The sequence below is a fragment of the Heptranchias perlo genome, chromosome 41, assembly GCF_035084215.1.
Source record: "Heptranchias perlo isolate sHepPer1 chromosome 41, sHepPer1.hap1, whole genome shotgun sequence".
Lineage (NCBI taxonomy): Eukaryota > Metazoa > Chordata > Chondrichthyes > Hexanchiformes > Hexanchidae > Heptranchias > Heptranchias perlo.
Window position 1 is genome coordinate 13,767,101 of NC_090365.1, and position 144,179 is coordinate 13,911,279.

A 144,179-nucleotide genomic window follows, 5' to 3' on the forward strand; every position below is an offset into this window, starting at 1 on the left:
CAATGCACAAGCTCAGCAAAGTCTACAAGAACATATGACAGAACTCAGGAGTGAAAATACATGTAAATTTACATTAGTCCCAGGTGTGTACTAATATTTTGCATTTAGTACATTTTCTTCTATCCAGTACTACCACAGTTAAAATAATGTGGGATTGGTGCTTATTAGGATAAGAATCCAAGCAAGTTTCTTTGCACAAAACAAAAACTAGACAATGAGCAGAGGGAAGTTGACTTTATTTTTGATCTCCACAGACAGCAACAACAAGAAATCCAAGAAAGTTGGTCTCCATCTTCTCATTCAAATTTCAGGACATGACATTTACAGATTATTCAATAAACACTGGTACCACTTCAGATCAATTATGTACCAACATTTTTTGTTGGTGGGAAAGGAGACTTTTGGGGGAAGTCCACAGGTACATGTCCAACATTAGCCCACTAGCTCTGGCATGTTCAAATTGTATGATTTTTCAGCCAAAAATTCACTACTGCTGGAAAGGGCAAACTTTACTGAAGTTCACATTTCCCCTTTGGTTAAGCTCATTGCCAGCAAAAAAAGGACCAGACAGCTATTAAGAACCAACCAGAATAGCCCATCACTAGTCAACTACTGGAATTGTATTATACATATTGATGCTTTGGGAACTTAGTGGTTTCAGTTGTGCATTTTTCCCAGGTTAATAGTGAGGTCAGAACATACATATAACCAATTATTTGGCATCACAGCAAATGTCAGTACAAGATTCCAATACAAGAGCTGGGATCCTTTAGAAAGGTAATTTTATTCTTTGAAAAATCTAAACTGTGCTCAGAGCAGCATGGGGCTTTTCAATTCAGTGCATGTTTGGGATTTGTTAAAATTAAAACTACTAGATATTTGGTCCACTAAATACCAATTTGAACGGATCAAGTGTCTACAAATGAACACTGAACAGCTGGGAAAGAAATGAGTCATCACACCCTCTACAATAGCTTCAATCAGATTAACTTTAATGTTTAACTTTAATGTTTAAGTTCCCTATTAAAATGTCAACATTTCCTAGCCCAACTAAGGCATTTTAAAAAAATGTAAGTTTTGACCAAGATTGCTGCTGCTTTCCCAAAGTCCTGGACTTCAAGGCTCTATTTTCTTTTAAGAGGGAGTGTATATTGATGGGGTTGGGAGCAGAAGGCTGTGCGCTCTGGAAGGAGATTGGGGGAAGTGTAATACCAGGACTGCCAGCATCAGTCAACCCAGGACTGGAGTAGTTTATGCAAATATTCCATTAAAAGCACCTTGGTATCATTCCTAATACTGGAGTCCATCAAAAATGGCTGCTCAGATTAAACAGAATGGATTATAAAGTGGTAGAATAGTGCAGGATGGCAGGAAACCAAGTACAGTGTAAAAGTCTTAACTGACCCAACATATCTGCCCAATAAAAAGGCATTGCCTATTGAGTACAGTATATTTAATAGCTTTGTTAAATATTTTTAACTAGTGCATTTGGGATTAAATAGCTAACAGTGAAAGCAAGGGTCAAAACTAACAAGGGTTAGAAAGCCAAAACTCCCAAGATTCAGGAGCCACATTACTGCTAATGAGATTATCTGCACAATAAGTGGTCAGAGCATGTAAATCCAGTCCCCATTTAAGTACACTGAAAAGTGATTAGTTCTTTCACACTTTACAAAGATGAAAAAAACCTACAGATCTGGCCTTGGGCTTCTTGAAACTCAAGGGTCTGTGGCAACACAACTACAGTAAAATCACAACCTGGAACTGCAATTAAAACTTTAAAAGCAAAAGCAGATATGCTAATAAACTTATTCATAAATAGCTCAGATGATCAATGTACTCTAGAAACGTGCATAAAGTGAAGTTTCTAAAATGGTTTCACGATGGCTGCAGAACATGTGATAAATAAGCAATCTGTGGTTATTAAGCATTACTCAAGCTAGTCAGTGGCAGACTGACCCAGGGCTGTGGCCAAGCCCATCTAGAATAGTTGACCTGGATCTCAAACTAAATATACAATACAAGGTTAATCACATGCACACAAGACCCCAAATCTCTCACCCAAGATCTTGGGAGTCTCATGCACTTACAATTGTCCCATTGAAAGTATTTCAGGAGTCTCAAATTTACAAACTGTAACAAATTAGATTCTTCAAAGTGGGTGCTCAGTTCTTATACAGACCACATGCAGGAGTGATGCAACCATGAGGGCTACAGCTAGTCTACTAGCAAAAGAAAAAATCTATAATTCATAAAAGCTGGAAAATATTAAGTGAGGCTGTTAGATAAGTGAATGTGAAATACATGTATAATACAAAAAGATCCCTATGCAAAAACAAAAATCATTGAAATATTGGGTTATTCCTTAGTGCAGAGAACTTGTGCAACCACATCAATGGGCCATTAGTTGCAGCAGTTGGAAATGTGAATTTTAAGGATCAAATTCCCAGTTGCTTTAACACATCAGTAATTCTATTTAAACCAAAACAGAAATTTCAGAAGGCACATGAGAGCTGGCAAAGCGCAAAAAACTGCTTTTAACCAATCCAAAAATCACAAGTACCAGATTCATGACTGACCAACCAGACCACTGAAGCCATGTGTGCTTCCAGTGTTTAGTTTTAAGCTCCAGTTTGATGAGACACTTGGGAATTACTAAACAAAGCAGCAAATTGCTGCTCAAGGGCTTGACTCATCTACTGAAGGAGTTCAGAACTAGATCATCAAGGTGGTGTTTTGGGGGCAGGGTGTAGAACCTCAAGCAAAAGAAAGTCAGATGGCTTAATACCAGATAACCAAGTCAAGTTAGATTTGCCACTAATACATGGAATTAGTTATCTTATGGTAAAACACTAGTCTGGGTACACAAATAGCTTAATTTTTCACCATCTGGATCAAAAGTAATAGGAACAAAGCTACTTTACACAACCAGGATTGCTCATAGTAACTGCATACTAGGTGTACAGACAGCTCTTGAACTCGAGGCCACATCTGTAATGCAGATGAACTGGTAATTTTGCATGCATTAAGATTTAAAACTGTCCCTTAAACCTGCAATTTATCAGAATGTTTATTCACTGTGGCAAGCATAAAGTCATCCCCAGCATCCAAATCTTACAAACTAGTTTCTTGCACCATTTGCTTCGGCACAAAAACTTGTCCTTCCAAAGCACTCAAGTCAATTTAAGAGGTATAAATCCCTTCACAAATACAGTATGTGCCCATTGCAGCAAGAATTCAGACCATATCATCTACACAGGATGGTGGGAAAAGGATAATTTGAACCTGTGCAAACACCTCTCAATTTAATAGACTGCACTAAGTTGAAATGGAGGGCTGGGGAGAAGATGGGAAATAAACATGGCACTAGGGAAAAAAAAAAATCACTGGATCATCAGCATTACACTGGCCACAATCTGAGACTATTCCAGTGATAATCAATTGACTGGAGATATTAACCTATTTTGGGCTCATTAGATAAGCATTTCTGGCATCTTAAACAATTCTGCAATGATATTCCAGTTTGGACTTTTAATGCCTAATTAAGATGGGAGGATCACTAACAAGACTTCAATTATATTTGAGGTAAAGTTTTAAAAAGATTGGTGGAACAAGCTTGGCCAATCTGATTACTTTCAAGATCCAATGGTTGAAGCAAATTATATTTTTAAAACTTTCCAAAACAATTGGGGTATTACCCATCAATAGCCTTCCCAGCCTTGATTTGCCAAAAAGTTGGCTCAATATGGTTGTTTTCAACCAATGCTTTCCAGCATACAGACCTCCAGCAGAGCAAACACCCGCAGATATCCATTCATCCTTTAATACTGCTCATCTTCAGACTTAAATCACATGTTAAATCAGGTCACATTCACCATGGTCTTCAAGTATAACTTACTTAGTCCTGATTCAGGTACAGGCAGCCCCTGATCCATTTGCCAGTCCAGCCCACATTACTTTTGTCTTGTCTATACTGAAAGTACTTTCAAAGATTGTGGTTAACCATACAAACTTTAGCATCAAGTGACTAACTTACTAATTAGCTTAATCCATGCAACATCATGTAGCCCAGATTAGCATCTGGGACATTCAATGAATAAAGTGAATTATTTCATGTGGTGTATTAACAGATTTAGCATCTCATTTTAACCCTGAGAAGTGGTCAAATCTGCAATAGATTAGTGACTTCAGGGAATGGACAGGCTAAATGCTATACTTCAAAGTTCTAAGTGCACCAGACATCTAAATTGATGTGAGCGAGAGTTACAACAGAGAAGGATCACAAAAGTTAGGCTCAGTTTGGCCTCTTATGCACTGGCTGGCTGCTCACCATTATGAGCATGTTTAAAAGGTGATGGCTACAATGCAACCTAGAAGAACAGCCTAGTGAATGTGGGGTTTCAACATTTGATGGTATGCAGGCAAAACAAACTGAGCATTGAGTTTCAACAAGTTGAATAAGCTTAATAATTTCAATTGGGGAAAATTTGAGACTTCAACAGCTGCAATGCAAATAGCTGGAACAAAGTCAGAATTCTGCAGATTCCATTCTATATTACAATGAAGTTATAAGATTAAGGAGGAGATCATTTCCTAGAACTTAAAGATTAGACCAATCTTCAGCCAGATTTTATAAATTTCAATTTCCTTCACTTAATCCCACAACTGTCACTCCCAATAAGAGAGTGCTGATGCACCATTGCTAGTGCAAGATTCTCTTATTGTAGCTGAACCTTAAACCTGGCCATCAGATGCTCATTAGTTTTGACCCCAATGCAACAAAAACCTTTGATGAGGGGGTAGAGGGAGGAGAAGTTGACCACTACAAAATATCTTACAATCCAAGTGTTTCAAAACAGCAGTAGACAAGACCTTTCAAGATAAAGTTAACCGTATGAAGACAATGTTTCCTGGAGTTTCCAATTGGTCTCAAGTCCATTTGGACAGAAAGGGTCTGCCAAAAAAATGGGCACGAATCAATGGGCCATTATATTAAAACCATTATGGTCAGGAGACGAATGCTGTAGAAGTTTAAATGCACTGTGCAATAGGAATGGATCTGTCTCTGCTGGATGCATGCTCTTAGCAGCAGCCACCTCCACCACTGCCTTGCTTTAATGGAGTGCTCTGGATTCGGATGTTAGACTTCTCATCGTTGTGTGTAGGACCAGTGCCCATGCGGTTCTTGATCTCTGCAGCCATTGTCACAAATGCCTGTTCAACATTGGTGGCATTTTTTGCACTGGTTTCCAAAAATGGAATTTGGAGAGAGTCGGCATACTCCTACAAAAGGATAACAAGAGCATTACTTTAATTTCACATTCCAAACCCAGAATTCATCAGAAAAGATCTGGTCTGAAATCCACAACCTATCAATGTAGAGTCTAAGTCCTGGAGCTCTTGGGCATTTGCAACAGTCAGGTCCTGCACATAACCAGAACTCTACATTCATAGTCAATCACTTTTCTAACCTGAATTAACTGACTGGGATTACACAATGCAAGCAGAAATTTAATCAGTTTAATATTCAAGGCAATCATTCTAAATTTTAGTTACAAACCTTGTAATTTATGATCAACATTAGCAAAGCAGAGCACAGGATGCTATTTTCATTAGAATCTGCACCCTATTTGGACAGTTTCTACTGCATTTCAGTTTTATGCACTTTAAGAGCAGCATTTTGGACATTTCCAGAAGAATGATGCTTCATGATCACTATAGATGCTACACAAACACTGCTTCTATTAATTACATGATAATTCATTTAAGGAAAATATTTGCCCATTAAATTTAGCAGAGCTCTAGGGGCTCATTGAGTTTATTCAGGGAGTGGCAATGCTGAACTACACAGACCAGGAAGGTTGAAGATTTGACCTAGTCTGTACAGAGTTAGCTGATCTCAATGGTAGGAATGGTACAGTTAGCCTCAGCACTGGCAGGAAAGCAAAGACAAAAGCCAGGATAGAAGGCTAACAAATCCAATAGCAAGTATTCTGAATTGTGTTCCAAAAATCTAACTTGCATTTTATACAGGTACATTGCTTCTCCATCCTGCAGTGCATTTTAGTAAGAGTTAGGCAACTAATTACACCCACTGTTGCAAAATCTGGCCTGCAGTGTATTCAGCACTAATTAATTATGGCTTCTATTAACAAAGGGGTATTAGTGATTCTAAGCTACAGTTTTCATTCCTGCTTATCTTAACACTTGTTTAGGCACCAAATCACATTGAAAAATATCTACAAGATCCTGCTGCAATCTCTAATTGGTGCTGCTCTAAAGCCAATCAGGATGAACTCATCTGCAAACAAATATTCTATGTCATTGTACAACTAGAGTGCAAGACAGAATCTATCTAGAATGCACTGAGATTTAATGATTTTTGCAACAGCTTTTTCAGAAATAGTTATTTGCCACAATAGAAACCAAGGGAGAATCAATCCCTATCCTTGTGTAATTTCACCACTCCTTGGCAATCTTTGATTAGTGTATGGATTAGATTGTTAGCAAATACCACAATTCTCAATGTTACCTGGAAATAACCTAACTATTTTGACTGCCTCAATAGAGTTAGCTGTTCACTGCTGGATATCGAGTTTCTATTTAAAGTTTTGTGCCCCCATTAATCCCATAATGTAAAGCTAGTTGCTAATAGCCTGAAGTGACCAGTGCTTCCTGTGCAACAGCAAAGCATCATACATCAAGCAAAGAATGGTGATGTCACTTAGTAAAAAGCATTTGTGCCAGTATGGATTGTGCATTACTCAACCACCAGTGCTGCACTCTAGTCTTCTAGAGATCAAAATACAATTTCCAGACTTAGGTTTGAATGACAAGCTACCTGCTTATTTCACATGCACAGAAAAAGCATCTCACACCCACCACACAAAAATATCTAGTGCAGAAACCTTAATATTCAAACTCTCACTTCCCAATACCATTAACATTTTTGGTATCCACTCATCTTCAACCTTCTCTCTAGCAGAGGGTAGCCTTATGCTTTTTTTTTTTTGAGGGGGAAAGAGGGAGAAGAGTATTACTCATGCTCGACCAATAGAAAATAATTCACTGCAGTGAATGGCTGGAGTACATCAGTCTCCAGGATAATACCAGAGAGCTCAGTAGTGCTGCACAACTGGATTGCATGCAAAAGAGTCTAATATTTAAAAATTTCAAATTCAAGTGATTGAAACAACCTCTTGAAAACACAAATGTTAATATTCTATAAACCAAAACTGTACATAAAGAACCTCAAACTTGCATTAAGCAAGTGCGCTTACATAGCAAACTACTCAGTAGGCCCAGACAAACAAGGCTGCTTACATACCTTAGCTGTAGTGTAATCCACCACCTTCTTAGTAGTCAAGTCACATTTATTTCCTACTAGTAATTTGTTCACATTTTCACTAGCATAGCGAGCTATTTCCTCCAGCCACTGCTTAACATTATTGAAGGAATCCTGCAAATGTGGGAAGAGGTCAAAATTGCTGAAAATTAAGCCTGGAATGACCCATGTATAACAGCAATATTCAAGTACAGTCACCTGATGTGCATGCAGTTTATAACCTTCCCAAAGTGCTGGCAAGTGTTATCCATGTAGTTTTACAGGCAGACAATGTTGGCATCATACTCAACCTCAGCACATCACTACAATTATTACATCCTCCATATCCATAGAAAGACCATTTGAAAGTGGGGTATTAGTAGATTCATAATCAAAGCCACAATTCACAGTATCACTTGATGAATAGACAAACACTTTACAGGTGAAGGGCTACTGTGGAAAAGCTCAAGTCAACAACTTTGGGAGATGTGGTTCTACAGGCACTGGCAATCATCCAAGTGCCAAATATTTACATGGCTCTCTAATGGGACTGATTAGATAGAAGATTGTCCTAAATTTGTTGCACTTAATTCTGTACAAGTCCCCTCAATTGTAGCAGAGCAGGAGAAACCTTTTACAAAATAGGGTTGAGAGCCTGTGCAACACTACCAGAGTTAGTGATTGATGTAGAGATCATGTCAACATTCAATAGGTTGGATGTGTGACTGAAGGAAAGGAAGATAAGGGAACAGTCAGCACATGGGATTAGAATTATTGCTTGTGGAGGATAATCAATATGGACTGGTTTGGTCACACAGCCTACTTTAGTGCTGTAGTTTTTGTGTCCTGACATACTGCCCAGCAATCAGGAACACTTGGCAAGTTGTTCTCCCAGTCTAGGAACACAGGCTCATTGTAGTGTTGATTGCCACCCTGGTTGAATTCAGTAGAGCAAGGATCAAATCCAGGATCTGGCTCAGTACTGAGTCAGGCAAGGCAACCTTTGCAAACCAGTCTGTAGTTACAAGAGCACCTCTAGTTGTGCAACATCTTGTTCACAGACAAATAATGGACTATTTCTGCAGCATGCCCCATTCAAACAATTGCATGGACAAGGTGAAAGTCTGGAAAAATGCAAATCTAGTGCCTCAAGTCAAAATTTAGAAGCAGACTAAATGCTGGTAGTAACCATAGCAACAACCTTCAGGATTCTTGTTACGGGTGTTCCTTTATTCTTGGCATTATAGTACCTCTTACATCATTTCCACATGTGGAATAGCCCTCACTATACTGATGCCTCATTACGTAATCCAAATCAGATGTTAACTACTGGACTTTAGCTCAAAAGGCTGTCTTCAGATTGCAATTTGATGATTAACCACTGGTGTTGAGCACAAATGAGTGCCCTCAAGTTGCTTTCTGAAAGGCAGTAGCCCTTTGGTTTTTGGTTGAGATTTCCTAATGTAGTCTCATGTCATTGTCCCAAGTGTATCTCAGGGACTTTACAATGCTTTCCTTTCTCAAGCTTACAATCTCTTCCTACTTCAAATAAAGACCAGCTTTGCTCCCTTTCTTCTCCTCCTTACCCCATGATTTCAGGAACTAAAATGCATCCATCATAAACCAAAGGGTAGATGTGATATTTACATCATAATAGCATTACATCAATTGCCCAGCTCAAAATACAGGAGGATTAGTGAGTAGAAGCAATCATTCCATTTATATTAAAGATGCCCTTCTAGCTTCTATTTTCTCTAATCCCCAGCCACACCCCCCCCCCCCCAAAATAAAGTTCTGCAGGCTACAGCCATCCTACCTGATCTGTAACATCATACACAATAATAATCCCATGCGCTCCTCTGTAGTAACTGGAAGTGATGGTCCTAAATCGCTCCTGTCCTGCTGTATCCCACTGAGGAGAGATTACACATGTTAAATCAGCTCAAGTTAATAAGCTCCCAATCATATGGTCTATTAGTGCAGCAACACTGGACACAGCACTTCAGAACCAGAGTTAAGCATGAATTGCATAGGTGACATTAAGAAAAAGGACTTGTCTGTTACAGGATGACAAGTTATGAAAATCAGCTTCAATCCCAATATATTAGGGAGACCATGTACTGCTATAGACTCCTGCTCAACCACTCCCTCCTCCATCTCTGGTCCTCTGTAAAAGAAAGGCACACTCCCCCCGATGATTTCTCCTAATGGCCTCCAGCTTCACCCCAAGTCCAAGGGGAGCAAACAGGACTGTACTGGCACATAACTGGTTTAGCCAATCACCAGATCTATCTGGACCACATCAGGCATCAGGCCTTGCACTCCTTTGCTAAAGCCACTACTCCAGGATTCTCTAGATGCTAGATAACCCCTAGCTTCATTTCCCCACTACCAACCATCTCAACTGCTTGTTCCACCCTCGAGGAGCTCATGGACTAGTTTGTCACTAAGTTGGAGACCATCTGATCAGCTGCCTCTGCTACATGCCCTTTCCCCACCAGCCAGACATTTTCCAAGTTCCCCCTTACCCTAAACCAGAACTTGTATCTTCCTAGTTTCTCCCCTCATGCCCAGAGTTTCTTAACCCATTCCCACTAAAAACTGATCATCCAACTTCACTTCCTGGTTCCCTTACTAGCTGATAATGTAAATCATTCCTGCCCCTTCCAAAACAAATCACCCACCAATAAAACCAAAAACCCACCCTTGATCTGTCCTTGCACACTACTGCTCCATCTCCATCTTTTCCTTTTTAAAGTCCTTAACATGTCACCTTCCAAATCCATGCCCATCTTTCCCATAACTCAATTGTTCCAATCAGGTTTCTGCCCCAGTCATAAATGACACCCTGTGACTGACTGGTGCACTATTCCTCATTGTCAAACACTACAAAGGTTGAGAGAGTCAACCACACCATCTTCCTTCAATACCTCTCCATTGTCCAGCTCCGTGACTGGCCTCACTGGGTTCCACTCTTATCTAGCAACTTGCAATGACAGTATTTCCAGCAACAGCTCGTCTTTGCACCATTACCTCTGGTCTATCCTTGGCCACCCCCCTCCCCAGCCCCTCTATGCTGCCCCTTGGCAATATCATCCAAAGATTTGTGATCAGCTTCCACGTGTACACTGAGTCCTACTACCTCCCTTGACCCCTCTACTGCTTGTGTAGTCAGACTCCTTGCCCAACATCCAATCCTGGATGAAGATAAATTTCCTCCAGTTAAACATTGGGAAGACTGAATCCATTATCTTCTGGCCTCCATTCAGACTATCCTCACCACTGATTCTAATCCCCTCCCTGGCCACCATCTCAGGTTGAACCTGACTGTTTGCAATCTATTTGACCCTGAGCTCTCAGCCCCATATCCTCACAAAGATGTTTACCTCCATAACCTGGCTCAGCCCATCTGCCACAAACATTCATCCATCTTTAGACTCGACTAATCCAATGCTCTCCTGGCCAGCCTTCATCCTCCACCCACTTTGGCTTATCTGAAAAACTCTTGCTCACCAACACATGTTAGCTCCAGGTGCCCTAGCAACTCATTTAAAATTCTTATCCTAGTGTTTAAATCCCTTCCATGGACTCTCCCTTCCCCCATTTCTAACTGCTCCCTTAACTTAATAACATTACTTCTGTTGCTGTGTACCAAATGTTTGCTGCAGTAAATATCTTTTAAATAGTTGACAGTCTCTTGGAACTTGGGAGTGCATTTGCTTTGAGGGTTCCTCAGAAGTTGCATCGATAGAATGCACAATCTGCTAACTTGTATCTGATACTCGAAATACATCTCAAAATTCTGCAACTGTCCTTGGTTTTAAATCTCTGCCTCCCAATTATTCTCTGTACAATGAAAGTCCCAAATGGAGATTCCCCACAGTCAGACTGATTATTGGCCAGGAGCAAGTACAGTCCAAATCAGGAACAAAGTCATTCTTCCCCTTGAGTGCTGGTGGTGTGCACTCAAGAGCTGGCTTTGGTGCTACTTGAAGCAAAACCATCACAGCACAGCAAGTGTAAACACACCAAGTTAGCAACCAAGTCTCACCTCACCCTACTGCAGATAATTGTAAACAAATTTTACAACACCAAGTTATAGTCCAGCAATTTTATTTTAAATTGCTGGACTATAACTTGGTGTCGTAAAATTGTTTACAATTGTCAACCCCAGTCCATCACCAGCATCTCCACATCATTACTGCAGATAAATAAGGGCACAAGTATTCTTATGCTTCCAGCCAAAATAACCCCTCCCACTGCATCAACTCTCACCTGAGATTCTCAGAAAGTGGCCAGTTTGGAACTTAAAATCCTCTTAACTTGACTCCAGCATACAACCTGAAAAGGCTGGGTCAGATTTTCTTGTGATCTGTTTAAGTCTTACATTATTTTGACTAAATTTGATGAAACCATAATTGTCAGGTACACTTTACCACATCAAGTTAAATACAAATAAAATTAGTGACTTTTCCTTTAACTGGTGTGCTTACAACTCAAAAGGGCAATCAATATTTGCACAAGCCACACTCTAGTTTGGATCCAATTGTTGAAGCTATATCAAAGTAATACTTACAATCTGTAGCTTAATGGTTTTACCCTCTAGTTCTATGGTTCTGATTTTGAAGTCGACACCAATGGTACTGATGTAGCTTTCTGTATATGTGTCATCCTGGAAAAGAAGCCAAAAAGTAAGGGAATGAAGAGGGACGGTGGCAGATTGTCCCCTGCTCACCAACATATCCCCTCAGGTGGTGAATGATCAGCAGGCAGGGTCAGACTGCTTGACCACAGTATTTCAATCTTTGGTACATGACATCTACTAGTTCAGGAGAAAGCCTCTCAGCCAGCAGGTACAAGACATTCAATTATTGGAGTGTATAATTAGAACAATCTCTGCCCTTCTCTCCCTCCCCCAAAGAGTGTCCCTTAAAATTGGGTGGCACTTTTTTCCATTTAAGTGGTATTGGGCTTGAATACGACCATTTGAGAGGAGTTTTCTTTCATCGTCATTATTTGGCTTGGTGATAGCGTTTTTAAAAAGCTACTTTCAGCTCAAAGTAGTCAATTGCAGGAATGGCAGTGTTGAAATACTGGACAGATAGAGAGGGTTGTTGAAGTTTATTTGCTCTAGGTGCACAAGTTTCCTCCTCAATTCATGAAAAGGAATCATTTTTTGGCTCAGGTAAAGTGATATGAAACCAACAGCCCAAGAATTGGTGTACAATCATCTGATTTTCTCTTCACCACCACCCCTGACAATTTTTTTTTTGGGGGGAAAAAAAAAGAAGAGAGTGATGTGGTAGGAGGAATATTTGCATTACAATGCACCAAATGCTTTGATTAAATGCTGAAGCTGGACCTAAATTCTGAGGCATGGAGAAAGGGAGAGGAATCCTTAGAAGGAAACAGTTCTAGATATTACTGCAAGGCTCAAACCCTACTGGCTGTGGTCAGGGTGTTTGGCAAGGAGCTAAAACTGCTGAAGTAGAATTTTGGAACCCCACAGTTGCAGAATCAAATCTGAAATCTAAACAAAGGAAAGTCCCCTGGCTGAGAGCCATTTTATAGAAATCTGCAGAAGTTCCCATTAAGTTGGGGCAATGAGGTGATACAACACACTTCTAGTAATTAGTATGCACTTTTAAACTAATGTTTAAAATAAGAAAATTCACAATCCTTCTGACCCCTTTAAATTTGAAATGTCTGCATAAACCATTAGAAATAGTAACTCCATGCATCCTGAAGGTTTGGAAACAGGATAAACAATCAATTGTGAATAGTGAGGAGGATAGTGACAGACTTCAAGAGGATATAGACAGGCTGGTGGCATGGGTGGACACATGGCAGATGAAATTTAACGCAGAAAAATGCAAAGTCATATTTCGGTAGGAAGGACAAGGAGAGGCAATATAAACTAAAGGGTACAACTCAAAGGGGTGCAGGAACAGAGAGATCTGGGGTATAAGTACACAAACAGTTGAAAATGGCAGGGCAGGTTGAGAAAGCGGTTAAAAAGCATATGGGATCCTGGGCTTTATAAATAGAAGCATAGAGTACAAAAGCAAGGAAGTAATGAAATTTTATAAAACATTTGTTTCGACCACAACTAGAGTGTTGTGTCCAGTTCTGGGCACCACACTTTAGGAAGGATGCGAAGGCCTTAGAGAGGGTGCAGAAAAGATTTACTAGAATGATTCCAGGGACGAGGGACTTTAGTTTCATGGATAGACTGGAGAAGCTGGGGTTGTTCTCCTTGGAACTGAAAAGTTTGAGGGGAGATTTGATAGGTGTTTAAAATCATGAAGGGTCCAGACAGAGTAGATAGAGAGAAACTGTTCCCATTGGCAGAAGGGTCAAGAACCAGAGGACATAGATTAAGGTGATTGGCAAAAGAACCAAAGGTGACATGAGGAAAAACTTTTTCACAGTGAGTGGTTCGGATCTGAAATGCACTGTCTGAGGGGGTGGTCGAGGCAGATTCAATCATGGCCTTGAAAAGGTAACCAGATAAGTACTTGAAAGGATAAAAATTGCAGGGCTACGGGGAAAGGGCAGGGGGAGTGGGACTAGCTGGATTGCTCTTGCATAGAACCGGCATGGACTCGATGGACCGAATTGCCTCATTCCATGCTGTAACCTTTCTATGATTAGAAACAAGACTGGGTAGCATCAGATGCAACTCATTCATGTTAATCCAATCCCTGAACAGTACTGAATACACTAAAGACTAGATAAGTACATGAAGGTGAGATGAAGTAAGGAGAGGAAACTCATATGAAGCATAAACCAGTTGGACTGAATGAATTTACAGCACAAACAGGCCAATGTAATTTATTTTAAGAGGCCTATTACACTTAAAATGTACACTTAGGGAATGCTGAATAAATTCCTTTTCACTAAATTTTATTCTGACTTATTTTCATTGGTCAGTGAAATGGATGTTCATTTTTTTTGGGGGGGGGTGGTAAGAAGCAAGGAGTGAGTCTAGAGTGAGGTGCTGACCACAATACAGGTCCTACCGACCCACATTACCTTCCAGTTCCCCCAACTTAAAATTCTGATTTGTTTAAATCCCTTCTTTGCCTTGCCTCTTGCCATCTCCAATCTCCACCAGCCCTGGAACCCCCTCAGCTTACTGTTCCTGACTCTGGCCTCACCTTGTTTCATCATTGGCAGCCATCCCTTCAACTGTAGGTCCCATGTTCTAGAATTCCCTCTCTTCAAAATCCATTTCTGACCAAGCTTTGTCACCCCTATTTACTCAGTTACTGGCTTGACATCCATTTTTGTTTGATTATGCCTTTGAAGCCCCTTGGTGTGTTTTTCTAATGTTAGTGATAAAGTGCAAGTTGCTGTACAGACAGAAGCCATCCAGAGCACTTCTACAATCATTTAGGTAAATTCAGTTGACTTGTACTGCCAAACACAGCAACTCCAAACAGTCAGTCCAATTATGCCATCAAATATTCAAATGGGTGGAGAAAGGAATGGCACAAGGATGTTAATTTGAATCAAAAGAGATTAACCAGTCTAACCTCTGGTGAGCAAATTATTGGAATCAATTCTGAGGACAGGATAAACTCACTTAGAAAGACAAAGTAATCAAGGACAGTCAGCATGGATTTGTTAAGGAGAGGTTGTGTCTGACAAACTTGATTGAATTTTTTGAGATGGTAACAAGGAGAGTCAATGAGGGTAATGCATTTGATGTAGTCTACATTGATTTTAACAAGGCTTTGACAAGGTCCCACATGCAGACTGGTCAAAAAAGTAAAAGCCCATGGGATCCAAGGGAAGTGGCCAGTTGGATCTAAAATTAGTTCAGTAGCAGGAAGCAAAAAAAAGTAATGGTTGAGAGGTGCTTGTGAATGGAAGGCTTCCAGTAGGGTTCAGTAGTAGGTCCCTTACTTTGATATATATTAATGATTTGAACTTAAATGTAGGGGGCATGATTAAGAAGTATGCAGATGATACAAAAATTGGCCGTGTGGTTGATAGTGAGGAGGAAAGCTGTAGACTGCAGGAAGAGATCAATGGACTGGTCAGATGGGTAGAAAAGTGGCAAATGGAATTCAATCCAGAGAAGTGAGAGGGAATACACAATAAGTGGGAGGATACTGAAAAGCTGTAGAGGAAGTGAGGGACCTTGGAGTACATAGCCACAGATCCCTGAAGGTAGCAGGACCGATAGATAAGGTGGTTAAGGAGGCATATGGAATGCTTTCCTTTATTAGCCAAGGCATAGAGGAGCAAGGTGGTTATGCTAGAACTGTATAAAACACTGGTTAGGCCACAGCTCGAGTAGTGCTTACAGTTCTGGTCACATTACAGGAAGGATGTACTAGAGGGTACAGAGGAGATTTATGGAGGATGTTGCCAGGACTGGAGAATTTTAGCTACAAGACTGGATAGGCTGGGGCTGTTCTCTTTGGAAGATTGTAAACAATTTTACAACACCAAGTTATAGTCCAGCAATTTTATTTTAAATTCACAAGCTTTCGGAGACTTCCTCCTTCCTCAGGTAAATGTTTCTCAGCCTCCTCTCTTTGGAAGAGAGGAGGCTGAGAGGTGATTTAATTGAGGTGCCTAGATAGAAAGGACCTATTTCCCTTTGCAAAGAGGTCAATAACCACAGGGCATAGGTTTAAAGTGATTGGTAGAAGGATTAGAGGGGAACAGAGGAAAGATTTTCACCCAGAGGGTGTTGGGGGTCTGGAACTCACTGCCTGAAAGGGTATTAGAGGCAGAAACTCATCACATTTAAAAAGTACTTGGATGTGCACCTGAAGTGCTGTGACTTACAGGGCTACGGACCAAGTGCTGGAAAGTGGGGGGGGGGCTCATTGTCAGCTGGCACAGACACGATGGGCCGAATGGCAGCCTTCTGTGCTGTAAATTTTCTACGAAGGCTGCAGCTTTCTATTTGACTTCACAGCTTTAAGAAATAAGCACTTGCATTGTCAAACCAGAGTAGATCAAAAAAGATTATCTACAAAGGGACTTACAGCAAACCGGAGCAGCAGACAGGACTTGCCGACACCAGAGTCACCAATCAGAAGAAGTTTGAACAAGTAGTCGCTGGATTAAAAGGAGAAATGGTTATAGATCAGAGTGCAATGAGCAGATGAATTTCAGCAAAAATATTCAGTTAAGAAAATTATATCCATTTCACAGACTGGCAAGTGACAGGTAAACTTCTACAATTGCCTCCAAATCCCACCCCCTCACCAAGCTATAATTTCCCCCTCAGCCCCTGAAACCTTTTCAGTCTGGTGCTGCCAGTGAAAGATTATGTAGTGCTTTAGGGTACCCTTCCACAGAAAATATTTAGACACTCTGCAAATTAAGCAGAGCTGCTTCAATTGATGTAGGTGATCAGTATATCCTACCACCAAAAGGTTAAGCACTCAAGGTCCATAGCTTTCGTGTTAATGGTGCTCTTCCACCTTTCCCTCTTCCCACCTCAATGCACCAATTTAAACTAGGTACCACCCTACAGGTACCAGGCTCATTCTAGTAATGTGACCAATTGGTCATTCTTGTAGCATCGATTGGGGGGGGTGGGGGGGTGGGGGGGGGCAGGGAACACATGCAAGATCCCTGATTGATTTCTCCTTCAGTTCAGCACAGCTCAGGCCAATTGCTGTCCCAGTTGAGATGTGCTAGTTCTGAAGGGTTTTGGGCCTTCTGGTCTGTATGGCTTGGTAACCATTACCCCAGATAGACCAGGTGATTTTCTTTTACAGAAAAGGGGCTGATGACCCCACCCAATAGCAGCCAGTCAGCACTGTCAGTAGAAAACCTCAACATCTGCTAACCCACAAGCAGTCTTGTAAAAATTAGATCCTTTTAAACACAAATCAAGAGTTACAGGTTGTACAGACTTAAGCATTAACATCTCCAGACAGCTTCATACAACCCTTTAGTATGACCTTACCTCTATTTCCCAGAGAATGACAGTTTAAGTGTAGTCCAGTCAGTTAACCAGGCTCTAATCTATCACTGCTATGTAGAGTTAGTGAATAGATTCAACCCTCAGTACTCCATTTTGAAAGCTCATCAGCATTAAAGGATACAAATCAATGCTCAGCACTTGTCATGAGGGAACACAGATGGAAAGTCACTATAGATTGCACTCATACAACTATTGCCCTCACTAGTTTTGTCAACATGCACATCACCTGCCTGAATTCAAATTGTATGGCATGACCCAAGATAACAAACAAATGGTACACCTGAAGGCATTGGAATTAGCAACAGTTGAATTGTGTGAATTATGGAGTATTCAGTGCAGCATGTGAAAGCTGTGCACATTCACACTTGTACAGATTTGTTACTGAAGCTCCCACAAGCAGTCAATTAGGGGAAATCCAAAGAAGTGCAGACATCTTAAACACACATTAGGGTGGGTGTTTTTGGGCCAACTTCTCCCCACCCCCTCCTGAAGGTACTAATGCATCACCTGGTCACAGTCCTTTGGTACCTCACTTAAGTGAGTAATTCTTCATTTGCAAACCTTGACCATGAGTCAGCTATTCAGGAGCATTCAACTTCAGTCCCTATCCTCATCCAACACATTAGCAGGGTTTTATCCCAATATTTACCCTGCAACCAAAACCACTAAAAGATTATCTGGTCATTTATCTCATTGCTGTTTGTGGGAGCTTGTTGTGTGCAAACTGGCTGCCATATTTCCTACAACACTGACTTTAGTTGTAAAGCACTTTGGGATGTCCTGAGGTCATGAAAGGCACTATATAAATGCAAGTCTTAGTAACCAGGAATGACTGACTTATCCCCCTCCCTAACCTAGGGTGAGGGGCCAACTGGAACATCCCAACTGCTACTCTGGCTGCAGTGCTTTGACCTTCTGGCTGAGTACTACTTCAGGCAGTATGTTTGGGGGAAAACTAGTTACATTGGCATCATTTGCTCTTTTTGCCAAAAGAAAATGAAGTAAGTGGTTTATTTCCCAGTGTTACTCCACTTGCTGCTGTTCTGACTTTAGTAGACTGAGTTGAAAAACTAGCAATCAGCAATAGTTAGCTATTTGCACAGGTTAAATATTTTCTACAACATGTGTCAAAGTGAAAACTAATTCTAAACCCAAATTGCACATATCCAGCAAATGACATGGCCAAAAGCATAAATCCAGGCACATTTCAGCACTATTTATAAAGGACTAGAATAACTACACTCCAGGCTATACTGACCACTGTTAAAGCAACCAAACCATAAAGCTTGCCTTTCTAGTTAAAAAAGGAACAATCAAGCATGGGCCAAATCTTGCCATGTAATGGAAGGCATGTTCAAATGACAGAACCCTGGTACTCAAACTGCAACTTTCTAGTTAGCAGGGTAGGACAAACAGCAACCATTCACTTTTGGCAAATGGAACTCAATGTAAATGTACTAGTGGTATGGAAATGGCCAAATTCAATAAATAACTTTGTAGCAGTCATCTTAGCTAGTATTGGGGCTGAACTAGTGTCAATCTAGTGAGTGTACTTATAGTAGGATCAGATGCAGTTCAGTACAACTGCAACATGTTCTATGGTCAGATAGTATATGTCCTGTCAGGTTGCTGTTTATCTAAATGTAGCTCCTCACTCAAGGTGAAATTCAATGTCTGGATAGTTTAAGTATTCCATTTTATAAAAATGCAAAAAAATCCTTATTAGATCTTCTGTAGCACTACAGCAAGATATACTGTTTTGTTACAAGAGTGTTAGGCAATGCATTATTCTGCTCCTAAAGTGGAGCAGTGTTTAAGCTGTGGTATCCCTTTAGGAGCACAAGTCTAACTGTTGCAGTGAATAGCTGGAGGTTAAAGTTTAATTGCTGTTGGGTGAGGGAAAACATGCAGATTAAATTGTTTGCAAGTCAAAAAAAATCACAACCCAAAGTGATGATGCTCAAAATACATGCATAGATTTGCCCAGACTGAACAGCTGCTCTAAAGAACAATTTTCATTGTTCCACAATTAAACCACTACATTCATACTGCAACTGTCACTACCCCCACCCAAAAAAGTGCACAGACAACTCAAACTTATATAGCACCTTTCATGACCTCTGGACATCCCAGTGCTTTTACCAGATAATCTGTTTTAGTGATGTTAGTTGAGGGATAAATATTGTCCAGGACCCCAGGAGAACTCCTCTTTTTCAAAGTGCCCTGGGATCTCCAATTTGCTAGGTGACTCCTTAGTACTGCACTGAATTATCAATCTAGCTTATGTGCTCAAGTCAGGCTTGAACCCATGACCACTGACCAAATGCCAACATCTAAACCTAACCAACAATCTCAAGTGATGAACCCTGATGAATATAACCTTGGTCAGCTGTTCATCTGAGCTTCAACTCTTGACATTGCCAAAATTGTTCACTTCTGCAATATTGTTCACTGTTGCCCTACTTTATTCCCACTGCCATTAAAAAATCCACCCTTTTGTTATTTCAACCACAACTTCAACACCAGCCTTCCAAGCACCATCTTCCATACAAATAAATTAGAACTCAGTCTTGCTCAGAAGCATCAATTTGAAAATTGTTCTAACCTACAAGTCTGTCCATGGGCTTGCCTCACTACCTCTGCAACTTTCACCCTCCTACTCTGGCCTACTGTGTACACACCCATTAGTGTTAGTGTCTTCACACCCAAGCATTCAGCCTCACCATCTCCCCACTTCCAACAGCTTCCTCAAAAACCCAACTCTTTGGCTATGCTTTCAGTAATCTCCCTTAACCTAGCTTCCCAAACTCCTAGTAAATGTCTAGTGCTACTTGCAAAGCCCTTCACTATGTAACACCATCATTGCAAGTTAGTTAAAGCATTTGGTAAAGTACCACATAACAGACAGAAAATAGAAGCACATGGGATTAAAGGATGTGGTAATTTGGGTATGCAATTGGCCAAGGGATAGGAGGCAAAGAGTAGTGGTGAACAGATGATTTTCTGACTGGAGAGAAGTATGCAGTGGGGGTCCACCAGGGATCAGTATAGCACCATTGCTTTTCTTATGTGACCTGGACTTGGGTAAAGGGAGTACAATGTCAAAGTTTGCAGATGGTATGGCAACATAGTAAATAGTGAGGATAGTAGCAGACTTCAAGAGGACAGCTGACAAAATGGGTAGATGCAATTTAATGTGGATAAGTGTGAAGTGATGTACTTTGGGAGGAACAGTAGAGGCAGTATAATCTAATGGTACTATTTTGAGTGGGTTGCAAGAGCAGAGGGACCTGGGGGTCCATATTCACAAATCTTTGTAAGATGGTAGAGCAAGTTGATAAGGCAGTTAAGAAAGCATACAAAAACAAGGCAGTCATGCTAAACTTTTACAAATCACTGGTTAGGCCTCAGCTAGAGTCCTGTGTACAATTCTGGGAACCACACTTTAGGAAAGATATCAAGGCCTTGGAGGGGGGGGTGTAGAGAAGAAGTTTACTAGGATGATACCAGGGATGAGAGACTTCAATCTCTTCACATAACTGGAGAAGCTGGGATTGTTCTCAGAGCAGGTTAAGTGGAGACCTTAAAATCAAGGTATTCAAAGTAATGAGGGTTTTAATACATCAAATAGGGATAAACTGTTTCCTCTGGCAAGTAGGTCAATAACTAGGAGGTCATAGATTTAAAATAATTGGCAAAATTCTCAGTGCATTCCAGATCTTAACCCTCTGAAAAGGTGGTGGAAGCAGATTACAGAGGAACTTTCAAAAGGCAACTGGACATGTACTTGGACTAATTTGCAGGGTTATTGGGGGGGGGGGGGGGCAGAAGCTGTGGCATGGGACTAAATTGGACAGCTCAGAGCCAGCACAGGCATGACAAGCCAAATGGCCTCCTGTGCTGCAAGATTCTATGAATACAAAATCAAAATGTAGCAATTCAATCACAAATACTGGCTGAAAAAATTGACTTAAGGCCTCCAATACCCAATGTTGTATGTATTTGGGTATTGGAGGCCCCCCAACTCTATCAATGTTGTATGTATTAGGGTGGGGGCTGTAATAAATTAGATAGCCAGGTGGTGATTGATCAAATACTAGAGCCTGGTCTTCAGTTGCTTCCAAGCTTTTATAAGATCAATATTACCCACTCCACATCCTAGATAAGCACTCAGATATGAGTGCCCAATTGATCACCTGAATACAATTAACACCAATGTATATCATATGGATACAACTAACAGGCCCCCAACGATGTATTAGGTTTTGGGGGGGGGGGGGGGGGGGTGAAAGGGGAAACAACCCACATTAGAATCCAAATAGTTTCTCAGCTGTCATCTTGGCTCAGTAGGTAGCACATTATGTGAATCCTGGACTGTAATGAGCACCATGTAGGCTTTGTTCACAATCTAGGGTGACTAGTATAGCAATAGTGCTACACTGTCAGATATGCTGTGCTCAGATAAGACATTAAGGCTGTCTGCCCATTCTAAGAGGGGGGGTGGTGAAGGAGTTTAAAAGGTCCTCTGGCATTAAAGCAGAGAGATCCCTTGTGTCGTGGCCAGAATTCCTCTTTCAAGGAAAGATCATGGTTATTCACCTCACTGCTGTTTGTGAAATCTTGCAGTGTGCAAAATGGCTGCTGCACTTGCTTATACAATAATCACTGCAATTCAAGTAATTCAATGTGTGAAATGTACTATATAAATAAGTGCTCACTGGTTTAAACTTACTTGATAAACAGGACAGGAACAAAATGCTGTCAAGTTTATACTGTATACACATTTCACAAAAGAAAAAAGGAAGCCTTCAGCTCACATGGATTTAGAGCAAGTGGAATTCGAAGTCACTGCTGTCTAAGCAGGTTATTGACTCAAATGCTGGCTGGGAGTGGCTAAAGTCAGCATGTGAATTTCAAACCATAGTACCTAGACTCAATTTTTAATTCATGAGGGACACAAGAGTAAGCTAAGTGCCAATGAAACATCTGGGTCAGAACAGTGTTAATATTCATTGAAAGCAGATTCCTAGTTCTCCATGCATTCTTCCATAAATAGCTTACAGAATTTAATATCTTCCTTCATATTGGGGAAGGGGTGAAGCAGCAAGTCAATATTCAACCCATTACAGCTCACTGGCCACATGTGAAGAGGACACCACAAATGTAAAGTGACATTCAAAATGGCCCACTACAGTTAGTAAATAGGCTTACAGTATAGAAATGGAACTTGACAGTATGTCAAGGGTTGTGATGTGACTGTGCTGAATAAAGGCTACAAGTGCCAAACATCTCACGGCCTCTTATCCCCACCCAGTTACACTTGTTCCAGCTGCACCTGAAGGAGTCTGAAGCCTCCAACTCCCACATTCAAACCTGGACTAGTATCCAGCAGTGTACAATGGTTCTGATTTCCTTCACTTCTAGCCTTTCATAAAAAGGTTGAACATTTCCAACAAATGAGGGTACTAAAGATCAGTCAGTAGCCATTAATTCAGTTGGTCACATTTCTAATGACAGCAGGCCCACTAAGGATCAATAATATCAGCTCTACAGCATGCAGTTCTATTAAACTCTGACCCTCAAAATATGCATCACTGGACAAATGGAAGCATTGATTTTAGAAGAACTGGTTTAATGAACATCTGTTTGAAGAAATCTTCATTAAGGCCATGACTGTAGACAGGACATGATTGAAGACAAACATTCAGCTGAAACAGCACATCAGAGGCTGGATTTCAGAGGCTATTTTGTCTGGAGTAGGCTTATTTGGATGCTTTAGCTTTAAAAAAGAATTTGATTGAAGAGTTAGGACATTGCTCTATTCAATTGTTGTGGTTTCTTTTAAGTGTCCTCATTGTTAAATCCCTTCCTGCCTTGCTCCCCATCTCCAGCCCTACAACCCCCACCCCTCCCCAGCACTCTCCATTCCTCCAGCTTTGGCCTCTTGTGCATTCCCCACTCCCTTTGGCAGCTTACATTCAGCTGTCTAGGCCCCACTAGAATTCACTCCCTAAATCCTTCTGCCTTCATAATTTTAAGGCCCCCTTTAAAAGTTTTGGTCACTCCTCCTAATGTCACTTCAGCAATAAAATTGCTGGACTATAACTTGGTGTTGTAAAATTGTTTACAATTGTCAACCCCAGTCCATCACCGGCATCTCCACATCACTTCAGGCTAGGCATACATTTTTATCTGATTATGTCTGAAGCACTTTGGGATGTTTTTCAACACTAAAAGGTGTTAGACAAATGCAAGATGTTGGCTGTGCTGAGCACCAGTTCTAAACAGCTGATTGCTAGTCCAGCAGCTTGGGAAAGGAAAAAATATCATGGAGATCAATTTCTGGCCTTCAGCTTCCCCAGAGCTATATCTGTATGCTGCTTCTTGGTGACAGTCAAAAACACTTAAAATTCTCATCCTAGTTTTCAAATTCCTCCATGGCCTTGCCCCCTCCCTATCTCTAACCTCTTCCAGCCCTACAACCCTCCGAGATCTCTGCACTCCTCCAATTTTCATTGCTCCACCACTGACTGCTGTGCCTTCAACTGCCTAAACCTCTCCTCCTTAAAACCTACTTCCACCTATACCCATCTCCTTGTGGCTCAGTGTCAAATTTTGTTTGATAACACTCCTGTGAAGGTCCTTGGGACATTTTATGTTAAAAAGGTGCTATATAATGTAGTTGGTAACTCCAGACATTATAGGTATATGCAAAATCACAACCCAAATATTTTGTGTATATGTAAAACATTTGGGTTATGATCATGTATATTGAATTAAAACTTATTGCAGGACAAGTTTGCAATTTAATAAATTCAAAACTTAAATTCAGCTGGAGCTGCACAATATTGGTCAAGCAAACACTGCCTTAGCACACCAGCTCAAATTGTTTTTCAAAGCATTGGCTTTAGCAACTTTTAAAATTTAGATTACACCAATGGCTCATTCCCTTTTCTTTCTTTGCTGCATATCAAGTTTCTCCCAGTCAGACTCAGGAAAACAGCACGAGCTCCACCACCTACAGAGATATACAAAACCTACAATTCTGGTTCTGCATCTCCACTAAAGGTCAAATATCTGAAAACTAATCAAGTTAGGAATGTGTCTCTCCAGGTAAGCAGCTTTAGCTCTACTTATACACAGCACATTTATAATTACAAGCCATATAACTGGCAGTAAGTCAGGAGTGCTGATTAAAAATCAGGCCAATAAAGTTACCTCCCATTAACCAAAAATTCACTAATACTCAGATTAAAATTCCTGTTTCCTCCCCCCATGCCCCATAGAAATTTACAGCACAGGAAGCCATTCTGCCCACCGGCCAAAAGAGCTATCCAGCTTAATCCCACTTTCCAGCACTTGGTCTGTAGCCCTATAGGTACAGCACTTCAGGTGCACATCCAAGTACTTTTTAAAAAAAGTTGACAGTTTCTGCCTCTCCCACCCTTTCAGGCAGTGAGTTCCAGACCCCCACAACCTTCTGGATGAAATTTCTCCTCAGCTCCCCTCTAATCCTTCTACCAATTACTTTAAATCTACACCCTGTCACTGACCCCTTTGCTAAGGGAAATAGGTCTTCCTGTCCACTATCCAGTCCAGTCATAAATTTTCTAAAATTCAAATTAAATCTCCTCAGCCCCCTTTGTTCTAGAGAACAACCCCAACCTATCCAATCTTTCCTTAGCTAAAATTCTTCAGCCCTGGCAACATCTTCAAATCTCCTCTGTACCCTCTCTAGTGCAATCACATCCTTCCTGTAATGTGGTGACCAGAACTGTATGCAGTAATCAAGCTGTGGCCTAACCATTGTTTTATACAGTTCCAGCATAACCTCCCTGCTCTTATATGCTTTGGCTAATAAAGGGAAGTATCCCATATGCCTTTTTAAAAACCACCTTATCTACCTGTCCTGCTACCTTCAGGGATCTGTGACCATGCACTTCAAGGTCCCTTTGTTCCTCTACACCTTTCAGTATCCTCCCATTTATTGTGTACTCCCTTGGCTTGTTTGCCATCCCCAAATGCATTACCTCACTTTTCTGCCCACCTGACCAGTCCATTGATATCTTGCTGCAGTCTACAGCTTTCCTCCTCACTATCAACCACCAGATCACTTACTGACTGGCAAGCAGCCACCTATTTAGTCATTTTTTTTAAAAAATGAAATAGTAGAAACAGGCCATTTGGCCCATGCCAGTGTTTTATGTTCCACACAAACCTCCTCCCACCTTACTTCATCAGCATATCCTTCCATTCCTTTCTCCAGTGCATCTATGCGATTCACTTGTTCAGTTATTGAATGAGAATAGCAGGAGCTCCCAATAAGTACAATTTCAAATATTGTCATCTTGGTCTTGGAACAGACACTAAGCTCAGAAGAGTCAGTGTGAATCAGGAATCATGTCCCAATTTAACTCAAGAAGCAGATGAGAATATTCCTCCAAAGCAATCTTGCTCCACTTTGTTCTGGAGGTCTCAGGTTTAAGCTCAGACTCTGAAATCAGGCTGCATTTACACAACAGCAGGATCAGTGCAAAGTGAAATCACTGACACTATGGTTAAACTCTTTTGTTGGATGATATTCACATACACCAACTTCAATATATAGAAAACTCAGTGGCATAAAAGTCAGCACAACCCAGGTTTACTAGAATTCTCAGATCTCATCTTGAAGGAGAATTAAAAAGGTCAACTTCTGATTAAGGCAATGTCTCACCCCCACCCCCCTACAATCATCTTATCCCAAGTGGCAGCACTCCTGAAGTTTCCACTCTTGAAAGCTCAGCTCTTCCTGAGCTGCAAGTCAGTCATGTACTTCCTCCTCCCTGCATCCTGTGTTGAAGTCAAGACTCACCACACTATCACTTACTTCAGCACATTCCTCTTTCCTTTCTCTCTTCTTCCTCCCCCCAGGACTTCAAAACTAGATTTTAATCTGCCTCCATTTTAATGATCTTCAGACAACCACCAACAACTTGCATTTATTCAGTACTTTCAACATAGAAATACACCCCAAAGTGCTTTAGGAGGTGCAAAGAATAAAATGGACACCAAGCCAAAGGAAATATTTGATGGGTGACCAAAAGTTTGGTTTTAAGGGTTTTAGGTGTTGGAGGTAGGGGCACAATTTACAGGCCCTGCATATAGGTTTCCAAAAATCTATAGCTCCCATGTCAGCTGGCAACTGCAAGGTGCACAAGCACAACCTGCAGTCACTCCATCTGATGGTCTTTTTTGGAGCCAGGAGGAAATATTGCCTATCTTAATGAGACAGCCAACTCACTGTTCAGAGAAGTTAAAAGGCACCATCCCAGCACCATTATTGGCATCAATACATTGTGCTATTCAATCACAACATAAGTTAACAAAAGTTGAACTGAAATAAGGACCATTAATCCTTCTGCTAATCAGCTTTCAAAGTGAGGGGAATAAAAGAACTGGGCAAAACCCCAGACATTTCTTCCCCCTGGTCCCATCCTGTCTGATGAAAGCTCAATAAAAAGACATCAAGAGCTGATTTGTCAAATTACTGGAGACATATCAATAAACTGGTCAGAATTGGGGTCAGTTTGAGGGAGAGATGATTTGTATAGCATTTGAACTCAGGACACTCCACTTAAGGCAAATGCAACAATTCATTTGCACTCAGTAAGGTCTCAAAACAATGAGATAAATCACCAGTTAATCCATTGGAGGAATTAGTCAAGGGATAAAATGTTAGCAAGGACTCAGACCTCCCTGGTCTTCAAAAATAATGCCTTGGAATCATTTGCATTCCACCAAAAGCCACTTTAGTGATACAAAGTACAACCCAATGGAGGCCCAGCTAAGACATGAGCAACATTCACTGGAGTGATGGACATTCAAATTCACTAGTGCACGGATAGCAGTAATGCGAGGGAAGATAAAATTCCTTTTTAATCCAACCTAGACACTTGGCAATTAGTCCAGACTCCGTGCTGGAAAAGCCCCTCACTAAGAAAAGGCTACCCACTATCAGTGCTGGAAAAGCCCCCCTTTCTCATTAGCTTTACCTGATGCTGCAAGTTATCTAAAAAATTGTTTTTCAGCTCATGCAAGAAATTGCTTTAACAGGCCACAAAAGGTTCAGAAGCAGCAGTAAAGGTCACCACTTCAAGTAGGAATTGCCTATCCCTCCCACAGTTGGGCTTTCCAACCCAATACACAAATCAGCCTCTCATCACACTGAAAGATAACCCGAGTACACCAGGCAAATGAATGCAACAAAGGCAAAGCTGCCACAGGGAATAGCCTCAGGATAGCAACATTGCTTTGTTGATATTGTGTTGTTTTATGACCTTAACACATCATTGGATCTGCTTGGGTTGCACAGTCCCAACACTCTCCTCAAACCTCGAACATAGGAACAGGAGGCCATTAGTCCCTCGAGCCTGTTCCACCATTCATTCAATTAGATCATGGCTGATCTGTATCTTCACTGCATCTACTCGCCTAACAAAAATATCAATCCCAGTTTTGAAATTTTCAATTGACCCCCAGCCTCAGTTTTCTTTTTTGGGGAGGGGGGGTGAGTTCCAGATTTCCACTACCCTTTGTGAAGAAGTGCTTCCTGACATCACCCATGAACAGCCTAGCTCTAATTTTAAGGTTATGCCCCCTTGTTCTGGACTCCCCCACCAGAGGAAATAGTTTCTCTATCTACTATATCAACTCCTTTAATCATCTGAAACACCTCAATTAGATCACCCTTTAATCTGACCAAGCTTTTGGTCACTCCTCAATATCACCTCCTTTGGCTCAGCACCTTTTCATCCAATATAGAAACTTAAGTTAATTCAGACTGAGTGTTGGAAAAGCTTTTAGGTGTTCCTTTTCATTTCTTTAAAAGAGGTATTATACATGTGCAAGTTGTTTTTATACTGACATCCTGGAACACATACCTATTGTAGCCTTTACTATCCCAAGTCAGTGAAGTAATGGGTACTTGGGAATGATATGGGAAAATATCTTTTTCAAAAAGGTTCTGACTACTAACTCAATTGAAGTTTAAACAATTAATAAATTAGCATCTGAATCTTCAGATTAAATTACTACCTTCTAATCATTCCTTGGCAATGTTCAAGGTGCAGTGAAAAGTTTGTTGTTTAGCAGCAACTATCAACACTAACACTATTAGTGAGCTCCACATCAGGTGTGCAAGGGCACTCACTACAGGAGTAATAATTGGAATTATTGCTGCAAGTTTCAGAATTACTGGGACATCAAGTCCAGTCAGTACTGCAAAAATGGAGTTAATGCGTAGCTATTCTGCACATTGTACTTTGCCCCAAGCACAGCATACACATTTAACTGGTGAAATGAGGATTACATTGCTACAGTAAGATTCACCGGATATGTAGTTAGAGGAATTTGCTCCAGCAACAAGACTATCTTGGGCAATCAATAATGTGTTTTAAAATATGGAGGCAGGAGAAACATTTTAAAACCACTCATGCCAGTAATTTAAGCATTATTGCACAAGTTAGGCATTATTGCACAAACACCTGACAGTTTTAATCTAGTTTTGTCAGTTGACAAGTATTACATCCACTATAGTCACTAGTTGTTACAGGGTGGGGGGGGGCAGGAGAATCACAGCCTATATTTCCTCCCCCCCAATCCACCCCCTTCTAAAATGCATCAACTCTACAATAAAGTTTCACAAGCACCTCCCATTTCTGTTCTCATCCAGCATCAATACAAGATATCATATCTGTGGGCCTTGGTGGGCTGAATGGTTCAAACTCTGAACCAAGGAATTTTTTTTAAAAATGCAACTTCTCCCTCCTGCAATTTGATCTACTGAACACTACATCTGCCATCCTGGGGGGCAGGGGGGTTAGTGCCTTCAGCCACATAAACCCCACTTAAATTGGAGTTCTCCCTACCTCTATCCACTTAAAACCTTCTCTTAAACCCATCTTTTCCAGTCTCCTAGGCTGCAATTCAAAACTGAATTTTAAGAGGGGAAAAACTTAATGAAAAATAATTTTGCCAAGTAATTTTATTCACTTAACCATTCTATTATCATCCATTTTAACTTGTCAAGTTTGAAAAGCCAACAATGGAATGAAAGTTAGATTGCAGTTACAGTACTGTAAAAAGTGGTTTATGAACAGTGCATTTATGTAATTTGCTTCATTACAATATACAGTGTAGTAATTTCACTCTGGAAATCTGGATTTTAAGCCCATTCAGCATCAAAAATTTAACCTCATCAGCAAGGGAAAGAACTTCTGGTAATAAACTGTGGCAGATAATGTCACCAAAAGGGTTTGAGTGCCACTAAAACATGGTAAGTTTAATCATCACAAAGCTGGAGCATTAGCACCCAATGAGGCTGTTTTCACAGCTAAACTTCAGTGATTAAACCTTGGCACTCGATGGAGGTGAAAAACTCAAACTTTACTAAATTGGTTACTAGGCAATTTTCATACCTAGGTAAAAACACATGCAACAAGAGCTTAACATGAACAGAGCCCTTTTTGCCAAACAGTAGAACACTTAATGAATAAATGAATTACCAATGTTTGGATTTAAACATTTAATTAGGACAGCCAACATTGGAAAAACTAAAGAAATTGAATTTAAACTGATTAGTGAATTCAATTGCTGCTCAACATTTAAGTGAGGTACACATGTGCAATGAGTCTCTTCCTCACCCAATCACAGATTTGTAAACCCATGAGCTATCTGGTTATATTTTAGCCAAGCCAGCTGTTGATAAATTCTATTTGGTAGTTCTGGGAGATCATCCCTATTGGCATCAATTGAGGGTCTCTGGGTTATTTGCAGAATAGCCTCTTAATTTGAAGTCAAACACGATCTAGATTCTTCCATTCATTGCACCTTAAGATGCAAACCTTCAGTAAACAGATTTTTCTGCCCGAACTAAACAGAGCACTTAAGATATGAGCCGCAACATCTGAAATTGACGCTAATGTAAACAGGAAGGTGGTTATCACTTTTTGGCTGATAAGCGACTGCCTGTTTTAAATGTGGACAGACTTGCAAAGTCTCAACTCTCCTACCATCGTCATTCTTGATTGGACCTGCACCATGGGCTTCAGCTAGGTTCTCAATTAGAACCTTGTGGAAACTGAAGTACCCGATCGCAGGAGTCCAATTCTTATAACCTGGGGAAACGCAGCTTTTCTCAGAGTGGGAAAAAGCACAACTATTACACGAGCCCTCAGGGGCCAGGTTGCCACAGGACCAAAACTCCATCGATTAGAGGTTTTTTTTTAAAAAAATGAAATAAATCTAATTTTAATCAGGAAAAAAGGTAATCTAATCCCAATTACAAGATTAGCTTTTTGTTTTAAAGGCATACCATCCAATTAGACTAGTTATTAACACATCAATTCCAGATTGGTACATGGCTGGTCCAGTCAGTAGGATCTCAGAAAAAAAACTGAAAAGTGGGCATGTGAAGTGGTGGCACAATGTCCAAATGGACTGAAAATGCCCCAAACCTTGGTTATGCCAACCTATAACACTTGATAAAGTACCAATTGTTACAAGAAACATCACTGGTAATGAATAGTTTGTGTTATGAATGAAGATTGCAACATATGTCTTCATTTAATGTTTCCTGAAGAATCAGTTCCAGTGAGCCACATCTGGTGATGTCAGTGTAGGAAATACCTGGGTACAATAGAGTCCTAGATTTTGCAACATTTGGCATTGGTACAGCACTTGAGAAATTGGAAGTTTGGCATCAGTAATGAGCTCACCAGGAAGAGGTGGGTACTAGTGCTGTACTGATGATCAGAAAGAACCCAACTGTACTTGGATCATTAAATTCTAGGTCAGTTTCACCAAGTCATTTCTTGATGCAGCATAATTGGGACAAAACTTTCCAATATTAAAAATTGTGCACTGTTCTTAAGAACCAAGACAATCCCATTGCTGTAACTATGACACCAAATACTAAAATATTGTTAGCAAGTTTGTATTAAGCTATTGCATTCAAATTGCCATATCCAGGGGGAAAATATGTTGAACTGGTCTGGGATAAGTAATTTATCAGTAGCACTTCTAAATGAAGCTACAGGCCAAGATGTGCTTTGCCAAAGAGGATCACACCTAAAACACAATAAATCTAGAATATGCACAGCAGCCTCAAAGATTACACATGGCAGAGTCCCTATGACTTTGGGGAAAGGAAATACTACATAGCCACATTAATACAATGTTTTCTCCATAACCTATGAAAGCATTTCCAGTTGTAAACAAAATACACTTTAATTTAGAAGAACCTGACTAGATTTGTAAGCAGTTAATTCTCACAGCTCCTAAATAAAGTAGCCATGAGCTCTGTAACCTAACTGAACCCTGATGAATGGTTGATGAGATGGGTGGGGTTAATCATCAAGTCACATCCTCTAGACTTGCTGGTATGTATTTTGTGGTAATGACTTGGTAATACAATCAATAAATATATTCCCACTCTTTCCCTCAGGTGAATCCCAAGCTCCAGATGACATTTTAAAACACCAAGTGTCACCTTTAAAATCCTACAAAAGAAAAGGAGCTAATTCTGTGCACCAAAATGGACAAACCCACAATCTAAACTGAGAGTGTAGTATTAAAGATCAAAATATTCTATAGATACCAACACTTCCTAATACAAAACCCACAAATAGACATCAACCTTATTGGACACATGGATTTGTGTGTATAGCCACATAATTAAATCCCATCCCCTAAGTCTCCTTTACAGCAGAAACTAGACACCTTTCAGTCCAGGTTACAATCATATTTTTAAAAAACGAAATCTTAACCAGGAGCAGCTTTAATTATTTTTTAAAATTCCTTAATATCTCCACAGACACGGTTGTAGCTTCAACACAGTTCGCAGAGATGTTTCCCCCCCCCCCAATTTCACCACATTATTCCAATTTATATTAGAGGCAAATAAGAAACGGGGCCACTTGGAGCCAAACAAACAAAAACAAGAGAAAAGGAACCCTAGAAGCTGCCATTTCAGAGAGCGAGAGAGAGAGAGAGTGTTTTGCCTGAACTGCAGCTCCTCCACTTACACCTGTTCCCTCACAGCCCCAGTACTTACTATTCAGGATTCATGGCTGACATTTCACACAGAGAGAGTGGGGAGGGACAAAGCTGCTTCTTCTTCTTCTGCTTCCAAAGGTGCTGAAAAGTTGGGATGGGGAAAGAGAGGAGGGTCCCACTGATGCTCCTTCCCTGCCGGCTGCACCGTGACACAGAGCTGCGACCACTGCAGCGACGGTGCTGTCATTTATTAAAGATGGCGGCCGGGGAGGGAGCCGCTGGCCAGCTGATTGCCCGCCAGCCCAGCTGCCCGCTCAAGCTTCTCTGCACCCCGGGCCTGACGGGCAGCGCCGCCGGCCAATAGCCGCGCTCGTCCCCCCCACCCGACCCGCCCAGTCCGGCCCCGGCCGGCCAATCGGATCGAGCCGGAGGCGGGGCTCACGCCCGAGCACGTTTGGTTGAGGCGTCAGTTGGTGTGACGTCATGCTTGAACGTGGCAAAGGGATCACGAGGGCGGAGGAGTCACGTGGCAGAGGTCTTAAAGCAGAATGTCTCTTAAAGCGGAATGTCTCCTTAAAGCAGAATGTCTCTTAAAGCGGAATGTCTCCTTAAAGCGGAATGTCTCCTTAAAGCAGAATGTCTCTTAAAGCGGAATGTCTCCTTAAAGCAGAATGTCTCTTAAAGCGGAATGTCTCCTTAAAGTGGAATGTCTCCTTAAAGCAGAATGTCTCTTAAAGCGGAATGTCTCCTTAAAGTGGAATGTCTCCTTAAAGCAGAATGTCTCTTAAAGCGGAATGTCTCCTTAAAGTGGAATGTCTCCTTAAAGCAGAATGTCTCTTAAAGCGGAATGTCTCCTTAAAGTGGAATGTCTCCTTAAAGCAGAATGTCTCTTAAAGCAGAATGTCTCCTTAAAGTGGAATGTCTCCTTAAAGCAGAATGTTTCTTAAAGCGGAATGTCTCCTTAAAGCAGAATGTCTCCTTAAAGCGGAATGTCTCCTTAAAGTAGCTGCAATCTCCTTTTATCAATCAACCTGAAACGTTAACTTTGTTTGGCTCTCTCTCTCTCCACGGATGCTGCCTGACCTCCTGAGTGTTTCCAGCATTTTCTCAGTTTTATTTGCAATTCTCTTTTGTTGCTTGGAATTTACATTGAACTAGGGTTGACTTTAAACGTCTATTGGCCATTCAGGGTAGTTCATAAAAAGGGCTGGTAAAAGTTAACAGGAGTCCTGTGACATAATGTTTTTATAAAGTAAAGCGACCCCCAAGTTTTATTCATGGAATCGTACAAAGGTTACAGCACAGAAGGAGGACATTCGGCCCATCGAGTCCATGCCGGCTCTATGCAAGAGCAATCCAGCTAGTCCCACTCCCCCGCCCTATCCCCGTAGCCCTGCACATTTTTTCCTTTCAAGTACTTCTCCAGTTCCCTTTTGAAGGCCATGATTGAATCTGCTTCCACCACCCCCCCGGGCAGTGCATTCCAGATCCTAACCACTCGCTGTGTGAAAAAAGTTTTTCCTCATGTCACCTTTGGTTCTTTTGCCAATCACCTTAAATCTGTGTCCTCTGGTTCTTGACCCTTCCGCCAATGGGAACAGTTTCTCTCTATCTACTCTGACTAGACCCTTCATGATTTTGAATATCTCTATCAAATCTCCTCACAACCTTCTCTGTTCCAAGGAGAACAACCCCAGCTTCTCCAGTCTATCCACATAACTAAAGTCCCTCATCCCTGGAATCATTCTAGTAAATCTCTTCTGCAACGTCTCTAAGGCCTTCACATCTTTCCTAAAGTGCGGCGCCCAGGACTGGACACAATACTCCAGTTGTGGCCGAACCAGTGTTTTATAAAGGTTCATCATGACTTCCATACTTTTGTACTCTATGTCTCTATTTATAAAGCCCAGGATCCCGTAAGCTTTTTTAACCACTTTCTCAACCTGCCCTGCCACCTTCAACGATTTGTACACATATACCCCCAGATCTCTCTGTTCCTGTACCCCTTTTAGAGTAGTGCCCACTAGTTTATATTGCCTCTCCTCGTTCTTCCTACCAAAATGTATCAATTCGCATTTTTCTGGGTTAAATTTCATCTGCCACGTGTCCGCCTATGCCACCAGCCTGTCTATATCCTCTTGAACTCCATCACTATCCTCCTCACTGTTCACTACCCTTCCTCATTTTTTGTTTCAGGTTGATGTGCACTTTCAAAGTGATTAGGGTAGTGTACCTTTAATTAGAAGGGTTAAATGGACTAAACTGCAACCTCAAATAGAACGTTGGCTGTGACAATATCTGTCCCCAGACAAATCAAATTAAAATTTTCACATAAAAGTGAGGGGAGAGGTTAGGAGAAATTTCTTTACACACAGAGATGTTAGTGCATGGAAATGCTTCATCGCAGGGAGCAGATGCGGCAGAGACCATCGCAGTTTCAAGGGAAGAACAGAAAAAACTTTAAGCAGATTCTATGGGGAGAGATCAGAGCAGTGGATAGAGAGCCAGTAAAACAAGGGGCCAAATGGTCTCCTTCTGTGCTGTAAATTCCGATGGAGCATAAAACAACATAAGACGGCCTGGAAGAGAGTTGTAAACAATTTTACAACACCAAGTTATAGTCCAGCAATTCACAAGCTTTCGGAGGCTTCCTCCTTCGTCAGGTAAAATTGCTGGACTATAACTTGGTGTTGTAAAATTGTTTACAATTGTCAACCCCAGTCCATCACCGGCATCTCCACATCATGGAAGAGAGTGTGAGACTAATTATTCAAAAGCTGGCAATGTGATGTTATGGCATACTGCCCCTTTGAGTTCCTGTTTAAATACTGTGACAACCACTCTCATTCACACAGGATCCTATTAATAGAATTACTCGTGTAATTTGCATGAACTGTATCACATGTGGAACTTTATGGTTTTATTTTCATTCTAGGATAAATAACTTTCATCTACATCTTTTAAACAATAACAACTTACATTTACCTTTAAAAAGAAAGACTTTCATCTCATGACCTCTGAACGTCCCAAGACACTTTACAGCCAATGAAGTACAGTCACTGTTGTAATTTAGGAAACGCAGCAGCCAACTTGCGCACAGCAAGATCCCACAAACAGCAATGTGATAATGAGCAGATCATCTGTTTTTGGGTGCTTGTTAAGGGATAAATATTGGCCCAGGACACCAGGGAGAACTTCCCTGCTTTTCTTCAGAATAGTGCCTTGGGAACTTTAACATCCACATGAGAGGGCAGACAGGTCCTCAGTTTAACATCTCATCTGAAAGACGGCACCTCTGACAGTGCAGCACTCCCTCAGTGCATCAGTACTTGGCACTGAAGTCTCAGCCTAGATTTTGTGCGCAAGTCTCTGGAGTGGGACTTGAACCCACAGCCTTCTGACTCAGAGGCGAGAGTGCTACCCACTGGGTCATGACTGACACCATAGAATCACAGTGTTGAATTGCACATTCAGACATGTCTCACTATTTCCCCAGCTGTCACGTTAACACCAACACGTCTGCTATCAGCAGTGGGGCCTGTGCCTTAATGAGGTGTCCTTGCCCCCTCCCCGAACTTTGTCTCCCTAGACTGTAGATCCTGCGTTTCTCCGATCTTTCCCCATAGCTATTCTCTGGGGTGAGGGGGACAGGGTTTTTATCCCCCAAACTTTAGTAAAAACAAAACACTCATCGTGGGCAGGACATTTATTTTTGTTGGGTAAGAGTATTGAGGGATATGGAACCAAGTGGGTAATTGGGGTTGAGATACAGATCAGCCATGATCTAATTGAATGGCAGAACAGACTTGAGGGGCTGAATGGCCTCCTCCTGTTCCTATGTAGCGACAGGTGATGGGTCTCCGATTCACGTTACTTTAGCTGTCGTACCATGTGATCTGCACTTTACTGGTGCTGTTTTTCTTAAAATTTCGAAATCTATTTTATTTCATAAAATAACAGTTCAGTGTAAAAAAACACAATTCCAAGCGATACAGTTCAAACCATTACAATGCAGATCGTACACACTACGATCCCATTATTACAATACTAAACATAATATATGTTTTCTAATACGTACCGTACAATACAAAGCAGGGAGGCCTTACACAGTGGCCTTTCCCCATAGAGCCTTTGCGTAGGCCGCACCTCACTTCAGTGCGTCCCACAGCACGTACTCCTGGACCTCGGAGTGTGCTGGTTGACGATACCGGGTTTAATTTCACTGCATGTCACAGATAAATTACAGCGTCGTCTCATATTACTCTGTGAACACAAAGCTGTCCAGGTAAAGCTTTCTGTCTTAGCAAGTCGGTGACTGGACCAATCAAGTTATCCTCCAATTTCTGTCCTGTTCTAGGGCACGAAAGGGGAATTTGGCAAATTATGAACACATCTCACTGTCTGATATCTACTCTGATCTCCAGCGTAAGCTTTTTGTTTAAACAGAAACCTGACACCTGACTGACTAGAATCTCCTTTCTCACAGAGGGTGAGATAGAGAGCGACCCCATAGAGTCCATCTAAAACGAGCGTTCAGCATTGCTCGACAAGAACATGAAGGTGGAAGTCAATTTAAAGGGGTCGGCTCAGTGGTAGCCCTCTCGCATCTGAGCCAAAAGGTGGTGGGTTTAAGTCCCACTCTAGAGACTTGAGCGCGTAATCCAGGCGGACACTCCAGTGCCAGTACTGAGGGAGTGCTGCACTGTCGGAGGTATGGTCTTTCAGATGAGTCGTTAAACCAAGGCTCTGTCTGCCCTCTCAGGTGGACATATAAGATCCCAAGGCACTATTTCAAAGAAGAGCAGCGGAATTCTCCCCGGTGTCCTGGCCAACATTTATCCCTCAATCAACGTCACTAAAAAACTGATTATCTGTCATTACCTCACTGCTGTTTGTGGGATCTTGCTGTGCGCAAATTGGCTGCCGCATTTCCTACAGTATAACAGTGACTGTAAATCGCTTTGGGACGTCTTGAGGTCGTGAAAGGTGCTATAGAAATGCAAGTCCCTTCTTTCTTTTCTGTCTCAGCGACTTAGAGTCATAGAGTCATAGAGTTATACAGCACGGATAGAGGCCCTTCGGCCCATCGTGTCCGCGCCGGCCATCAGCCCTGTCTACTCTAATCCCATATTCCAGCATTTGGTCCGTAGCCTTGTATGCTATGGCATTTCAAGTGCTCATCCAAATGCTTCTTGAATGTTGTGAGGGTTCCTGCCTCCACAACCCTTTCAGGCAGTGAGTTCCAGACTCCAACCACCCTCTGGGTGAAAAAGTTCTTTCTCAAATCCCCTCTAAACCTCCCGCCTTTTACCTTGAATCTATGTCCCCTTGTTATAGAACCCTCAACGAAGGGAAAAAGCTCCTTAGTATCCATCCTATCTGTGCCCCTCATAATTTTGTACACCTCAATCATGTCCCCCCTCAGCCTCCTCTGCTCCAAGGAAAACAAACCCAATCTTCGCAGTCTCTCTTCATAGCTGAAGCGCTCCAGCCCTGGTAACATCCTGGTGAATCTCCTCTGCACCCTCTCCAAAGCGATCACATCCTTCCTGTAGTGTGGCGACCAGAACTGCACACAGTACTCCAGCTGTGGCCTAACCAGTGTTTTATACAGCTCCATCATAACCTCCTTGCTCTTATATTCTATGCCTCGGCTAATAAAGGCAAGTATCCCATATGCCTTCTTTACCACCTTATCTACCTGTTCCGCCGCCTTCAGGGATCTGTGAACTTGCACACCAAGATCCCTCTGAGCCTCTGTCTTGCCTAGGGTCCTCCCATTCATTGTGTATTCCCTTGCCTTGTTAGTCCCTCCAAAGTGCATCACCTCGCACTTTTCCGGGTTAAATTCCATTTGCCACTGTTCCGCCCATCTGACCAACCCATCTATATCATCCTGCAGACTGAGGCTATCCTCCTCGCTATTTACCACCCTACCAATTTTTGTATCATCAGCGAACTTACTGATCATACCTTTTACATTCATATCCAAGTCATTAATGTAGACCACAAACAGCAAGGGACCCAGCACCGATCCCTGTGGTACCCCACTGGCCACAGGCTTCCAGTCACAAAAACAACCTTCGACCATCACCCTCTGCCTTCTGCCACTAAGCCAGTTTTGTATCCAAAGTGCCAAGGCACCCTGGATTCCATGGGCTCGTACCTTCTTGACCAGTCTCCTGTGGGGGACTTTATCGAAGGCCTTACTGAAATCCATGTATACCACATCCACTGCGTTACCCTCATCCACACGCCTAGTCACCCCCTCAAAAAATTCAATCAAATTAGTCAGACATGATCTTCCCTTGACAAAGCCATGTTGACTATCCCTGATTAATCCTTGCTTCTCCAAGTGGAGACTAATTTTGTCCTTCAGAATTTTTTCCAATAATTTTCCTACCACTGATGTTAGGCTCACTGGCTTGTAGTTCCCCGGTTTTTCCCTACTCCCCTTCTTGAATAATGGTACTACATTAGCGGTTCTCCAGTCCTCTGGCACATCCCCTTTAGCCAGAGAGGTTCTGAATATATGTGTCAGAGCCCCCGCAATCTCCTCCTTTGCCTCACACAGTAGCCTGGGATACATTTCGTCCGGGCCTGGGGATTTATCCATTTTTAGGCCTGCTAAAACCGCCAATACCTCCTCCCGCTCGATGTTAATATGTTCGAGTATATCACAGTCCCCCTGCCGTATTTCTATGTCTACATCGTCCTTCTCCATAGTGAAAACAGATGCAAAAAATTCATTTAGAACCCCTCCTACATCTGCCGGCTCCACACACAGATTGCCATTTTTGTCCCTAATGGGCCCTATTTTTTCCCTAGTCATCCTCTTACCCTTAATATACTTATAAAACATCTTAGGATTTTCCTTTATTTTGCTCGCCAGTGTTATTTCATGGCCCCTCCTTGATCTCCTAATTTCTTTTTTAAGTATCCCCCTGCACTTTTTGTACTCCTCTAGGGCTTCCTCCGTCTTTAGCCTTTTGTATCTGCCAAAAGCCCTCCTTTTTTTCCTAATCCATTCTCGTATATCCCCTGACATCCAAGGTTCCCTGGAGTTCTTGGAACCACCCTTGACCTTTACGGGAACATGTTGCCATTGTATGGTCTCAATCTCCCTTCTGAAAGACTCCCATTGCTCCGATGCGGATTTTCCTACAAGCAGCTGATCCCAGTCCATTTTGGCCAGATCCTGCCTTCATAGAATCATAGAATCATAGAAGTTACAACATGGAAACAGGCCCTTCGGCCCAACATGTCCATGTCGCCCAGTTTATACCACTAAGCTAGTCCCAATTGCCTGCACTTGGCCCATATCCCTCGATACCCATCTTCCCCATGTAACTGTCCAAATGCTTTTTAAAAGACAAAATTGTACCCGCCTCTACTACTGCCTCTGGCAGCTCGTTCCAGACACTCACCACCCTTTGAGTGAAAAAATTGCCCCTCTGGATCCTTTTGTATCTCTCCCCTCTCACCTTAAATCTGTGCCCCCTCGTTATAGACTCCCCTACCTTTGGGAAAAGATTTTGACTATCGACCTTATCTATGCCCCTCATTATTTTATAGACTTCTATAAGATCACCCCTTAACCTCCTACTCTCCAGGGAATAAAGTCCCAGTCTGTCTAACCTCTCCCTGTAAGTCAAACCATCAAGTCCCGGTAGCATCCTAGTAAATCTTTTCTGCACTCTTTCTAGTTTAATAATATCCTTTTTGTACTCCTCTAGGGCTTCCTCCGTCTTTAGCCTTTTGTATCTGCCAAAAGCCCTCCTTTTTTTCCTAATCCATTCTCGTATATCCCCTGACATCCAAGGTTCCCTGGAGTTCTTGGAACCACCCTTGACCTTTACGGGAACATGTTGCCATTGTATGGTCTCAATCTCCCTTCTGAAAGACTCCCATTGCTCCGATGCGGATTTTCCTACAAGCAGCTGATCCCAGTCCATTTTGGCCAGATCCTGCCTTCATAGAATCATAGAATCATAGAAGTTACAACATGGAAACAGGCCCTTCGGCCCAACATGTCCATGTCGCCCAGTTTATACCACTAAGCTAGTCCCAATTGCCTGCACTTGGCCCATATCCCTCGATACCCATCTTCCCCATGTAACTGTCCAAATGCTTTTTAAAAGACAAAATTGTACCCGCCTCTACTACTGCCTCTGGCAGCTCGTTCCAGACACTCACCACCCTTTGAGTGAAAAAATTGCCCCTCTGGATCCTTTTGTATCTCTCCCCTCTCACCTTAAATCTGTGCCCCCTCGTTATAGACTCCCCTACCTTTGGGAAAAGATTTTGACTATCGACCTTATCTATGCCCCTCATTATTTTATAGACTTCTATAAGATCACCCCTTAACCTCCTACTCTCCAGGGAATAAAGTCCCAGTCTGTCTAACCTCTCCCTGTAAGTCAAACCATCAAGTCCCGGTAGCATCCTAGTAAATCTTTTCTGCACTCTTTCTAGTTTAATAATATCCTTTTTGTACTCCTCTAGGGCTTCCTCCGTCTTTAGCCTTTTGTATCTGCCAAAAGCCCTCCTTTTTTTCCTAATCCATTCTCGTATATCCCCTGACATCCAAGGTTCCCTGGAGTTCTTGGAACCACCCTTGACCTTTACGGGAACATGTTGCCATTGTATGGTCTCAATCTCCCTTCTGAAAGACTCCCATTGCTCCGATGTGGATTTTCCTACAAGCAGCTGATCCCAGTCCATTTTGGCCAGATCCTGCCTTATCCTATTAAAATCGGCCTTCCCCCAATTTAGAACCTTTATTTCCGGCCCCTCCCTGTCCTTTTCCATGACCACCTTAAATCTCACCAAATTATGGTCACTGTCACCAAAGTGCTCACCTACTAGCACTTCTTCCACTTGGCCGGCCACATTCCCTAGAATTAGGTCCAGTACCGCCCCCTCTCTTGTAGGACTTTCTACATGCTGGCTCAAAAAGCTCTCCTGGATGCACGTTAAGAATTTTGTACCCTCTAAGCCTTTTACACTCTGAGTATCCCAGTTAATATTGGGGAAGTTGAAATCCCCCACTATTATTACCCTATTATTTGCACAATTTTTTGAGATTTGCCTACATATCTGTTCCTCTATCTCCCCCTGACTGTTTGGGGGCCTATAGTACACTCCCATCAAAGTGCTTGCCCCCTTTTTGTTTTTAAGCTCCACCCATATGGCCTCATTAGAGGAACCTGATAATATATCATCCCTCCTTATGGCAGTAATTGATTCTTTAATTAATATTGCGACCCCCCCTCCTCTTATACCTCCCCCTCTGTCTCGCCTGAAGATTCTGTACCCCGGAATATTGAGCTGCCAGTCTTGCCCCTCCCTCAACCATGTCTCTGTGACAGCAACAATATCATACTCCCATGTGTTTATCAACACCTTCAGTTCATCCACCTTATTCGCAAGACTCCTTGCATTAAAATAGATGCCATCCAGCCTTGCCCTCACATATTTGCCCTGTCTTCCAAGCTGACTTGTTTTTTTCTCTATATTTGGCTGCACATCACCCCCTATTGTAGCTCCACTCTGTATCCCATCCCCCTGCCAAGTTAGTTTAAACCCCCCCCAACAGTGCTAGCAAACCTCCCCGCAAGGATATTTGTCCCGCTCTGGTTCAGATGCAACCCGTCCGACTTGTACAAGTCCCACCTTCCCCAGAAGCAGGCCCAGTGATCCAGGAAACTGAAACCCTCCCTCCTGCACCAACTCTTTAGCCACGCATTCATCTGTTCTATCCTCCTATTTCTATACTCACTAGCCCGTGGCACTGGGAGTAATCCAGAGATTACAACCTTTGAGGTCCTGCTCTTTAATCTGCTACCTAGCTCCCTAAATTCTTGATGCAGGACCTCATCTCCCTTCCTACCTATGTCGTTGGTCCCAATGTGGACCACGACCTCTGCCTGCTCACCCTCCCCCTTGAGAATGCCCTGAAGCCGCTCAGTGACATCCATGACCCTGGCACCAGGGAGGCAACAAACCATCCTGGAGTCACGTTTATGGCCACAGAAACGCCTGTCTGTTCCCCTTACGATAGAATCCCCTACCACTATAGCTCTTCCACTCTTTTTCCTCCCAGCCTGTGCAGCAGAGCTACCCCTGGTGCCAGGAAGTTGGCTGCTGCTGCCTTCCCCTGATAAGTCATCCCCCTCAACAATATCCAAAGCGGTATATTTGTTTGAGAGGGGGACAGCCACAGGGGACCCCTGCACTGCCTGCCTGCTCTTCTTACTCTGCCTGGTGGTCACCCAATTACTTCCTGCCTGTACAACCTTTACCTGCGGTGTGACCACCTCACTAAACGTGCTATCCACGACGTTCTCAGCATCATGAATGCTCCTTAATGAATCCATCCGCAGCTCCAGTGCCGCAATGCGGTTTGTCAGTAGCTGCAGCTGAATGCATTTCCCGCACACATGGTCGTCATGGACACCGGAAGGGTCCCTGATTTCCCACATAGAGCAGGAAGAGCATAACACGGGGCTGGGCTGTCCTGACATGACTTACCCTTTAACTAATTAATTCAAATTAAATGAATCCCACCAATTTCACTTCAATTCAAAAGGTATACTCAAGGGCCCTTGCTGAACAGCAGTCCCCCACTACACAACAGAGACCAGAGAATCCACAAACTCTAACCTTAGACAAATTCAGAGAATCCGAAAAGTGCTAGTTTCTCGAGTGCTTTTTCCTATGCTTTATCATTATGTTTATCTCTTCTGTTTTGGAGCTTACATTTATTGCCCCCTGACCCACTTCCTCATTTCTAAAGAGGCCACAGTGGGTTTCCCAATGGGAATTCCCCTGTATCTCTGCTTTTAGGAGGAATGAGGAGAGGCAACAGACACCAGGCACACAGGAGGGGTTAAGGGAGCCACCCACCAGCCCCCTCACTCCAGATATCCAGGCTGCTCCTACCTCCAGCCTCCCCACCATTTGTACTTGACAAGTGAGTCATATCACATGCTGCAACTCAACCTTTAGCCCACTAACCAGGCACTGAGCTGCCCGCGGCCATGAAGGACACAACCACCTCTGGGGACATCAGTAGCGTTACTGTGGGATTGGCAATCAACTGAAGCTATGAGAGGTTATAACTATCAGGAAAGACTGAACAGGCTGGGGCCACTTTTCTCTAGAAAAGAGAAGGCTGAAGGGTGACCTAATAGAGGTCTTTAAAATTATGAAAGGATTGGTTAGGGTAGACGTAGAGAAGGTTTTTCCACTTGTGGGGTGTCCAAAATTAGGGGCTATAAATATAAGATAGTCACTAATAAATCCAATTCAGGAGAAACTTCTCTACCCATAGAATGTGGAACTCGCTACCACATGGAGTGGTTGAGACAAGTAGCATAGATGCATTTAAGGGGAAGCTAGATAAACACATGAGGGAGAAAGGAATAGACAGATGTGTTTATAGAGTTGGATGAAGTAGGGAGGGAGGAGGCTCATGTGGAGCATAAACACCGGCATAGACCAGTTGGGCCGAATGGCCTGTTTCTGTGCTGTAAATTCTATGTAATTCTATATAATTTTATCGCAACAATGCTCGGTGGCAGTGAATAAAGCGAATCAGATGTTGGAATGGATCAAAAAGTCAATATTGAGCCAAAATAGTGAGGTAATCCTGCCACTTTATAAATCATTAGATTACTGTGTACAGTTCCGGTCGCCAGAGTACAAAAAGGATATTGCAGCTATTGAAAAGATACAGAAGGGAGCATCCCTCCCTAAATCTCTCTACCTCTGCACTTCTCTCTGCGTCTTTAAGATGCTCCTTAAAAGTTACCCCTTTGACACACCTGCCGCAAATATCTCCTGATGTGGCTCGGTATCAAATTTTGTTTGATTACGCTCCTGTGAAGTGGCTTGGGACATTTTACTGCGTTAGTGGTGCTATATCAATGCACGTTGTTGTTGTTGAGAGCAAGCAGAATGATTGAGTGGGTGGATGGAATGGCTTATGAGGAGCCATTATGTAAATTGGGCATGTTCTGACTGGAAAAGAGAAGGTTGAGAGGTGATGTGATTGCTGTTTTTAGGATTCTAAAGGGACTAGATAATGTCGACCATGACCAGCTGTTTCACCCTGTCCAGAACAGTAGAACCAGAGGACACGGCCTGTGCTTGAAGGGGGTCAATTCAAAACTGATCTGGGGAAGCCATGTTTCAGTGAGTGAGTGGTCAATCTATGGAGCAGACTCCCTCAGGAGACGGTGGAAGCAGTTAGCATTGATTCATTCAAATGCAAATTAGATAGATTTCTTTCAGAAAATAACATTTCGGGATACAGTGTATGAGGAATTTGAGGCATGACGTGGTAAGTGGAGCATGCTGGGAAGGATAAAGGTGACTTTGGACCTATGGTTCCCAAAGCTCTCCACGACTGGGGGTTTCCTCAGGTCATTTCTGGGTCTGTTGTAGACTCAATGATAGAGATTGATTAGTCAACAACTCCATTGTCGTATCATGTGACTACCAGGATGGTGGAAGGGGAACTAGGACGGCCTTTTTTTGTCTCGCAATTCCTCCGTTCCTCATTCCTTTGTTAGCCAATCAGATGCACAGATGCTTAAAGCAAATCACAGAGGCATTGTTTGCTGGAGAAAGCCAGTTCATTCACTTCTCCATTGGACAGCCTGACGGGGCCACTGCAATTTTACACTGAGTGGCAAGATTTCCACTGCATGACGGTTAAAAAGGGGTTCGCTGTTCGCCCCGCGGCTCACTGGGAGCGAGAACTTACGTGGAAGCGGATTTTTTCGTGTTGAGCATGGAAGCAAACATGGCGGCCAATTGCTGCACAGCAAGATCCCATAAGCAGCAATACGACGAATGACCAGCTAATTGGTTGAGGGAAGAATGTTGGCCAGGCCTTCTGGAGAATTCTCCCTGCTCTTCTTCAATATAGTGTAATGGGATCTTTTTTTAACCTTGACCTGAGCAGGTAAACACGGTTTCAGTTACGAACAAATGAAAATGGCAGACAGCTGGTCCATTGAGTCTGCCCCATACTGTCGTGGCTCAACTGAACGTCATGACCCTCGTCGCCACCCATGCCAACCCCCACCGCTCCCCAATCACCCCCACCCCCCCATCACCATCCCCACAAACTCCTGGACGGGCAAAAAAAAACCTAGGCCAATTTAGGGAAGAAACAATCTGGGGAAGTCCTCTCCGACCACTGAAGATGATCAAACAAGTTCCTGGAGACCACATCGACCAGGAGACACATCGCCCAACATCCCACCTACCTTTTGTAAGCTGCAATGTCAGCCATGGTCACCAGCTCCCTTTTGAACATTTGCAGTGAATTTGTGTTCACTGTACGGGGCCAGCAAAGTGTTCCAAAGGGTAAGAACTCTCTGTGAAAAGAACCTCCCGGTCCACCATCCTGACATTACGCTTAGTTCTATGTTTAAATACATGTCCCCGGTCCTCCCTAATCTACCTAACTCAACTAAATCCATCCACATAGACTGAATCTATCCCTTTTGTTCCTGTATAGCTCTCAATCGAATCTCCTCAAAGTCCAAGCTTTTCTACAGCAAAAAACCCCAGCTCTCTAAACCTATTGTGGTAAGTGAGGGTCTTTAAACTAGATATCACTCTATTGACCCTCTGAAAGACTGCACCCCAGACAATGCAGCACTCCCTCAGTACTACACTGAAGTATCAGCCTAGATTATGTGTTCAAGTGCTGGGGTGGGACTTGAACTTACAACCTTCTGACTCAGAGGTTGTAAAATGCAACCATAAAACTCCAAATGTTGCCAGGAGTGAATTCATCACTAGATTGCCAACATTGTAAGTACTTCTCCTATTCTGTTCCTTCTCTAACTCAGTGACCTCCTCCACTCAACACGATTCCCCTCCACACTCACCAACTTCCTTTAGCTTGCATTGTACACAGCCTCCATTTCTCTTGCACGGCAGTGGTTGAGTTACTGCACCTTGATCTTCTCCGTACCTCTCACTGGGGCAGTGGGAATCATGTTTCTTTCAGTTCTTCAAAGAGAATTATTTTGTGTTACTTCTAACAAGTCTAATCCCACCCTTATCTTTGAGGGCCCCCACCCTTAGTCCTTCTTCATCTGTTTATTCTTGAGATGTGGGTAACACTGGTCAGGTGATCTTTGTTGCCCATCTCTAGTTGCTTGGAGGGCATTAAGAGTCAAACACCTAGTGCAGGAGTAGAGTCCGCTATAGGCCCAGACTGGATAGAGGTGGCAGGATTCCTTCCCTGAAGGACATTAATGAACCAATTTGGACTTTTACATCAATCTGGCAGCTTTCATAGTCATTTATCTGATGTCAGCCAACAAATTACCAAATTTATTGAATTCAATTTTATAACTTGCCGTGGTGGGATTTGAACCCATGACCTCTGAGTTGCTAGTCCAGTACCATGACCACCAGGTTACCGTGACTCAAGTTGGTAGCACTCTCGCCTCTGAGTCAGAAGGTCATGGGTTCAAGTCCCACTCCACAGACTTGAGCACAAAAGCTATGCTGACACTTCAGTGCAGTACTGAGGGAGTGCTGCACTGTCGGAGGTGCAGTCTTTCGGATGAGTGGTTAAACCATCTGCTCTCTCAGGTGGATGTATAACATCCCATGGCTCTATTTTGAAGAAGAGCAGGGGGGAGTTCTCCCCGGTGTCCTGGCCAACATTTATCCCTCAACCAACATCACAAAAAACAGATTATCTGGTCATTATCACATTGCTGTTTGTGGGAGCTTGCTGTGAGCAAATTGGCTGCCGCGTATCCTACATTACAACAGTGATGACACTGATACCAGTAATGATAAACTATAATTATGAGTTACCTCGCTATGGCCTTCCCCACACCTCCACTACTCGCCTTTAAACAGCCACCCAACCTCAAACAGACTATCGTTCGCAGCAAATTACCCAGCTTTCAGGAGAACAGCGCCCACAACACCACACAACCCTGCCACGGTAACCGCTGCAAGACATGCCAGATCATCGACACGATACCACCATCACACGAGAGGACACCACCCACCAGGTACATGGTTCATACTCCTGTGACTCGGCCAACGTTGTCTACCTCATACGTTGCAGGAAAGGATGCCCCAGAGCATGGTACATTGGCGAGACCATGCAGACACTGCGACAACAGATGAACGGACACCGCGCAACAATCGCCAGACAGGAGGGTTCCCTCCCTGTCGGGGAACACTTCAGCAGTCAGGGACATTCAGCCACCGATCTTCGGGTAAGCGTTCTCCAAGGCGGCCTTCGAGACACACGACAACGCAAAATCGTCGAGCAGAAATTGATAGCCAAGTTCCGCACCCATGAGGACGGCCTCAACCGGGATCTTGGGTTCATGTCACGCTACACGTTACCCCACCAGCGAACAAAAGCTATCTGTTTTTAATATAATGGGTCATTTGCTGGCTTTCTCTGCCTTCCGGATGTTTCTGCCTCTCTCTCTGTTTTTTTTCCTGTTTGTTTTTTTGTTGAATGTGTATTTGGGGGTTCTGTAGGTGACACCTCTCTGCCTGAACACGGTGATTGCCTTGGCAACGGGCAGTTGCAGGGGCAGTCTGTAAACACCATGTATTGTTCTATATGTATAAATGCGTAGGCTTCAAGGAGCTCTTGACATTTACCTGAGGAAGGAGGAAGCCTCCGAAAGCTTGTAGATTTCAAATAAAAATCGTTGGACTATAACTTGGTGTTGTAAAATTGTTTACAATTGTCAACCCCAGTCCATCACCGGCATCTCCACATTATAATTATGAGGAGAGACTTGAGATACCGGGACTATTTCCACTGGATCAGAGAAGGTTGAGGAGATTTAAAGAGGTCTTTTAAAATTATGAAGGTTTTTGATAAAGTAAATAGGGAAATAACTTTTTCATCTGATTGGGGGAGACAGTGATGAGGGGTCATCAGTTTAAAGTTGTCACTAAGAGAGAGGTTAGGGAAAATGTCTTTACATTTAGGGTTATTGGAGCATGAAATGCCTTGCCACAGGGAATAGTTGAGGCATTGCCTCTTTTAAGGGAGAATTGGATAAATATTTGAAGCAGAGGAAGATGCAGGGCTATGGGGAGAGCACAAGGTAGAGGAGTTAGTTTTTGATTACTTTAGCGAAGGGCCGGCACAGACACAATGGGCAGAATGGCATCCTGCTGTGCTGTAAATATCTGAGTTTTTATGTTGATGTTCTTGGCACCATCTCCTCTGGTCTCAAATGGAACTCTCGCTTATCTCCATCGCTAAAGCTGCTTCCAGGAAAAATATTCTACCCCAGACATTTTTATTCTCCTAGACTATCGCTAACCCGTTATAAAGACCAAGTCAGTCCAAGGCTTGACCACTACTCCAATATCTGGGTAACCTCCTCCTATACCTCTTGGCACAAATGGACAAGATACAAGAAATAACTGGTTGTCTGATGCCTCTCTTTTCTCTCGCCTCTATTCTTTCTCTCTCTCCACCACAACCTTTCCTGTCTCTCACTTCTACAGTCAACGTTCCTTGTTCCTCAATGAACGTTCCTCTCTTATTCCTTCTGATCTCTAAACACACTGCCCTACACATTCTTCCTCTTCTTTATATTCTCACTGTGTTGAAATTAAGGCTCATCTCCCCTTCTCCTATTCCAACTCAATCTCACCCAAGACTTCAAAACTGTTATTGTCCTCTCTCAGCCTTTCCTTCTTGGTCTCCATATTACAAAAAGGATATAAAAGCACTGGAGAAACTGCAAAAAAGATTTACAAGGATGAAACCAGAACTGAGAGCATCAGGAAAGACTGAACAGGCTGGGGCTCTTTTCTCTAGAAAAGAGAAGATTGATAGAGGTCTTTAAAATTATGAAGTGATTCCAGAGGGTAGATGTAGAGAAGATGTTTCCACTTGTGGGGGAGACCAAAACTAGGGGCCATAAATATAAGATAGTCACTAATAAATCCAATAGGGAATTCAGGAGAAACTTCTTTACTCAGAGAGTGGTGAGAATGTGGAACTGCTACCATATGGAGTGATTGAGGCGAATAGCATAGATGCATTTAAGGGAAAGCTAGATAAACACATGAGGGAGAAAGGAATAGAAGGATATTGTGATAGGGTGAGATGAAGTAAGGAGGGAGGAGGCTCGTGTGGAGCATAAACACCGGCACAGACTTGTTGGGCCGAATGGCCTGTTTCTGTGCTGTACATTCTATGTAATTCTTTCTACGCTTCTCAGGCTTGTAAATTCCAAGCTTGGAGACGCTTAATCACCACTTCCTGATTTACCTCATCTTCTTCTTCACTCTTTCTAATCTTGGTGGTGAACTGCATTTGAGCTTCAATCCTTGGTTTCTCAATTTAAAAAAAGACTGTGAGAGACCGCTCTGTTCCTAGAAAGACTTACCATAGAATCATCGAATGATACAGCACAAAAGGAGGCCATTCAGCCCATCGTGCCTGTGCCGGCTCTTTGAAAGAGCTATCCAATCAGTCCCACTCCCTCTGCTCTTTCCCCATAACCTTGCAAATTTTTCCCCTTTAAGTATCTTTCCAGTTCCATTTTTGAAAGTTACTATTGAATCTGCTTCCACCGCCCTTTCAGGCAGCGCATTCCAGATCAGAACAACTCGCTGCGTAAAAAAAATTCTCCTCATCTCATCGCTGGTTCTCTTGAAAATTACTTATGATGCAATTATTGAAGATAATCATTGCTGAAATGATTTGACATACCACAAAATTACAGGGTCACTTTAATGCGATAGAAATTTCTTGTTCTATGTACCTAAAAAAATAGTGTCATCCATTTTCTGCCTGTTAAATATCATTTTGTTCGACAGAATGAATTGCTGATCTTTTTGTTGTGGACCTGCTGCAGTCACTCACAATTCCTGCAGATGGTGCTTTGGAGCTCATTAGAAGCAATTTCTCTCAACAGTGCCCGCCAGCAGGAATCACTTGATACTGCAACAGGTTGTGTTTATTTACAGAAAGAACTTGCATTTAGATAGCGGCTTTCCCGACCTCAGGACGTCCCAAATCGTTTTACAGCCAATGAAGTACTTTTGAGGTGTAGTCACTGTTGTAATGTAGGGAAACGCGGCAGCCAATTTGCGCACAGCAAGATCCCACAATGTGATAATGACCAGATAATCTGTGATGTTGGTTGAGGGATAAATAATGTTGGGAAGAACGTCCCTGCTCTTCTTCGAAATATCGTTTGCATCCACCTGAGGGGGCAGACGGGGCCTCGGTTTAACGTCTCATCCGAACGACGGCACCTCCGACAGTGCTGCACTCCCTCAGTACTGCACTGGAGCGTCAGCCTAGATTTTGTGTTCAAGCCTCTGGAGTGAAGAAGTTCGTCTCGATATTTGTTCCAAAACATACTTTCCGTTTATGTCCTCTGGTTCAACTTGGGCGAACTTTGCAGTCATAAATCACTTTTATCTTATCTATTTCATTTAATATTTAATAGGGTTCAGTAAGGTCCCCTTTAACTACCTCCGCACTAGACTTTAGAACTTATGTTTCTCTACGCTCCGTTCTTAGCTCATGTTGCACTTTGCTGTGCCCTTTCTACTCCAATCTCTCTTTATGATGTGGCACCCAACGTTGAACCCAATAATCTAGATGATGTCTAACCAGGTGCATTGTAAAACCATTAAATTTTAAAAAGAAGCCTCTCCCCATGTTTCTAAATATATTTCCTTTCGGTTGCACAGCTCCCTTGTCGACTGCCATTGTCTGTTGGACATTTCAGTCTGTTCCTGGGCTGCCCGCCATGTTTCTCAGTACCGGCAGCAACTTCCACCTCCTGCCATTAGAGGGCACACCAAGCCTCCTTCGACAGCCCAAGTGGAGATTGGGAACTCGTCCCCAGGTGCAGACTCACTCGGGACAATCCCATGGCCTTTCACTTTGCAGCACAGTAAGTCAGTATCTTAGAATCGTACAGCACAGAAGGAGGCCATTCGGCCCATTTTGCCTGTGCCGGCTCTTTGAAAGAGCTATCCAATTCGTTCCCCCTGCTCTTTCCCCACAGCCCTGCAAATTCTCCTTTTCAAGTATTTATCCAATTCCCTTTTGAAAGTTACTATCGAATCTGCTTCCACCGCCCTTTCAGGCAGCGCATTCCAGATCATTAACTCGCTGCCTAAAAAAAATTCTCCTCATCTCCCCCTCTGGTTCTTTTGCCAATTACCTTAAACCTGTGTCCTCTGGTTACCGACCCTCCTGCCAGTGGAAAGTTTCTGCCTTCTGACTATCAAAACTCATGATTTTGAACCTCTATTAAATCTCCTCTTAACCTTCTCTGCTCCGAAGGAGAACAATCCCGGCTTCTCCAGTCTCTCCACGCGACTGAAGTCCCTCATCCCTGGTACCATTGTGGTAAATCTCCTCTGCACCCTCCATTCCTGAGGCCTCGTCTGCTTTTCCACATGTCGTCTACAATTGTGTGAAATGCACAAAGTTCAGCCTTTCGTGTGGTAGTCAGACCAGTAAATGTTTTTCTAAACTCGCGCCCAGAACGGCAGGCAGGTGTTGTCTGGAATGGTCCACTGTTCTCAATCACTGTGAGATTTACAGGCAGGGCCCACTCTGTCGGCCCTGTGACTATAGAATGAGCGTGGCGGGGAGGAAGGTTGTCTCATGCTCGTCCGTTGTAACTTCGAGGAGACTGGGAATTCCCGGAAAGACAGCGTAAACGCCACTGACACTGTTTCTCCCCCGGTGTTTCCGCAGCTCTCCCTCTGAGGAGCAGGAAAACCTCCGTGGGAGTTCACCCCCAAGATGCCTGCCACGTTATTCCTTCGTATTAACGAAGCCTGTACAACGAGAGGGACGCTGTGTAACCCTGAGGAATGGAGAATGTAGATGAACTGTGTCCAGCTTTGGTCACCAAGACACGAGAAAGAAAGTCCTGCATTTATATAGTGCCTTTCACGTCCTCAGGATGTCCCAAAGAGCCTCACAATCAAAGAAACACTTTTTGAAGCGTAGTCACTGTTGTAATGTAGGAAATGCGGCAGCCAATTTGCGCACAGCAAGATCCCACTACAGCAATTCTGATAATGATATGAGAATCTATTTTCTTTTATTGATGTTGGTTGAGGGATAAATATTGGCCAGGACACTGGGGAGAACTTGGGATTGAGGAAAAAATAAATCAGCCAGGACAAAACGCAACAGAATAAAAACATTAATGCAGAATTATTTCATTTATTACAAATCCAAACAAAAAATTTCAGAAACAATCTGTACAGTTTTAAAATAAATCAATTCAATGTCACAATATTTAAGACCATCCCAATGTTGGCCGTTTCCACGGTGAAGGAGGCTTCAGGGTCGATTATATCGGCATGGTTACTGGGGTCAGAAACATGGAGGGAGTCTCCACACCACCTGGTGGGTCAGTCCCACAGCACCGTGAGCGCCATGACGGCGTATAATGAGCATACATAAAAATCATAAACGGCTTCACGGTCGCCATGTTTCCAGACAGGCCAGCAGTGGCGACTGCCAGTCTGTACAGGAGCCCCCCCCCGCACTCCCCCTCGCCTCTCGCCCCCCCACCCACCTCTGTCCTCGGTGAAGTTCCGAGCCCAAGAATTAAAAATGACGCCTCCCGACTCTCGGGTTTCCTTTACCGCCTGTGTCCTGAAACCTGCCCGCAGTGTAAATGGGGCAAGTTTTACAGCGTTAATGAACAGCGATCGGGAGTAGGAGCCAGAACTGATTTTCCCACTCCCTGACCGCCAGAAAGCTTAAGTCACTTGTAATCCTCTTGCTGCTCGAGATCCGATAACTTAGCACAGACCGGGGGTGGAACCTGAAATCGTCCAGGTCCTGTATGGGTCCATAACTCACTGGAGAAAGTGAGCCAAACATGGTGGCAGGAATAGGTGGGTGGGTGGGAGAAAAGAGGGGAGAAGGGGAAAATGGGGGTGGGAGAGTCACTTAAATCTTCTTAAAATGGCAGATTACCAGCACACATTTCACGCCTCAGTCCATTCAGTCTCTCCTGGGAATGCAGTAGACCACAGCTCGTGGAGAAGCTTCCTTTCCAACCAGATCTCCAGATGTTACTGGAGAAAACGAATGCTCATCTTGTGCTCCAAATTAACGTTCTCAAGTGACTGGAAAAAGCAAAGACAGAGGGAGAAGGAGTGAGACACACATTAGATAGTCCACTCAGTGTTTCCCCATTTCCTCCTTCCTCCCACCTTCGAAGTCTCCTCTGAAAGATGCAGACCTGTGCTCAGGTACAACCCCCAGATCCTGGTGTAAGTATTAGATGTCCCAGGTAGAACAGCCACAGTAAGCTTTACTCATTCTGCAATGGCCAGACAAGGTCAGGCCTGGAGTACAGGAGCCATTACCTCATTAACTGTCCATGAGAAGAGATAAGCAATATAGCCAGATAGTTAGAAGACTGTAGAGGGGGAGCCTGGTTTGAATAGACTTGTGTTATGGAAGTACTGGGAAGAGACAAGAGCTTGAAGGCTACAGAGAACTAATAAGCACTCGTCTGGAATGTAAGAAACAACCCAAGACATTAATGGGCATGCACAACAAATGATAGCAGCTAACCGTAACCATTAAATTATCTTACGTATCAACAGCATACACACAGGACGTGATGACATATGGTATCCACATTTGTCCTACGTAATTAAACCTAAAAAAAGATGCAAGACACTGGAACTCTTTAGGGACCTGACCTAGTCTTGCTGAGGCTAGCATAAGCTGTCCAGATGACACACTTGCGACCTCCTGAGGAGTCCTTGGTACGAGGATATTTTGGTACCTATATCTCATATGCACTGTGTGGAAGGGGTTATATTTTATTATCCCATTGCTTTGATTTAATAACGAGTATTAACCAGACCCTTCAGTGTTTCCTAGTCCTTGAACTTGTATTAGGAGGTAAAGGGTCTACGACAATATCATATATAAAACCGAGACTCAGGTACCTCACTCAAGTGCCCATTCTTCAAGCCTGAGCCTAGAAAGATCAACCAACTCAACAAGACCACACAGTATCTTCCTGGTCTGGGTGGCTTCGTACTAAACCATGCAGTGAATTGACCAACTGATCCACTGGCCAAGCTCTCTGTCTGATCAATAGGTTTTCGCCAACACTCAGTTCACATGGTCGACTGGACTCAGTCCTTTTGAGGAAGTACCTTTCTGAACTCCTCAAAAGAGATGGCACCGTCCCCATCCAGGTCAGCCTCCTGAATGGTTCGATCAGTGATGCTCTCCAGTTGGTCATCTGTAACTTGTGCCTCCAACATCATACGAAGTACCTAAAAAAAAAGACTTGCAAATTATTGTCACGGAGAGCAGTGGATGAAAGGGGCACATACAGTAGGGGAGTGGCTTTGTTACTAGACTAGCAACACAGAGGTCGTGAGTTCAAATGGGAAAAAAAATCAAAAACTGAATTCAATAAAATCTGGTCATTTGCACCAGTGAAAGTTGTTGGATTTTGTAAAAACCCGACTGGTTCATTAATGTCCTCAGGGAAGGGGACCCAACACCCCTGCCTGGTCTGGTGTCATTAGCTCCAAACCCTAACGAACTAGTCATTAAGATGGTGATCTATCACTACCTCCCCAGGGTAACTAGAACTTGGCCAAAATCCTAAAAACATTTGCTGAACATGTCTGACATTCCTTCATCTACTATTTTAAAACAGACGTTTATCGGTTTATATTAAAATGGGTTATTGTCACCACTAAAATATCAAAAGGAATATAATACAAATGCGTTAAGTGTTTGCCCAGTTTACAATCCAGGCTTTTTCTGCTACACTTTTCACAGAAAAACAAAGCAGTTAATTTAAAAAGAAAACGACCAGGAATTTCCTCTGAGCTGCTCTCGCTCCAACGCACAACTTTTGCCTCATTTACGCACGCACTTCCGAGGAAATTCCGGGTCGGGGTCTCCTTGGGACCAGAATCTGCACCTTTAAATGCGCCATTAGCGGGATAGCCATACAATTACCCCACAATCGTGTAATCATGCACAAGAAAGCACATGGATGCCTAGCACGTCCTCCAGTCTAACTAGAAAAGGTGATTATACAATCTTATAAATAAGGTTATACAGGAGGTAGAAAGCCACAAGAAACTAGTACAACAATGCTGGACTTAACAAAATACATAAATTGTTTCAAAACCAGAAAACGGACAATCTGATTCCTTGTAGATAGAGTCTCTGTAGAACTCTGTTATGTTGGAGGTTGACCTCATCCGGAGCCTCTATCAGCCCTCTCACATAGGGGAGGCAGTGCGAAGTACAGGGCAGACCATAAATCGTATTGGGCGCCCTTTGTCTGATGCCAATGCAGGGCCCTGCTGATGGCATCAGGTGGCCATTGAAATCTCACCTCGTTCAGTTCTCACATACCTGTCCATGCTTTTAAACAGCGTACAACCTGAACCTTTCTTAAAACAAAACTCCTTTAGCCATTTAGGATGTAAAGCATTTATTGATAAACTCACACCTATAATACTTACAGCAACTCAAACTATTCCCATGTCTGATTGGGTATTTATGTAGACTCTAGCTCCTTTTTTTTAATTCGTTCATGGGATGTGGGCGTTGCTGGCGAGGCCGGCATTTATTGCCCATCCCTAATTCCCCTCGAGAAGGTGGTGGTGAGCTGCCTTCTTGAACTGCTGCAGTCCGTGTGGTGACGGTTCTCCCACAGTGCTGTTAGGAAGGGAGTTCCAGGATTTTGACCCAGCGACGATGAAGGAGCGGCCGATATATTTCCAAGTCGGGATGGTGTGTGACTTGGAGGGGAACGTGCAGGTGGTGGTGTTCCCATGTGTCTGCTGCCCTTGTCCTTCTAGGTGGTAGATGTCGCGGGTTTTGGAGGTGCTGTCGAAGAAGCCTTGGCGAGTTGCTGCAGTGCATCCTGTGGATGGTACACACTGCAGCCACGGTGCGCCGGTGGTGAAGGGAGTGAATGTTTAGGGTGGTGGATGGGGTGCCAATCAAGCGGGCTGCTTTGTCCTGGATGGTGTCGAGCTTCTTGAGTGTTGTTGGAGCTGCACTCATCCAGGCAAGTGGAGAATATTCCATCACACTCCTGACTTGTGCCTTGTAGATGGTGGAAAGGCTTTGGGGAGTCAGGAGGTGAGTCACTCGCCGTAGAATACCCAGCCTCTGACCTGCTCTTGTAGCCACAGTATTTATGTGGCATTGTCCTTGAAAAAGGACCAATAATTTAATTGGAAGCAGGCTTCTGCATCCTGGCTCATCTACTGATCAAAGAATCATAGAATCATAGATGGAGGCCATTCGGCCCATCTTGCCTGTGCCGGCTCTTTGAAAGAGCTATCCAATTAGTCCCACTCCCCTGCTCTTTCCCCATAGACCCTGCAAATTGTTCCTTTTCAAGTATTTATCCAATTCCCTTTTGAAAGTTATTATTGAATCTGCTTCCACCGCCCTTTCAGGCAGCGCATTCCAGATCATAACAACTCACTGCATAAAAAAAAATTATTCTCCTCTCCCCTCCCCCCTGGTTCTTTTGCCAATTATCTTAAATCTGTGTCCTCTGGTTACCGAACCTCCTGCCAATGGGAACCGTTTCTCTGAATGTGAAAAAAAAATGAATAGGATTATGTTCACATACAACTGGGCTCAGTTCTTAATCAAAACTTGGCCAAGAGAGATCAATGTTTTAAAACTGTAACAATTATAATTATTTTCCCACATTTAATGCGGAACAATAAGTCTGCTTTATATACAACCCCCCACAGTAACTTTCAGGCGATATCACCTGGCCACATCTCTCAGAAAGGTCTCAATACACTTCACGTACAATGAAACTCAGTTCTTTTTGTTAGTCACACAAAAGACCTTCTGACCCAGAGACGAGAGACCTAGCCAAACCGAGAATTCAATACAAGATACGTCAATAAAATTGCTGTATTGAAACTGGAATCTTTACTGGGAGAGTTGGTAAGGAACACCTCTGATTAGTCAGCTAATTCTAAAGAGGAGGAGAATTATTCCGTTCCTGAATTTCACGACCGTCTCACTCCAGAGTTTACCTCCAAAAGCTCCTCTCTTGATATTTTCCCATCTCGGTCCTGGTCGTACAGTTGGAAAGCGACTGAAATGGGAAGAAGAAAGATCATCGGCAACTGAAACACGCTCAAGTGTTAAAACTGAGTTCATCCCTGATTGATTGGTCCTCGGATTGAACCTGCACAACGCTCTGGGAGTGCACGCTGTTACCTAGCAACCCTGGGGCACCTGGGCCAGTGACATTGGTAGAATGTACAGCACAGAAACAGGCCATTCAGCCCAACAGGTCCATGCTCGACATGAGCCTCCTTCTTCTCTCCCTACGACATTTTTTGTAAAATGGAGACCAGAACTGAGCACAGTACTCCAAATGTGGTCCAACTAAGGATCTATACAAGTTTAACGTAACGTCTCTGCCTTTCAATTCTATTCCTCTAGAAATAAACCCCAGTGTTTTTTTAATGGCCTTATTAACCTGCGTCACTACTTTTAGTGATTTGTGTATCTGTACTGAGACCCCTCTGCTCCTCTATCCCATTTACACTCTTACTTTCGAAGGAGTATGTGGCTCCCTTTTTCCTCCTAAAATGCACCACCTCACACTTATCTATAATGAAATTCATTTGCCAATTACGCGCCCATTCTGCACATTTATAAATGGCGCCTTGTATTCCCCCCTTTCTCGGTATCACTTCCAATGCTGTTGCAATCACCTCATGCAGCCTGACGACTGAAAAAAGTGTGGAAATTTATCTTTAAAAATCAAAAAAAAAGTCCCATTTCCTAATCCGTCGGCTGCAAGGGTTTTATGCGAAATGAGTTTGGCCAGTTTCAGTCAAGTCCCTGGCGGGCAGAAGCTGAAAAGACTAAACGGGTCCTGACTCTACCAGCTGGCACACACTCCCGGGGCCACAGGCTGGCTGGTGTAGGGAATCAGTCGAGGCCTGACCAGAGGGAGCTTCGGGGGGGAGGAGCTAAATACGATTAAAATCACTCAGGAGATGGTACTCAGTAAAATAATGGGACTCAAGGCGGATAAATCCCCTGGACCTGATGGCTTCCATCCTAGGGTCTTGAGGGAAGTGGCAGTAGGGATTGTGGATGCTTTGGTGATAGTTTTCCAAAATTCCCTGGACTCAGGAGAGGTCCCGGCAGATTGGAAAACTGCTAATGTAACACCGTTATTTAAAAAGGGTAGTAGGCAGAAGGCTGGAAATTATAGGCCAGTTAGCTTAACATCTGTGGTGGGTAAAATTTTGGAGTCTATTATTAAGGAGACAGTAACGGAACATTTAGATAAGCATAATTTAATAGGACAAAGTCAGCATGGCTTTATGAAGGGAAGTCATGTCTGACAAATTTGCTTGAGTTCTTCGAGGATATAACGTATAGGGTGGATAAAGGGGAACCAGTGGACATAGTGTATTTAGACTTCCAGAAGGCATTCGACAAGGTGCCACATAAAAGATTATTACTTAAGATAAAAAATCACGGGATTGGGGGTAATATTCTGGCATGGGTGGAGGATTGGTTATCGAACAGGAAGCAGAGAGTTGGGATAAATGGTTCATTTTCGGACTGGCAACCAGTAACCAGTGGTGTTCCACAGGGGTCGGTGCTGGGTCCCCAACTCTTTACAATCTATATTAACGATTTGGAGGAGGGGACCGAGTGCAACATATCAAAATTTGCAGATGATACAAAGATGGGAGGGAAAGTAGAGAGTGAGGAGGACATAAAAATCCTACAAGGGGATATAGACAGGCTGGGTGAGTGGGCGGAGATTTGGCAGATGCAATATAATATTGGAAAATGTGAGGTTATGCACTTTGGCAGGAAAAATCAGAGAGCAAGTTATTTTCTTAATGGCGAGAGACTGGAAAGTACTGCAGTACAAAGGGATCTGGGGGTCCTAGTGCAAGAAAATCAAAAAGTTGGTATGCAGGTGCAGCAGGTGATCAAGAAAGCCAACGGAATGTTGGCTTTTATTGCTAGGGGGATAGAATATAAAAACAAGGAGGTATTGCTGCAGTTATATAAGGTATTGGTGAGACCGCACCTGGAATACTGCATACAGTTTTGGTCTCCATACTTAAGAAAAGACATACTTGCTCTCGAGGCAGTACAAAGAAGGTTCACTCGGTTAATCCCGGGGATGAGGGGGCGGACATATGAGGAGAGGTTGAGTAGATTGGGACTCTACTCATTGGAGTTCAGAAGAATGAGAGGCGATCTTATTGAAACATATAAGATTGTGAAGGGTCTTGATCGGGTGGATGCAGTAAGGATGTTCCCAAAGATGGGTGAAACTAGAACTAGGGGGCATAATCTTAGAATAAGGGGCTGCTCTTTCAAAACTGAGATGAGGAGAAACTTCTTCACTCAGAGGGTGGTAGGTCTGTGGAATTTGCTGCCCCAGGAAGCTGTGGAAGCTACATCATTAGATAAATTTAAAACAGAAATAGACAGTTTCCTAGAAGTAAAGGGAATTAGGGGTTATGGGGAGCGGGCAGGAAATTGGACATGAAGCTGAGTTCGGATCGGTCAATGCCCTGTGGGTGGCGGAGAGGGCCCAGGGGCTGTGTGGCCAGGTCCTGCTCCGACTTCTTGTGTTCTTTAGATTTGTGGTTGGGATCAGATCAGCCATGATCTTATTGAATGGCGGAGCAGGCTCGAGGGGCCGATTGGCCTACTCCTGCTCCAATTTCTTATGTTCTTATGTTCGCGCTGAGGAGCTGTGCTGTCCCTGACCCGTGAAGTGCTCGATATCAACACTGATGGGGTGAAATTCCTCCCATTGATGTTTCTCTTTGTAATTAAATCACGCATCTGGAAGCTGGGCGTTCCCAGGATTTTGCTAGTGGCTCATTCTCTCATCTTTCCTCACAAAAGGAGTTCTGACCCTGGTGCCCAAACGAGGAACAATTTGTATCTCCCAGCACTTGGAGAACAGAGAGTTTCAACAGTATTTACAAAGGGTGAGACACAGCTGGGAGGAGAAAGACCTCTGATTAACGAGAGGGGAGGCTCATCGTCCTGTGTCAGTTTAGACTCTCTCAAATTATTTTTTTTTAAACAATTATTAATTCTCGGGATGTGGGCGTCACTGGCAAGGCCAGCATTTATTACCCATCCCTAATTGCCCTTGAGAAGGTGGTGGTGAGCCGCCTTCTTGAACCGCTGCAGTCCGTGTGGTGAAGGTTCTCCCACAGTGCTGTTAGGAAGGGAGTTCCAGGATTTTGACCCAGCGACGATGAAGGAACGGCGATATATTTCCAAGTCGGGATGGTGTGTGACTTGGAGGGGAACGTGCAGGTGGTGTTGTTCCCATGTACCTGCTGCCCTTGTCCTTCTAGGTGGTAGAGGTCGTGGGTTTGGGAGGTGCCGCCGAAGAAGCCTTGGCGAGTTCCTGCGGTGGGTAAGGGGGCGAGTGGGAAAAACGGACGGCCAGAGGTTTTTCAGAAAGAAAGTCTTGCATTTTATATACCACCTTTCTTGAGGAAAGTCCGAGGTCAGGTTACATACCTGGATCAAACTCTTCCTGATGTCCTGAGAAGGATTTCTTTGCAAATAACTTAGCTGGGAAAATTCAGTATTTTTTATCAAAAAGTGGCATTCAGGCCTGCGACCCCACACTCGCCGTGACCCCGCCCGACCCCACGCTCGCCGTGACCCCGCCCGACCCCACGCTCGCCGTGACCCCGCCCGACCCCACGCTCGCCGTGACCCCGCCCGACCCCACGCTCGCCGTGACCCCGCCCGACCCCACGCTCGCCGTGACCCCGCCCGACCCCACGCTCGCCGTGACCCCGCCCGACCCCACGCTCGCCGTGACCCCGCCCGACCCCACGCTCGCCGTGACCCCGCCCGACCCCACGCTCGCCGTGACCCCGCCCGACCCCACGCTCGCCGTGACCCCGCCCGACCCCACGCTCGCCGTGACCCCGCCCGACCCCACGCTCGCCGTGGCCCCGCCCGACCCCACGCTCACCGTGACCCCGCCCGACCCCACGCTCGCCGTGACCCCGCCCGACCCCACGCTCGCCGTGACCCCGCCCGACCCCACCCTCGCCGTGACCCCGCCCGACCCCACACTCGCCGTGACCCCGCCCGACCCCACGCTCGCCGTGACCCCGCCCGACCCCACGCTCGCCGTGACCCCACGCGGATTGGGAACGCTGCAACAGAGAATGGTCCTGGGACATGAATCTTGATCCAAGCAGCATTATTTCTTCCATCTTCTGACTGTCCTTAGAATAAACCCACAAACCGCTACCAAAGACCCGTGAAATCGCCGGAACAATCGGCTCTGTGCTGCGGCCAGGCCTGGAGATTTGGTAAAGCCTTTGCCGTACTTACACCGCAGCTTGTTACTTCGGCTATTAATCGGTTCTGGTGCGGTGGGATCTGCCGACCTGTCTTTATTCATGGGTCTGAAGCACGCCAGGACTCGGATGAATGAACGGAAATCCAAGGTCTGATTACTGTAAAGGAGGTTCGAAATAGTAAAAGGCAGAAAGTGAGCTGACCGGGTAATCAATCGAATCATACAGCACAGGAGGAGGCCATTCGACCCATCGAGCCCGTGCCGGCTCTTTCAAAGAGCCGGCACGGGCTCGATGCAATTAGTCCCACTCCCTCTGCTCTTTCCCCACAGCCCTGCAAATTTTTCCCTTCAAGTATTTATCCAATTCCCTTTTGAAAGTTACTATTGAATCTGCTTCCACCGCCCTTTCAGGCAGCGCGTTCCAGATCAGAACAACTCAGTGCGTAAAAAAATTTCTCCTCATCTCTTCTCCGGTTCTTTTGCCAATCACCTTAAATCTGTGTCCTCTGGTTAGCGGCCCTTTTGCTACTAGAAACAGTTTCTCCTTATTTACTCTATAAAAACCCTTCATAATTTTGAACACCTCTATTAAATCTCCCCTTAACCTTCTCTGCTCTAAGGAGAACAATCCCAGCTCCTCCAGTCTCTCCACATAACTGAAGTCCCTCATCCCTGGTACCATTCTAGTAAATCTCCCCTGCATCCTCTCTAAGGCATTGACATCCTTCCTAAAGTGTGGTGCCCAGAATTGAACACAATACTCTAGCTGAGGCCTGACCAGTGATTTATAAAGGTTTAGCATAACTTTCTTGCTTTTGTACTCTCTGCCTCTATTAAAGCAGCCCAGGATCACATGCACTATTTTAAAAAAAAATGGCCTTCTCAACTTGTCCTGCCACCTTCAAAAGATTTGTGTACATACACCCCCAGGTCTCTCTGTTCTTGCACCCCCTTTAAAACTGTACCATTTAGTTTATAAACCATGAGCACTCATCGAATTTACAGCACAGAAACAGGCCATTCGGCCCAACAGGTCGATGTCAGAGTTTATGCTCCACATAAGGCTCCTCCCACTCTAGCAACATATCCTTCTATTCCTTTCTCCCTCTTGTCTTTATCTAGCTTCTCCTTAAATGCATCTATGCTATTCGCCTCAACTAGCAAGTTCCACATTCTAACTAATCTGAGTAAAGAATTCTCCTAAGTTCCTTATTGGATTTATTAGTGACTATCTGATAGGAACATACAGGAGTAGGCCATTCAGCCCCTCGAGTCCGCTCCGCCATTTGATAAGATCATGTCTGATCCCCTAGTTTTGGTCTCCCCCACAAGTGGAAACATCTTCTCAACCTCAACCCTATCAAACCCTTTCATAATCTGAAAGATCTCGATCTGGTCACCTCGTGGAGGCTCATCGGGTTTTGCGGATGTTTTATAGTTAGTCTCAACCCCACCACCCCGCCCGCGAACACAGGCTAATGGAGGGGAAGTGTCAGCATGGGTTCACACACTGATCACTAACCAGTACCTCCTGCCGCAGTGTGTGTGGACGGCAAGGGAAATCGGGACAAGGCATGTTTGCACCCCGCGCGACCCCGCCCACTCCCCCCCAGAGATACCTACACTTCTCTCCCCGCCCAATATCTCATCATAAGTCACTTACCCGTCAGGAAAGAAAGCATTGATAATTCGTTCTCCCAACGGATTCACCGCCAGCTCTCCGATACGCTGGAAATCTTCCCGGCTGGAAAAAGCAAGGACGTAGGTTTGTACAGCACCTTTTCACAACTCTTGGGAAACACCTCAAGAGCATTTCACGTACAATTTATTACTTCAAAATGTTGTTTTACGTATGCAATCACAGTGGCCATTCTGCACACAGCAAGATTCCACAACAAACAGCAATGTATTGTTGGTTGAGGGAGGAATGTTGGCTAGGATGCTGGAAGAACACTCGAGTCTTCTTCAAATAGTGACATGGGATCTTTAACATCTGTCTAAACCAGCAGGCCGCCATCTTGGTTTAACAGCTCAATCGAAGGACACCCCTCAGCAACTCCCTCAGTGCTGCCCCTCCGACAGCGCAGCAACTCCCTCAGTGCTGCCCCTCCGACAGCGCAGCAACTCCCTCAGTGCTGCCCCTCCGACAGCGCAGCAACTCCCTCAGTGCTGCCCCTCCGACAGCACAGCAACTCCCTCAGTGCTGGCACTGGAATGTTGGCCGAGCTAACACGTTGAATTTCTGAAGGCAGAACCTTCTGACTGAGAGGAGAGTGTGCTGTCAGCCAAGCGAGCAAGCAAACCAGCCAAAAAAAAGGAAAGAAAGAAAAAGTCTTTAATGACTCAGGACACAAAAATGGACACTGGCTACTCCTCGCTCATCTCTGCTGTTACTGATGTTAGGAACATAGGAACAGGAGTAGGCCATTCAGCCCCTCGTGCCTGCTCCGCCATTTGATAAGATCATGGCTGATCTGTGATCTAACTCCATATACCTGCCTTTGGCCCATATCCCTTAATACCTTTGGTTGCCAAAAAGCTATCTATCTCAGATTTAAATTTAGCAATTGAGCTAGTATCAATTGCTGTTTGCGGAAGAGAGTTCCAAACTTCTACCACCCTTTGTGTGTAGAAATGTTTTCTAATCTCGCTCCTGAAAGGTCTGGCTCTAATTTTTAGACTGTGCCCCCTACTCCTAAAATCCCCAACCAGCGGAAATAGTTTCTCTCTATCCACCCTATCCGTTCCCCTTAATATCTTATAAACTTCGATCAGATCACCCCTTAACCTTCGAAACTCCAGAGAATACAACCCCAATTTGTGTAATCTCTCCTCGTAACTTAACCCTTGAAGTCCGGGTATCATTCTAGTAAACCTACGCTGCACTCCCTCCAAGGCCAATATGTCCTTCTGAAGGTGCAGTGCCCAGAACTGCTCACAGTACTCCAGGTGCGGTCTAACCAGGGTTTTGTACAGCTGCAGCATAACTTCTGCCCCCTTGTACTCTAGTCCTCTGGATATAAAGGCCAGCATTCCATTTGCCTTCTTGATTATTTTCTGCACCTGTTCATGACACTTCAATGATCGATGTACGTGAACCCCTAGATCCCTTTGGACATCCACTGTTTTTAACTTTTTACCATTTAGAAAGTACCCTGTTCTATCCTTTTTTGATCCAAAGTGGATGACCTCACATTTGTAGTGAGACACCTCACTACATGTTCATTTACAATTCTCAGTGGTGAGTTAATCGTGGAGCATTGCTTGCAAACAATGTGGGTCAGCCTCCCCTCCACATTCCCCTGTACCCTTGTGCTCACACCGGGAGAGAAGCACAGGCAATTTCCTTTCGTTATTCGGGGGATAGATTCCCACTGCATTCCCCGATCCCTCATCCTGTACACAAACTGGAGAGGGGCTCTGCTGGTGCTGATCAAGGTGTTTCTGAGGGATGTGAAAGAACAGTGACTGTCCCATCAGTTTACTGACGGGTTTGATCCAAGCTGCAAACATCAGGGAGAATCCAGATTTACGATCGTAAAAAAAGAGATGACAGGCTCATTTTTTTTTTTAATTAAAAAAGAATGAATCATCAAAATAGGTGACATTTCTAAGCCAGAGTGAGGTGTCTCACTCCAAACGAGTAACACTTGACGTGTGTCCTTTTCTCCCCGTCAAACATCAGATCGAACGTGAATTGGATGGGTCAGAGCTGCAAGCTTCATGCAGACAGTGACAGACGTAGAGACAGCCCCTCAGTACTGGGGAACTCCTTCCACCTCCTCATTCGATTCCTCCCCCTCACCCTCTTCCTCCTGTGAGCTACACCCCAGCCTGGTGTCACGTCACCACCTACTTCCTGATTTGCCTCAACCTCTTTTCAATTATAAATATAAGACAGACAGTCACTAATAAATCCAATAAGGAATTCAGGAGAAACTTCTTTACCCAGAGAGTGGTGAGAATGTGGAACTCACTATCGCAAGGAGTGATTGAGGAGAATAGCAGAGATGCATTTAAGGGGAAATCTAGATAAACATGAGGGAGAAAGGAATAGAAGGATTTGCTGATAGGGTGAGATGAAGTAGGGAGGGAGGAGGCTCATGTGGAGCATAAACACCGGCACAGACCAGTTGGGCCGAATGGCCTGTTTCTGTGCTATAATTCTATGTAATCTTGCTCTTGTTGACTTTCAACTGTGTTTCCCAGTTTAAAAATAAACCAAGGAATATAGTTTCCAAACTGGCACTGATGGCCCCCCCACCCCATCATCATCATGAGGGGATTCCCGGAGGTCCAGGGGACAGCCCTGTACACTCAGAGAACAGTCTCTCGGCTATTCTGCGTTCTATATTTCTCTGCACTGGTTACGGTTTTCTGCCAATGACAGCAATTACCTTTGGGTGGTTGATACAGTCTTTCAGACATTAGGATGGGGTCCCCAGGAGTTTGTTAAATACCCACAGGGTGTTCCCCGATGTACGATGTACGTCTAGGAAGCCACCGATGCAGTTAGTTGGGACGAAGGGGGTCAGGACGCCCTGCCCTGCCTTTGCATCGTGCAGCCAGTATTCACCCTGCACAGATTTGGATCAAAGTTTATTTTCTTTCCTGTGAGAATCCTCCTTGGGCAGGACCATTGACTTTAAAAAAGGTCCCACATAAAGATCTTGATCAATGGATCATTACAGGCACGTGACTTGAAGCCTCCGAAGCCTCGCCCTCCCTCGCCCTGCCAGCCACTGGGCATCCACTTCAACATCTGAATACACAGGAGCTCCCCGAGTGGCTCAGCTGGTCAATGTACTGCCCAGTGTGACGCTGAGCCACAAACAGACCCAATGAGTCCCGGCCAGGTTTGTGCTCAAGTTCGCTGGTCTGAGCAGTGGGGGATGCTGTAAATACCCTCTTGGGGGGGGGGGAAGAAGACGGGACATTTTGGGAGCAGGGGGTAATTCCCACTTCCGATTACTGTCCAATGATGTGTCTGCGTGCGCATGCTGGATAAATACAGCATTCGGCTCAACTGTGATGCCCCCCGTGGTTGAATACATGCCTAGAATCTCGAATGGAGAATGGGCATTTGCCAGTATGAGTCAGCACCTTCAGAAGATGAGAGGGAAGGCGGGGGGAAACAAAATGGTAAAAGGATTAATAATGCATTTCACCCAGGTGACCCTTCCCCTTTGAGAGAGGTGCCCTGCAGTAAAAGTGGATGGAGGCCGTGGGTAACTCCCGCCACGGAGCTGAGCGAGGGATCACCTGGCACTCCTTCCCTGGCAACTCCATGGAGAGGGTCAATTAGGGTCAAGGCAACTCCTGCCCAGGGCTCGAATGACACAGAAAACAAACCCACAGGCATGAGGGAAAGCTGAAACCATCCATCAACAGCTGGTTATGTATCCCAGCTGAAAGCTCTTCCCACGAGCTCGCCTAATGAGCCACAGCTGTACTTGGAGGACCCAACACGTCCCAGGTTCGATTCCCGCTCGCTACTACATGAGCTAATCTCAGCTGGTGCAATCAGTCGCAGTGTACCAGGGTGAGGGAGTGAGAGGAGGGAATCAGTGTCCTGTATCATAGGAACTGGAGGAGGCCATTCAGCCCCTCGAGCCTGTTCCGCCATTCAGCCCCTCGAGCCTGTTCCGCCATTCAGCCCCTCGAGCCTGCTCCGCCATGGCTGATGTGTATCTTAACTCCATTTACCTGACTTGGTTCCATATCCCATAATACCCTTACCCAAACAAAAATCGATCAATCTCAGTTATGAAAATTTTCAATTGGCCCCCAGCCACAGCTTTTTGGGGGAGGGAATTCCAGATTTCCACTCCCCTTTGTGTGAAGAAATGCTTCCTGACATCACCCCTGAACGGCCTAGCTCTAATTTTAAGGTTATGCCCCCTTGTTCTGGACTCCCTCACCAGAGGAAATAGTTTCTCTCAACTGCTTTAATCATCTTAAACACCTCAATTAATCTTCTGTACTCGAGGGAATACAAGTCTAGTCTTCATAATTTAACCCTTTTAGCCCCGGTATCATTCTGGTGATTCTGCACCCCCTCCAAGGCCAATATCTCCTTCCTGAGGTGCGGTGCCCAGAACTGAACACACAGTATCTCCAGATGGAGGTCTACAGAATGTCCGATGAAGGAATGGTGGCTCAGGACGGTAACCAGCCAAAATAGCTCAATGTGCAGCAATTTAGTGAAGTAGAATGGTCTGTAGGGAGCTCTGGAGAAGATGCACATTCAGTCACCATGTCAGAATGGCACAGTATCAATGCTGTAGTCAGCGACGTGCCAATCATACGTCTGAGGCATGTCTATTGAAGTATCTGTTGACGGGCGATCCTGGGTGCATGTGGGACGTTGCCTGTGAATCCAGTTCGCGGCCTACTGCTGCTCGTTCCAAATCTCAACCACACGCTGATCCCAATCATTTCTATTTACTACAAAAGACCAGTTCTTCCAGTGATTGGGAAATTCTTGTGCTCACATCAACTCCGGCAAGTAAGTCACCTCAGGTGGTGCGTTTGACATGAAGGAAAAGCCTAGTTGTGTAATCGGCCTACGTGCAGCACAGAGGTAGGGGAGATAAGCAGTGGGAATAGGAGGTGAATGGTCCTAGACTATAGGAGAGGCGGGGTCTACTGGGCAGCTTATTGAAATGATCAATGCGGAGTGCAGTAAAGGTGGCAAATTAATCCCAGGATAAGCAGAGGGATAGAACACAAGTCTCGGGATAATAGTGAACTTGTATAAAGTGCTGCCCCAATTTGGATCACTCATTTACAGTGTGGAGAACACGGCTTCTGAGAGGGTCCAAAGGAAGGCAGCTACAAGGAGAAGGGAAGCAAAGATGTTTTATATTGGAGAAAAGGAGAGCGAGGAGAGACCCCATTAAAAGTTCAAGATTCTAAAGGGGTATAAACAACTTAGTTTGACGTAACTTGCTTGACTCTGTAATAAGGGGGCACGGACACAAGCTCAGAACAGGGAAGGTGAACAGACGGTTTGGGCTGGACTACTTCACGCAGGGTGGTGAGTGTGTGGAACAGATTGCCCGGGGGTGGGGGTCAGTGGAGGCGTATGGTGAAAAACAGGGCAGGGTAGCTGTGTGGTGAACCAAGGGGACACAGGTATAAAGTCTTGTGTTACTTTGAGTTTGGGACCAACCCAGATGGATTGCAATGGCCTCTTTAGGCTCTTTCCATTCGTACGTTTCGCTCCTCCCCTCTTGGTTCAGTCTGATAAAGGGACTTCCCAAAGTCTCACCTAAAACTTTACTATCTCTCTCTCTCTCTCTCTCTCTCTCTGTGTCTCTCTCTCTCTCTCTCTGTTGATGGATCTGCCATGTGCTTCCAGCATCTTCTGTTTTCAAAATTAGTTGTCAATCATCAGTTTCTTTCACTTACCTCAACTTTCCTCTTTCACTCTTGTCCAACCCTTGAAATCGATCATACAGACGGCAAATGTGAGCCTTGGAAACTGAAAGAAAAGAATTTCCTAAGCGGCTGGCTGATCATCATCTGACCTCGTCACAGTTAAAAGAAAATTCCAGCTTCCTGGAACTTTCCAAATACACTGACTAACCCTTTAGATCGCAGTACAATGCACAGTTTTTGCTGTAGCTTTCCGATGGACCTAGTTAGTTCCCATTCTCCTGAATCCCGTGGGCCAAACTACTTCCCAATGTCCCAATCCCATCCCTTCCTATAGAATCCCAATGGATCACAACATCTCCCTTCCCATTTTATAGAATGTTAATAGGCCAAAATGTTCCTCGATATGGAGAATCCCAAAGTACCAGCCCTCTGCCTATTACCTTCCACTGAACAAAACGCCAATGGACACATCTGTTCCTGTTCTGATGGATCAAACCCCTTCCCGCTGACAGACAGATGGAACTTGCATTTATATAGCACCTTTCACGACCTGCAGGCGGCCCAAAGCGCTTTACAGCCAATGAAGTGCTTTTTGAAGTGTAGTCACTGTTGTAATGTAGGAAACGCAGCAGCCAATTTGCGCACAGCAAGATCCCACAAACTGCATTTTGATAATGACCAGATAATCTGTTTTTTAGTGATGTTGGTTGAGGGATAAATATTGGCCAGGACACCGGGGAGAGCTCCCCTGCTCTTCTTCGAACAGTGCCGTGGGAACTTTTACGTCCACCCGAGAGGGCAGGCGGGACCTCAGTTTAACGTCTCATCCAAAAGACGACACCTCCGGCAGTGCAGCACTCCCTCAGTACCGCACTGAAGCGTCAGCCTGGATTTTGTGGTCAAGTGTCTGAAGCGGGGCTCGAACCCATCACTTTCTGACTCAGATGCGAGCGAGCTACCCACTGAGCCACGGGGGACGCAAAATATAGCATTTCTTTGGGCGGGCTTCCAAAAAGTGAAGCAACACCACCATCAAACATAAACAACCACCGCTAGAGGCATAAACCACAGCTGGCTGATATTTTCAGGCCACAGGCACGCCTAGCTGTCAGACTATCTGTACAGGCCAGAGATGCAGTTTAAAGCTTGTTGGCCCCTATGAACCTTTCACCCTACCTCTGGGCATTGTTAATGTTTATGGCCAGTGAGCAGCTACATACACACAGAATGTGTGCAGGCGTGATAGCTCCATTGTTTTTGCTGGGGCGATGAATTGCTCCAGCAACATAAACAAGGCAACCTCGGGTAGCAGCAGTGTTAGTGCGTAGAATATATAAAATAGAAATTTCAATTCTATCGATAGCTGGAAAGAGAAAATACAGGTTAACAAAAGTTAACCAGCACCACCAAAACCAGATTAACTAATCATTCATCATAATCGCTACTGGTGGGATCTTGCCATGCACAGAACAGCTACCATATTTGCCTACGCTGCAGCATTCACTCGCTATCCAAGTAAGTCAGTGTTTGAAATACTAAGAAGTGTTTCTTGATTATTCTAATTGTTTCCCCCTTCTCCGCATTCTGAATTGCATGTTATCTCTCCAACCCTCCCTACACTCAGGACGTTTTATACATGGTGGCATCTCTGGTATAAACCCTTCACCAATTTACACTCGCCTGAGTCAGTAGGCTGTGGGTTCGAGTCCCACTCTGGAGGCTTGAGCACATAATCCAGGCTGACATTCCCAGTGCTGTACTGAGGGAGTGCTGCGCTGTCAGAGGTGCCGTCTTTCGGATGAGACGTTAAACCGAGGCCCCGCCTGCCCTCTCAGGTGGAGGTAAAAGATCCCCTGGCACTATTTCAAAGAAGAGCAGGGGAGTTCTCCCCGGGGTCCTGGCCAATATTTATCCCTCAACCAACATCACTAAAAACAGATTATCTGGTTATTATCACATTGCTGTTTGTGGGATCTTGCTGTGCGCAGATTAGCTGCCGAATTTCCTACATTACAACAGTGACCACACTTCAAAAGTACTTCATTGGCTGTAAAGCGCTTTGGGACAATCGGAAAGGTGATATATAAATGCAAGTCTTTCTTTCACCAGAACCCTAAAGCCTGATGCCAAATCTCTACCTGAAACTTGAACCTTTCCCAATGCTGTGTACTCATGGCTTCCACACGATTTATTTTTTTTAAACCTTAAACACAATCGCCAAACCCACTTTACTGAAATTATAAGTTTAAAACTTTAAAGAAACACCCTAAAAGCAAAGTCCTCCCAGGCCTAAGTACTGAAAGACACAAAGACCATCTGCATTCAGGGAGTTTACTAATAATCTAAACCAAAAAGAAATCACTTAAGGAGGAGAGGGGGAAGATTTAATCTGTGCATTGCAGGTACTGAAAGTGTGAATGCACTCTCTTTAAACCCATTTGTGATTTTGCTACGCGCAGCACAGAGGGGAAATCTTTTTCAGCTAAGCAGACAAAGATAAAGTAAACTCCCAACCGTCTCAGATTACTCACAGCCCGTCTCCTGCATAATTTCCTGCAGGTCCTGGATCTTAGCTGCATGTGACAAATAAGAACCCATTTTTCCAGCTTGCACTTCTACGCCTCAACTCTACAATCACACTGTAGTTTTGGACACAACTTTACAGCACATGATCCGTCCTGCCACATGATTGACAGCCCACTCACCAATGACAGGGCTGCTCAGCAGCTCATTAAAGCACCAACTAGCAGATGGGGTGTGAGGGGAGAATCCTGCAGGTAATGCAGGTAATGTTAACTGGGTCCCTGATATTCTTGGCCACTAGTTCTTTCGATCTGCGGAAGCTTTAACACATCTTCAAACAACGACTGTGTTCAGAACTCTCCATTTGTGCCCCTAATCTGTGATGTTTGGGGCTCTCATTCACACGAATACCAGCTGTGAAATCTAAGCCAGCTGGATAAACTCAGGGGCCGCCTGAAGAGAAAGAAAAGCTTCAGATTTCCTTTTTAAAACCATTTTCTTTTCTCTTTCAGTGTCAGCTGTGGTCCAGTGGGTAGCACTCTCCCCCACTCTGAGTTAGAAGGTCATGGGTTCAAAGCCCCACTCCAGAGACTTGAGCTCGTAAAGGCTGACACTCCCTGTGAGGGAGTGCTGAGGTGCCGTCTTTCGGATGAGATTTTAAACCTACTTCTGCCCTTTCAGGCAGATCTAAAATATCCTACGGCACACTGTTTGAAGAAGAGCAGGGGAGTTCTCCCCGCTGTCCTGGCCAATATTTATGCCTCAACCATTATCACTAAAAAACAGATTATCTGCTCGTTGCAGTTTGTGGGATCTTGCTGTGCGCAAATTGGCTGCTGAGTTTCCTTACATTACAACAGTGACTACACTTTAAAAAAGTACTTCATTGGCTGGAAAGCGCTTTGGGACATCCTGAGGTCATGGAAGACACTAAATAAATGCAAATATTTTTTCTTTATTTCCCCTCCTTCCTCTGAAGGTGCTGATTCATGGGGTAGCACCATCAGGAATCCTTCAGTACCCCCCACCCCCACAAAGGGCCATATGTAAGCATTGCCAGTAAGTGTTGTCTGGCTATTCGACTATATGCGGCATCACAGTCAAGCAGGATTCCAACATCCCCCTGTACACCCGTACTCTCAATTGCAGGGGGCCCCCTACAGTTGAGAGTACGGGTGTACAGGGGGATGTTGGAATCCTGCTTGACTGTGATGCCGCATATAGTCGAATAGCCAGACAACACTTACTGGCAATGCTTACACATGGCCCTTTGTGGGTGGGGTGGGGGGGTACTGAAGGATTCCTGATGGTGCTACCCTGCTTCTTTTTTTTTTCACCCCAGGTACCCAGAGGTACTGAGGCCAACTGGAGCTTCCCCGATTGCTGCCGCCGTTGGGATCAGGTAGCTGGGCATGGATCAGGGATTGAACCTGGAACTTGCTGCTACCTGGAAAGACTCAGCGTCACACTTGGCCGGGCGCTGAGCCACGGGGCCGTTGGACCGAGCTCGTCGGGAGCATGTCACATGATCGGAAGCTAAAAGTCAAGATATACGATGGGCCCAATTTCCTTCTCACCTGACTGTTATTTATAAAAACAGCCACATTCAGCTCTGAAAACTACAGGGGGAACTACAGCTTCCATCTCGGGAACTGTATAGAGCTCCTTTACATAAAAGAGAATGTTTCAGAGCACTTAACGCTACAACAACTTGCATTTATATAGCGCCTTTAACATGTAAAACGCCCCAAGGCGCTTCGCAGGAGCGATTATCATTCAAAATGTGACACTGAGCCACATAAGGCAGGTGGAGGTAGGCTTTAGGGAGCATCTTAAAGGAGGAGAGAGAGGCGGAGAGGTTTAGGGAGGGAATTCCAGAGCTTAGGGTCCAGGCAGCTGAAGGCATGGCCGCCAATGGTGGAGCGAAGGAAATCGGGGATGTGCAAGAGGCCGGAATTGGAGGAACAATGGTGGATATTGAGCTGGAGAAATGGATGAATATTTTGCTGGGTGGGAGTGGGGGCCGAATAAACATTCTCCAGAGGGAAGGGCTTTCGGCAGGCTTTTGAAAACAGGAAAGTGGGAGTGAGCCAAATAGTTTTGGGAGAGATCCAGAGGGGTAGGGTCACAACAGTTGAATAATTGACCTCTGATGATGGTAATCCAGAGTTAGTGCACCGAGGGTGTGGGCGGGGAAAAAGTCAAGGCCTGCCTTGTACTGGCAACCACGAGGACAGCGTCACTAAACCAAGCACTGGGAGTAGGTGGAACCCTCATATCACCATGCACCCTCTTGCGAGGGGTTGCTGCACCTCGACAACTGGGCTTATTGATAAGGGCACAACTTGCAAAGTTGCTCGAGGGACAAGGAGCAATGAGCAAGTCCCGCTGAATTAACAACCAAGATCCACAGGGGAGCAGGCCTCAAATTATATCGCAAAGTGACAGCTGGAAGCGTTGGGAATATATAGATCAGTCAGCGTCTGAAAACGATAAGAATTGTTTCGTGTAGAACAACATTAGAGAGAATGTGCATTTATCTAGCAACTTACCACATCTCTCTGAGGCACCCCAGAGTGCTTCCCACGTAATGAATTGCTTTGAAGTGCAGCCAGCACTTTGCGCACAGTGCGATCCCAAGAAGCAGCTAGGAGATGGATGACCAGTTAACCTGTTTTTGTTTTGTGCTTGGGGAAGAGTAATGTTGGCCAGGACACCAGGAGAACTCCGGGCCCTTCTCTGAATAGTGTTGTGGGATCTTTAAATTGGTTTGATGTCTTTGCCCAAAGGACAGCGCCTCTGACAGTGCAGCACTCCCCCAGTACTGCACTGAAGTATCGGCCTGAAGTCTGGGAGTGGGGTTTGAACCCACAACCTCTAATGCAACCACTGAGCCCAGCCGACACTCGAAGTTAGTTCTGATGAATTATCTTCACTAAAAAAACAATAATATCTTTCTCTTTCTTTCAGGTGTGCTATGTCTCTGTGTTAGAATCGATTACATAAGAACATAAGAAATAGGAGCAGGAGTAGGCCAATCGGCCCCTCGAGCCTGCTCCGCCATTCAATAAGATCATGGCTGATCTGATCCTAACCTCAAATCTAAATTCATGTCCAATTTCCTGCCTGCTCCCCGTAACCCCTAATTCCCTTTACTTCTAGGAAACTGTCTATTTCTGTTTTAAATTTATTTAATGATGTAGCTTCCACAGCTTCCTGGGGCAGCAAATTCCACAGACCTACCACCCTCTGAGTGAAGAAGTTTCTCCTCATCTCAGTTTTGAAAGAGCAGCCCCTTATTCTAAGATTATGCCCCCTAGTTCTAGTTTCACCCATCCTTGGGAACATCCTTACCGCATCCACCCCATCAAGCCCCTTCACAATCTTATATGTTTCAATAAGATCGCCTCTCATTTTTCTGAACTCCAATGAGTAGAGTCCCAATCTACTCAACCTCTCCTCATATGTCCGCCCCCTCATCCCTGGGATTAACCGAGTGAACCTTCTTTGTACTGCCTCGAGAGCAAGTATGTCTTTTCTTAAGTATGGAGACCAAAACTGTATGCAGTATTCCAGGTGCGGTCTCACCAATACCTGATATAACTGCAGCAATACCTCCCTGTTTTTATATTCTATCCCCCCAGCAATAAAAGCCAACATTCCGTTGGCCTTCTTGATCACCTGCTGCACCTGCAGACTAACTTTTTGATTTTCTTGAATCCTTCCTCATATCAGATGGCTATGAATGAATATAACTGGGGATTCTACCTGTACTGTCCCAGTAATCTACAGGTCCTAGATCCACTGAATCCTACTACTGACCCCAGCCACAGGCAATCATCACTTTATGATTTAGCATTCCGATTTTTTCAATAACCACCTCCCTCTCTATTTATGCCAAATTGCAAGTACTCAACATGTAAAGAAAGACGTGCATTTCTATAGCGCCTTGCCCGGCCCCATGACGTCCCAAAGCGCTTTACAGCCAGTGAAGTACTTTTGAAGTGTAGTCACTGTTGTAACGCAGGAAACGCAGCAGCCAATTTGTGCACAGCAAGATCCCACAGCGAGGTCCCACAAACAGCAGTGTGATAATGAAATGTTAGAACCACCACTCCGACTGAGGTCGGTTAACTCAGCATTGGCTGGTGATTGAGCCTGGAGCACTCCAGGACTGTATGGTTATAGTGTTGCACTAGGTCCTGTGGGTGTCGGCTGTGGCTCACTAAGCAGCATTCTCACCTCTCTGAATTAGAGGTTGTAGGTTCATAGCCCTGCTCCAGAGATTTGAGTGCAAAAAGGCTGGTGCTCTAGTTGCTGTACTGAGGGAGTGCTGCACTGTCAGAGGTGCTGTCTTTCAAATGAGATGTTAAACCACTCTGCCCTCTCAGGTGGACATAAAAGATCCCATGGTGCTATTCTGAAGTAGAGCAGGGGAGTTCTCCCCAGTGTCCTGGCCAATATTTATCCCTCAACCAACGTCACTGAAACAGATTATCTCATTACTGTTTGTGGGATCTTGCTGTGTGCAAAATTAGCTGCTACATTACAAATGTGACAGTACTTCATTGGCTGCAAAGTGCTTTGGGATGTCCTGAGATGGTGAAAGGCTCTATATAAATGTAAGTCTTTGTTTCTTTTTTTACCCACGGAGCCAGTGCGACGAGCTAAATTAGGTTTCTTTAATGCAGTGGCTGCCCCTTTAAATGCGGCATTCCCCCAGCCAGACTGGGACATTTTGGACAGGGCGGATGGTGGATTGGAGCAGGTGTATCACTGAGATCGAGACATTCCTTGTGGTTCAAACTTAACAGGAAAGGGATCGGTTTGGGAAGTGACAGAGTGTCTTTGTTGAGGAGACGTTTTTAAAAAAGCAGCACCTCCCCCCGCAGCAAAAGTGTCGATGTCTCCATTAAAAACAGACCGGAAAATAGGACTGAATTAACTGACAGGAATCATAGAATCATAGAAAGGTTACAAGCACGGAAGGAGGCCATTTGGCCCATCGAGTCCGTGCCGGCTCTATGCAAGAGCAATCCAGCTAGTCCCACTCCCCTGCCCTATTCCTGCAAATTTTTTCCTTTCAAGTACTTATCCAGTTCCCTTTTGAAGGCCATGATTGAATCTGCCTCCACCTCCCTCTCGGGCAGTGCATTCCAGATCCTAACCACTCACTGTGTGAAAAAGTTTTTCCTCATGTCACCTTTGGTTCTTTTGCCAATCACCTTAAATCTATGTCCTCTGGTTCTTGACCCTTCCGCCAATGGGAACAGTTTCTCTCTATCTACTCTGTCTAGACCCTTCATGATTTTGAATACCTCTATCAAATCTCCTCTCAACCTTCTCTGTTCCAAGAAGAACAATCCCAGCTTCTCCAGTCTATCCATGTAACTAAAGTCCCTCATCCCTAGTAAATCTCGAATGAGTACAAAGAGTACATAGAGTACAAAAGTAAGGATGTTATGATGAACCTTTATAAAAAACACTGGTTCGGCCACAGCTGGAGTATTGTGTCTAATTTTGGGCACTGCACTTTAGGAAGGATGTGAAGGCCTTAGAGAGGGTGCAGAAGAGATTTACTAGAATGGTTCCAGGGATGAGGGACTTCAGTTTCATGGTTTAACTGGAGAAGCTGGGGTTGTTCTCCTTAGAGCAGAGAAGGTTGCGAGGAGATTTGATAGAGGTGCTCAAAATCATAAAGGTTTCAGACAGAGTAGATAGAGAGAAACTGTTCCCATTGGCAGAAGGCTTGAGAACCAGATGACACAGATTTAAAGTAATTGGTAAAAGAAACAAAGATGACATGAGGAAAATCTTTTTTATACAGCGAGTGGTTATGATCTGGAATGCGCTGCCTGAAAGGGTGGTGGAGGCAGATTCAATCATGGCCTTCAAAAGGGAATTGGATAAATACTTCAAGGGAAAAAAAATTGCAGGGCTACGGCAGGAGAGTGGGACTAACTGGATTGTTCTTACAGAGAGCCGGCACGGGCTCGACGGGCCAAATGGCCTCCTTCAGTGCTGTATCCATTCTATGATTCTACAGCAGTCAGGAGCAGGAACCCTGGCTGGTATTTGCCCCTCCTTAATCTAGGGGTTTCTGGGGCAATCGTAAAGCTCCTCTTTCCCTCCAACCTGAGACCAATGACCTCAGTACAGCCAATTTGCGCACAGCAAGATCCCACAAACACCAATGACCAGACAATCGTTTTTAGTGATGTTGGTTGAGGGATAAATATTGGCCAGGACACCAGGGAGAACTCCCCTACTTTTCTTCGAAATCGTGTCCTGGGATCTTCACGTCCAGCTGAGAGGGCAGACAGGGCCTCGGTTTAACATCTCAGCCAAAAGACAGCACCTCCGACAGTGCGGCACTCCCTCAGTAGTGTAAGGCTGGATTATGCGCTCAAGTCTCTGGAGTGGGACTTGAACTCATGACCTTCTGACTTAGAGGCCAAAGTACTACCCGCTGTGCTGGTTACCGATAAATTACACTAACAAAGTGAAATATTTAAATCCTCTGGATTTGTTTCACTTTCTGAAGGGTTTTCCTTCGAACTGCCCATTACCCTCTCCCGTTCCATGTCCTGCTCACCCACCTCCTCCATAGTCTGCTCTGTCTCTCTGTCTCCCGGCGGCAATAAATTTAAAAGTCTCGATCCCCGTCTTCAAACCACTCTGTGACCTTGTCCCACTCCCTCTCTGCAACCTCCTCCAGCCTTCGATCCTCCCGCACCCTCAAGAAGCTCGACACCATCCAGGACAAAGCAGCTCACTTGATCATCACCCCATCCACCACCTTAAACACCTACTCCCTCTGAGGGAGTGCTGCACTGTCGGAGGTGCTGTCTTTTGGTGAGCTGTTAAATCAAGTCTGCCCTCTCAGGTGGATGTAAAAGATCCCATGGCACTATTTCAAAGAAGAGCAGGGGAGTTCTCCCCGGTGTCCTGGTCAATATTCACCCCACAACCAACATCACTAATACAAATTATCTGGTCATTATCACATTGATGTTTGTGGGATCTTGCTGTGCACAATGTGCTCGCTGCGTTTCCTACATTACAACAGTGACTACACTTCAAAAGTACTTTGTTAGCTGTAAAGCACCATGGGCCGTCCTGAGCTTGTGAAAGGCGCTATATAAATGCAAGTTTAGGGTGCAAGAAGCTGGGATTGTTCTCCTTGGAACAGAGAAGGTTGAGAGGAGATTTGATAGAATTATTCAAAATCATGAAGGGTCTAGACAGAGTAGAGAGAGAGAAACTGTTCCCATTGGCAGAAGGGTCAAGAACCAGAGGTCATAAATTTAAGGTGATTGGCAAAAGAACCAAAGGTGACATGAGGAAAAACCTTTTTACACAGCGAGTGGTTAGGATCTGGAATGCACTGCCCGAGGGGGTGGTGGAGGCAGATTCAATCATGGCCTTCAAAAGGGAACTGGATAAGTACTTGAAAGGAAAAAAATTGCAGGGCTACCAGGATAGGGCAAGGGGAGTGGGACTAGCTGGGTTGATCTTGTGGAGAGCCAGCACGGGCTCAACGGGCTGAATGGACTCCTTCCGTGTGCTGTAACCAATTCTATGATCCTAAGTTCTTGCCTTACCTTATGTGTTCATCAGTTGAAGGTTACGCCTCGAACCTTCATGATCTGTGGGCAGCCGGCGCCATCGACTGGATGTTCAAGATACTGCAGCATCGACATTTCAAAGCACTGATATTGCAAAGAGTCCGCAATGCTGTGGGCTGGGACACGGTACTGGAACCGTGTCCCCTGCCGACCTACAGCATTAGGGAAGGCTGAGCAACTGCCTCAAAAAGCAACCTGACAACTCCAAAACTGCCCTTGTTAGAAGTAATATTAACACAAAGTTTAGTGGGATGTGGGTTAACGTCCCCTCACTCGAAGGGAAATCAATGGTTCTGCAAGGATCGCGAGTGGAGTCCCGTTGGGCTTGGTGTCAGGGCTGTCGCTGCTCTCAACCTTTATTAATGATGGAAGGCGTCGGCAGAACTGTCCGCAGACTGATACAAAGATTTGTGTGAGAATTCGGACCTTGGATGAAATTAAAATTACAAGCAGACCGAGACAGGATGGGGTAATGGGCTTGTGTCTGGCGGATATTGCTTAATATAAATAAATACAGTGTTATTCTCAGGGCCGGGTGAACACCAAGGGTGTGTTGATCATGCAGGGTTGCGAACTTAAGAATGCTGAGTGGGAGAAAGATCTAAGTGTTATAGTACACGAATTTCTAAAGCTTCAGGACCAACGCCATGAGTAAAAGCATACAGGGTAGCAAGAATTATTGCTAGTGACAATCGAAAACCATAAGCACTCTATTGCCCTCGTTTAAGATCCTGGTTTGACCTCATCTAGAATACTATATCCAGTTTTGGTCTCCTCACATGGTGGGTGTTATCGAGGCCCTGGAAAAGGTTCAGAGGAGGGCTGCTAGATTGCTACCTGGCTTAAGCTTAGAGGGCTGGGCCTTTTTAATCTAGAAAAGTGTAGACTTTGAGGTGATTTGATTGAGATCTTTACAATAATGAAGGGACTAGATTGTGTCTAAGTGGTTACACTATTTGAGTTAGCTAGGTTGGGGAAAACCAGGAGATATGTGTAAGCACAACACTAGGTTAGATATCAGGAGAGTTTCCATATTAAATTGCTGTATCCACTGCAATCATTCAAAAGGAAGTTGCTGTGGGCTGATATCACTGGCAGTGTAAAGACTCGTTACTGGAGTCACTGTTCACTGGCCTCCTGCTATAAAGTGAGGTAAACAACCAACATCATTAAACAGATGATCTGGCCATTTATCACATTGCTGGTTGTGGGATCTTACTGTGCGCAAGTTGGCTGCTGCGTTTCTTACATTACAACAGCGACTACACTTCACTTTGGGATGTCATGAGGTTGTGAAAGGTGCTATAGAAATGCAAGTTCTGTCATTAATTAGCATAACTTAGCGGGGCTCCTGACGCACATCTGGTGAAGTGACGGGAAAGCTCCCGAATCAAGGGGCGGGGCATCCAGCATCGGCAGCTCTTGAAAGGCTGCTGGTTTCCCCCTTAAAACTGTCCTGCTACCGAGAGGGGAAGAAATGGATCCACAGGTGGAAGGAAAGGGAAGGGCTCCTTTTGAAAATTCAGTTCTGGAGGTCCTGCTGCAGGTGACTGCTTATAAGGAGGGGGTACTCCAGATTCTGGAGGCAATAGAGGGAGCGAGGGAGGGGGAGATTGGGAGGTCCCCACAAGCTCGTGGTAAGTATCATAATTGTGTTTTTTATTCTTTATCTCCTTACTCGTTCGTTCCCTCACACACCGCAGCCTCACAGCATAGAACACCTTGCTGTGGAAGTTCTGATCCCAGGGCTGTCCTATCTCAGTCCTATTTAAAACATGTTCTGCTGACCCTATAGGCAGAGCTCAATGTCCGTCCTGGTCCAAACACTTCACAGCACCTTGCGTCACTCACTTGTGCCCGATGCCCATCTGCGTTCCTGGTGCCAGTCACATTATTGACCCACTATCTTATCGCCCTGTTATGCCACGTAATGGACAATGTATTATTCTGCTGCTAAGGTGCAGCTGTGTGTAAACAGGTGGGTCCCTTTAGAATCACAGGGTCCCAATGCTTTACTTCCTGAGGTCAATTAGAGGCTAATTGTTCCGACGGATCCTGAGGGTCAATTAGAGTATAATTATTCCGACGGATCCTGAGGGTCAATTAGAGGCTAATTGTTCCGACAGATCCTGAGGGTCAATTAGAGGCTAATTGTTCCGACGGATCCTGAGGGTCAATTAGAGGCTAATTGTTCCGACGGATCCTGAGGGTCAATTAGAGGCTAATTGTTCCGACAGATCCTGAGGGTCAATTAGAGGCTAATTGTTCTGACGGATCCTGAGGGTCAATTAGAGGCTAATTGTTCTGACGGATCCTGAGGGTCAATTAGAGGCTAATTGTTCCGACAGATCCTGAGGGTCAATTAGAGGCTAATTGTTCCGACGGATCCTGAAGGTCAATTAGAGGCTAATTGTTCCGATGGACCCTGCGGGTCAATTAGAGGCTAATTGTTCCGACGGATCCTGGGGTCAGTTGGAGGTCAGAAGAAACTAGCAGAAATGTTTTTTTCAATAAACTTTTCAATAAGTGTGACACAGATATTTGCAAGTGTGACATCTGAAGTGTGACAGACGTGTGTCAAACATTTGCACGTAGATAAGTCGGTGAATTGACATAATTTGAGCTTAGTTCTTCATTTTGTAAAGATTTGTTGTGTTTTTGAGGGAGGGATGAGTATTTGGGGAGTGGGGGGAAGTCACATCAGTTCTTAGTCTCTCATTGAAACCTGGGTGTACAAGTTGTCCTATCCAGAGTAAGATGAATTTTCCCATCCCACATAGGAACATAGGAACAGGAGGAGGCCATTCAGCCCCTCGAGCCTGTTCCATCATTCAATTAGATCATGGCTGATCTGTATCCTAACTCCTTTTACCTGCCTTGGTTCCATAAATGGACCTTACTCTGGATAGGACAACTTGTAGCCACATAAATACTGTGGCTACAAGAGCAGGTCAGAGACTGGGTATTCTGCGGCGAGTGACTCATCTCCTGACTCCCCAAAGCCTTTCCACCATCTACAAGGCACAAGTCAGGAGTGTGATGGAATACTCTCCACTTGCCTGGATGAGTGCAGCTCCAACAACACTCAAGAAGCTCGACACCATCCAGGACAAAGCAGCCCGCTTGATTGGCACCCCATCCACCACCCTAAACATTCGCTCCCTCCACCACCGGCGCACCATGGCTGCAGTGTGTACCATCCACAGGCCAGCATTTATTGCCCATCGCTAATTGCCCTTGAGAAGGTGGTGGTGAGCCGCCTTCTTGAACCGCTGCAGTCCGTGTGGTGAAGGTTCTCCCACAGCGCTGTTAGGAAGGGAGTTCCAAGATTTTGACCCAGCGACAATGAAGGAACGGCGATATATTTCCAAGTCGGGATGGTGTGTGACTTGGAGGGGAACGTGCAGGTGGTGTTGTTACCATGTGCCTGCTGCCCTTGTCCTTCTAGGTGGTAGAGGTCGCGGGTTTGGGATGTGCTGTCGAAGAAGTCTTGGCGAGTTGCTGCAGTGCATCCTGTGGATGGTACACACTGCAGCCACAGTGTGCCGGTGGTGAAGGGAATGAATGTTTAGGGTGGTGGATGGGGTGCCAATCAAGCGGGCAGCTTTGTCCTGGATGGTGTCGAGCTTCTTGAGTGTTGTTGGAGCTGCACTCATCCAGGCAAGTGGAGAGTATTCCATCACACTCCTGACTTGTGCCTTGTAGATGTTGGAAAGGCTTTGGGGAGTCAGGAGGTGAATCACTCGCCACAGAATACCCAGCCTCTGACCTGCTCTTGTAGCCACAGTATTTATGTGGCTGGTCCAGTTAAGTTTCTGGTCAATGGTGACCCCCAGGATGTTGATGGTGGGGGATTTGGCGATGGTAATGCCGTTGAATTTCAAGGGAAGGTGGTTAGACTCTCTCTGTTTGAGATGGTCATTGCCTGGCACTTGTCTGGCGCGAATGTTACTTGCCACTTATCAGTCCAAGCCTGGATGTTGTCCAGGTCTTGCTGCATGCGGTCACGGACTGCATCATTATCTGAGGGGTTGCGAATGGAACTGAACACTGTGCAATCGTCAACGAACATCCCCATTTCTGACCTTATGATGGAGGGAAGGTCATTGATGAAGCAGCTGAAGATGGTTGGGCCTAGCATACTGCCCTGAGGAACTCCTGCAGCAATGCCCTGGGGCTGAGATGCTTGGCCTCCAACAACCACTACCATCTTCCTTTGTGCTAGGTATGACTCCAGCCATTGGAGAGCTTTCCCCCAGGTTCCCATTGACTTCAATTTTACTAGGGCTCCTTGGTGCCACACTCGGTCAAATGCTGCCTTGATGTCAAGGGCAGTCACTCTCACCTCACCTCTGGAATTCAGCTCTTTTGTCCATGTTTGGACCAAGGCTGTAATGAGGTCTGGAGCCAAGTGGTCCTGGCAGAACTCAAACTGAGCATCAGTGAGCAGGTTATTGGTGAGTAAGTGCCGCTTGATAGCACTGTCGATGACACCTTCCATCACTTTGCTGATGATTGAGAGTAGACTGATGAGGCGGTATTTGGCCGGGTTGGATTTGTCCTGCTTTTTGTGGACAGGACGTACCTGGGCAATTTTCCACATTGTCGGGTAGATGCCAGTGTTGTAGCTGTACTGGAACAGCTTGGCTAGAGGCGTGGCTAGTTCTGGAGCATAAGTCTTCAGCACTACAGCCGGGATGCTGTCGGGGCCCATAGCCTTTGCTGTATCCAGTGCACTCAGCCGTTTCTTGATATCACGTGGAGTGAATCGAATTGGCTGAAGACTGGCTTCTGTGATAGTGGGGATATCGGGAGGATGAGATGGATTATCTACTCAGCACTTCTGATTGAAGATGGTTGCAAACGCTTCAGCCTTGTCTTTTGCACTCACGTGCTGGTCTCCGCCATCATTGAGGATGGGGATGTTTACAGAGCCACCTCCTCCCGTTAGTTGTTTAATTGTCCACCACCATTCACGACTGGATGTGGCAGGACTGCAGAGCTTTGATCTGATCCGTTGGTTTTGGAATCGCTTAGCTCTGTCTATAGCATGTTGCTTCCGCTGGTAAGCATGCATGTAGTCCTGAGTTGTAACTTCACCAGGTTGGCATCTCATTTTTAGATACACCTGGTGCTGCTCCTGGCATGCTCTTCTACACTCATTGAACCAGGGTTGATCCTTAGAAACAGAAACATAGAAAATAAGAGCAGGAGTAGGCTATTCGGCCCTTCGAGCCTGCTCCGCCATTCAATATGATCATGGCTGATCCTCTATCTCAATACCATATTCCCGCTCCCTCCCCATACCCTTTAATGCCTTTTGTGACTAGAAATCTATCTATCTCCTTCTTAAATATATTCAGTGACTTGGCCTCCACAGCCTTCTGTGGTAGAAAATTCCACAGGTTCACCACCCTCTGAGTGAAGAAATTTCTCCTCATCTCAGTCCTAAATGTCCTACTCTGTATCCTGAGACTGTGACCTCTCGTTCTGGACCCCCAGCCAGGGGAAACATCCTCCCTGCATCCAGTCTGTCTAGCCCTGTCAGAATTTTATATGTTTCAATGAGACCCCCTCATTCTTCTAAACTCTAGTGAATACAGGCCGAGTCGACCCAATCTCTCCTCATACAACAGTCCTGTCATCCCAGGGATCAGTCTGGTGAACCTTCGCTGCACTCCCTCTATGGCAAGTATATCCTTTCTTAGGTAAGGATACACTTGCCATGGAGGCTTGTTGGTAATGGTCGAGGGAGGAATAGATCGCTTGCCATTTTAATTCCCCGTCCTGCTCCTACTCTGACCTCTCTGTCCTCGCCCTCTTACACTGTTCCAAGAAAGCTTGACGGAAGCTCGAGGAACAGCACCTCATCTTTCGATTAGGCACTTTACAACCTTCCAGACTCGACATTGATTTCAATAACTTCAGATCATAACCACTGCTCCCATTTTTTTCGGACAGCAGGTGCTGGTAATGGTTCTGCTGTTGCCATTTACAGCTCCTCTAGACCCACCTTTTGTTTCTTTACTTGTCCCATTCCCACCCTCCTTGCCTTGCACCATCATCCCTTTCGTCATTTAATCACTCCTGCCTTCCACCCTGTCATAGAAACATAGAAAATAGGAACAAGAGTAGGCCATTCGGCCCTTCAGGCCTGGTCCGCCATTCAATATGATCATGGCCGATCGTCAGTACCCTGTTCCCGCTTTTTCCCCAGATCCCTTTAACATTAAGAAATATATCTATCTCCTTGAATACATCTAATGACTTGGCCTCCACTGCCTTCTGTGGTAGAGAATTCCACAGGTTCACCACCCTCTGAGTGAAGATCTCTTCCCTTTTGTTCTTTTCTCCTCTCCCCTTCCTTCCCTCACCCACCTCTCTTTCCCCGGTTCTGCACCTGCTTAAAAACCTGTTTAATCTTCAACTTCTTCCAGTTCTGTCGCTAGGTCATTGACCTGAAACGTTAGCTTTGTTTCTTTCGCCACAGATTCTGCCTGTCTTGCTGAGTGTTTCCAGCATTTTCAGTTTTTATTTAAGGAGATATTAGGACAGGACACTTGGTCAAAGAGGGAGGTTTTAAGGAGCGTCTTAAAGGAGGAGAGAGAGGTGGAGAGGTTTAGGGAGGGAATTCCAGAGCTCGGGGCCTAGGCAGCTGAAGGCACGGCCGCCAATGGTGGAGCGATTAAAATCGGGGATGCGCAAGAGGCCAGAATTGGAGGAGCGCAGAGATCTCGGAGGGTTGTAGGACCGGAGGAGGTTACAGAGAGAGGGAGGGGCGAGGCCATGGAGGGATTTGAAAACAAGGATGAGAATTTTTAAATCGAGGCATTCCCAGACTGGGAGCCAATGAAAGTCAGCGAGCACAGGGGTGATGGGTGAACGGGACTCGGTGCGAGTTAGGATACAGACAGCAGCGTTTTGGATGACGTTTTGGTTTTTCAATGGAAGCTTGAGGAACAGCATCTCATCCTTCGATTAGGCACTTTACAACCTTCCAGACTCGACATTGATTTCAATAACTTCAGATCATAACCACTGCTCCCATTTTCTGCTGTTGCCATTTACAGCTCCTCTGGACCCATCTTTTGTCCCATTACCACCGGCGAGGCGGCGGAGGCGGGGGGAGCGGACCTAGAGGAGCCCCGGAGGCGGCAGAGAGAAGTAAATAAAGGTCCAGGCTTGAAGGCCTAAACTCACCTGGAGCGGCGGAGGTGGCAGTATCTTCCGGAGACAGTCGGTGAGGTCGAAAAGAAAAATCAAATAGTGACACCACAGGACAGCGGGTAGGTGATTAGCTGGTAAATATTTACAGTTTTTTTCCCTCTGAATTAGGGAAATTGGGTAAAATTAAATTAAGAGCCGGGAGCATAAAACTACTGTTACTTTATTAAATTTAATAACTTAAAACTCCTTTATTAATTAGATTAATAAAGCTATATATAACCGATTGAATAAAACCTTTTAGAAATTAATTATCGTCGGATTGTCAGAGTGGGTAAAGAGCAAGGTAAGAAAATCAGAAGTGACTTCAGCACAAGGGAAGGAGCTGACTGGTTGGTAGCTGGTGAGTGTTTCTTTTTCTGGTGAGTGCTTTTTTTTATTAAGGCTTAGTTTATTTTCAGTTAATAATCTAAGAAATCGAGGCATGGATTGGCAGCTCAGTCCTGTTGAATACACATCCTGTGCTACGTGGGAGCTCCAGGACATTTCCCGTGTCCTGGACGGCCATAAGTGGAGGGGCTCGAGCTCCAGGTTTCGGGGCTTGAGCAACAGCTGGCAATACGGCAGCGTATCCACAAGGCTGAGAGCTACATGGATAGCACGTTTCTGGAGGTGGTCACCCCGCAACTTAAGAGAGCGCAGGCAGAGAGGGACTGGGTAACTGTCAGACAGACAAGGAGGACCAAGCAGGTAGTGCAGGTGTCCCCTGAGGGCATCTCACTCTCTGACCAGTATTCCACTCTGAATACTGGTGGGGGAGAGGGTTCCTCTGGGGAGTGCAGCCGGAGCCAGGACCATAGCTCCATGGGTGGCTCAGCTGTACAGCGAAAGGTCAGGAGAGCATTAGTGATAGGGGATTTTATAGTTGGGGGAACAGAAAGGTGTTCCTGCAGCCGCAGACGTGATTCCAGGATGGTATGTTGCCTCCCTGGTGCCAAGGTCAACGATGTCACTGAGTGGCTGCAGAACATTCTGGAGGGGGAGGGTGAACAGCCAGAGGTCATGGTCCATATCGGTACCAACAACATAGGTAGAAAGAGGGATGAGGTCCTGCAGGCAGATTTTAAGGAGTTAGGAAAGAGATTAAGAAGCAGGACCTCAAAGGTAGTAATCTCCGGATTACTCCCAGTGCCACGCACTAGCGAGTATAGAAATAGGAGGATAGAGCAGACAAATGCGTGGCTGGAGAGATGGTGCAGGAGGGAGGGCTTTAGATTCCTGGGGCATTGGGACCAGTTCTGGGGAAGAAGCTGGGACCAGTGTCCTCGCGGGGAGGTTCGCTAGTGCTGTGGGTGGGTGGGGGGGAGTTTAAACTAATTTGGCAGGGGGATGGGCACCAGGATGTAGCAATGGAAAGGAGAAACAAGGAGCACAAAGGATTGGGAGAGACAGATAGCACTAGAGCAAGAAATAGTGCAGTATTAGGTGGGATCAGACTGAGAGAGAGTACAAGAAAGTCTAAGATTGGTTTACAGTGCATGTGTACGAAATGTGGTAAACAAGGTTGGTGAGCTGCAGGCGCAAATAGCCACATTGGAATATGATGTCCTGGCTCAAAAAAGGGCAGGTTTGGGTGCTAAATATTCCTGGATACAGGAGATCAGGAAAGATAGGAAATGAAAGAAAGGAGGGGGGGGGGGTGACAGTGTTGATTAAGGAGAATATTGCAGTGCTGGAGAGGGAGGGGGGAAAATTGGATAGGGGCCGTTTTTGGGCGTAGGTAGCGTGATGTGCTATACCCCGCGCCCAGTGGCCCCTGCACAAGCAGGACCCAAGTTTCGGCCGGCCCCAGGACTTACCTCCAATCAGCGTTCCATTCCAGGCCTTGCACATGGAATCAAAGGAATTCCCACCAGGGGGAGCTCAATCTCTTAAAGGGTGGATGTTTCTTAGAATTCTCTTAAAGGTAGCTGGTACCTGTTATTTGCTGAAAATAACAGTCTGCTGTTCGCACGGAGTCTGAACAGAGATCAGACATCGCACGCGTAAAACACAGATGCAGGTCCCATATGTTTACACACTGATGAGTTATGGTAAAACATTGAATAAAGGTTGCGCACTACTAAATCCCACATCTTCCAATCTGTACACCAGACCTCACCAATCTGCCGATCTGAGTTGGTACCAGGCCTGTGAGAGTGCGTGCACCAAGGTTCTCTGCTGATGCACTAGAGACCTTGGTGCAAGAGGTGGACAGAAGGAGGGACATCTTATATCTGCTGGGGGGGGGGGGGGGGGGGTGGGGCAAGACGCCCTCCAGACATATATTCAAAAGGCAGTGGGAGGCAGTGGCGAACGAAGTCAATGCCAGGCGCACAGCATCATGAACATGGATGCAGTGCAGGAAGAAGTTCAATGATTTGACATGAGTGGTCAAGGTGAGTGAGGTCAACTGTCAAGTGGCGTCTCCTACCAACTGCTCCATGCACTACACCCCCATCCCCCACATACCCACAAACTCTTTCCATCAGTACTCAACTCTTCCAATCAGATGCTTCCTCCTGCCCTTACACATTACCACTGTTTCAAGCTGCCCACCCACAACTCAGAGCCCACACACACTGACAGCTAGTCAACCATGACAGGCACATCACCCAGACACATGTCCCGCTTTCTTGCAGGAGAAGGTGGCACATATCAAGAGGCAGCAAGTGGCAGTGGCATTTAGCCCCTCGAGCCTGTTCCACCATTCAATGAGATCATGGTGGACCTGTGACCTAACTCCACATTCCCGCCTTAGCCCCATATCCCATAATACCCTTGGTTCACAGAAATCTATCAATCTCAGATTTAACTTTAACAAGTGAGCTAGCATCAACTGCCATCTGTAGAAGAGCTTTCCAAACATCTCCAACCCTTTGCGTGTAGAAGCATTTCCCAACTGCACTCCTGCACGTCCTGGCTCTAAATGTTAGGCTATGTCCCCGCGTCCTAGTATTGAAGTCTAGGAGACCTCCAAAAACAGTTATAAATGTCTCGGCAGCCAGAAACAATAATCCAGCCACTAACCTGTAAATCCTGCATGGTCCCTTTAAATAGCGCCGGTGGGGGGTCCTCCAGACACTCTAAGACACGTTCAGATGGACGGGGTTAAGACTATGCGTTGAGTTGAGCATTAAGTCCAAAAATGGTGTCTATCACTTTAAATCAGCGTTGTACACTGATTGAAGCCATTTTCTCCCTACTTTACATGATTCCAGCGTTCGTTATCTGCACCTGCGCTAACTCCTATAACAAGATGGCGTCCAGCGCACGTCACGCTGGAAACGTGCATGCGCATCCAAGACACCATCTTGGATTTCGGAGAGCCCGTGTAGCACCGAAACAACGGGGGCTACACGGCCCAATTTAGCGCCCAGGATGTCCTGGAGGGGTCAAGAACAGAATCTATTTGGTTAGAGTTAAGAAACAACAGAGGTGCCATTACACTACTGGGTGTATTCTATAGGCCACCAACTAGTGGGAAGGATATAGAGGAGCAAATTTGCAGGGAAATTACAGAGAGGTGCAAGAACTATAGACCAGTGATAATGGGAGACTTCAACTATCCTAATATAGACTGGGATAGTAATAGTGTAAGGGGCAAAGAGGGGGAGGAATTTCTGAAGTGTGTTCAGGAGAACTTTCTTGACCAGTACGTTTCCGGCCCAACGAGGAAGGAGACATTGCTGGACTTGGTTCTGGAATGAGGCGGGCCAAGTGGAGCAAGTGTCAGTGGGGGAACATTTAGGGAGCAGCGATCATAGTATCATAAGGTTTAGAATAGCTATGGAAAAGGACACGGACCACTCTAAAGTAAAAATACTCAATTGGAGGAGGGCCAATTTCAGTGGGATGAGAAGAGATCTGGCCCGGGTAAATTGGTATCAAAGATTGACAGGCAAAACTGTAATTGAACAATGGGCGGCCTTTAAAGAGGAGATGGTTTGGGTACAGTCTAGGTACATTCCCACGAGGGGGAAAGGTAGGGCAATTAAAGCCAGAGCTCCCTGGATGACAAAAGAGATAGTGAGTAAGATGAAACAGAAAAAAGGGGCCTATGGGTGTCAGGTTGATAACACAAGTGAGAACCAGGCAGAATATAGAAAGTTCAGAGGGGAAGTGAAAAAGGAAATAAGAGGGGCAAAGAGAGAGCACGAGAATAGACCGGCGGCCAACATAAAAGGGAATCCAAAAGTCTTCTATAGGCATGTAAACAGTAAACAGGTAGTAAGAGGAGGGGTGGGGCTAATTAGGGACCAAAAAGGAGATCTACGCATGGAGGCAGAGGGGATGGCCGAGGTACTAGTAAAATCTCGGTAAAGGAAGATATAGTTGAGATACTGGATGGGCTAAAAACGAGGTACTAGAAAGACTAGCTGTACTTAAAGTAGATAAGTCACCCGGTCCAGATGGGATGGATCCTAGGTTGCTGAGGGAAGTAAGGGTGGAAATTGCGGAGGTACTGGCCATAATCTTCCAAACATCCTTAGATACGGGGGTGGTGCCAGAGGACTGGAGAATTGCAAACGTTACATCCTTGCTCAAAAAAGGGTGGAAAGATAAACCCAGCAACTACAGGCCAGTCAGTTTAACCTCGGTGGTGGGGAAACTTTTAGAAACAATAATCCAGGACAGAATTAACAGTCACTTGGACAAGTGTGGATTGATTAGGGAAAGCCAATTAAGATTTGTTAAAGGTAAATCATGTTTAACTAAGATGATAGAATTTTTTGATGAGGTAACAGAGAGGGTCGATGAGGGCAATATGGTTGATGTGGTGGATATGGACTTTGAAAAGGCGTTTGATAAAGTGCCGCATAATAGGCTTGTCATCAAGATTGAAGCCCATGGAATAAAAGGAGCAGTAGCAGCACGGATACAAAATTGGCTAAATAACAGGAAACAGAGAGTAGTGGTGAACGGTTGTTTTTCGGACTGGAGGGAGGTGTACAGTGGTGTCCCCCAGGGGTCGGTGCTGGGACCACTGCTTTTCTTGATATATATTAATGACTTGGACTTGGGTGTACAGGGCACAATTTCAAAATTTGCAGATGACACAAAACTTGGAAGTGTAGTGAACAGTGAGGAGGATAGTGATAGACTTCAAGAGGATATAGACAGGCTGGTGGCATGGACGGACACGTAGCAGATGAAATTTAATGCAGAAAAATGCAAAGTGATAAATTTCAGTAGGAAGAACGAGGAGAGGCAATATAAACTAGAGGGCACAATTCTAAAAGGGATACAGGAACAGAGAGACCTGGGGGTATATGTACACAAATCGCTGAAGGTGGCAGGGCAGGTTGAGAAAGTGGTTAAAAAAGCATACGGGATCCTGGGCTTTATAAATGGAGGGATAGAGTACAAAGTAAGGAAGTCTTGATGAACCTTTATAAAACACTGGTTCGGCCACAACTGGAGTATCTGATTCCATGACTCACCCTCTTTGCCTTGCACCATTATCCCTTTTGTCATTTAATCACTCCTGCCCTCCATCCTGTCAGAGACCTTCCCTTTTGTTCTTTCCTCCTTTCTTCTTCCTCCCCCCTTTCCCTGTACTTGCTTAAAAACTGTTTAATCTTCACCTTCTTCCAGTTCTGAGGAAAGGTCATCGACCTGAAACGTTAACTCTGTTTCTCTCTCCACAGACCTGCTGAGTGTTTCCAGCATTTTCTGCCATATAAATGGAAGATCCTTTTCTGTCTTTCAGAAGGGACGGGGAGAAACCAGACCTGCTCACTGAAAGGGAAGGTTATATTTAACTGAGTCAGAATTGACACTGCAACCTCTTGCACTGCGTCCCATGATTTAACAGCTGATTAATCAGTGTCTGTAAAAGTTGAGGTAAGCCAAAGGTAAGGATTTATGATCTATCTCCTGAAACCAGCATCCACCTCCTAATTAATCGTAAAGTGACTCTCTGATGTCTGAACTATATAAAGTAATGACTCATGGAGAACAATCCACTGTATTCCAAGAAACATTTCATCATGTTTCTCTTTTCTTTTGTCAAAGTTTCTTAGAAGCAAGAGGAGGCCATTCAGCCCCTTGAACCTATTCCACCATTCAATTAGATCATGGACTCATCTGTACCTCAAATCCTTTTACCCGTCTTGGTTCCATATTCCTTAATTCCCTTATCCAACAAAAATCTATCAATCGGAGTTTTGAAATTTTCAAATGACCCCCAGCCCTCAACAGCTTTTTGGGGGAGAGAGTTCCAGATTTCCACTCCCCTTTGTGTGAAGAAGTGCTTCCTGACATCACCCCTGAACGGCCTAGCTCTAATTTTAAGGTTAAGCCCCCTTGTTCTGGACCCCCCCCCACCAGAGGAAATAGTTTCTCTCTATCTACCCTATCAAATCCTTTAATCATCTTAAACACCGCGATTAGATCAGCCTTCAGTTGCCTCCTCTCCTCTCCTGAAGACCCTGGGTCTCGCTGGGGTGCGGATCCACAGATATCAGGTGGCCTGGGCCATGCTCACCCGATGGTCAATCTCTATGTGCGAGCCTAGCAGCGAAGGCCGCAGGATATCTGAACCATCCCGGCCGAGACTGGCCCCGTTCTCACCCGACCTCCTCAGGTTCACAGCTTGAGTCACTTTGTTCCTTCCCAAACTATTTATAGGAAGCAGGAAACAGCTGTTACTTGAGAGGATATTGTGAGTGCAGTTCCAGACATTATATACAGTTAAGATAGAGAAGGAGAGAGAGATAATGCAACGAGGCAAGGGCCAAGATTTTGGTCCTGAGGAAATAGGAATGCTGTTCTAAGGGAAAGTTTAGCCTGATAGTAGTTACGACATGTACTCTAGACTGGTTCAGCAGATCTCTTCTAGGCTTGGGTTGCACTCTTGCCTCTTGAGTTAGGGAATTGTTGGCTCAAGTCTCAACTCGGGCACATAATCTGGGCTCGTCCCTCGGGGGAGTGCTACGTTGTCGGTAGGCGCTGTCCTTTAGATGAGATGTTAAACCCAGAGGACCTGTCTGTCTGTTGTTGATGGCTCAGGGGGACGTTAATAAAACCCCTCAGCACTATTTATATATCGAGGAGCTCTCCCGGTGTCTTGTCCGACACATTCCCTCAACCAACAATACATCAAAAAGAAAGATATGCATTTCTATAGCGCCTTTCACAACCTCAGGATGTCCCAAAATGCTTCACAGCCTATAAAATACTTTCTTCAAGTGTAGTCACTGTTGTAATGTAGGAATTACAGCAGCCAATTTGCGCACAGCAAGATCCCACAAACAGCAACGTGATCATGACTAGATAATCTGTTTTAGTGATGTTGGTTGAGAGATAAATATTGGCCAGGGCACAAGGGAAAACTCCCCTGCTTTTCTTTGAATACTGGATCTTTTACATCCATCTAGAGAGGATAGACAGGGCCTCAGTTTAACATCTCATCCGAAAGACAGCACCTACCAACAGTTACAGCACTCCCTCAGTACTGCACTGGAGTTTCAGCCTAGATTGTGTGCTTAAGTCTGTGGAGTAGGACTTGAAACCATGACCAGTTCATAACTCAGAGGTGAGAGGGATACCACTGAGCCACAGCTGATACTTAGCATTAACTGGCCGTTGCCACATTGCTGTTATGGGATCTTGCTGTGTGAAAAATGGCTGCTGCATTGTCCTACATACCAACAGTGGCATTACTTCAAAGCAATTTATTGTATGTGGAGCGTTTGAGAGATGATAAAGGTTGTATATAAATGAAAGTTCTTTTCTTCGTTCTAGCATCCACATTGGATGTAGATTAAACTCCTTCTGGTCTGCCCAACAATGAACTTCACCCCTATTTACCACCGTGACGTGGTTTTTATCTCCCACAGTTATCTGGTGATCTCTCGGTTCAACCACAACTGGACTATTGTATCCAGTTCTGGGCACCGCACTTTAGGAAAGATGTGAAGGCCTTAGAGAGGGTGCAGAAGAGATTTACTAGAATGATTCCAGGGATGAGGGACTTTAGTTATGTGGATAGACTGGAGAAGCTGGGGTTATTCTCCTTGGAACAGAGAAGGTTGAGAGGAGATTTGATAGAGGTGTTCAAAATCATGAAGGGTCTAGACAGAGTGGATGGAGAGAAACTGTTGTCATTGGCGGAAGGGTCAAGAACCAGAGGACTTAGATTTAAGGAGATTGGCAAAAGAACCAAAGGTGACATGAGGAAAAACCTTTTTACACAGCGAGTGGTTGGGATCTGGAATGCACTGCCCGAGTGGGTGGTGGAGGCAGATTCAATCATGGCCTTCAAAAGGGAACTGGGTAAGTACTTGAAGGGAAAAAATTTGTAGGGCGGAGGAGTGGGACTAGCTGGATTGCTCTTGCATAGAGCCAGCGCAGACTCAATGGGCTGAATGGCCTCCTTCCGTGCTGTAACCTTTCTATGATTCTATGAAGTTGGGGTTGCTCTCCTTAGAGCAGAGGAGGTTGAGAAGAGATTTGATAGAAGTGTTCAAAGTCACGAGGGGTCTAGACAGAGTAGATAGAGAGAAACTGTTCCCATTGGCAGAAGGATCAAGAACCAGAGAACATAGATTTAAGGTAATTGGCAAAAGAACCAAAGGCGGCATGAGGAAAATCTTCTTTACACAGCGAGTGGTTAAGATCTGGAATGCGCTGCCTGAAAGGGTGGTGGAGGCAAAAAGAAATTGGATAAACACTCGAAGGAAAAAATTTGCAGGGTTACGGGGGAAAGAGCGGGGGAGTGGGACTAACTGGATTACTCTTGCAGAGAGCCGTTACGGGCTCGGCGGCCTCCTGTGCTGTAACCATTCTATGATTCTATGATTCTAACTGCCGAGTGTCAGTTTGGCTCAGTTGGTGGTACTCTCACACCTGAGTTGGACGATGGTGGGTTCAAGTCTTGCTATAGCACTTGAGCAAATGCTCTTGGCTGACACCCAACCATGATCTAATTGAGTGACGGAGCAGGCTTGAGGGGCTGAATGGCCTACTCCTGTTCCTATGATACTTCCGTGCAGTACTGAGATGGTGTTGTATGGTGGACATGGCTTCCTTCAGATGAGACATTAAACCAAGACCTAGTTCGTAATGTTAAGGACCCCATTTCATTATTTAATGGAGGAGGGAGTTCTCCCAGTGTCCTGGACAGCATTCCTCACTCAACCAACCCCACGACAACAACAGCAACTTGCATTTATATAGCGCCTTTAACATAGTAAAACGTCCCAAGGTGCTTCAAAATTTGACACTGAGCCACATAAGGTGATATTAGGACAGGTGACCAAAAGCTTGGCCAAAGAGGTAGGTTTTAAGGAGTGTCTTAAAGGAGGAGAGAGAGGCGGAGAGGTTTAGGGAGGGAATTCCAGAGCTTAGGGCCTAGGCAGCTGAAGGCACGGCCGCCAATGGTGAAGTGTTGAAAATCGGGGATGCGCAAGAGGCCAGAATTGGAGGAGCGCAGGGATCTCGGAGGGTTGTAGGGCTGGAGGAGGTTACAGAGATAGGGAGAGGGCGAGGCCTTTGACATTCCCTCAGTACTACACTGGGAGTGTCAACCTGGATTTCGAAGCACTTTGAGATGTGATAAATGTAAGTTGGTTTGTAATCAGTTACCAGCAAAACTGAACTTATTTTGCAGAAGAAAAGTAGATTGAGAGGGGACACTGCCCACATCTTCTGAATCCGGGGTAGAGGGAATGCGCAGTGAAAGAGATCGGACTTTCACTAATGGAATTCGAGTTGGAATGAAAATTTACTCTGCCTTTTAGTTGCAAGGATCCTCCTTGAAATTAGATTGGGCAGTCTCAATCTGTGGCTCACAGCCCAAGAAAAACGAAATTATCACTAACTGGAAATCTCATTAGAATCATAGAAAGGTTACAGCATGGAAGGAGGCCATTCGGCCCCTTGAGTCCGTGCCGGCTCTTTGCTAGAGCAATCCAGTCTATCCTCATAACTGAAGTCCCTCATCCCTGGAACCATTCTAGTAAATCTTTTCTGCACCCTCTCTAAGGCCTTCACATCCTTCCTAAAGTGCGGTGCCCAGAATTAGACACAATACTCCAGTTGTGGCCGAACCAGTGATTTATAAAGGTTCATCATAACTTCCTTGCTTTTGCACTCTATGCCTCTAGTTATAAAGCCCAGGATCCCATATGCTTTTTTAACCGCTTTCTCAACCTTGTCCTGAGGTTGTCCAACTGAGGGATTCAGATGACATTATAAACCACAAGGACAAAAGGTTCAGTATCTGAACCTTGAACCCTTAACGCCTGACGTGAAACTACAGCCTTACAATGACTCTCAGGCATCCGATGAGCATAGGTACATGCAGAGGTCACTGAATAGCGAACAGAAGTTGGGACCTGGATGATTTGCTGCCCCTCCCCAAGCAAGAGAGTACTGAGGCTAACTTTAGTGTCCGTACCCCTGGCGCGGCAGAGATGAGCCAACACCACACACCGACGCTGGCACCTTCCTAGCTTGTATAACTCAGTACACCACTACAGTTAGCAACTGAGCCACTGGGAAATCCAGTCAGCATTAGTAACTCACTGATTGCTGCCAAGTTCTGGGATCCCCTGGATAGACTCTGGAATCAGCAGATGGCGCTATGGCCCACCAATCAGCCTGAAATCAGCTTCCTGTTTGGACAAGATGGCAGGGAATTTCCAGTACATTCACCTTATGTAAACACAAATAATTTGAATTTTTTTTTTGAAGTGGGAGCGGGGGAAGAAGGAGTAAATGCTTCTGAGAATCAAATATGAAAGCAGAATGCGGGGAGGAGGCGAGGAACTGAGAGTTTAAAATTCCTTTTCCATCTCTAGAATTGGGTAATGTCATTGCATCGCAAAGGGCAAAGGTCGAATTAGCTGCAGTAAACACGGCCAGTAATTGTGGAAATCATATTATAGAGGGGTTTTTCTTCATCTAAATATATTTAGATATCTTTGTTATTTTAAAAAAGAAGCTTCCCTTTCCTCAAAAAAACATATTGGCCATGATTTCCTCATTTTCATTTGGCCCATCTTAGTCCATTCGCCCAGAATAGCCCTTAAATTCAATCACTGTATTATCTAATTGTTTCTTAAATAATTCTGTGGTTTTTGCCTTCACTTCTCTCTTCTGAAATCCATTCCAAGCGTTGACCATGCTGAGCGAGAAGCATTTCCTGATATCATTCTTAAAATGACCGTCTACCAATATGAACCTTGGTCGCCTTACCGTACTTCAATTTAATTGAAAATAATGAGCCAGATCTTGCTAGAGTGGGGCATCACACGGCATGCCCCGTTAGTTAGCCTTTCCCCCTCACCCTTCAGCTTAAAATTTTTCGCGCCGTAACTTGCCGGAAGTGCGAGCTGGCAACGGGACACCTGGGTCCTTAGCGAACGGCGGGACGGACAGTCTACCTCCTTAAACAACGAGATTGATGGATTGAGAAATAATTGAGAGGAATGATGGAGAAGGAAATCGGGTGAATTAGAGTCAGATCATGTAGAGAAAGAGAAATAAGGAGAGGGAAAGAAAGATTGGATTAAGAGCGAGAGGAAAAATATTTGTGAATCTTTATGAACAATTTACCACCTGAAGGAATGAGATTCCACAGTTTAAATTGTACAATTCCTGGGCCAGAGACATTGACTGGCATAACATTAACAATTATCATGTCGTTAATAGGGTACTTACGCTGTTAATTACAAGACTTAACTTTCTGTGGCGAGTCTAATGGGCAATTAATGTGGAAATCCAGCAAGATCTTAAAAATAACGGGGAGGCTTAGGGCGAGATGCCGTTGTACGAAGCAAACAGAGGAGCGACGTAAATCGACCAGAAAGTTCTGAAGATTTGCAACTCACGGCGTATCTCTTAATCCCCTGAACTGGCTGGCCGATTTGTGCATTAATAACGGTGTGCGTCGTTAAGTCGCCGTTACTTTTCCAGGCAGATTTGGCCCATTATTCCGGCTTTACTCTTGCCATTCATCTAATTTTCTTACACACCGTTAGAAGATCACCTCTCAGATGCCTCCTTACCAGCCTGAGAAGCCCAAGTTTCTCTAGCCATTCCTCATTACTCCAGACCGTTGACACTCGGAGATCGGCCTTGTAACTCTCCTCTGCACGGCCTCCAGTGCTTGACTATTATCGATCCGTGCACTGGATCATTCTTTGATTGTGTTTTCCGTGTTGGCAACAGTGGTTGTGCCGTTCTGCCACAGCCTCAGTGCTGATGGTAACAGCTTCCTGCCAGAATGGGCGGAACTGGCTACTTGATGGTGGTTTGTGGAATTCCCTACCGTTACTGCACCTATGAGCATCTGTGTCCCCCTGAGATAGAATACTGAAAAATATCACCAGAACTGTAGAGTACAAGTCACACTGGAAAGACAAAAAAGAAAGACTTGCATTTATATAGTGACCTCAGGATATCCCAAAGCGTTTTACAGCCAATGAAATAATTTTGAAGTGTATTCACTGTTGTAATGTAGGAAACATGACAGCCAATTTGCGCACAGCAAGATCCCACAAAAAGCAATGTGATACTCATCAGATAATGTTTTTTTAGCGATGTTGGTTGAGGGATAAATATTGGCCAGGACACCGGGGAGAACTCCCCTGCTCTTCTTCGAAATGGTGCCATGGGATCTTTTACCTGAGAGGGCAGACGAGGCCTCGGTTTAACGTCTCATCCAAAAGACAGCACCTCCGACAGCGCAAAAGGAAATGCCTTGGTCAGGCTACATTTGAGTACTGTATCCAGGTCTTGAGACTCGGCGGGCCCTGGCGGGCGGGTGCAGAGAAGGTCCACAAGGTGATGATAGCATAGAAAGAAATGTTCAGTCTTGAACTGGTGGTGTCTGAGATGGAGCTTACAGAGGTGTATAAGATAGTGAACGATGTAGAAAAGGTAAATCCAGAAGATTATTTTAAATCAAATGGTGAGAGAAGATTGAGGGGGACACAATTCAAAGTGGGGAAAAACACATGGGATGGAATTCTAGGTTAGGTAATGGAGACAGAATCTCTGAAATCATTTACAATACGGTTGGATGCAATGATGGGGGAGGTGGGGGCTACAGGATCTATCTGGTTAAAGGGGAAAATGGACTTAATGACCCTCTTTACCTGGTCTACCTTGTGTTCTCCTCTGATCTCAAATGGTCCTCCCACATCTCTTCCATTGATGCCTCCAAAAAACCGCACCCTTTTTTTAATGACCCTTAAAGCCCGAGACTAGATCACTGATGTCCTATCTTGGCTGCTCTTCGAACTTCTCTCTCACACGCCTGGACAGAGTACAAGAGAAAGCTTGTCATTGGATAGGCAATCCTTTCTGACCTCTAGCCTCAACCTCTCTCTCGGCACTGTCACATTGATTGTCTCTCTGATTTATCAACTATTGTGGTTGGTGATCTGAACTTTCCTCTCTTGCTCCCTCTAAACACCAAATACACCTTCCAAATGAAAGAAAAGAAAGAAAGACTTGCATTTATATGGCGCCTTCATGACCTCAGGACGTCCCAAATCACTTTACAGCCAATGAAGTACTTTTTGAAGTGTTGCCACTGTTTTAATGTAATGCCCATCATCCTTTCTACATTGTCAGTGTTGAAAACAAGACTTAGTGCATCACCTTCTCTTGAACTCATTCATTGCACTGGGACCAGCCAGATGGGCCAAGTTCTGTCCATCCTTATATTTCTAAATTTCCATGACCTCCAAACTGTGGAACTCCTTATGTCCCTCAGAGCTTCCCCCCTACTTCAGGCCTACGAGATCCAAGCTTAGTATCATCTGCAGCAACAACAACTTGCATTTATATAGCGCCTTTGACATCGGGAAACGTCCCGCAGGAGCGTAATCAGACAAAAACTGACACCGAGCCACATAAGGAGATATTAGGACAGGTGACCAAAAGCTTGGTCAAAGAGGTAGGTTTTAAGGAGCGTCTTAAAGGAGGAGAGAGAGGCGGAGAAGTTTGGGGAAGGAATTCCAGTCTTAGGGCCCAGGCAGCTGAATAACAAACACAAACACTCCATCATGGTCAATTAGGGGCGAGTGATGGCGTGAGATAAATATTTTTTAAACGCACAAATTAAGATATTTTCTGCAGTTATTGCACATCCTGATAACCGTGCTTTTTGTTGCAATTTTCATGTAAATATTTTTTGACCTCCTAAATTAAATTATGAATCGCTCCTTTAAGAGTTTCTTATTTTTTTCATATCAGGGGAAAAGTGCTGGACTTTTTTGCATCATTTCTCCAGTCAGGGCTGTTCTATACGTGTTGGAAAACAGACGTGTCTCAGTCAGTATAAGGTTTCTGTCTCTTTGATGCCTGCAGGCACTGTTAGCTTTATTGAACTAGTACAGGCGGCTCGGGGGCTTGAGGCTGCTGATGTTCAGTAAACTAATACTGTGGAGGAGTTACCTGGAGACAGGAAGGAAGGAAGGAAAGAAGGTAAGAAAGAAAGGAACTTCCACGACCTCAGGATGTCCCAAGGCACTTTACAACCAGTGACTTACTGTTACAATGTAGGAAACGCAGCGGCCAATTTGCACACAGCAAGATCCCACAAACAGCAATGTGATATTGTCCAGATCATCTGCTTGAGTGACATTGGTTGAGGGGTGAATATTGGCCAGGACACCACTCCACTTCTTGGAAATAGTGCCGTGGGATCTTTTACACACCTGAAAAGGTAGACAGGGCCTCGTTTTATTGTCTCATCCGAAAGACAGTGCAGCACTCCACTGGGAGTGTCAACCTCGATTTTGCACTCAGATCTCTGGAGTGGGTCTTGAACCCCTAACCTGCTGACTCAGATGTGCAAGTGCTACTCACTGAACCCTGAGTTCTGCTGGTAGGGTCTCCAGCACCGCGTTGTTAAAGGGGCCTGAAGACGATTTGGTTGCTACCATTTCCCAGGGTCAAGCCTGGAATGATGCATCAATGTCCGGAGGTCAGAAGTTTCCTTTGCTGATGATGAAAGGTCAATAGAAGGCCCTTTAAGCACCCCTTTAAGGAATCAGCTCTAATATCGCCACATCATCAGACACAGCATTGGAAGTAAAATGGGCTTTTATTTTACAACTCCTAAGCCCTGATTTTCTGAGCCTCACCAGCGGTAGATGCTGGCCGGCAAATAGGGGCCTCTCATCTTGCAGCCAACTTGCTTCATGCATTGTTTTCCAAGGCATGATTTGGGGGAGAAAGTGAGGCTGTGCAACTATCTGGACATGTCAGGGTAGATCAACCTTCACAGCCTCGGATTCATAGGAACGGGGGAGGCCATTCAGCCCCTCGAGCCTGTTCCACCATTCAATTAGATCATGGCTGATCTGTATCTTAACTCCATTTACTCACCTTGGTTCTATAACCCTTAATACCCTTATCCAACAAAAATCTATCAATCAGTTATGATAGTTTCAATTGACCCCCAGCCTCAACAGCTTTTTGGGGGAGAGAGTTCCAGATTTCCACTACCCTTTGTGTGAAGAAGTGCTTCCTGACATCATCCTTGAACGGCCTGGCTCTAATTTTAAGGTTATGCCCCCTTGTTCTGTACTCCCCCACCAGAGGAAATAGTTTCTCTCCATCTACCCTATCAAATCCTTTAATCATCGTAAACACCTCAATTAGATCACCCCTTAATCTTCTACACTCGAGGGAATACAAGCCTAGTCTATGCGACCTGTCCTCATAATTTAACCCTTTTAGCCCCGGTATCATTCTGGTGAATCTGCGCTGCACCCCCTCCAAAAACCAATATCTCCTTCCTGAGTTATGGTGCCCAGAACTGAATGCAGTATCTCCAGAAATGGTCTAACCAGAGCTTTATATAACTTCCACCCCTTTCATTCTATTGGATCCTTCCAATTGACCATATCAGGCAGTCCGCAGTGACAAAGACTACATTTGCAAGGGGCTATAACTTCAGCACTTTTCCTCTGGAAAGGGGGAATTAACTGGGTAAGAGTGGGGGGAGGGCAATGCTTTCACTGGGTTGCAAGGTTTCCTTGAGTGTAGGCAATTGCAGATGGCACCCATGTGGGCATCAGAGTTTTTCATATCAACCCCATGAACCCCGTTGCAGTCCACTAAGATTGAGGTGGTGCCTGACTACTGAAACCTCATCATGTACATCAGCGGCCATGATGTAGGACACAGCTGAGATGCCTTCATTGTGTCTCCACAAATGAAACACTGGGCAGTCGGCTCTTAGGAGACCAGGACGTCTCTGCCAACTCCACTGAGTGACTCCCCAATCTCCGCCTCGATGCCTCAGCATCTCTTTACTGTTCCTTGCACCTTCAAGAAAAGTGTGCCATGGAGCTGAGGCCCAATTAGCGAGTATGTGTAACCGGGGATGTGGCTGCGTCCAATGCTTCAAATGGTATCTTACAGAGGATGTGGCAGTTCCTTGTTTTCAAATCCCTCCATGGCCTCGCCCCCTCCCTATCTCTGTAACCTCCTCCAGCCCTACACCCCTCCGAGACGTCTGCGCATCTCCAGTTCTGGCCTCTTGCTCATCCCCGATTTTCATCGCTCCACCATTGGTGGCCGTGCCTTCAGCTGCCTAGGCCCTAAGCTCTGGAATTCCCTCCCTAAACCTCTCCGCCTCGCTCTCCTCCTTTAAGATGCATCTTAAAACCTACCTCTTTGAGCAAGCTTTTGATCACAAAGGGGAGTGGAAATCTGGAACTCTCTCCCCCAAATAGCTGTTGAGGCTGAGGGTCAATTGAAAATTTCAAAACTGCGATCGATAGATTTTTGTTAGGTGAGAGTATTAAAGGTTATGGAACCAAGGCAGGTAAATGGAGTTAAGATACAGATCAGCCATGATTTAATTGAATGGCGGAACAGGCTTGAGGGGCTGAATGGCCTACTCCTGTTCCTATGTTCCACAGGGAGCCCACCTTGGGAAATTGCAGGTGGGCAACCCATGTCTATCCGTTCATTAAAATTAGTGGGTGGAAAGAGATCTGCTTCTTGTGAGTCCTGCTCCACGCCCGGAGCAATGGATCACGGAAGTGCCCTTAATGGTCCTTAAGTTTGCGTTGAGCTTGGTCAGAACAGCATAGGAAGCCAAGGACTGAAACGTAGGAGAGAGAATGGAAGAGGGAGTTGGAGTGGGAAGGCACAGTAAGATCATAATTATGGACACAATGGTGTTGCTCAGTAAAGTGGTTATCCAATCTGTGCTTGGCCGCCCCAGTATAGAAGAGTGATCAGCAAGCTCAGCATCTGTCAAAGGCACTGTGGCTCAGTGGCTAGCACCATTGCCTCTCAGTCAGAAGGTTGTGGGTTCAAGCCTCACTCCAGAGACTTGAGGGCAAAATCTAAACTGACACTCCAGCGCAGTACTGAGGGAGTGCCGTCTTTCAGATGATATGTTGAACTAAGGCCCTGTCTATCCTCTTAGGTGGATGTAAATGTTCCCATGGCACTATTCAAAGAAGAGCAGGGGAGTTCTCATGGATGTTATTTGTTTCTTAACTAGCATCACTAAAAACAGATTATCTTGTCATTGTCACATTGCTGTTTGTGGGAGCTTTCTGTGTGTAAATTGGCTGCTGTGTTTCCTACATTACAACAGTGACTACACCTCAAAAAGTAATGTCATTGGCTGTAAAGCACTTTGGGATGACCTAAAGTTGTGAAAGGCACTGTGTAAATTATCTGCTGAAGATCAGTTGGTAATGGGAATAATGGAACAGTGGACAAGGATGGAGAGAAGCCATCTGTACCTCTGGAAGACAGAGAGGGGAGGAGAAGGTATGCTCGGTGCTGGAATCATGTTGTAGATGGCTGGAAAGGTAATGGGTGATCTGGCAATAAGGAGGCCAGTGGAATGGAAGATGGGGACTATAGGGATCCTGATGTTGCTGTTAGAAGATGGCAAAAGGCACAGGAAATGGGAACTAAAGGCTTCTGAACCACAACCGAGGTGGAGGAGAAAGGAAGAAAATGGAGTCATTAGAGTGGATACAATAGACGCTGAGAGAAAAGGATAGAGTGTGCGCTGAGAGGACGGGTGGGAGAAGGTAGGGATTTGTGAGCTTATAATCGATACCTTTGGAGGGCCTACAGCTAGACATGGACAGAGAAAAGGGGAGGCAAGGGTCAGAGGTGGACCATGTAAAGGTGAAAGATGGGTAGTCAATAAAGCTCTCCAGTTTAGAGTGAGAACACAAAGCAGCACCAACAGGGCTCATCAGTGCAATGGAGGAAGAAATCGGTAATTGGGGCAGAGTAGGGTTTGAACACAGAGCTTTTCACCAATGGCCAGTGAAAAGGCAAGGTCTGCTGGTTCCCATAGTGACACCTTTGATCTGGACAAATGTATGGAGTTAAAGAAGATGTTGAGAGTTGAGCCAAGTGAAGGAGGGTGGTAGTTGGTGAAGACTGTTGGAAGGTGAAGGATTGGTGGAAGAAATTCATGTCCAGTAGCTGACTTTACATTGCTGATGGGGTCTGAATATCAGGGCCTCATAATTTTTTTTTGAATTAAGTCTTAGGATATGGGTGTCGCTGGCAAGGCCAGTATTTATTGCCCATCCCTAATTGCCCTCGAGAAGGTGGTGGTGAGCCGCCTTCTTGAACCGCTGCAGTCCGTGTGGTGAAGGTTCTCCCACAGTGCTGTTAGGAAGGGAGTTCCAGGATTTTGACCCAGCAACGATGAAGGAACGGCGATATATTTCCAAGTCGGGATGGTGTGTGACTTGGAGGGGAACGTGCAGGTGGTGTTGTTCCCATGTGCCTGCAGCCCTTGTTCTTCTAGGTGGTAGAGGTCGCGGGTTTGGGAGGTGCTGTTGAAGAAGCCTTGGCGAGTTGCTACAGTGCATCCTGTGGATGGTACACACTGCAGCCGCTGTGTACCGGTGGTGGAGGGAGTGAATGTTTAGGGTGGTGGATGGGGTGCCAATCAAGTGGGCTGCTTTGTACTGGACGGTGTCGAGCTTCTTGAGTGTTGTTCCATCTGCACACGTCCAGGCAAGTGGAGAGTATTCCATCACACTCCTGACTTGCGCCTTGTAGGTGGTGGAGAGGCTTTGGGGAGTCAGGAGGTGAGTCACTCGCCGCAGAATACCCAGCCTCTGACCTCCTCTAGTAACCACGGCATTTATGAGGCTGGTCCAGTTGGGTTTCTGGTCAATGGTGACCCCCAGGATGTTGATGGTGGGGGATTCGGCGATGGTAATGCCATTGAATGTCATGGGGAGGTGGTTGGTCTCTCTCTTGTTGGAGATGGTCATTGCCTGGCACTTGTATGGCAATGTGAACCTGATAACAATTGTCTGCACAATTCAGAGAGTATCTTGATTCCAGACAACCTGGCTAGTCTACAGCTGGGAGAGGATTCCAAATTCACAATGTTCGGCTCAAATCAAAGACAAATTCAAGACTGAAATCTCTTCTTCCATTCCACTGACGAGGGACACATCTGCCACATGTTGCTAAGGGTGCTTCATCTCTTGTCAATGTTCACTGGCCGCTTGTCAATGATGTGTTTGGAAACAGACATAGTTCACTTCTGCTGGTAATACTCACATATCTAGTAATCCAACACTGAAATTACGGCCCAGTGAAAATAGAAGATTCAATTTCATCAGGTAGGGTAGGCAGTGGGCAGGGGGAGTAATGGGTACTAGTTCTGATTTGAAAACTGACAAGTCAAATTTGGGGATTTCCAGAAAATTACTGTAAATAACCCTCAAGGTTTTCACACGTAAAAGAAACAAAAGATTCTTATCAAACTCTTGCAATCCTGGAACATAAGCATTTACTGACAGAGAGGAAACAGACATTCGAAATATTCACTGGAATTCTGACAAATTTCGCTCGCTCACTCAATTCCTTAATATTTTTCCACTCCCTCATAAACTTCCACCTGTGTTTAATCCCTTTCCCTCAGGTTTGTCAATGTATTTTGTGGATGTGAATGATCCATAGAAAAGATCCAGCACAGAAGGGGGCCATTCGGCCCATCGTGTCCCCGCCGGCTCGAAGAACAACCAGGCACCCGTTCTAATCCCACCTTCCAGCACCCGGTTCGTAGCCCTGCAGCTTACAGCACTTTAGGTGCAGGTGCAGGAATGAAGTGACTGAGTTTAGTTTCGGTGTCATTCAGAGCTCCCAGTCTGTCAAAGGGCCAAGAGACAGGTTAGGGAGAGATTAAACTCAGTGATGTGATTGCTTCACGCACAACAATGTAAACCCCCTCGTCAATAAATGCACCCTAGTAGTATGGCAATGATTCAAAGAGTCCGGGAAAGTCCTGGTTTCGATCCCTGGGCAATTCGACCCCTGTCAGCCGTGGCTCAGTTGGTAGCACTCTCGCCTCTGAGTCAAAATGGTTGTAGGTTCAAGTCTCACTCCAGAGACTTGAGCACATAATCTCGGCTGACACTCCCGGTGCCAGTACTGAGGGAGTGCTGCACTGTCTGGAGGTGCCGTCTTTTGCACGAGGCCTAAAATTTCCCATGGCGCTATTCGAGGAAGAGCAGCGAAGTTCAGGCCAATATTATTCCCTCAACTAACATCACTAAAAAACAGATTATCTGGTCATTATCACATTGCTGTTTGTGGGATCTTGCTGTGCGCAAATTGGCTGCAGCGTTTCCTACATTACAACAGTGACTACACTTCACAATACTTAATTGGCTGTAAAGTGCTTTGGGACGTCCTGAGGTCGTTAAAGGCGCTATATAAATGAAACTCCTTTCTTCTTTAATGAGCTCAGCCAGGGCAGCACTGGAGCTGATGTACAGGAGAGAAGCCTGCGTTCATGCTCTTGACTGCCATACAGAAACCCCTACTGCAAAGGCATGAGTGAGAATGGCATTGGCCGAACATACGAAAGTGACCGGCAGGTAAAGACCAGCTGGTCCATTAAGCTTGCCCTAGGATTACATTGAATTTACAGCACAGAAACAGGCCATTCGGCCCAACTGGTCTATGCCAGTGTTTATGCTCCACACGAGCCTCCTCCCTCCCCTCTTCATCTCACCCTATCAGCATTTCTTTCTATTCCTCTCTCCCTCATTTGTTTATCTAGTTTCCCCTTAAATGCATCTCTGCTATTGCCCTCAACTACTCCTTGTGATAGCGAGTTCCACATTCTCACCACTCTCTGGTTAAAGAAGTTTCTCCTTAGTTCCTTATTGGATTTATTAGTAACTATCTTATATTTATATAAATCATACCATATGGAGTCATAGCTAGCACAAAGGAAGATGGTAGTGGTTGTTGGAGGCCAATCATCTCAGTCCCAGGACATTGCTGCAGGAGTTCCTCAGAGCAGTGTCCTAGGCCCAACCATCTTCAGCTGCTTCATCAATGACCTTCCCTCCATCATAAGGTCAGAAATGGGGATGTTCGCTGACGATTGCACAGTGTTCAGTTACACTCGCAACCCCTCAGATAATGAAACAGTCCGAGCCCGCATGCAGCAAGACCTGGACAGCATCCAGGCTTGGGCTCATAAGTGGCAAGTAACATTCACGCCAGACAAGTGCCAGGCAATGACCTTCTCCAACAAGAGAGAATCTAACCACCTCCCCTTGACATTCAACGGCATTACCATCGCCGAATCCCCCACCATCAACATCCCAGGGGTCACCATTGACTAGAAACTTAACTGGACCAGCCATATAAATACTGTGGCTACAAGAGCAGGTCAGAGGCTGGGTATTCTGCGGCGAGTGACTCACCTCCTGACTCCCCAAAGCCTTTCCACCATCTACAAGGCACAAGTCAGGAGTGTGATGGAGTACTTGCCTGGATGAGTGCAGCTCCAACAACACTCAAGAAGCTCGACACCATCCAGGACAAGGCAGCCCGCTTGATTGGCACCCCATCCACCACCCTAAACATTCACTCCCTTCACCACCGGCGCACCGTGGCTGCAGTGTGTACCATCCACAGGATGCACTGCAGCAACTCGCCAAAACTTCTTCGATAGCACCTCCCAAACCCGCGACCTCTACCACCTAGAAGGACAAGGGTAGCAGGTACATGGGAACAACACCACCTGCACATTCCCCTCCAAGTCACACACCATCCCGAATTGGAAATATATCGCCGTTCCTTCATTGTCGCTGGGTCAAAATCCTGGAACTCCCTACCTAACAGCACTGTGGGAGAACCTTCACCACATGGACTGCAGCGGTTCAAGAAGGCGGCTCACCACCACCTTCTCAAGGGCAATTAGGGATGGGCAAAAAATGCTGGCCTCGCCAGCGACGCCCACATCCCATGAACGAATAAAAAAAAAATTTATGAACCCTAGTTTTTGCCTCCCCCACAGGTGGATACATCTTCTCTACATCTTCATAATTTTAAAGACCTCTATCAGAGTTGTGACTCATTTGCCGACTGATGCATTGTCCAGGCCTCCTATATGAAGAATGGCCACCTGAGTGAGGATCCAGTGCTCTTGAACCTGAACCCTAGCATAAGTTACTGGGGTGGAATTTCCTGGGGCCGTTGGATCACCTGGGTGCAGTGAATATAGGAAAATTGGGCAGGCCCAGTCAGCACAGCACTCGATTTCACCGCGAAATAATAGAGGGAACTTTGGGTGGGCTCCAATGGGGAACTGTCCTCCTCCCTGCTGGATTTTCCTGTATTCATTGCACACAAGCAATCCAATTTTTTTTCTCATTCATTCTCGGGATGTGGGCATCACTGGCAAGGCCAGCATTTATTGCCCATCTGTAGTTGCCCTTGAGAAGGTGGTGATGGGCCTTCTTCTTGACCCGCTGTTTGTATACTTTGTAGCAGTTTGATACAACTGAGGGGCTTGCTAGACCACTTGAGGAGGTAGTTAAGAGTCAACCACGTTGGTGTGGGATTGGAGTCACATGTAGGCCCAGACCGGGTAAAAACAGTAGGTCACCTTCCCTAAAGGACATTAGTGAACCAGTTGGGCTTTTACAACCATCTGACAGTTTCATGGTCACTTACACTGGTTTATTTCCCGATTTTTGAAACTGAATTCAAACTCCCATGTGGGATATTGAACTCACATTCTCTGGATCACTAGTCCAGTAACATAACCACTACACTACCCCTCACTTTTAATAGCCCCACCATTGGTAATGGGTAGAAAATCTCAGGGGTTACAAACTGGCCAATTTCCTGACAGGCCTTCCTGGCGTGCGACTCGCTGAGCCAGTGAGCTAAAATTAGAACTTTACCCTCTGAGCACAAGGTCCTGTAATGCAGACTTGGTTCTTACTTTTGTGGACTTTTACGATCGAATTCACAAAGTTTCAGGGGCTCAGGAGTACCTTCCAGCTACACCTGTCGATCACATCTTCGACATGTCTTGTTTAGTCGTCTGTCAGTAAGGACGTTGAAATCTTACTCAGTGAACAGGAGGTTCTTTTGCACCCATTCCGATTTCCTCACTGCCCGACTGTATTTAAGCCACTCGCCAACTGCTTCAAAGGTCCAAAAAAAATAACAGCGGCACAGGTATCGACCGGGCAAAATTACTGTGGCGAAAAAGTCAGGAAGAAGGCGAATGGTTATCCTTTTCAAGCTGCTTCGCCGATTTGCCAGAAGGTTGAGAACCGATGGCCGAACGAGCTGGCCATGAGGTTATGTAAGAGAGTAAGAGGGGTTGGAATGTGGAGAAGATATTTCCCTCCTCAGCCTGCTTGTTCCGAAATGCTATTTGTGTGCACAAGTGCAGTGTCGTGTGCAACATCCTGAGGACAGCAAGAACAGGCCAAGATCGTCAGACTGGGAAATCTCTCCCTTTTCTCTCTGGCAGAGTGCCAAGTGTCAGGAATATTTCACCCAACAGAGGTCAGACAGCAAATTAACCCACTGCTCTAGCCGGTGCCTGCTATTTAATCATTTTTAATGGCTTCCAAAACGGTGATTGTTTTTTTTCCTGTGCAATTAATTCTACAGATACGGTCATTTCTGCAAATAAATATGTGGGGCATTTGTGGAGAGGGGAAATCCAGTCCACATTCCTGATCTGTGCACAGGATGAATTTCCAGTGATTAGCATCAGAGGCAGACACGGAAGAGACAGCACTGTGATACGATCAGCAGAAAGTGACAGAAAAAGAGCCATCAGGTTCTCAAGTCCACACAATGTTGTATAGGAACATAGAAAAAGGAGCAGGCCATTCAGCCCCTCGAGCCTGTTCCGCCATTCAATTAGATCATGGCTGATCTGTACTCCATTTACCTGCCTTGGTTCCATAACCCTTAATACCCTTGCTTAACAAAAATCTATCGATCTCAGTTCTAAAACAGCTTTTTGGGGGAGAGAGTTCCAGATTTCCACTCCCCTTTGTGTGAAGAAGTTCTTCCTGACATCACCCCTGAATAGCCCAGCTCTAATTTTAAGGTTGTGCCTCCTTGTTCTGGTCTCCCCCTACCAGAGAAGTAGGTTCTCTCTATCAAACCTTGGGTAGTCCACACTTGGAGTTCTGGACTGTATATTACAAAATGGATATAGAGGCATTGGAGAAGGTGCAAAAAAGATTTACAAGGATGATGCCAGAACTGAGAGGTTATAATTATCAGGAAAGGTGAAACAGGCTGGGGCTCTTTTCTGTAGAAAAGAGAAGGCTGAGGGGTGAACTGATAGAGGCCTATTAAAATTATGAAGTGATTTGATAGAGTCAACGTAGAGAAGATGTAGGGAGTCCAAAACTAGGGGACATAAATATAAGATAGTCCCTAATAAATCCAATAAGGAATTCAGGAAAAACTTCTTTACCCAAATAGTGGTTAGAATGTAGAACTTGCTACCACAAGGAGTAGTTGAGGTGAATAACATAGATGCATTTAAGGGGAAACTAGATAAATACATGAGGGAGAGAGGAATGTAAGTATATGGTGATAGGGTGAGATGAAGTAAGGGGGGAGGAGGCTCGTGTGGAGCATAAATACCGGCATAGACCAGTTGGGCCGAATGGCCTATTTCTGTGCTGTAAATTCTATGTAATTCTATGTAAATCCTTTAATCATCTTAAACACCTTAATTGGATCACCCCTTAATCTTTTCTACTCAAGGGAATACAAGCCTAGTCTATAGAACCTGTCCTCATAATTTAACCCTTTTAGCTCTGATATCACTCTGGTGAATCTGCGTTGCACTCCCTCCAATGCCAATATCTCCTTCCTGAGGACCACCCACCATTGATCCACAATCCTCCTCCCCATCAACCCAATAATGCAATCTTCTTGGAGATTCCCAGAGAAGAACAATATGAGTCCGATTCAGGAAAATACCCCTATAACTGGAATGTCCCCTCCATGCAAGAACTTGTCAATATTCTTTTTAAAGGACAATTGACAACGTTTTTCTCTTATTTGCCCTCAGGACCTGCGAGGTGCCGACAAGGCAGCATTTATTGTCCATCCCTACTTGCCCTGACAACTGAATGGCTTCCTTGTCACCTTAGAGGGAGGACATTAAGAGTCAACCAAATAGTGTGAGCTTGGAATCATGTGTAGACCAGAGCAGGTAGAGAATGGTAGCTTCCCTGCCCTGAAGGACATTAGTGAGTTAGTTGGGCAATCAGGCAGCTTCATGGTCATTTTTATCGGTACCTGCCCACAATTATCAGATTTATTGATTTCAGTTTCACAACTTGCCATGTTGGAATTTGACCTCATGACCTCTGGGTTGTCAGTCCAATGTCCTTCAAGGTATTTTCACATGATTTTTAAATCTTTTCATATTAGAAAGAAGGGGAAAAGAACTTTTATTCACATCACACTTTCATGACCTCAGGACATCCCACAGTGGGTCACAGCCAATGACAATGTCGTCACTCTTGTGATGCAGGAAATGCAGTAGCCAATTTGCGCAGAGCAAGATCCCACAAACAGCAATGAGATAAATGGCCAAATAATCTGTTTTAGTGATGTTGGTTATTGGGATAATAACCAAGCGCACCAGGAGAACTCCCCTGCTCATTGAATAGTGTCATACATTTTACATCCATGTGAGAAGGCAGATAGGACCTCAGTCTAATGTATCTTCCGAAAGGTGGCACCTCCGACAGTGCAGCGTTAGAGTGTCAGTACTGCACGAGAGTGTCAGCCTAGATTATATGCTCAAATCACTGCAGTGGGGTTTGAATCCATGACCTTCTGCATATGTTATCCTCAGGAGATTAAATGGATGTGGTAGAGTCTGTGATGGGATAGGTTGTACATGTTCTGCAGGGGGAACATCCAAAAGGAGCTAAAACCTCCAAAATTTCTAAAATCTCCATACACTTCATTTAGATAGAACCTAGGATGACATTGATGATAATGAAGTAGAAGCTTAAGTATTAGTGCTGATGGCAACATAGGTCCCATTGTCAATTGTCCACCAAGGGCCAAATGCAGTAGGAAAGCAGAGAGAGAAAGATCAAAGATGGGGCTGCTTGGAGGTGCAGTGTTACAGCTCCAACCCACCAAGCCACGGACTGGTAGACCATTGTCCATCTCCCTCATGGGGAAGTCCTGACCTAGGCCATGCCATCAGAGGGGAGCTTGACAGAAACTTGGGTTCAGCTAGGTTGTGTGCCCTGAGGGAATAGTAACCAGTGTAACCAGTAACCAGTGTAACCTAACAAGAGGTGGACAAAATAAGGAGGAAAAATTATATAATGAATGATGGTAGATGGAATCTAAGTTGTTTTGTTTTTCAGTTTACGAGATCTGGAGAGTGACTCGCCCATTTCCCTTTCAAAGGTAATAGTTCCACAGAGCGTGACTGTTACACGGCTGCAGATTTCAGTCAGCACCTTTTCCTGACTCAATCGTTGAGATGAGCTTCCTGCATCAGCGATTTACTTACAATAAACATGCAAGATTTACCAGAATGGTACCAGGGATGAGGGACTTCAGTTATGCGGAGAGACTGGAGAAGCTGGGATTGTTCTCCTTAGAGCAGAGAAGGTTAAGGGGAGACCTGGTGGAGGTGTTTAAAATTATGAAGGGTTTTGACAGAGTAGACAGGGAGAAACTATTTCCACTGGCAGGGGGGGGGGGTCAGTAACCAGAGGACACAGATTTAAGGTGATCGGCAAAAGAACCAGAGGGGAGATGAGAATTTTTTTTACGCAGCGAGTTGTTATGATCTGGAATGCGCTGCCTGAAATGTTAATTTTCACATTAGCATTTGAAAAGGAGAAATGTGCAGGGCTATGGAGAAAGGACGGGGGAGTGAGACTAATTGGATAGCTCTTTCAAAGAGCCGGCACAGACACAATGGGCGGAATGGCCTCCTTCTGTGCTGTATCATTCTATGATTCTATGCAAATTCATACCAGCCATTAGATTTATATTATATTGTAATATATTGTTTCAATCCAAAGAAGCTGAGGCAGCTGAATGCCCTGGAATCTATGGAATTTACACAATGCATTACTTGGACATCACTGTTAAACCATGGATTTCACTGCTGACTAGGAGTCAGCTTCTCTTGAGTTGAGAGTTGAAAAGAACAATTGGGGAAATCTGAAGCAGAAACAGAAAGTACAGCTTCCGGTGGAGGGATTGACATGGAATGTTTATCTCAAATCTTGACTAATCTGCTTGGCATTGCCAGTATTTTCTGTTTATTTTAAATTTAAAATTGAATTTTAGCCCTTGTTGATAGCAGCTGCCAGATGACATCGTGCCTAGACATCAAGGCATAAGAACATAAGAAATAGGAGCAGGAGTAGGCCATATGGCCCCTCGAGCCTGCTCCGCCATTCAATCAGATCATGGCTGACCTTCGACCTCAACTCCACTTTCCCGCCCGATCCCCATATCCCTTGATTCCCTTAGAGTCCAGAAATCTGTCTATCTCAGCCTTCAATGACTCAGCATCCACAGCCCTCTGGGATAGAGAGTTCCAAGGATTCACAACCCTCTGAGTGAAGAAATTCCTCCTCATCTCAAATGGCCGACCCCCTTATCCTGCACCTATGCCCCCTAGACAGTTACTGACAAAGGAGGACAGCGATAATAGGAGAGATATACAAACCTGGCTCCAAATTTTTTATAAAGTAAACTCTGGATGATTTTTATCCTGGCTCTGCAGAACATCCAGTGCCTTTCATGACCTCTGGATGTCCCAAAGTGCTTTATAGCCAATGAAGTACTTTTGAAGTGTAGTCACTATTATAATGTTGGAAACACGGCAGCTAATTTACGCACAGTAAGATCCCACAAACAGCAATGTCATAATAACCAGATTATCTGTTTTTTAGTGATGTTGGTTGAGGGGTAAATATTGGCCAGGGCACTGGGGAGAACTCCCCTGCTCTTCTTCAAAATAGCACTGTGTGATCTTTTACATCCACCTGAGATGGCCTCAGTTTAACATTTCATCTGAAAGACAGCACCTCTGACAGCGTGGCACCCCCTCAGTACTGAACTGAGGTATCAGCCTAGATTATGTGCTCAAGCCTCTGGAGTGGGACTTAAACCAACAAAGGCAAAGGTGCTACCACTGAGGCACAGCTGACAGTAAGAGTCTACTGAGAGAAGGTGAGAGAGGGTGCTTGGCCTGAGAAGGAGTTTGGCAGTGAGATGGAGTGCACCTGAATCTGAAAGACCAGAGTAGGGAAGTGAGAAAATGCGTCCTAGATCTCGTACTTGTGAGCAGTTGGGAGTGTAGATACAGCAGGATTGGTGATGCAGGGGGCCGACGTGAGGTGGGGTATCCTCACCCTGCATGACATCCAGTTTATGTTGCTGAAGCTTGGGGAATAGTTCTGTGGAGGATCAGATCCACAGGGGTTCAGTCCACAGATGGAGAAGACTAGGGAAGCAGAGGGGAGGATATGGGTGACCAATCCTGGGAAAGCAGCAGGTGACAGGACAAACGTACAGGAAAACCCTGGATTTATCCAATACAATTCTTTATACCGAGCATGAGAACAAAGACAGAGACAGAGGGAAGACATAATCAAGAGGGTCGCCAGAGACCTATGGAGTAACGGATTACTCTGTGACACTATCCACAAGGACAGACATGTGTTAGTGGTGGAGGATTCCATTACTGGGAGGATTGCAGGCTCATGTGCTTCAAAATTTGGTGCCAGGCATGGCTCAGTGGCTAGCACTCTTGTTTCTGAGTTAAGAAGGTTGTAGGTTCAAGCACTTCTTCACAAGTCTTGAGTGTGTAAATCTAGGTGGATACTCCAGTGCAGTACTGAGGTGCCGTCTTTCAGGTGAGACATTAAACCAAGGCCCCATCTACCTTCTCAGGGCGCGTAAAAGATCCCCTGGCACTATTTCAAAGAAAAGCAAGTGAGTTCTCCCCGGTGTCCTGGCCAATATTTATCCCTCAACCAACATCACTAAAACAGATTATCTGGTCATTATCTCATTGCTGTTTGTGGGACCTTGCTGTGCGCAAATTGGCTGCCATGTTTTCTTTATTATAACAGTGACTACACTTGACTGTAAATCACTTTGGGATGTCCTGAGATTGTGAAACACGCAAGATAAATGAAAGTTCTTTCTTCTTCCAATGGTGTGTGCTTGCCTAAGTGCCAGAGTGAGCAATATGACCAATGGTGTGGGAGGAGAGGGAAAAGGGCTAGATGTCATGGTTCCCATAGGAACCAATGAAACAGCAAAGAATAGGATAGAGTTTGAGGAGATAGATTTTAGGTAAAATGCAAGAAAATGAGGATAAATATTGAAGGAATACTCCCAAGTGCCATGCATTGGGCCAGATTAGGGAGATACATCAATTCACAGTCAGAGAGATGGTGTGAAAGGGAAGGCTTTGGAATCCTGGACATTGGGACAAGTTCTGGGACAGGGAGAGGCTGTTCAGATGGGATGGGTTTAACCCAAATTGGGCTCAAAGGATTAAATAGCCACAGAGGTCCTGGAGCAGATGGGATGCATCATGGAATTCTCAAGAATTAAAGCAGGAAATTAGTGATATTTTATTTGATATTTTCAGAGTTCGATATCTAGTGCCTGAGGAGCAGAGGATAGCAAATGTAGTTCTAATATTGAAAAAAGGAGTAATTTGTGAACCAGATATTTACAGGTCAGTTAGTTGAATATCCATAGTAATAAATATGCTCAAGGAGATCCTACAGGATGCTATGAACAAGCATCTAGGAACAGAGGAACAGGAGGAGGCCATTCAGCCCCTCGAGCCTGTTCCGCCCATTCAATTAGATCATGGCTGATCTGTATCTTAACTCCATTTACCCGCCTTGGTTCCGTAACCCTTAATACCCTTACCTAACAAAAATCTATCAATCTCAGTTTTGAGTAGGTCAGGCCTTACAAATCCAATGTCATTCTTTGAGGAGGTAACTGAACTAGTGGACATGAATAATCCTGATGTAGTTTGTTTGGATTTTCAAAAAGTGTTCAACAAAGTTCATCATGTGAGACAAGTAAGGAAGTCTATGGCTTATGGGTTAAATTATAAATTGTCTATGTGGATTGGGAATTTTTTTTTTATTCGCTCATGGGATGTGGGCGTCGCTGGCGAGGCCAGCATTTATTGCCCATCCCTAATTGCCCTTGAGAAGGTGGTGGTGAGCCGCCTTCTTGAACCGCTGCAGTCCGTGTGGTGAAGGTTCTCCCACAGTGCTGTTAGGAAGGGAGTTCCAGGATTTTGACCCAGCGACGATGAAGGAACGGCGATATATTTCCAAGTCAGGATGGTGTGTGATTTGGAGGGGAACGTGCAGGTGGTGTTGTTCCCATGTGCCTGCTGCTTTTGTCCTTCTAGGTGGTAGAGGTCGCGGGTTTGGGAGGTGCTGTCGAAGAAGCCTTGGCGAGTTGCTGCAGTGCATCCTGTGGATGGTACGCACTGCAGCCACTGTGCGCCGGTGGTGAAGGGAGTGAATGTTTAGGGTGGTGGATGGGGTGCCAATCAAGCGGGCTGCTTTGTCCTGGATGGTGTCGAGCTTCTTGAGTGTTGTTGGAGCTGCACTCATCCAGGCAAGTGGAGAGTATTCCATCACACTCCTGACTTGTGCCTTGTAGATGATGGAAAGGCTTTGGGGAGTCAGGAGGTGAGTCACTCGCTGCAGAATACCCAGCCTCTGACCTGCTCTTGTAGCCACAGTATTTATGTGGCTGGTCCAGTTGGCTTAGTAACAGAAGACAGAGAGTGAAAGCGGGTCATTGAGATTCTTAAAGATATTGATAGCACTGCTTGATTTTATTTTTACAGGGAAGGAACTTTTAGTGGGTTAAAGTCACTGATCCTGTGCTCCCAACGGGAAGTTGTGCTCAAAGGGAACGCGGGTTAGGGAATTGGGAATGCGGGATTATGACTATAGGCCCAGAATTTGCTGAAAAATTAATGGCGTGTCATCGATGCATGGCGTTATTAATGTGAAAATCGGCCAGCAACTTGTGGCGAGGTAGTGAGACCCCGTGAATTGCGAATCGCCACAAGTTGCTGGCCGATTTGCGCCTCTCCGCCTTTTCATGGAGTTGCTGTATTTGCACATTAATTGCCCATTAAATAGGCACAGAAAGTTAAGTCGAGGAACTTAACGAGTACCCTTCTAATGATGTTAACAGCTCACACTTCCAGCAACTTTGTGGGCAAAATAAATTTGAGCTGAAGGACGCAGCAACAAGTCTAACTACCAAGGCACGCCGTGAGATGCCCCACTCCAACAGATTCTGGGCCCTAGTGTTCCTTATAGAAGGAATAAACAGCTGGCAGTGGGAGGAAGCCCAATGGTAGAGTAATCCTACACGGTCTCTAGTTTTACTATGTTAAAGGCGCTATATAAATGCAAGTTGTTGTTGTTGGGGTAGGCTTGATTGGCCAAATGGTCTCTTCTCACTTCAGAATTTCTTGAATTCTAATGAAAAGGTTTCCTGGCTGAAGGAACGAAATATTCCCTGAGATTAGTCCGTCGGCTAAAGCCTGGTATTGGAGCAGGTCGGATAGGTTTGTGTAATTTATGATGAATGCGAGCTTCCTGGCACCAAAGCAGTGCTGGCACCGAAGACATTGATATAAGCTTTCACTCAAAGTCAAACCTAATCTTTGGCTTTTGTTCAGATGAGTCAGGCATTTAAACAGTAAAGTAATGAGAAGTAATAAAAAGCAATTGAGAAATAATAAAAGGCACACCAGTCAAAAGCTCACAGCGAGATAGCAGGAAAACTCCTTTGCAGGAGTGCAATGGGCTAGACCATCACCTCCAAATTACACACTATCCTGACTTGGACATACATCACCGTTCCTTCATCGTTGCTGGAATTCCTCACCTAACTCCACAGTGGGAGAACCTTCACCACATGGGCTGCAGTGGTTGGAGAAGGCAGCTCACCACCACCTTCTCAAGGGGCAACTAGGGATGGGCAATGAATGCCGGCCTTTCCAGCGACGCCCACATCCTGAGAACGAATGGAAAAAATTCCTCATGATCATTACCGAAGTCGGTGCCAATTAACGCAAAAAGAAAAGTTAGGGTTCTTTTCACAGGAAGATTTTGATCAGCAGATTATTGAGGTGTGGTAAGGAGGCGGGGAAATTTAGTTGGAAATTAAAGCAACCAAAGAATGCATTGTGAGGTCAGTCCTTCCGATCAGTTTCTCCCAGTGCCTTTGTCCTGGAATTTGATGCACATATACCTCCTATCAGATTACTGGCAATGAAGCTGCCACAACCTCCGCTCAATTGAAATTTTTTTCCCCAGTGTTTTCGACACAGAATTAAATCACCGTTGCTTAAAGCTAATCACAAACAGCTGATCTTGACAAATCATAAAATCATAGACTGATACCGCACGGAAGGAGGCTATTCGGCCCATCGTGCCTGTGCTGGCTCTTTGAAAGAGCTATCCAGTTAGCCCCACTCCCCTGCTCTTTTCCAATAGACCTGCAAACTTTTCCCCTTCAAGTATTTATCCAATTCCTTTTTGAAAGTTACTATTGAATCTGCTTCCACCGCCCTTTCAGGCAGCGCATTCCAGATCATAACAACTCACTGCGTAAAAAAAATTCTCATCTCCCCTCTGGTTCTTTTTCCAATCACCTTAAATCTGTGTCCTCTGGTTACCGACCCTCCTGCCAGTGGAAATAGTTTCTCTCTGTTTACTCTGTCAAAACCCTTCATAATTTTAAATACCTCCACCAGGTCTCCCCTTGTTGTGGAGATGCCGGTGATGGACTGGGGTTGACAATTGTAAACAATTTTACAACACCAAGTTATAGTCCAGCAATTTTATTTTAAATTCACAAGCTTTCGGAGGCTACCTCCTTCCTCAGGTGAACGATGTGGAACGATTTCCACATCGTTCACCTGAGGAAGGAGGTAGCCTCCGAAAGCTTGTGAATTTAAAATAAAATTGCTGGACTATAACTTGGTGTTGTAAAATTGTTTACAAAGGTCTCCCCTTAACCTTCTCTGCTCTAAGGTAGAACTATCCCAGCTCCTCCAGTCTCTCCACATAACTGAAGTCCCTCATCCCTGGTACCATTCTGGTAAATCTCCTCTGCACCGTCTCTAAGGCCTTGACATCCTTCCTAAAGTGTGGTGCCCAGAATTGGGGCCGAACCAGTGATTTATAAAGTTTAGCAGAACTCGACGCCTCTATTTATAAAGCCACGGATCCTGTATGCCTTTTTAACAGACTTCTTAACTTGTCCTGCCACCTTCAAAGATTTGTGTACGTATACCCCCAGGTCTCTGTTCCTGCACCCCCTTTAAATTCCCTCTCCTCATTCTTCTTACCAAATTCACATGACTCTGGATTAATTGCATCTGCCATGTGTCTGCCCATTTCACCAATCTGTCTATCTCCTGAAGTCTGTCACTATCCTCCTCACTGTTTACTACATTTCCAGGTTTTGTTTCATCTGCAAACTTTGAAATTAAACCCTGTATACCCAAATCCAGGTCATCAATATATATCAAAAAGAGCAGTGGTCCTAATACTGACCCCTGGGGAACACCACTGTAAACCTCCCTCCAGTCTGAAAAACAACCGTTCACCACTACACTCTGCTTTAGCCAATTTTGTATTGCTGCTGCCACTGTCCCTTTAATCCCATGGGCTTTAATTTTGCTGACAATTCTATTATGTGATACTTTTCTCATTAGTGGTCTATTCTCCAAGTACTAACTTCTTCCAGTTACTAACGTGTCACTAGTGTTCCATTCTCCTACTACTAACATCTGTCACTAGTGTTCCATTCTCCTACTACTAACATCTGTCACTAGTGTTCCATTCTCCTACTACTAACATCTGTCACTAGTGTTCCATTCTCCTACTACTAACATCTGTCACTAGTGTTCCATTCTCCTACTACTAACATCTGTCACTAGTGTTCCATTCTCCTACTACTAACATCTGTCACTAGTGTTCCATTCTCCTACTACTAACATCTGTCACTAGTGTTCCATTCTCCTACTACTAACATCTGTCACTAGTGTTCCATTCTCCTACTACTAACATCTGTCACTAGTGTTCCATTCTCCTACTACTAACATCTGTCACTAGTGTTCCATGCTCCCTGCACTAATGTCTGTCACTAGTGTTCCATTCCCAGCACTAACATCTGTCACTAGTGTTCCATTCCCCAGCACTAACGTCTGTCACTAGTGTTCCATTCTCCCACTACTAACATCTGTCACTAGTGTTCCATGCTCCCTGCACTAATGTCTATCACTAGTGTTCCATTCCCCAGCACTAACGTCTGTCACTAGTGCTCCATTCTCCCACCACTAATGTTTGTCACTAGTGTTCTATTCCCTGCACTAACGTTTGTCACTAGCGTTCCATTCTCCCTGCACTAACATCTGTCACCAGTGCTCCATTCTCCCACCACTAATGTCTGTCACTAGCCGTGCAAATTTTGTCCTTTCAAGTCCTTTTCATGGAAAGTAACATCTTGGAAACTCCCAACTTTCAGCCTTTCTGAAGTGACACTTAGCTTGAAGTCCTGGCAGCAATATACACATTGCTTTCTGTCCTCAAATTCTGATGCGTCAGAGTAAACATACAAAAATGACGGGCAGGAAAAGACCAGCTGGTTCATGAATCTGCCCCATGCTCAGAATGGCCGGTCCATCATGACCGAATGCTTACTAACCCCCTCACTCCCCCCTCACGCCCCCGGGAGAGGAAAAAAAAATCAGAAACAAACCCAGGGCCAATAAAAGGGGAAAAAAACTGGGAAATTCCCCTCTGACCCCCTCAGGCGATTGAAACAAATCCAGGAGATCACATGGACCAATTGTACGTTAACACTGATAGTAACGTACAGTTAGGAGGTACACACACACACTAAATTAAAGGGTCAGGACTAAAGTATAGGACACCAGGGAGATTGAGTGAAAGAGAAAATGGGATAAATGATTTACTGAACCCGAATACCAGGTGGAGATAAAATTTAATGTCAGTCATAACAGTTGAACAAAATCGAGCAATGGAGCGGGGTTTTGACCAGAATCATTGAGATGATAACACTTGATTTAAGAGGAAATCTGAGCTAGGCTATCAGTTGTTATTTCGCTGGTGCAGACTTCAGCAAAAAAGCGAAAATTTTAAAATAAAATCAGAGTAGGATTTACAGTCATAAAAAAAATTTAGTTTTATGCTAAATAGCAATATTTGCCAATTGTGTCATAAACTGTTGCACAGCTTGCCAGATCAAACCTCTGGATCTCTGCATGTCCTGACTGGTATAAACAGTCCACTTGATAGAAGCTGATACCACAAGTAAATATTTCAGATAAAAGTCAATTTTTTTTGATTGCATTGTTACATGTACAGTAATGATTTCAGTATAAGAAGCCAATTGGTGAAGAGAGAATGAACTGGACGAGCTTGGAACACTGTAGTTTTAGCCCAGACAGAGAGAAGCATCTTGCCTTATATAGTGCCTTTCATGACCACGGGATGTCTTAATTCAAGAAAGAAAGACTTGCATTTATATAGCGCCTTTCACAACCTCAGGACATTCCAAACCACTTTACGACCAATGAGGTATAGTTACCGTTGAGGGATCTTTTACATCCACCTGAGAGGGAAGATGGGGCCTTGGTTTGACGTCTCATCTGAAAGACGGCAGGGCAGCACTCCCTCAGTACTGCACTGGAGTGTCAGTGTAGATTTGGTGCTCGGAAGTAGGACTTGAACCCACGACTATCTGACTCAGAGGCTACCAACTGAGCCACAACTGACACTTCATATAGACACATAAGGGAGCCAATTTATGTACAACGAGGTCCTACAAACAGCAAGCAACAACAGCGCATTATATAACATCTTCAACACAGAAAAAGTCCCAAGACATTTCATAGAGGTGTAATCATAGAATCATAGAAGGGTTACAGCACGGAAGGAGGCCATTTGGCCCATCGAGTCCATGCCAGCTCTATGCAAGAGCAATCCAGCTGGTCCCACTCCCCCGCCCTATCCCCATGGCCCTGCAAATTTTTTTCTTTCAAGTACTTATCCAGTTCCCTTTTGAAGGCCATGATTGAATCTGCCTCCACCACTCCCTCGGGCAGTGAATTCCAGATCCTAACCACTCGCTGTGTGAAAAAGTTTTTCCTCATGTCATCTTTGGTTCTTTTGCCAATCACCTTAAATCGATGTCCTCTGATTCTTGACCCTTCCGCCAATGGGAACAGTTTCAGACAAAAATCAGACAAAAAACGGACACAAAGCCAAAGAAGGAGATATTAGGGGAGCGACCAAAAGCTTGATTGAAGAGTTGGGTTTTACGGAGGTTCTTAAAGGAGGAGAGGGATGTGGCGAAGCAGAGGGGTTTAGGGAGAGAACTCCAAAGTATGGGGCCTAGACGGCTGAAGATGTGGTGAGGCGAAGCGAGAGGGGAAATACACAAGAGGCAAGAGTCGCAGGAATGGAGCATTCCGGGTGGGATGAAGGGGGTGGAGGAGATTACAGAGATAGGGAGGTGCAAGGCCGTCAAGGGATTTAAACGCGAAGATAAGAATATTAAATTGGACGTGTTGGGGACCTGGAACCAATGCAAGTCAGCAAGAACAATAGTGATGGGTGAGTGGGACTTGGATGGGGCCAGCAAAGTCTTGGATGAGCTTAAGTTTGCGGAGGGTGGTAAGTAGGAGGCATGTCATGACAGCATTGGAATAGTCAAGCAGGTGACCAAAGGCATGAATGAATGTTGCAGCAAGAGATGAGTACTTGAAAGGAAAAAATTTGCAGGGCTACGGGGATAGGGCGGGGGAGTGGGACTAGTTGGGTTGCTCTTGCATAGAGCTGGCGGGGACTCGATGGGCCGAATGGCCTCCTTCCACGCTGCAACCCTTCTATGATTCTCTGATTCCAGATGGCCTGAGGCAGGGGCGGAGGTGCCCGATATTACAGAGCTGGAAGTAGGCGGTCTTGGCGATAGAGGGGATGAGGGGTCAGAAGCTCAGCGTGGGTGGCCAACCATATCAAAGGCTGCAGAGAGGTCAAGGAAGAGGAGGAGGGAAAATGCACTACGGTTACCGTCCCAGAGAATGTAATTTGTGACTTCGATTAGGGCCATTTCAGTGCTGTGGGCAGGGGCAGGAACCTGATTGGAGCAATTCAAGCATGGAATTGCAGGAAAGATGGGCACGGATTTGGGAGGCGTCAACACACTCAAGGGCTTTGGATAGGAAAGGGAGATTTGAGAAGGGACAGTAGTTTATAAGAACAGAGGGGGCTAGGGTGTGTTTTTTGAGGAGGGTTTGATGGTCGGGTTTTGAATGGGAGTGGGACAGTACCTGAGGAGAGGGAACCATTTACAATGTCAGCTAGCATGGGGCCAGGAAGGGAAACTGGGTGGTCAGCAGTTTGCTGGGAACGGTGTCAAGGTAGTTCAACTGTAACATACCCTCCCATTGGTGGCCGTGCCTTCAGCTGCCTAGGCTCTAAGCTCTGGAATTCCCTCCCTAAACCTCTACGCATCTCGACCTCTCTCTCATCCTTTAAGACGCTCCTTAAAACCTACCTCTTTGACCAAGTCACCTGTATTAATACCTCCTTATGCGGCTCAGTGTCAAATTTTGTTTGATAATCGCTCCTGTGAAGCGTCTTGGGATGTTAAAGGCGCTATATAAATGCAAGTTGCTGTTGTTGTGTTATCAGGGTTGGCGCCTGGTTCCTTCCTGCACCATTTAACTCAGAATGCCTTTGAGGTCCCTCCAGCCCCCGTGTTCCTATTATCTCACAGCAAATACCTCAGTTCCCTCAGAACTCCCTGGCTCTTTGCCGAACACAGATCTCTGGCTTGATTACTTCTGTGCCAAATCTTAAATGTTGACAATGCCTGGAATTTTCCCCACCATATTATCTAAAAGCGTTTAAGTAATAATTACACAATTGTTTCCAGTATTGTCTGACAGTAATTAACTCTACGGGTAAGGAGGAATGAAGTATGGAGTTTTGGCAGCACATTTCAAATTGTGGAATCGTAGAATTTTACAGGCCAGCTTCCTGAAAGAGCCATCTTTAGAACAACAGCAAAATAAATTTGTTTTTCAGAAAGCAGAATGTTGAGTGAATTTCTTGCTTAATCTTTCTTGTGCATCAAGCACTCCCAGTTCTGGTGCAGATTCAATGCCCTATTAGGGCAGCAGAAGCTAAATGCTCTTTTGTAACTGTTCCGCACTGAAAAGGCTACACTTCATCTCCTTAATCTTTGGATCACAAAGCACTTGTGTGAAATGATCGTGCGGTTGGGTATGTGGGCAGGATACGGGATCTCGTCACGGAGCTAGTGTCACATCACTCATTTGGTAAGGTCCGTTGCTGAGAAGTTGGGGAATCAATAAATGCTACACAACAGCTGTGGGAATCAGCAGCGATCTGGCGACCTTTATTCAAGCCCAGTTCCAAGGAAATATCCATTTTGCCGAGAGTAGCAATGGAACTAGCTGAAGGCAAGTCATTCAGGTGAGCAGCCACCTGGAGATGGACAGGTGGCAATTCCTGAAAATGTACCTGGCTGGGGAATCATGCGGGCTTTACCCTCGATTTCTTTCATTGCCCTTTGTTTTTAATCATGGAATGATACAGGAGGAGGCCATTCAGCCCATCGTGCCTGTGCCGGCTCTTTGAAAGAGCTATCCAATTGGTCCCACACCGCTGCAAATTTTTCCCCTTCAAGTATTTATCCAGTTCCCTTCTGAAAGTTACTATCGAATCTGCTTCCACCGCCCTTTCAGGCAGTGAATTCCAAACCGTAACAGCCCGTGAGTCAGAGGTTGTGGGTTCAAGTCTCCCTCCAGAGATTTGAGCACAAATTCTAGTCTGACACTCCCCAGGGCAGTACTGAGGGAGTGCTGCACTGTCGAAGGTGCCGTCTTTTGGATGAGATGTTAAACTGAGGTCTGCCCTCCCAGGTGCATGTGAAAGATCCCCCCTCTATTTCGAAGAAGAGCAGGGGAGTTCTCCCCAGTGACCTGGCCAATTTTTATCCCTCAACCACCATCACTAAAATAGATTATCTGGTCGTTATCACATTGCTGTTTGTGGGATCTTGCTGTGCGCAAATTGGCTGCTACATTTCCTACATGACAACAGTGACAACACTTCAAAAGTACTTAATTGGCTGTAAAGCGCTTTGGAACGTCCTGAGGTAGGGAAAGGTGCTATATAAATGCAAGTTACTTTCTTAGATCCCAACATTTCCTGTCTCCATAACAGATATTGGGTTTTGCGAGCCGGCCAGGAGAGCATTGGAATAGTGGAGTCTGGAGATAACAAAAACATGGTTTCAGCAGCAGATGGGCTCAGGCAGGGGTGGAGACGGGCGATGTTACAGAGGTGGAGATGGGCGGTCATAGTGATGGGGAGGATATGGGGTCGAAAGCTAAACTCAGGGTCAGATAGGACGCTGGGGTTGCAAACAGTCTGGTTCAACCTGAGACAGTGACCATGGAAAAAGGATAATTGTTAGTCCTGTGGTATTCTATACCGTTCATGTCACACTACACCCACATGTCACTCTATACCGTTCATGTCACACTTTACCCGTCACGGCACACAAGGGGAAAAGTTGGCTAAGGGTCCGTTCTGGGCGGTGTTAGCACCCCGTGCCTGACGGACCCTGGGCAGGCAGGATGCAAGTTTGATCCCAAGGGAGCACTTACCTGCAATCGGCATTCCTTTCCGGGCCTTGCACGTGGAATGAGTGCCATTCGCACTTTCCACCACCATCTCCATCTCTTAAAGGGAAGATGTTTCTTTGAAATCTCTTAAAGGTAGCTTGTACCTGTTATTTGCTGAAAATAACAGTTTGCTGTCTGCATGGAGTCTGAACAGAGGTCAGACATCGCACACGTAAAACACAGATGCAGATCCCATCTCTATGTTTACACACTAATGAGTTATGTTAAAACATTGAATAAAGGTTACGCACTACTAAATCCCACATCCTCCAATCTGCACACCAGACCTCACCAATCTGTTGATCTGAGTTGGTACCAGGCCTGCGAGAGTGCATGCGCCAAGGTTCTCTGATGATGCGCTAGAGACCTTGGTGCAAGAGGTGGACAGAAGGAGGGACATCCTATATCCGCAGTGGGGGAGGGGGGGATCAAGAGGCCCTCCAGACATATACACAAAAGGCAGTGGGAGGCAGCGGGGGACGAAGTCAATGCCAGGCGCACAGCATCATGACCATGGATGCAGTGCAGGAAGAAGTTCAATGCTTTGACATGAGTGGTCAGGGTGAGTGAGGTCAACTGTCAAGTGGCGTCTCCTACCAACTGCACCATGCACTACACCCCCATCCCCCACATACCAATAAACTCTTTCCATCAGTACTCAACTCTTCCAATCAGATGCTTCCTCCCGCCCTTACACATTACCACTGTTTCAAGCTGCCCACCCACAACTCACAGGCCACACACACTGACAGCTATTCAACCACGATAGGCACGTCACCCAGACACACGCCTCGCTTTCTTGCAGGAAAAGGTGGCGCATATCAAGAGGCAGCAAGTGGCCGTGGCATTTAGCCCCTCGAGCCTGTTCCACCATTCAATGGTTGACCTGTGACCTAACTCCACATTCCCGCCTTAGCCCCATATCCCTTAATACCCTTGGTTCACAGAAATCTATCAAACTCAGATTTAACATTCACAAGTGAGCTAGCATCAACTGCCATCTGTAGAAGAGTGTTCCAAACATCTCCAACCCTTTGCGTGTAGAAGCATTTCCTAACTTCACTCCTGCACATCCTGGCTCTAAATGTTAGGCTATGTCCCCGCGTCCTAGTATTGAAGTCTAGGAGACCTCCAAAAACAGTTGCAAATGTCTCAGCAGCCAGAAGCAATAATCTAGCCACTAACCTGTAAATCCTGTACGGTCCCTTTAAATAGCACCGGTGGGGCGTCCTCCAGGCACTCTAAGACACGTTCAGATGGACAGGGTTAAGACTGTGAGTTGAGTTGAGGGTTAAGTCCCAAAATGGTGTCTATCACTTTAAATCAGCATTGCACACTGATTGAAGCCATTTTCTCCCCACTTTACATGATTCCAGCGTTCGTTATTTGCACCTGCGCTAACTCCTAAACCAAGATGGCGTCTGGCGCACGTCACGCATGAAACGTGCATGCGCAGCCAAGACGCCATCTTGGATGTCGGAGATGCCATGTAACAACGGGCCCTACAAAGGCCAATTTAGCGTCCAACATACCCTTTACATCACAACATACCCACATTACACACAATACCCACATGTCACACTAAAGTGTTCATGTCAAAATAAAGTGTTAATGTCACCCTATAACATTCATGTCACATGATACCCTTCATGTCACACTTTACTGTTCAAGTTACACCATATCGTTCATGTCTCAATATACCCATGTCACAATACACCGTTTCTGTCACACTATACTGTTCATGTCACACTATACTGTTCATGTCACACTATACCCGTCACGGCACACTACAATGTCACACAATAGGGTTCATGTCATACTATACCCTTCACATCACACTATGCCCACATGTCACAATATGCCATTCCTGCCACATTATATCCTTCATGGATGTTTTATAAATACATTACGAGCAAGAGGATAACTAAAGAAAGAGTAGGCCCTGTTAGAGACCAAAAAGGTAACCTATGTGTGGAGGCAGAAGATGTGGTTATGGTTCTTTAGGTCTGTCTTCACAAAAGAGAGGGATGATGCAGAGATTCTAGTTAAGGAAGAGGAGTGTGAAATATTGGATGGGATAAAGGAAATGAGAGAGGAAGTATTAAGGGGATTAACATCTTTGAAAGTAGATAAATCACCAGGGCCGGATGAAATGTATCCCAAGGCTGTTAAAAGAAGCCAGGGAGGAAATAAAGGAGGCTCTGACCATCATTTTACAATCCTCACTGGATACAGACGTGGTGCCAGAGGATTGGAGGACTGCTAACGTTGTACCATTGTTTAAAAAGGGAGCAAGGGATAGACCGAGTAATTACAGGCCAGTCAGTCCAACCTCGGTGGTGGGCAAATTATTGGAATGAATTCTGAGGGACAGGATAAACGTCACTTAGAAAGGCACGGAGTAATCAAGGACAGTCAGCGTGGATTTATTAAGGGAAGGTCATGTCTGACTAACTTGATTGCATTTTTTGAGGAGGTAACAAGGAGGGTCAATGAGGGTAATGCATTTGATATAGTCTACATGGTTTTTAGCAAGGCTTTTGACAAGGTCCCACGTGTCAAAAAAGTACAAGCCCATGGGATCCAAGGGATAGTGGCAAGTTGGGTCCAGAATTGGCTCAGTGGCAGGAAGCAAAGGGTAATGGTCGACGGGTGACTGGAAGGCTGTTTCCAGTGGGGTTCTGCAGGGCTCAGTACCAGGTCCCTTGTTTTTTGTGATATATATTAATGATTTGCACTTAAATGTATGGGGCATGATTAAAAAGTTTGCAGATGATACAAAAATTGGCTGTGTGGTTGATAGTGAGGAGGAAAGCTGTAGACTGCAGGAAGATATCATTGGACTGGTCAGGTGGGCAGAAAAGTGGCAAATGGAATTCAGTCCAGAGAAGTGCGAGGAAATGTATTTGGGGAAGGCAAACAAGGCAAGGGAGCACACAATAAATGGAAGGATACTAAGAGGTGTAGAGGAACAAAGGGACCTTGGAGTGCATGTCCACAGATCCCTGAAGGTAGCAGGACAGGTAGATAAGGTGGTTAAAAAGGCATATGGAATATTTTCCTTTATTAGCCGAGGCATAGAATATAAGAGCAGGGAGGTTATGCTAGAACTGTATAAAACACTGGTTAGGCCACAGCTTGAGTACTGCGTACAGTTCTGGTCACCACATTACAGGAAAGATGTAATTGCACTAGAGAGGGTGCAGAGGAGATTCACGAGGATGTTGCCAGGACTGGAGAATTTTAGCTATGAGGAAAGATTGGATAGGCTCCTTTGTTCTCTTTGGAACAAAGGAGGCTAAGGGGTGATTTAATTGAGGTGTATAAAATTATGAGGGCCCTAGATAGAGTGGACAGGGAGGACCTATTTCCCTTAGCAGAGAGGTCAATAACCAGAGGGCATAGATTTAAAGTGATTGGTAGAAGGGTCAGAGGGGAGCTGAGGAAAATTTTTTTCACCCAGAGGGTGGTGGGGGTCTGGAACTCACTGCCTGAAAGGGTGGTAGAGGCAGAAGCCCTCAACTCATTTAAAAAGTACCTGGATGTGCACCTGAAGTGCAGTAACCTACAAGACAACGGACCAAGTGCTGGAAAGTGGGATTAGGCTGGGTGGCTCATTATTGGCCCGGACACGTTGGGCCGAATGTCACACTATACCGTTTGTGTCTCACTATACCCACATGTCACACTATATCATTCCTGTCACATTATATCCTTCATGTCACACTATCCTGTTCATGTCACACTATACCGCTGATGTCACACTATACCCAAGTGTAACACTATACCCTATTCATGTCTCACCATACCCACTTGTCTCACTATATCCTATTCATGTCTCACTATACCCACTTGTCTCACTATACCCACTTGTCTCACTATACCCTATTCATGTCTCACTATACCCTATTCTTGTCTCACTATACCCTATTCATATCTCACTATACCCACTTGTCTCACTATACCCCATTCATGTCTCACTATACCCACTTGTCTCACTATACCCTATTCATGTCTCACTATACCCACTTGTCTCACTATACCCTATTCATGTCTCAATATACCCACTTGTCTCACTATACCCTATTCTTGTCTCACTATACCCTATTCATATCTCACTATACCCACTTGACTCACTATACCCTATTCTTGTCTCACTATACCCACTTGTCTCACTATACCCTATTCAGATCTCACTATACCCTATTCTTGTCTCACTATACCCTATTCTTGTCTCACTATACCCACTTGTCTCACTATACCCTATTCAGATCTCACAATACCCTATTCTTGTCTCATTATACCCTATTCTTGTCTCACTATACCCACTTGTCTCACTATACCCTATTCATGTCTCACTATACCCACTTGTCTCACTATACCCTTTTCATGTCTCACTATACCCTATTCTTGTCTCACTATACCCTATTCTTGTCTCACTATACCCACTTGTCTCACTATACCCTATTCATGTCTCACTATACCCACTTGTCTCACGAAACCCGATTCTTGTCTCATTATACCCACTTGTCTCACTATACCCACTTGTCTCACTATACCCACTTGTCTCACTATACCCTATTCATATCTCACTATACCCACTTGTCTCACTATACCCACTTGTCTCACTATACCCACTTGTTTCACTATACCCTATTCATATCTCACTATACCCACTTGTCTCACTATACCCTTTTCATGTCTCACGATACCCACTTGTCTCACTATACCCACTTGTCTCACTATACCCTATTCATATCTCACTATACCCACTTGTCTCACTATACCCTTTTCATGTCTCACGATACCCACTTGTCTCACTATACCCACTTGTCTCACTATACCCTATTCATATCTCACTATACCCACTTGTCTCACTATACCCTTTTCATGTCTCACTATACCCACTTGTCTCACTATACCCACTTGTCTCACTATACCCTATTCATATCTCACTATACCCACTTGTCTCACTATACCCTTTTCATGTCTCACTATACCCACTTGTCTCACTATACCCACTTGTCTCACTATACACTATTCATGTCCCACTATACCCTATTCATGTCTCACGATACCCACTTGTCTCACTATACCCACTTGTCTCACTATACCCTATTCATGTCCCACTATACCCTATTCATGTCTCACGATACCCACTTGTCTCACTATACCCACTTGTCTCACTATACCGTATTCATATCTCACTATACCCACTTGTCTCACTATACCCACTTGTCTCACTATACCCTATTCATGTCTCACTATACCCTATTCATATCTCACGATACCCACTTGTCTCACCATACCCACTTGTCTCACTATACCCTATTCATATCTCACTATACCCACTTGTCTCACTATACCCACTTGTCTCACTATACCCTATTCATGTCTCACTATACCCTATTCATATCTCACTATACCCACTTGTCTCACTATACCCACTTGTCACACTATACCCTATTCATGTCTCACTATACCCTATTCATATCTCACTATACCCACTTGTCTCACTATACCCACTTGTCTCACTATACCCTATTCATGTCTCACGATACCCTATTCATATCTCACTATACCCACTTGTCTCACTATACCCACTTGTCTCACTATACCCACTTGTCTCACTATACCCGATTCATGTCTCACTATACCCTATTCATATCTCACTATACCCACTTGTCTCACTATACCCTATTCATATCTCACAAAACCCTATTCATGTCTCACTATACACACTTGTCTCACCATACCCACTTGTCTCACTATACCCACTTGTCTCACTATACCCACTTGTCTCACTATACCCTATTCATGTCTCACTATACCCACTTGTCTCACTATACCCACTTGTCTCACTATACCCACTTGTCTCACTATACCCTATTCAAATCTCACTATACCCACTTGTCTCACTATACCCGATTCATATCTCACTATACCCACTTGTCTCACTATACCCTATTCTTGTCTCACTATACCATATTCATGTCTCACCATACCACTTGTCTCACTATATCCTATTCATGTCTCACTATACCCACTTGTCTCACTATACCCTATTCATGTCTCACTATACCTACTTGTCTCACTATACCCTATTCATGTCTCACTATACCCTATTCATGTCTCACTATACCCACTTGTCTCACTATACCCTATTCAAGTCTCACTATACCCACTTGTCTCACTCTACCCACTTGTCTCACTATACCCTATTAATATCTCACTATACCCACTGTCTCACGACACCCTATTCATGTCTCACTATACCCTATTCATGTCTCACTATACCCTATTCATGTCTCACTATACCCACTTGTCTCACTGTACCCTATTCATGTCTCACTATACCCTATTCATGTCTCACTATACCCACTTGTCTCACTATACCCACTTGTCTCACTATACCCTATTCATGTCTCACTATACCCACTGGTCTCACTATACCCGATTCATGTCTCACTATACCCTATTCTTGTCTCACTATACCCTATTCATGTCTCACTATACCCACTTGTCTCACTATACCCTATTCATGTCTCACTATACCCTATTCATGTCTCACTATAGCCTATTCATATCTCACTATACCTTTTTCATGTCTCACTATACCCTATTCATGTCTCACTATAACCTATTCATGTATCACTATACCCACTTGTCTCATTATACCCTATTCATATCTCACTATACCCTATTCATGTCTCACTATACCCTTTTCATATCTCACTATACCATATTCATGTCTCACTATACACCATTCTTGTCTCACTATACCCACTTGTCTCACTATACACTATTCATGTCTCACTATACCCTATTCATATCTCCATATACCCTATTCATATCTCACTATATCCTATTCATGTCTCACTATACCCACTTGTCTCACTATACCCTATTCGTATCTCACTATACCCACTTGTCTCACTATACCCTATTCATGTCTCACTATACCCACTTGTATCACTATACCCTATTCATATCTCACTACACCCACTTGTCTCACTATACCCTATTCATGTCTCACTGTACACTATTCTTGTCTCACTATACCCACTTGTCTCACTATACCCTATTCATGTCTCACTATACACTATTCTTGTCTCAATATACCCACTTGTCTCAACATACCCTATTCATGTCTCACTATACCCTATTCATGTCTCACTATACACTATTCTTGCCTCACTACATCCACTTGTCTCACTATACCCTATTCATGTCTCACTATACCCACTTGTCTTACTATACCTACTTGTCTCACTACATCCACTTGTCTCACTATACCCTATTCATGTCTCACTACACCCACCTGTCTCACTATACCCTATTCATGTCTCACTATACCCACTTGTCTCACTATACCCTATTCATGTCTCACTATACCCTATTCATGTCTCACTATACCCACTTGTCTCACTATACCCTATTCTTGTCTCACTATACCCTATTCATGTCTCACTATACCCTATTCATGTCTCACGATACCCTATTCATGTCTCACTATACCCACTTGTCTCACCATACCCACTTGTCTCACTATACCCTATTCATGTCTCACTATACCCACTTGTCTCATTATACCCACTTGTCTCACTATACCCTATGCATGTCTCATTATACCAACTTGTCTCACTATACCCTATTCATGTCTCACTATACCCTATTCATGTCTCACAATACCCACTTGTCTCACTATACCCACTTGTCTCACTATGCCCGATTCATGTCTCACTATACCCACTTGTCTCACTATACCCTATTCATGTCTCACTATACCCACTTGTCTCACTATACCCACTTGTCTCACTATACCCTATTCATGTCTCACGATACCCTATTCATGTCTCACGATACCCTATTCATGTCTCATTATACCCACTTGTCTCATTATACCAACTTGTCTCACTATACCCTATTCATGTCTCACTATACCCTATTCATGTCTCACAATACCCACTTGTCTCACCATACCCACTTGTCTCACTATACCCTATTCATGTCTCACTATACCCACTTGTCTCATTATACCCACTTGTCTCACTATACCCTATGCATGTCTCACTATACCCACTTGTCTCACTATACCCTATTCATGTCTCACTATACCCACTTGTCTCACTATACCCACTTGTCTCACTATACCCTATTCATGTCTCACGATACCCTATTCATGTCTCACGATACCCTATTCATGTCTCATTATACCCACTTGTCTCATTATACCAACTTGTCTCACTATACCCTATTCATGTCTCACTATACCCTATTCATGTCTCACAATACCCACTTGTCTCACTATACCCACTTGTCTCACTATGCCCTATTCATATCTCACTATACCCACTTGTCTCACTATACCCTATTCTTGTTTCACTATACCCGATTCATATCTCACTATACCCACTTGTCTCACTATACCCTATTCTTGTCTCACTATACCATATTCATGTCTCACCATACCCACTTGTCTCACTATATCCTATTCATGTCTCACTATACCCACTTGTCTCACGATACCCACTTGTCTCACTATACCTTATTCATATCTCACTATATCCTATTCATGTCTCACTATACCCACTTGTCTCACTATACCCTATTCATGTCTCACTATACCTACTTGTCTCACTATACCCTATTCATGTCTCACTATACCCTATTCATGTCTCACTATACCCACTTGTCTCACTATACCCTATTCAAGTCTCACTATACCCACTTGTCTCACTCTACCCACTTGTCTCACTATACCCTATTCATATCTCACTATTCCCACTGTCTCACGACACCCTATTCATGTCTCACTATACCCTATTCATGTCTCACTATACCCACTTGTCTCACTGTACCCTATTCATGTCTTACTATACCCTATTCATGTCTCACTATACCCACTTGTCTCACTATACCCACTTGTCTCACTATACCCTATTCATGTCTCACTATACCCTATTCTTGCCTCACTATACCCACTTGTCTCACTATACCCACTTGTCTCACTATACCCTATTCTTGTCTCACTATACCCTATTCATGTCTCACTATACCCACTTGTCTCACTATACCCTATTCATGTCTCACTATACCCTATTCATGTCTCACTATAGCCTATTCATATCTCACTATACCTTTATCATGTCTCACTATACCCTATTCATGTATCACTATACCCACTTGTCTCATTATACCCTATTCATGTCTCACTATACCCTATTCATGTCTCACTATACCCACTTGTCTCACTATACCCTATTCATATCTCACTACACCCACTTGTCTCACTATACCCTATTCATATCTCACTACACCCACTTGTCTCACTATACCCTATTCATGTCTCACTATACACTATTCTTGTCTCACTATACCCACTTGTCTCACTATACCCTATTCATGTCTCACTATACCCTATTCATGTCTCACTATACACTATTCTTGTCTCACTACATCCACTTGTCTCACTATACCCTATTCATGTCTCACTATACCCACTTGTCTCACTATACCTACTTGTCTCACTACATCCACTTGTCTCACTATACCCTATTCATGTCTCACTATACCCACTTGTCTCACTATACCCTATTCATGTCTCACTATACCCTATTCATGTCTCACTATACCCTATTCATGTCTCACTATACCCACTTGTCTCACTATACCCTATTCTTGTCTCACTATACCCTATCATGTCTCACTATACCCTATTCATGTCTCACTATACCCACTTGTCTCACGATACCCTATTCATATCTCACTATATCCTATTCATGTCTCACTATACCCGATTCATGTCTCACTATACCCTATTCATGTCTCACTATACCCTATCATGTCTCACTATACCCTATTCACGTCTCACTATACCCACTTGTCTCACTATACCCTATTCTTGTCTCACTATACCCTATCATGTCTCACTATACCCTATTCATGTCTCACTATACCCACTTGTCTCACTATACCCTATTCATATCTAACTATATCATATTCATATCTCACTATACCCTATTCATGTCTCACTATACCCTATTCATGTCTCACTATACCCACTTGTCTCACTATACCCTATTCATGTCTCACTATACCCTTTTCATGTCTCACTAAACCCACTTGTCTCACTACACCCTATTCATGTCTCACTATACCCACTTGTCTCACTATACCCTATTCATATCTCACTATACCCACTTGTCTCACTATACCCTATTCATGTCTCACGATACCCTATTCATGTCTCACTATACCCACTTGTCTCACTATACCCTATTCATGTCTCACTATACCCACTTGTCTCACTATACCCTATTCATGTCTCACTATACCCTATTCATGTCTCACTATACCCACTTGTCTCACTATACCCTATTCATATCTCACTATACCTTATTCATGTCTCACTACACCCACTTGTCTCACTATACCCTATTCATGTCTCACTATACACTATTCTTGTCTCAATATACCCACTTGTCTCACTATACCCTATTCTTGTCTCACTATACCCTATTCATGTCTTACTATACCCTATTCATGTCTCACTATACCCACTTGTCTCACTATACCCACTTGTCTCACTATACCCTATTCATGTCTCACTATACCCTATTCTTGCCTCACTATACCCACTTGTCTCACTATACCCACTTGTCTCACTATACCCTATTCTTGTCTCACTATACCCTATTCATGTCTCACTATACCCACTTGTCTCACTATACCCTATTCATGTCTCACTATACCCTATTCATGTCTCACTATAGCCTATTCATATCTCACTATACCTTTATCATGTCTCACTATACCCTATTCATGTCTCACTATACCCACTTGTCTCACTATACCCTATTCATGTCTCACTATACCCACTTGTCTCACTATACCCTATTCATATCTCACTATACCCTATTCATGTCTCACTATACCCTTTTCATATCTCACTATACCATATTCATGTCTCACTATACACTATTCTTGTCTCACTATACCCACTTGTCTCACTATACACGATTCATGTCTCACTATACCCTATTCATATCTCACTATACCCACTTGTCTCACTATACCCTATTCATATCTCACTACACCCACTTGTCTCACTATACCCTATTCATGTCTCACTATACACTATTCTTGTCTCACTATACCCACTTGTCTCACTATACCCTATTCATATCTCACTATACCCTATTCATGACTCACTACACCCACTTGTCTCACTATACCCTATTCATGTCTCACTATACCCTATTCGTATCTCACTATACCCATTGTCTCACTATACCCTATTCATGTCTCACTATACCCACTTGTCTCACTATACCCTATTCATATCTCACTACACCCACTTGTCTCACTATACCCTATTCATGTCTCACTATACACTATTCTTGTCTCACTATACCCACTTGTCTCACTATACCCTATTCATGTCTCACTATACCCTATTCATGTCTCACTATACACTATTCTTGTCTCACTACATCCACTTGTCTCACTATACCCTATTCATGTCTCACTATACCCACTTGTCTCACTATACCTACTTGTCTCACTACATCCACTTGTCTCACTATACCCTATTCATGTCTCACTATACCCACTTGTCTCACTATACCCTATTCATGTCTCACTATACCCTATTCATGTCTCACTATACCCTATTCATGTCTCACTATACCCACTTGTCTCACTATACCCTATTCTTGTCTCACTATACCCTATCATGTCTCACTATACCCTATTCATGTCTCACTATACCCACTTGTCTCACTATACCCTATTCATATCTCACTATATCCTATTCATGTCTCACTATACCCGATTCATGTCTCACTATACCCTATTCATGTCTCACTATACCCTATCATGTCTCACTATACCCTATTCACGTCTCACTATACCCACTTGTCTCACTATACCCTATTCTTGTCTCACTATACCCTATCATGTCTCACTATACCCTATTCATGTCTCACTATACCCACTTGTCTCACTATACCCTATTCATATCTCACTATATCCTATTCATGTCTCACTATACCCAATTCATGTCTCACTATACCCTATTCATGTCTAACTATATCATATTCATATCTCACTATACCCTATTCATGTCTCACTATACCCTATTCATGTCTCACTATACCCACTTGTCTCACTATACCCTATTCATGTCTCACTATACCCTTTTCATGTCTCACTAAACCCACTTGTCTCACTACACCCTATTCATGTCTCACTATACCCACTTGTCTCACTATACCCTATTCATATCTCACTATACCCACTTGTCTCACTATACCCTATTCATGTCTCACGATACCCTATTCATGTCTCACTATACCCACTTGTCTCACTATACCCTATTCATGACTCACTATACCCACTTGTCTCACTATACCCTATTCATGTCTCACTATACCCTATTCATGTCTCACTATACCCACTTGTCTCACTATACCCTATTCATATCTCACTATACCCTATTCATGTCTCACTACACCCACTTGTCTCACTATACCCTATTCATGTCTCACTATACACTATTCTTGTCTCAATATACCCACTTGTCTCACTATACCCTATTCTTGTCTCACTATACCCTATTCATGTCTCACTATACCCTATTCATGTCTCACTATACCCACTTGTCTCACTATACCCACTTGTCTCACTATATCCTATTCATGTCTCACTATACCCACTTGTCTCACTATACCCTATTCATATCTCACTATATCCTATTCATGTCTCACTATACCCTATTCATGTCTCACTATACCCTATTCTTGTCTCACTATACCCTATTCATGTCTCACTATATCCTATTCATGTCTCACTATACCCACTTGTCTCACTGTACCCTATTCGTATCTCACTATATGCACTTGTCTCACTATACCCTATTCATGTCTCACTATACCCACTTGTCTCACTATACCCTATTCATATCTCACTATATCCTATTCATGTCTCACTATACCCTATTCATGTCTCACTATACCCTATTCTTGTCTCACTATACCCTATTCATGTCTCACTATATCCTATTCATGTCTCACTATACCCACTTGTCTCACTATACCCTATTCGTATCTCACTTTATGCACTTGTCTCACTATACCCTATTCTTGTCTCACTATACCCTATTCATATCTCACTATACCCTATTCTTGTCTCACTATACCCTATTCATATCTCACTATATCCTATTCATGTCTCACTATACCCTATTCATGTCTCACTATTCCCTATTCATGTCTCACTATACCCTATTCATGTCTCACTATACCCACTTGTCTCACTATACCCTATTCATGTCTCACTATACCCACTTGTCTCACTATACCCTATTCATGTCTCACTATACCCACTTGTCTCACTATACCTACTTGTCTCACTACATCCACTTGTCTCACTATACCCTATTCATGTCTCACTATACCCACTTGTCTCACTATACCCTATTCATGTCTCACTATACCCTATTCATGTCTCACTATACCCTATTCATGTCTCACTATACCCACTTGTCTCACTATACCCTATTCTTGTCTCACTATACCCTATCATGTCTCACTATACCCTATTCATGTCTCACTATACCCACTTGTCTCACTATACCCTATTCATATCTCACTATATCCTATTCATGTCTCACTATACCCGATTCATGTCTCACTATACCCTATTCATGTCTCACTATACCCTATCATGTCTCACTATACCCTATTCACGTCTCACTATACCCACTTGTCTCACTATACCCTATTCTTGTCTCACTATACCCTATCATGTCTCACTATACCCTATTCATGTCTCACTATACCCACTTGTCTCACTATACCCTATTCATATCTCACTATATCCTATTCATGTCTCACTATACCCAATTCATGTCTCACTATACCCTATTCATGTCTAACTATATCATATTCATATCTCACTATACCCTATTCATGTCTCACTATACCCTATTCATGTCTCACTATACCCACTTGTCTCACTATACCCTATTCATGTCTCACTATACCCTTTTCATGTCTCACTAAACCCACTTGTCTCACTACACCCTATTCATGTCTCACTATACCCACTTGTCTCACTATACCCTATTCATATCTCACTATACCCACTTGTCTCACTATACCCTATTCATGTCTCACGATACCCTATTCATATCTCACTATACCCACTTGTCTCACTATACCCACTTGTCTCACTATACCCACTTGTCTCACTATACCCGATTCATGTCTCACTATACCCTATTCATATCTCACTATACCCACTTGTCTCACTATACCCTATTCATATCTCACAAAACCCTATTCATGTCTCACTATACACACTTGTCTCACCATACCCACTTGTCTCACTATACCCACTTGTCTCACTATACCCACTTGTCTCACTATACCCTATTCATGTCTCACTATACCCACTTGTCTCACTATACCCACTTGTCTCACTATACCCACTTGTCTCACTATACCCTATTCAAATCTCACTATACCCACTTGTCTCACTATACCCGATTCATATCTCACTATACCCACTTGTCTCACTATACCCTATTCTTGTCTCACTATACCATATTCATGTCTCACCATACCACTTGTCTCACTATATCCTATTCATGTCTCACTATACCCACTTGTCTCACTATACCCTATTCATGTCTCACTATACCTACTTGTCTCACTATACCCTATTCATGTCTCACTATACCCTATTCATGTCTCACTATACCCACTTGTCTCACTATACCCTATTCAAGTCTCACTATACCCACTTGTCTCACTCTACCCACTTGTCTCACTATACCCTATTAATATCTCACTATACCCACTGTCTCACGACACCCTATTCATGTCTCACTATACCCTATTCATGTCTCACTATACCCTATTCATGTCTCACTATACCCACTTGTCTCACTGTACCCTATTCATGTCTCACTATACCCTATTCATGTCTCACTATACCCACTTGTCTCACTATACCCACTTGTCTCACTATACCCTATTCATGTCTCACTATACCCACTGGTCTCACTATACCCGATTCATGTCTCACTATACCCTATTCTTGTCTCACTATACCCTATTCATGTCTCACTATACCCACTTGTCTCACTATACCCTATTCATGTCTCACTATACCCTATTCATGTCTCACTATAGCCTATTCATATCTCACTATACCTTTTTCATGTCTCACTATACCCTATTCATGTCTCACTATAACCTATTCATGTATCACTATACCCACTTGTCTCATTATACCCTATTCATATCTCACTATACCCTATTCATGTCTCACTATACCCTTTTCATATCTCACTATACCATATTCATGTCTCACTATACACCATTCTTGTCTCACTATACCCACTTGTCTCACTATACACTATTCATGTCTCACTATACCCTATTCATATCTCCATATACCCTATTCATATCTCACTATATCCTATTCATGTCTCACTATACCCACTTGTCTCACTATACCCTATTCGTATCTCACTATACCCACTTGTCTCACTATACCCTATTCATGTCTCACTATACCCACTTGTATCACTATACCCTATTCATATCTCACTACACCCACTTGTCTCACTATACCCTATTCATGTCTCACTGTACACTATTCTTGTCTCACTATACCCACTTGTCTCACTATACCCTATTCATGTCTCACTATACACTATTCTTGTCTCAATATACCCACTTGTCTCACCATACCCTATTCATGTCTCACTATACCCTATTCATGTCTCACTATACACTATTCTTGCCTCACTACATCCACTTGTCTCACTATACCCTATTCATGTCTCACTATACCCACTTGTCTTACTATACCTACTTGTCTCACTACATCCACTTGTCTCACTATACCCTATTCATGTCTCACTACACCCACCTGTCTCACTATACCCTATTCATGTCTCACTATACCCACTTGTCTCACTATACCCTATTCATGTCTCACTATACCCTATTCATGTCTCACTATACCCACTTGTCTCACTATACCCTATTCTTGTCTCACTATACCCTATTCATGTCTCACTATACCCTATTCATGTCTCACGATACCCTATTCATGTCTCACTATACCCACTTGTCTCACCATACCCACTTGTCTCACTATACCCTATTCATGTCTCACTATACCCACTTGTCTCATTATACCCACTTGTCTCACTATACCCTATGCATGTCTCATTATACCAACTTGTCTCACTATACCCTATTCATGTCTCACTATACCCTATTCATGTCTCACAATACCCACTTGTCTCACTATACCCACTTGTCTCACTATGCCCGATTCATGTCTCACTATACCCACTTGTCTCACTATACCCTATTCATGTCTCACTATACCCACTTGTCTCACTATACCCACTTGTCTCACTATACCCTATTCATGTCTCACGATACCCTATTCATGTCTCACGATACCCTATTCATGTCTCATTATACCCACTTGTCTCATTATACCAACTTGTCTCACTATACCCTATTCATGTCTCACTATACCCTATTCATGTCTCACAATACCCACTTGTCTCACCATACCCACTTGTCTCACTATACCCTATTCATGTCTCACTATACCCACTTGTCTCATTATACCCACTTGTCTCACTATACCCTATGCATGTCTCACTATACCCACTTGTCTCACTATACCCTATTCATGTCTCACTATACCCACTTGTCTCACTATACCCACTTGTCTCACTATACCCTATTCATGTCTCACGATACCCTATTCATGTCTCACGATACCCTATTCATGTCTCATTATACCCACTTGTCTCATTATACCAACTTGTCTCACTATACCCTATTCATGTCTCACTATACCCTATTCATGTCTCACAATACCCACTTGTCTCACTATACCCACTTGTCTCACTATGCCCTATTCATATCTCACTATACCCACTTGTCTCACTATACCCTATTCTTGTTTCACTATACCCGATTCATATCTCACTATACCCACTTGTCTCACTATACCCTATTCTTGTCTCACTATACCATATTCATGTCTCACCATACCCACTTGTCTCACTATATCCTATTCATGTCTCACTATACCCACTTGTCTCACGATACCCACTTGTCTCACTATACCTTATTCATATCTCACTATATCCTATTCATGTCTCACTATACCCACTTGTCTCACTATACCCTATTCATGTCTCACTATACCTACTTGTCTCACTATACCCTATTCATGTCTCACTATACCCTATTCATGTCTCACTATACCCACTTGTCTCACTATACCCTATTCAAGTCTCACTATACCCACTTGTCTCACTCTACCCACTTGTCTCACTATACCCTATTCATATCTCACTATTCCCACTGTCTCACGACACCCTATTCATGTCTCACTATACCCTATTCATGTCTCACTATACCCACTTGTCTCACTGTACCCTATTCATGTCTTACTATACCCTATTCATGTCTCACTATACCCACTTGTCTCACTATACCCACTTGTCTCACTATACCCTATTCATGTCTCACTATACCCTATTCTTGCCTCACTATACCCACTTGTCTCACTATACCCACTTGTCTCACTA

General features: G+C 44.5%; 2 protein-coding genes across 3 annotated transcripts; both read right to left on the bottom strand.

Moving 5' to 3' along the window:
- Positions 1-219: 219 nt before the first annotated feature.
- Positions 220-32,623, bottom strand: LOC137306075 (ras-related protein ORAB-1-like). The gene is made up of 6 exons (XM_067975140.1): positions 32,377-32,623; positions 16,333-16,405; positions 11,901-11,996; positions 9,141-9,236; positions 7,328-7,459; positions 220-5,283 (listed from the first exon to the last, which is right to left on the bottom strand). Exons 1-6 carry the CDS (start codon positions 32,397-32,399, stop codon positions 5,083-5,085), a joined length of 621 nt encoding a protein of 206 aa, XP_067831241.1. The 5' UTR covers positions 32,400-32,623; the 3' UTR covers positions 220-5,082.
- A 19,914-nt stretch (positions 32,624-52,537) lies between these two features.
- Positions 52,538-71,762, bottom strand: chp2 (calcineurin-like EF-hand protein 2). 2 transcript variants are annotated; one of them, XM_067975141.1, is made up of 8 exons: positions 71,629-71,762; positions 69,128-69,200; positions 63,378-63,458; positions 61,747-61,871; positions 60,913-60,966; positions 57,411-57,472; positions 54,525-54,647; positions 52,538-53,474 (listed from the first exon to the last, which is right to left on the bottom strand). In XM_067975141.1, the coding sequence occupies exons 1-8, from the start codon at positions 71,693-71,695 to the stop codon at positions 53,421-53,423; spliced, it is 639 nt and encodes a 212-aa protein (XP_067831242.1). In that variant the 5' UTR covers positions 71,696-71,762; the 3' UTR covers positions 52,538-53,420. The 2 variants fall into 2 exon arrangements, with proteins under 2 accessions (XP_067831242.1, XP_067831243.1); XM_067975142.1 differs by lacking the exon at positions 60,913-60,966 and having other exon boundaries at positions 71,629-71,758.
- Positions 71,763-144,179: the final 72,417 nt, after the last annotated feature.

Coding starts and splice junctions, on each gene's coding strand:
- chp2 (XM_067975141.1), bottom strand. CDS start 71,695: ATGGGTTCTTATTTGTCACATGCAGCTAAGATCCAGGACCTGCAGGAA. Junction 61,872..63,377: donor AATGCTTTCTTTCCTGACGG/GTAAGTGACTTA, acceptor CCTCCTTTACAG/TAATCAGACCTTGGATTTCC. Junction 53,475..54,524: donor CTTTTGAGGAGTTCAGAAAG/GTACTTCCTCAA, acceptor TGCTTTTTCCAG/TCACTTGAGAACGTTAATTT.
- LOC137306075 (XM_067975140.1), bottom strand. CDS start 32,399: ATGTCAGCCATGAATCCTGAATA. Junction 9,237..11,900: donor AAACCATTAAGCTACAGATT/GTAAGTATTACT, acceptor ATCTCTCCTCAG/TGGGATACAGCAGGACAGGA. Junction 7,460..9,140: donor TGTATGATGTTACAGATCAG/GTAGGATGGCTG, acceptor CCACATTTGCAG/GATTCCTTCAATAATGTTAA.